Here is a 144179-nt window from a genome sequence, read left to right on the forward strand (position 1 = left end):
CATTAGAAATTAGAGCTGTTAACTGTGAATCAATTTTCCAGCTGTCAGTTTAACAAGCAACAATGAAAGTTTTTTAATCAATTCAGTTGGCTACCTGATGTTTCCTTCAACAAGAGGCATTCTTCCCATGACAGGTCATTGGGAGGAGGCATGACAAACCCCATATACATGGGCAGAATGCTTGTAATGGGAGATATCCTGCTAGCAACAGCCCCTGGAAGATCCTACCTCTGATGCCCTGCAAAGGGGTCAAGCAGGAAGTAGAAGGTATCCAGTGCTGAGAGGAGGAAATGGGGAACAATAGTCACAGTCAGCAGAAAAAAACAGATGGTGCCAGTAGGCTGTAGGATTGTTGATTTTGGTTTATAATTACAACTGGCAATCATTTTGAACCACTGCTGCTTTTTTTAATTATTCCACTTTGATTGCAATTACCAGCCAAAATCAACAATCCTAGTAATAGAGCTCAGAGTCTTCTGATGAAATGGTTAAACTCCCAAGCGTTTGCAACCAGACCTGCAAACCTACAATTTAACAAGAAAACTTATTAACGAGAAAACTTTTTGGATCACATGTTTTATGCCAATGTATTCATAGCCTAGAACCATGAGAATGAGAGGGTTACAGTGAGGAGAGTAAAAACTTTCTTTTGGAAGTTGAATTATAGTCAGCAAAGGCAACACTTAGCAAAGTGCAAACAATTTCATGCACTGTTTTGCTGTAGAGCATAGTTTAAGGCATCTTAATGTCTCAAGATGAACCAAAGCCTGAGGTTTTCCAAAGCAGTAATTTTTTTTTTTTAAATATCATGTTGACTTCTAACTCATTGCAAACTGTGCCATGTATGCAATAAAACTCATCAAATTTCTTAAGCATTTGCAAGTAGGGCAGGGGTATTTTTGAAGTCTATCTACTAGGCTCAGCCAGCACCACAGGCTCACACAGGATCCAATAAGTCCATTTTGAGCATGTGAGATGTGATCGTGAGCATGTAGGTGGAAATCAAGTCAAATTAATCTATTTTTTTCTGCTAAATAACATCTTTCACCTTACAGTTGCTCTTGAGAAGGAATCTCATCTTGAAAGGAAAACAAAAACAGACTCAGCAAAAAAGTTATAGAAAATCATGCTGAGATGACATCAAGAGGACATCTAATCCTTCTCCTCACTGAACTATACCCAAACTGTGCCTGACAGACAAGTTCCTCATGTGGAGATTCCACAATCTTTCACAGATTGTGCTAAGGTTTTTCTGTCTTTATTCTCATTATATTTTCCCTAAATTTTAGCTAGAATCCTCATTACCCCAGTTAAAGCCTGTTATTTCTCATTCTATCAGTAGAATGTGAAAGGAACAGTTTTCCACCCTCCTTTAAGTTGTGCAAACACTGTTATGTTTCCTGCTAATGTTTTTCTTTCTTTACTTAACCATCCCAATTTCTTAAGCCTTTCTTCATAAATCACATTTTCTGCTCCTACAATTGTTGTTTTCAGCAATCTCTCCAGTTGAGCCAAGTATTCGTCAAAAGTTAGTACTCAAAACTGGGCATAATATTCCAAATGAACCTTTACCAAAACTTAATAGGCCAGATGATGATTTCAAATGCCCTACAGGTAATACTCTTGTGTAACTAACCTATTAACTCACAACAAAATTACTTTTTCTTATCCTGTTCAGTAGGTGATTCACTGTGACGGGAGATTCAGCCTAACCTCTTATTCTCCAGCGAGGAGGATACTCAATTATCCAGCCTCTTATTCTCTCTCTCTGTGGATGTAAGAAGATTATTTCTGTCCAAGCATAATATCTTGAAATTCTTCTTGTTGAACTGCTGCCTTAGACTGCATCTTTAATGTGTCACACTCTTTCTTAAGACTAATCCTGTCCTACAGTATGCTCCTTAAATGTTGATATGAAAGTTCACAAGTGATAGTGAACTTTTTAAATGCAGTTTTCCAAAGAGAGTGCAACTAGTCTTATTATAATTAAATCTATAGAGTGCTTTCTTAGCCAGTTTATGAAATGTCATGAGAGATAAAATCAGAATTTGTCAGGAGAAAGCAGAATGTCTTAGCCTGTTTCTTTCCTATCCATAGGGTAGTTATTATTTAGTTCCAGAAAGAAATTAGACGACTGACATAATCTGCTTTTAGAAAATCTATAATGGCTGTTAATGCATCTCCTCATCATCCTCCAGATATTTAATGATACTTTGAATATTTGTCCCAATATTACTGCAGAAACTAAAGCCTATTAGACTCAAGCATTAATTCAAACAGCTGGTATAAGAAGTACAAGGTACATCATGGTACTTTCGAGTGCAATTCTGGTCAGCTGGAGTGAGTAGGTCTCACAGTAGGCACAAAAGTCTGACTTGCAGCAGCCACTGGCATTTAGGGGTTGTAGTGGAGCTCGTGGTAGTAAATGTTCACAAGCAGAATGAGAGCTGGGATCATGCCAAGAAGAACAACCATCAAAGACATCAGAAGAACAGACATTACTGCAATGTATGGCACAGCATCATCTCCCTTCTTCTCCTCATGTGCACATTGGAGGTCAAATGCAGATTGAAAAGGGGAGTAATGATGCATTCAGTGGCTTACTGCACACTGCACCTTGTGAGACATCCCACCCTGTCATACCCGACCAGCAGCTGCCCTGGCTGCACCTGCTGATGACTGTCAGCCTGCTCTTGCCCAAAGCCCCTGGCAGACCTAAAGGTGGACCAAATGGCTCCTTTCCTCTCTATTTTCTTCTCAGTTCCTCAGTCTGTAAATAATGAAATCTCTCCACCATGCCTCTCCCTTTCTCTAAGCAGTGCAATTGGAGCTGTGTCAGGGCAGCTAGTCCTTTCTTTGCTCTGATTGAATAATAATGAAAGGATGGGAAACAAAGACTAGCAGCTTTTGAGATTAATCCCCCTTCTGTTCTCAGCTGTCAGACTTACTTATTTTTTCCTTTTTTCAGCTAAATCAGGTCATTATACTACAAATCTTTACCCTGAATGAAAGATTAAACTCAGGTATTTTATTTTCATCAGGGCATAATATTCAGCACAGAATAATTGGCTAGAGTTTCATCTGGATATTTGTATGGGGCCTCCTATCAAATTCCACTAAAACCTTACTGACTCTTTCCATTTTTTTGAATTCCTTAGGATCTTACTGTAGTAGACTCCTGGAAAATGGAATCTTTCACTCAATTATACCTATCTCTACATCTGAGATGTCATGTTTTTATAAAGCCTCTTTAAACAATCAAGAGAATTAAAAGGTCTTCAGGGTTACCTTGTAATAAAAACGGTAATAGAAAAGAAAAAAATCTATAACCTAAGTGTCCTTGATATAGTATTTCTTTCTACAATGAGAAGGAAAAACAAGAGGGAGGGAAAAAGAAAAAGCAGTAAATAAGAAAAAGCTTTCAGACTACATTTAACTGCTTTGAAGCCAACAATAAACTTACCACAGTTAAACCAGAAGGCCAACAAGGCATAAGGTCATCAAAACCAAGGCTCATTGAGCCAGAGTGTTTGGATAGAAGCCATTTCCACTTTGTTAGTACAAAGAGTGCTATATTGAACAGAGAGAACAGAGCTCATGCTGACATAAAATTAAAACCAAAAAACATCAGGTCTATTGTGGTGATCTCACGAGAAGCAGGCAGGTTTGCTATGCATTAGTAAATTCTCTGGTGTGACTATTGCATCTACCTTGATGTTTCTTACTTTACTGATTACTTTATTGATAGTGTCTTTTTTTAAAAAGACATTATCACAGAGGGAATGTATTTTCTCAACTGAGAAAAACTGGCTTTATGCCACTTCTGCTCTACCCAAAATCGACCCAACAGTAGCTTTGGGATTTAATTTAAACAGAGAGAGACAAAGCATGACAAAAGCATAGGGCATAACAACCCAACATGGGCCTCTGCTAACATGCAAATTTGTCTGCTGCAACAAATCAGAATATTTCTAGACTCAGTCTTTCTGTTCATGTTTTGCTTTGTTTTCTCTCAAAAAATATTCTCAACTTAGAAGTAAAATACTACTATAAAATTCCCTTTCAAAGCTAATAAAAAGCAATGTTACTGACTGATGTTTGGAGCCCTTGAAAAGTTATGCCTTATATTAATGCCTAAAAATATTTATGAAGCTTTTCAGGTTATTTCCCCCAGAGGTATCAGATCTCCAAGATCTAAAGGTCACGGGAAGAGTTCATATCAGAATAGATCCTAGAAAGGCTATTTTGTTGATTCCTTTGCTCTTATGAATGGATAGCATTTCAGACACATTTTTAGTATATGCAGTGCAAAGAGAAGTTTAGTCCTTATGCTCTAAGATTCAGGCAGTCCATTGACTTTGGGCAGGAGAATCCTAATGAGAATTGCCAAAAATACTGCTTGGATCAGCAGTGGCACTAACAAGTTTGAAAGGTACAAGGCAAGCAGTGTCCTCTGAATGTGGAAATTTATAATTCACCTCTTCTTCAGGTTACTCATGTCTTGTCTGATTAATATCCTTCTGGGGTTTTTTTCAGTTTTCACCTTTGGTTGGGCTTAGTTTCTCTTGCACAAACACTGCTGGGAAACAAAATATTCTATCATGAGAAACATCCTAGGAAACAGGGCAAGTATAATGTCCCAGTGACAGCAATGGCAAAGTGTTGCTCAAAGGATGATGCCAGGTAGGGGCTGGAGATTCAACCATGACACCTCAAAGTTACTGCTCAGGTAGGACTGAGGAAAGCCTTCCACATAGACTACAAGCATGCATGATCCTGAAAAGCCAAACAGCTTTTACATGCAAAGAAATGAGAGCTTTTATCACCAGTGAGTGAGTGAACCACAGAGAGGAATAAGTGAGGAAACCAGGATGGAGTCCTGAGCATTCGGGTCTAATACAAGGTGTCCCTGCCAATGGCAAGGTGGTTGGAACAAGATGATTTTAAAGTCCCTTTTAACCCTAATTATTCTATGTTTTTATATTACTTTGAGCTGGCTAAAAGCCACCCAAGATGTCCTGAACCCGAATGAGCTCTCTTTGGTTAGAGCAAGAGCAAGTTGCCCTTTTTTCATCCAGTGAGCATGTCTAGGGACAGTCTTGACACATTTCAACGCAATTGCAGCTTCAAATGTACCCTAGAGAGCACTAGATTGCAGTGATATTAACAAACAGCTCACCAAGCTCTTTAATCCTATAGAAACTTGTGGGATTTGTGAATCTAGCAAGCTTCCTTGCCTTTGAACATCTCAGGCAGGCAGGCAAACACAATGCAATGCCGAATCAAATTTAAACAGTACTGAAAACTTCATAAAAGTCAGTGAAGAAATCCTTCTTCTGTTTATTATTAATGGTTACAAGATAACCTTTATTTATAGTGCCTTGGGGACTTATTCAATAGGATGTAGTGACACTGATGAGGAGGATTATTTATTGTTTATACAGTTGCTTAAAAATGAAAACACTGCATAAATACTCTGCAAAGTAGAATTCCATGAAAAAGCTCTTCATAATGCATCAAAATACTTCCTGCATTAAAGTTATTCTGGACTCACTCTTTGCATCACAAGCCACATTTGCAATGCTCAGAAGGCCTGACTGTATCCTTTATCACACAGCATCTGATATGCAGTCAATGTAAGAAAATCATAGTTCCTGTAGTGCCAATAATCTGCAAGGCATATTGACATCTTTTGAAAAACCAAGCAAACTGTGGGCTTGTTTGACAGAATTTTTTTTTCAAGTTTCAAAAAGTACATTAATGGGCCACAGAACCTGCATTCAGGAGTGATAAAATGGCATGATAAGGACTACACGAGCAACAAAAACCTCCCCCACTTTGTGTAAGTACATTAAAATATACCATGTTATTACTAGGTTGTGCGTAAGCTCATAAGAATCTTAAGTAATAAAAGACACACTTTTGTCCACAATTTCCAATGCAAATATACAAAACTTTATGCACTCAAGAGGCAGAACACAGTGCAAAACCTCTGGTTATCACCTTCAACTCTCACTCTTTCACTCTTGTCTCTGGTATCCCTAGAAAATACATTGATGACAGGATAGTTTCCACCACTTCTGTCCTCAGATTACACCAAGACCACCAACAATAATGATTTAGTGATCAGTTAGATGTATGAACTATTCATATGACCTGTAACAGAACAATTCAAGCCAGAAAACACTCACACTGGAAGGACATGCTATTTGCCCCACAAGTCCTTCAGTCTTATGTTCTGGCATTAGGCTTCTGTGAAAATTCGGCTTGTGCAATTCCTTTATGTCTACTGAATACGAATTTTTATATATTTGAAGAGTGTTATACCAAACACAACTCAAATAATTCTCCATCATGTTTCTTTTTTCTCCAAGCTCCAGGTTCCAGGGTCCAACTTTTCCCAGAACTAATGTGCAGTCTAAGCTAGTTTTCAATGAATCAATAACTTCTAATCAATAGAGCATCTCTAGGGGTTGATTTTAAACACCTAAAATAAATCTGTCTCAGGAGGCACCCATTCCTCTCTGCCCACTGCAGAGCTGCCTGCTCAGACCAGGCACCTGACTCCTGGTGTCCAGCATCAGGGAAACTGAGTGCCACCATCTCCAGGGTCAACTGAACTAAGCTACAGCAGTACTCAGCCCATAACCTATTACTGTTTCAGAAACTAAAAGTTTAGAAAGCTGAAATGCTGTCTTTCTGAAGCCAGTAAACTAATCACAGAATGTTTAGGAGTTGCTATGGATTTTAAAGGTCATCTAGCCCAACCTCACTGCCATGTGCAGGGCCATCTCCCACTTGGCCAGGTTGCTCAAGGCTTTATCCAACCTGGCTTTGAGCACCACCAGGGTTGGGGCATCTGCAACCTCCCTGGGTTCACAGAGGTTTAGACCTGTTCCAATGTCTAAACGTACCTCACAGTGAAAAATTTATATCTTTTTAAAATGGAGGATTGGGGGAAAAAAGTCTTTATCTTGTGGGAGTCATGGGAAGAGAACAAAGAGCTTTTTTGGCTTTTTCTACAGAAAGCAATCCTCAGTGATAAAACTCCTCAGAAATTTTTTGTATGCTGAAAAAGATTTTCCGTTAAACTTTTCTGGGCAAATCCATCAGGGGTGTATTAAGACAAATCTAGTTATACTGATCTATTACTTCTGTCTGAGCACTTAGTTTTCTTCAATTTAAAAACAACATAAGGGAGTAGGAAAATCTTTAAGCAATGAGACATGACATACTATACCATGCTGTACTGTTGATTAATGTGCATCCCAGGTGGATAGGGAGTAAGATAAGTGCCTACACCATATGTGGTGAGTGCATTAATCAATATTAACGTGTATTAACAGGTACAGAGAGAGGGTACTGAAGAAGAGCTGGTTTTGGAGCACAATCCTGCTGTGATGGCAATGGGGGATTGAATCTTGTCGACACGAGAAGTCAGCCTGACCTCTGAGATTGTGATCTTAGAAAAGCATGTGCATTTGATGGACTCCACACCACAGGATGCTGTGGAAGCTAAAAGCTTACACACAAAGCTTCCAAGGAGAGGCAGGGCAAGTTCACAGATCAGAAATTTTTTCAGGCTGTAAATTCAAAAAACATCTCCAGGTCAGGAAGTCTCTGAGCTGCAAATGATTGGAAACAGGGAGAGTGCCTAAGGAAGTATCACATATTGTACACCCTGTTTTTATCCTCTTTCCTAGATACTTCATTTTGATGCCCATCAGGGACTGGGAAAAGAGCTAGAGAGCCACGTGGTGCAACCCCATTCAATGCTCTTATAGTCTGATTGTTTACATCCTAAATTTACAGCGTACAGCGAGTCCCCATGAAGTCTGTGCAAGTTGTTCAGTATTCAGAGTGGAGCAGTGTATGCAGCTGCATGCATACCTCCACTGACCCACTGAACAGCATCAAGACTCAGGTAACTGCCCCACTGCAAACACTGGCAGGAATTCAGAATGGTCTTCTACTGCAGAGACCTGATATCACCGAACATGTGCTGCCAGTGATGCAGCATCTCCCTTGTCAAAGCTCTGGTGAGGCACAGAGTGATACTGCCTGCCTGCCTGAAGGCAGAAAACCAGCCAGGAGACAAGTCAGTGCAGTATGGGACGCTTCAGGAACCACAGCACCACTGCTCCAGACACAGGAGAGGACTGGGATTTTCAGGAATGAGGAAGCAGCTCTTGCTGTCCGAGTTGAGAAACATCCCCATTTTCCACCCTGCCAGACAGAGACCTTATAACACAACTGCTGCGTTAGGGAGACCAAAAAAAACAATAACGTATTGCTTATTGGACCATGTTAACATGCCCCACAGCAGTCTCATTATGACTGTTAAACTTTTACCTAAGATACCAAATTAAACATCCTTTTTTATTTATAGCCTCCTCTCCCGACTCTCTGTTACTTCCAGCCCTTCCTACCAGCACAGGAGCCAGAGTGGTTCAACAGCCCAGCAGCCAAACAATGCTGTCAGCTGCCTACTTTCAAATTAAATTAAGCTTCTCTAATGTTTCTAATTTAATGTATTAATGCACATGATTTTGAGTTGGCTTTTGTCTGATTCATGTAGTTCTGTGCTTCAAAATCTTTTTTGAGATGCTGAGGTGGCTTTAAAATCATCATTTCAACTGATAAACTAACCAACATATTTGAATGCTGGTCCTTTTCCAGCACTATAATTTTGAATTTAAAGAACCTTCTATTTTAAAGGTGAAGAACTCTAAAAATTGCACATGTCAACAAAACATCTCAGCTATGTTTCATCCTTTGTCTCCATTCTAGGCAACATGAGGGAGCATCTGTAGCTTACATCCAGCTATTAGGATCTGGCCCTGTGTTGATCAATAAAGACCTCACGACTTTACACTGCAGTTCCAAGCCTTAACTACTCAGTAGACAGCCTGTAATTTCAGCAAGGGAAGAGAGCGCCTGCAGGTGTTGAATTAATGCACCATGAAAGCAGAACTCTGCTGTGTTGCAATGGAGTTAAAATCAGGCTTCTCTGCTCTTGCTGGCAGTATTCAGCTCCCAGTACATTTCTGACTTTGGATACATAGGCTACCCAGTAATTTTGTCACATCTTGAAAATAGAGCAAAGATAAAAATCTATTTAGAGTCTTACAGCCATAGGTCATATTTACCATTTGCTAACAGACTATTGTGTTGTGAAAGGAGCCTGCTTCTCCAGTCCCACCACAGAAAGTTTCTTTTGTCTCACTAAAACTCTCAGAAAGGAACTCAAAACCAAAAACAGTCACTGATTTCTTAGGAAAATAATGTAAATTATGATGTTAACCAGAAAAATATCCTCTGTAAAAGCCAAACTTTGGGAAAAAAATGTATTTTGAAAGAAAATTGTTTTAATTATAAACTTTTAAATTTTAAAATCAGAGCTGATACATTGTAATGTGTATTTTCAATGCCACTGATCCCACTGACTTTGGATGAGAAAATTGACACAGGCAGTGAAGAAAAGCCATCATCAATGTAGCTGTTTTTTAAGCAGACACCTGCTCAGCTATGCCTCTGTGGGTCACATCTAGTTGCCAGTCCATATGTGTGACATTTCTGAGGCCAGATTGCAGCTTCATCTCCCAGCACCTCAGTAAAGCTGAGAAAATTTAGATGTCTCACTAAGGCCATGTTGACACCTGTCTCTGCTCCTAACCTGTACCACTGAGGCAGCCCGTGGGGAGAAAGAGGAAAACCTTCACTACTGAGGTGGAGATGAAGACGTCTGCTCAGTATTTTGAGTGCAGCTGCTCTGTTCCCCAGAGCAAGTTTGCAAGTCCTGAGTTGAGCTAGTCATCAAGGTGAGGTGATGTAGGCAGCTGCCTCAGGCAGCAGGCTGCCAGGTGGAAATCAGCCTTTGCTGTGACTACAGCTGGAAACATGAAGGGCAGCAGCTACTTCTGGGTGGGAGAATGAGGAGCCTTATTCAAGAAACAACTACCATTCCCCTCTTCCCCTCAGCAATAATAAATCAGGCTCCCCAAGGGTCTCCCTCTAATTTCTCCACCTTAGTTTTACCTCTCTCCTTGCTAAGAAATCTCAGATGCAAAGAGACAGACTGTCCCCAGGTAACTACTGCTACAGATTTTGGTGTCCCAGTGAGTGATACAGCTTATGCTACCTGTGACCTTCCAGGCCAGGCCAAATGCTCTATTTAACAAATCTACTTATTGTGTCAATCCCTGAATATGCACTGGAGTTCATAGCCTTCTACAGTCAGAACAGTGCAGGTTGGAACGGGTGTCCCAGGGTCACCATGTCCAACATCCCACTTGAAGCAGGGCCACCAGGAGCACTAGACCAGCTTCGCCCATCTAGGGCAAATATCCAACAGCAGAGATCAGACGATCTTTCAAAGCAATCTGCTCCAGTGTGGCCCTTATGGCACAAGCATTTCCTAATGACAAACCTGAATACTGCTGCCCCTGGTTGTATGACCTGCCACCACTCTCAAGCACTGCATTGTATCATCTTTGTCACTGACCTCCAACCAATCTACCTTGGTCTAGGTACAACATCACCAGCATGGACTGGGGAAGAGTTATTTTCCTTAGTCTACCCACCACACTCCTCCCAACATGCTCTGCATGGTGTGCTTCCCTTTCAACGAAGCCACATTGTCACCTCCTATTCATTTTTGTATCCACCCAGTCATTTTCAGCAGTTACCACTTGGACAGTCAGCTCTCAGTATTATTAGTGAGCTTATTTTAAGCAGAGGAGCAAATCGGGAATAAAAATATGTAAATCACATCCATAGGAATTAAAAAATAACATGTTCAGTTCCCATTATCCACTAGCTCTCCCTTCTGTACTCACACTGCCCGCACTAGGCTCTGCACCATGTTATTATTAAATTGAGCTGTTGGAACTGCCAGTACCAAAGCATTCACAGATGCTTTTAAAAACAGGCTTAAAATCATGATGTTCCCAAATGTAAATGGGACAGCTACTGTTGTTTCATTATTTATACACTTTCACATAGCCAGAGTGTATTAGGATAAGAGCATACATGGAGGGCAGGGGAAAGAGTCCTCAGTATATTCCCCTGCTATGTCCACACAAACAAGAAGTGCACCCCAATAAAGGGGGATTTTTTTGAGTGAAACAGTGCTGAAGACTCATCTTACACTTTACCAGAATTTCAGGGCATTTTATCTCTGACTAGTTCCAGTCTATTCCTACGGATTTGATCAGCCATGAACAAAGTGAATTAGGTACAAACTGAGAGCACAGTTTTCATTTTACTTTCATGTACTCCAAGATATCTCTACAATGTGAACCAAATATTGTAAACTGTAAAGATTACAATTTGTGCTCCAGAGGTACTCTCCTGATTTGAACTAAAATGCTAATGCAGAGATACCTGAGTTTCGTCTTTGTGCACTCCCTGACTCTACTCCTTGTCTCTCAATAGCTAGAAAAATACAATCACTTAAATTGGAAAATACCTTACAATCATCAAGTTCAACCTTTAATCCATCATTAACAAGTACACCACTAAAGCATGTCCTAAGTGCCACATCTACACATCTTTTAAATACTTCCAGGGATGGTGACTCCACCACAGGGCAGCCTGTTAAGGGAAAGGAGAAAGGTAGGTATTGCATGAAAAATACCTGTGGTAGAGCACAGGCATTCTGACTGAAAATAATATCTCATGTCTATCAATGTGTGTTTCATTTTACTTTTCCTGACTTGAGCTTGGTTTGTGCCCAATTATTAATTTTGCATTATTCAAGCAGAAACAAACAAAACAGATAAGAATGTTAAATATAATGATATAAAATGCCTTACTCTGAGGCCCTGAGAATCACTGTGATTGCAAGAAAATTTCAGATGTTCAATATCATTTTATCTCATGCCTTCAGTTCTAGAACCACTATTGTTTCCTTCTCTGTCTCACATCTATCATTGCCCCTTTTTTGAAGCATGTATCAGTGCAAACTTACATCCTTCCTGAAGCATTTGAAGGTTGCTAAGTTTATTTACACCCAGCAGTACATTAATACTTTCCACTGTGCAATACGAGGTCTTAGCTAATCCTTGGACACTAATTTAGTTGAATGGGATAGTTACAGCTCTCTGATATTGCTAAAGTTAATGATCTGATACTTTACAAGACAAGAGACATTTCAAATTAAATTGATTGTATTAATAGTTTTATTGAGCAATATTAACATAAATGTGTTGTTCCACAGTGTCCTCAAGCAAAGCCTTTATTGGCACATTAATGGTGACATAATGTCCAAATTCATAGTAAGAGACACTTTTTATTTCTATAAAATACAATTATGGATAGCCTAAAATTCTACATTAGAAACTGATCCCACTCTGTTTGAAAACCCTGACTTCTGTGGGAATACATGGATAACTGCTGCATGCAAATCACCCAATTTTATTGACAGATTATCTATGTTTCCAGCTGTCCATGCTAAAGAAGAGGAATATCTGGTGGAAATGGGATGAATTAATTTGCTTCTGATGTACTAAAATATTTGGGAACCCATTTGATGTTAGGAAGAGGAGAAGGTAGCCAGCATCCTGAAAAATAAGATTTTTTCAAAGCAGAAATATTAGAGCATTTCAAGTCTATGTTATAAGTACTGAAGAAAACCTGGTGAGGAAGGCAAGAGGGAAGGGAGCTGGGAAGAGCAGGTACATTATACCTGAGAAAGCCAATATAGGCCAGCTTTGTGGTCATGACTTAAAGTTGTTGAAAAACTACTCACACCTTGATTACTATCTCAGTCTAGTGGACCTAAAATGTTATTCAAGCTAAAGGTTTTCTCAGCTAGAGGAATGCTGCACTGGCCCTTGTGCATATGATCAAAGGATTCTTTTCTCACACAGATCGCAACCCAAATTCAAAACAAACTTTTCTTCTTGCAATGGTCATAAAATTTAGGTCAAGTTGAATGCCAAGTATCATTGAAAAATTGCAGAATTTTGAATTTTAAAATCTTCTCCATGTCAGATTGCGGAGTGACCCAACCTGTGTTTCCAACTCATATATACAGACACCCTTTGTGCAGCTGCATATCATTATAAGCAGCTATGGTCAATCATCTAATTCCGTATAATTTGCAGCAGGTGCAGTAGGGTTATCTGGCTCGGTTTAAGGTGTATTGATGAATAGAGAGCATTTTCTGCCACGTTACTTTAAGCTCCCAAACAACAGAAACCAGAAGAGAGTACAGTTCAACAAAATCTTTCATCTCTGTCTGCCCTTAGCATTGAGTGTATTTGCCTAACATGACACACCCAGGAAGAAAACTGAGGTCATGTACAATGTAATAAAATAACGAATTCCACCTGCAAAGTGCTATGTCAGACCAGTGAAACCATAGTGTCAGACTATGTCTGAGGGTTCTACCTCAGGTGCTGTGATTGTTTTTCTCTTCTGATGGCATTAGTTTATCTCTACTGATAGCAACCTGAATTGCACAACACTCCCTCAGTGTTAGACACCATAGTAATCACAAGTCGTACAAAAGACAAACACACCAAGCAGTCTGATAACCACAGAATCATAGAATCATAGTATTTGGCTTGGTTTGGAAGGTGACTTTGAACTTCATCTATGTCCAATCTCCTTGCCATGGGCAGGGACACTTTCCACTTGCCCAGGTGGCTCAAAGTCCCTTCCAATCTGGTCTTGAACACTTCAGGAATGGGGCATCTACAAATCTGGACAACTTGTTCCAGTGTCTCACTACCCTCACAATAAAGAATCTCCTCCTAATATCTAATCTATATTTACTCTATAACTCCAAAGAGATGTTTTGGATGAGCTTTGAACTTTGTAACAGTGATCAAAACTGTGGCTTGAAGTTTTCAGCTTTTATTGTGTTTTCAAATAAAAGCCTCAGACGGTCTGTGGGATGTGGCAAGTGTGCCCATAACCCACTGAAGCAAAAGGCTTGCAAGGCATTGCCTTGGAGGATTAAGACTCTATCAAATCATCTATCAATCGTCTTCAGTTACATGGAGTTGTGGCACCCTGCTAGATCAACAAATAGAAAAGGCAATAAAGACCATCCCAACTAATAGGGTAAAGAAGCCTACATGGCAAACACTTCTGCCATTTCTTCTGTGTTTTGCTGCTTTCTCCCCAGGTACAAATGATTTCCCGTGCCTACAATTTTCAAGAGAGAGCTTTGGAAACTGTGTATGATGCAGCAAAGTTTGACAGCAATCCGGCAAGGTGGGAGCTGAAAAAGGAGGCAGAGGCAATCAGGGGAGAGCTGCAGACAATTGTTCCACAGCAGAACTGTAAGCCTGCGCCTGTGAACTAAAAAATCTATCTCGGATAATTGACATTTATTTGATTGAAACAGCAGGGTGCCCTCCATCAGAATGGGAGGAGACCATATGGAACAACAGTATGAGTGGAGATAATGTTTGTCTGCTGAGTGTGTCAATGTGTTTAGAGATTATTCATCGGGCTCTAGGGATTCCAGTATGGTAATGTTTCAGCTAAATTAGAATCAGATTAATTGCTCTAATCTAATGGAAAGACAATGTTTATCAAATTATTGCTCCTTCACCACATGATATTGTGGTGTCATTACTCTTTGAGTTAAAAAAAAATAAAATAAAAAGGCTCTCTTGTATCACATCTGCTCATGAGTTCCTTAACAGTGTTGATTACTGCACAAGAGAGATAGTGCGGTTTATAACTCTATAAAGAAATTAATGAATTAAAGTTTGGTAGAAAACAAATTCCCCATACTGTGGGTAGACCTGAAACTACGTTAATTGGAATGACTTTGTCTTGTTTGGGACTTGGACTTTTTTTGGAGGGATTTTATTTTTGTTCAAATTTTGATATTTTTTTGCCTGCTTTAAATTTTATTTTAGTGGAATGAGTTTGGTTTTTTCATAGTAAGTAGCACTAAAATTGAATCGTATAGTAAAAAAGTTAATGTTTCCCTCATTTTCTTTCATCTTCTTTAATTTAAGTTACATCTGAAAATTGCAAGGAAATTACTAAAAAATTTCAGTGTGCAGATAAGATGCCTAAAATCTTTCAGATTATTTATTTATTATTTAATGCTTAGGGTCATTTTAGATCACCTGTCAAATGCCAACCCAGAGGAGAAACAGAGTTTTTCAACTACTTTAAAACTAAATGCAAATCTGCAGTTCTGGTAGCACTACACTGCGAGTGCTGAGTGCCTCAGAAAGTAAGATACTCCTTTAATCTTTCCACATCCTGAATGGCGCAATAGCCTCCAAAGATGTCTTTTAAAAGCTGATTCCAGGTTTTTTTACCCTTGTCATTTTAGAATATTTTCAGTATACGTGATACATGCTAAAACACAACATTAAAATATTAGCCCTTTTAAAACTTTATCTAGTAAGTGCAATCCTCAGAAGGGGTAGAAGCATGACCTTTCTCAAAAGTGCTAATAAACCCACCAGGAATACCCCTCCAATCTGATTTTCCACCGTGTTGCCCTGACTGATGCTACTGAAAAGCACTGGGACTTTTTCATAGGACTTTGTGTATCACACCAGGACAATAAGACAGTCAGGAACTTTGTCTCAGTTTAATTTATAATGGTGACACTGTGCTTGTGAGGTATTCAGGCTACATGCTTAGGAGAGCACTGAACAAATATTTTCTAGGCTTCTATAGTAACTAATAGTTTTTCCTGACTTAAAAGGGTCATATATCCTCTCAAGACATATTTCACTGAAATTCTATTTAATAAAAACGAATACCTTTGTTAGCCAAGTGTTCATAATGCCTATTAAAACACATAGTTTATAAAAGTGGGCTAAACGCAACCGCAAAAATGATTGAACACTGAGCAGAAAGCATTGCTTATACATTCTGTCCCCAGTTGCTTTCTTTCCCAGGTACAATTCAGCAGATGCCAAGTTTTTAAGTCCAGGACCTGCGCTGGCAGGATATGTGTTGTGCTAATATTCTAGGATTCAGTCTCTCCATAACCCATTTCCCTCCACATGCATTTTTCTCAGACATTTACAGGTAAGTTTTCTGCCCTTCTGAAGAGACAAACTCTCCTTCAATCTTTCTTATTTGTGAGACATTAGAAGTTCATGGCAACTCTCCCACATAAAGCTTTGAGCTTTACTTTATAAAACATAGATCAAAGGTGTAGTGACATGTGCAATGTAAATTGGGCTGCATAAACCAGATGCACTCTGAAGCCATGATGACAAAACCCTAGGGACTTGCTCTTTTCCAAGTTTCAATACAAAGCTGTTGCTAAACCCTTTTTGGCTACCCAGTTTTTTATATATCTGTTTGAAACTAACAGAGAATCTGCCCTCTTTCCCAGAGTCTTCTGACTTCTTTTGAAGTGAGTAAGGCTCCAGAAAGAGCCATGGTGGATGGCAGACAGACACTTACTCTGTCATCACTCGGTGCTTGGATCTCACTTGATGCCTTTTGTTCCGAGAGCTCCAGCAATAGCTTCCCCGTTGTTTGCCCTGCTGTAGGAGCTCTGAACCACCAGCCCAGGCACTCCCTGCTGGGCTCCTGAGCTCTGTACAGCACAAAGATCCACAATCACGTCGTGCTGGGCACGGAAACACACTTCTCACACATATATATAACTTAAGGATGATGCAGCTTGCTGAGGAATACTGTGACTCACTGAATAACCCACACCATAAAAACACTATTCAGGAAAAACATACTAGTTTAGTATGGATCCATAAGCTTTGAAATACAGATGGCTCATCTAAATGCTTAATTTAAATAAATGACTTATTCATGATCTTTAAATTATCCACTACCATTATTTGGAAATGATTTAAAGTAGCTCTAGTCCCACACGGGAGAAATGGTAACATGCTGTTGGGAAACCTTTGTTGGTAAAATATACGGATTTATCTGTTTTGAAGCAAAAAAATGTTGTACACATAGGACACTCCATGTGGTAATGAATTAGAAGATTTGCAAACTAACAGCAGGGGATAGTGTTTCTGAAGAAAAGTCCTTTACTAGAATCGGCAGGGTACTTCAAAATTGCTATTATTACTATCTATTAAAAATCGCAGTGTTAAAAATGCATAGAATGCTCTACAAAAAGATTAATGTTGTGGTTTATTCCTCACTCCAAAGAATTTAAAACACAGTTCTGCCTCTGGAGACATTGTTGCCAACTCACAGAAGCCTGAAGGACCCAACAAAGTCGACAGAAGTTGCAGCCTGTGATAAAGAGCATGGCAGGGCATTGATTTAATTTAGGCAAAACAAGAAAAAAAATTTAAGAAAAGCAAGATATTCAGGCCTGAGAATTTTGACCCTGACTCCTCTTATAGTCTGGTTTAATTGCACTGTACGAAATCCTGGTTTCATTGAGAGTCAATACAACTTTTATCATCTATTTAAATGCAAATTCAATCGACTTCAAGGAAGTTTCCCCAGTTTAGTTTGTGTGTGTGTGTGTGCACATATTTTAAACAACAACAAACAGCAGAAAATTCTGCACAATAGAACTGTTTGCTTTTTTGATTTTGGCATTTTTGGCATTACATTAGTTTTCCTACACCCAGTATTTGTCCAAACTGGTATGCACTAAGAAATTGCACAACTTGTACCTCCTTGGTTTGGATACACAAGCAACAAGATTGCCAGATAATTAATTTGTATTACAGTTTTATTCCAAGTGGTCATTCATACATTCATTTAAAATTCATTAAAATATGTGGTCTTCTCTATAGAACATCAGAGACAGCTTTAGACTTGGGAATGACTGCAGTGAGAGGAGAATAAGGGCTATCACCCTACATGCTTTCCTGTAGTATTTCTTCATTGCTTAGGAGCTGTACCAGCAGAGCAGAAGCTTGTGCTGGCATGACTTGGAAAATATCTCACAACTTCAGTATTCAACCATGGCATCTGCAGGGCCATCACAAACCGTTGCAATCAACATCTATTACATAAAATTACATAAAAATACATACTGTTTTTTTAATCTCTGATACAGATATGTAAAGTACTAAGTATAGGTTTTATATATATGCTATACAGGCAGCAGAGTAGTTTTACAGCAGAAGGGCAACTATTCACTGTTCAATAACTCAATTTTTTATCTAATTATTGCAAATTATAACACAATTTCTGAGCCAATAACATTGTTGTAACTGATTTTCTGCTTGAGCTGTACAAACACTAAAAAACACCTGAAACTGGCAAGCTCATGTGTGTAATTGAAAAAAAAAAAACAGTTTCTGGTAAACAAAATGTGCCAAGGTTTTTGACCTGGAGCAAATTATTACAGGTGTTAATAAAACCTATTTAAATAGCTTTTCTAATACATGAGAAACTGCTCAAATAGCTCTCGATGTGGCTCTTTAGTTTTGTTTTATGGGACCCTAGAAATTGTAGTAGAAATAAAGTGACCATAGAATTCAGTATTGCAGGATTGATGGCTCCTGTAAAGGGATAAACATTGCTGTTTGTCACAGTTGCAGACTTTGAAAGAATCGCTTGGACTTCTCATCTATGTCTCCAAAAATCCCAAAAAAACAAAAAAGAGTCCACAACACTTCTTGAATTGATTTGCCCTTTGTCACTGTCACAGATATGTTTTCCCTATTTTGACAGGTAGTTGTAATTCTATTAGCAGCCCATTGACTGCCCCATGAAATCGATCTGTGTTGGACTAGCTGGGTCTTCTTAAACTAGGTGATTTATTGCTTCTGCCTGCTAAAAAAAAAAATTAAAAAAAAGAAGAAGCTAAAAAAGAAGACGTTCAACCTCCATGGTGAACAAAGTACCTAAATAGTGTCTGAAAATGAATAATTTTTAGTTTGGCTGCTGGCTGTCCCAGTGGCAGATGAGCTGTGACCTCTTGCCAGCAGCTTTATTGAGATGCCTCCTGATGCTGGCATGTAAAAATGATTGTCAATTTCCCTTATTCATTTACCTGACTGGCTTGTGTATAAACTAGATCTCATTCACCCGAAATGTCCTCAGCATCAATCTATCATGTTTGCCTAATTTTGTGATTTCTCACTGGGCTGCCCAACTGCCTGACAATGGAGAACCACTTGAAACCTATTCAATGCCTATTCACTGCTGCAGACAGAAAATGGGGGCACACAGGTGCATTTACCATCGTTGCCATTCTAGTGTAGGTCAGAGAAAGAGGTTGCATCATACTCGTCTTATGCAGTGGCATCTGACCTACAATTTACCAAGGTCTAAAATGATGTCCTGGAACTTTAGATTATGTCCTAATATCTGTCTTGATTGCACTAATTCCTTCCTCTGGATCAGAAAAATAAATTACTTTTCAACTGTCCAAAAACCAAATTTATGTTGTTTCAGGTTGTTGTGTGGAGCTTTTCTATCATCTGCAAACATGATTTTTTGACTGTGGATACAAAGAGATGAAGAATACTTTAATGTACTTGATTATCTTAACCAAAAGTCTCTTTCTAGATGTTTTTTCTAATAGGCTGTGTAATCAAAGTAGAGATTTAAAGAAGGAGAGATACTTTTTTCCAGATTTAGTGCCCCTGCTTTTTACATAATGACAGAGTAATTCATTTTTTCATCAAGAATGTGTAATTTGTTAATGAATCCTGAACTGCTTTTATTGTGTACTAGAAAGGGTTACAAAAGCACAGAGCTGCTGTATTGTAGGTGTTTATCAGGAAGAAAGCTGACCCACCCAAAATGTTGCCCTAGTAGTTCTTTTTGTCCCATTTCTTTTTACCTTCTGACTCACTTTAAGATCCCTTATGGATCTAAGAGAGGATCTTAATGCTGACTCAAAAGGCCCAGGGGGTAAAAAAAAAAAGTAACTCAGCAGCTGTGTGACTTTAAAAAAGGAGAAAGATGCCTAGAAGAAAGTACACAAGTACGCACTGAAGATAAAGGAAGAAAATTCAATAATACCCACTTGAAACAGAGAAAAATAATACTGCTGGAGGTGGCTATTATAGTTGATACACTATACTTAATAAAGAGAGAATATACCAAATAAAAGACTGAGATGAGTAGGGAAAGAGGAAACTGTCTTGCAACACCTACATCAGAAAAAGGATCTAGGACATCTGGGCTTTATTTAGTCCTTTCAAATATTAAAGCCTAAAGAAAAACATAGACCATTGCTCAAGATAACATCTTTTAGAAAGATACTGGTGGAAAGAATTTGAACAAACTAGCAGAAATTTCTCAGGTAAGATTCCAATGAAACATCTCAGAACACAGTGATTGTAGTACTTGTAGATAAAAGAAATATTACTTGTGAAAAAAAGCAGAGCCTGAAAACCAGCAGTAGGCAAAAAAGGAGTGCATTCAGGGCAGGTTATGGACAGGACCATATCATGGACCTTCATTCCACAAACACAAAGCTCCCTGCTGGCAAGACACCCCCAAAGACCTCAAACTGTATTCTAAAGCAGGCCCCTGAATAGAGATGACAATGGCATCTAGACCAGATGACCTTCCACTTTTCTCTGTGGGTGTGGCTCAGGCTATGATTTTGTCAAAAGACAGGAAGACATTTCCCACCAGGACTTGAGGCTCAAAAAGTCTTCAAACCCCTATTTATTTTAAAACTAAGCATTGACCTTCTTCCTTGAATTTTATATTGCCAGATGTAACAGCAATTTTGTTAAAGAGTACGTTGACTGCCAGAGAACAGTCAGCAAGACATTTTGGATGAAACTGAATCAGGTTACTCATTATCACAGGAGAAGCTGTCCTTTTGAGAATCTGTGGAATCCAATATTACTTGCAGAGGAGACCTTTTGTAATACTGATAAATGTCAGCTATACATGGGAGTCTCCACGGGAAACAAGGACTTGCTAGGCCTGGCAGTTGCCCAGTATGGCATTTGATGCTGATTTCTGCTGAGTATAAATACAGAATAGTGTATAAAGGACATTGGCCTCTCACAGCAAGGAGACTCTGAGTTGAACTTAGTTATACAAAAACATAGGTTCTAAGGGAAATTGTGTTGCACAAAAAATTCTTCTTCCTTCTTTCTTTTTTCTCAAAGGATGGGACCATAAAGCAAACCTCTGTTTTTTCCTGTCTTGGAGGAATGTAAGGATGTATATAAGGATGGTAGACTGGAGAAATGTAGTGAAAAAAACACAAATGTGAAGATACTGCAAGGATTGTCAGTCCAAGGGGTGGAAGGAAACCGTAAAGTATCAACTATAGAACTAAAAGAGGCAGCAGGTTCAAAATGAGTAAAAGGGTAGGTGACAAAAAAGCAAACTACCGAAACTTGAGACATTTTTGCCACAAGAGGCAGTCACCATATATCCCTGAACAACAGGCTCCTCTTATAATGGTGAAGTCTAAAGAGCAATTCTACCTGACTTGTGAATCTGACTTTCACCTATATTTCCTGCACCAAAAGTGGCATTCATCTCACACTCAGGTCTACATAGCAGACACGAGAACATCTGAGTTAATCAGAGGAGTTTAGAAAGCAGCTTGTTTGGCCTGCTTTTGGTCAGATGAATGAACTCCACTGGTGATTTTGGTTAGATCATCAGTGACCACAGCATCAAACTTGACACCTACTCAGTCGTGGACATTCCCACCTAAAATCAGACAAATTAGTCAAGCAGTTCTCTGAAAGAAAGTGCCCAACCTCACTGAGTAGTGGATATGTCTTCTTAAGGTATTTTAGACTTCATTTAGGAGTCCTAGAGAAAAAAACTTTTTAGGACTGGTAAGGAAACAATGCAGAAGGTGATTAATGGGGAGCTTAATTTGTTTTGCAACACAGAACAAATCCTCAAGTTAGAACTGCAGTAAACCTCATCCAGCTTTTGAAGGGAATACAGTCTGTTTGTCTTCACTGAATTGAATCCTCAACATACAACTGCTAATTAAAGACTCCAAAGGTCTGAAAATACTTTGACAAATATTGATATATAAGCCTGTGATGCTCACTTGACTAGTTGGCTAAGTCCTGCCTCATTTACTTCAGTGATGCTGCAAATGACCGTGGTGATCTCATCTGAAACTCCTAATAAAACAGCTACTCCAAGATGTACGAAGAGGATCTTTGTGATTTAAAAACTAAATAAATTACTTTTGATAAACGAGGAGAAATGGAATCACTCACTGTACATACCTACTGTTGCAAGATATCTGGGAAGAATATTTCTCAAAACCATTTTCATTAAAATGAACAATAAAACAAATGATCTAATTCAGAGCTGACTCACAGCAGAGAAATATTATCAAAAACTGGACTCTGCCAGAGTCAAACTATTTACACTACTTAGACCAATCTGGCCTAAAATACTTAAAACATTTGTTGGATGCTTACAGTCTGATGCCTCATATTATAATGTAAGATTTACATCCTGAGGAATATTTTTTTCTGTCTTTTCCTAATTCACAATGCCAGTGGCAGCAATATCTAGATACTAATTTTTAAAATTACACCTAAAGTTTAACTATGGTATCAATTTTTATTATCTTCCTATCCACCTGATCAATTTACCCAAAGGTTGTAAACATAACACAAGTCAGCAAGCAAAGGTACATAATTAAGATGCATCCAAAATAGCCTCTGCAACAAGTAAATATTTTCTTTTTAATTATATTATTACCTGGGTTTATGTTACTAAATTGCTACACAATTTCATATATAATTGATTTTCCAAGAAAAGTATTACTGAAGTGATTCTGTAGTTCAAAACAGCATGAACCTAATAATACACAAACAATTTCTATCTCACAGTCTATAGTGCTGCATGGTATTTGTATGCTAAAAAAAGACATTCCTTCATATTAACAGTAATTTTGAATATAACATAAAAACTCAATGACTCAATGACTTTTTCTCTTTATTTGTTGAGAAGAATACTAACAGTGCCTCCTGTGAGGATATATTTTGTAGGTTCTTTTGCAGATTATGAAAATAGTTATGAGGAAGTATTTGGATAAAGGAAGACAAAGCTCCAGGTAGCAATAGGTTTCATACTGAGTTGATAAATGCAATTAGGGATCAGAAGGATGAACAATTACTTCAGGGGACTTCTGATACCAGAATGCAATATCAGATGATTAGAAAACTAGAAAAATATCATCTTTTTCCTATCACAGACGCATCCAGCAGCCTCGGCACAAGTGAGAAAACCATTGTGCTATAGCAATGGATATTGTATGCCCTGAAGTGTTCACAGGCTCAGTAATCAAATATGAGCCTAAAGGAATACCTGCCAGATCTTGAGAAACTAAAAAGCTACATTACCCCTGCACAATGCAAGGAGTGCTATGAAGAGTTAAAATGAAGAAGATTTGAGGTATATTCTCCTCAGCCCAAAGAGTTTGAGATGGGTGAAAACATTTTCCCCTGTGCAGAAGAGTGTGGATGCAGATGACACCACTACAGTTCTGATGAAAGGTAGATACACTTCACAGTCCTTTTAATGAAGGAACTATGAATGTACCAATGTTAATATCTTGCCAAACCAATTATAGCAATATCCCAGGGTTTGTGTTACTAATTGCCAATATTTCTTGTCTAATTGATTCTCAGAGAGCAATATTGCCGGCAGCGTTCCACCACTGCTGTGAGCTGCTGAGCACCTGAGCACTGCCAACTGCCTGAGTTCCTGCCACCTGCAGAGGATGCTCAGCCTCCACAGACTGTGAGGCATGGATTGGCTTCCTACAGTCCTTCAGAGCTGAAGCTTTCGTTTTTGAAGAAAAATTGAACATGGTAACATAACCTCTGATTTGGTCTCTTACAACTTGAAGAAAAAATGCAGTGAGATAATAAAATCTGTGCTGATTAGCTGAGCAACACTAACTCAGTTTTTGTTTCCATTATATGGCTAATAGTCTCTTCTGAACAGGTTTGATTCTTGTATCTGTTTGCATTAGAGTCAATTTGTGGTATGAGATTGGTATTACTTATTGAATGCTACACACAGCTACAAAGGAGCTATGAAAAGCTCCTATGAATTTAATTACACTACTGTGAGACAGAGTCTTGTATAGATGCTATAAATTAAGTTTAGCAAGTATGATTGGTGTGGTGAATGGTTAAATGGAGGTACCAGATCCATGGAGTTTCTCAGTAAAGTCAAAAACTTTGTTGATTGTTGTTTTGATCTGCGCTGCCCAGACTTTTTGAACTTGCATATTTTATGCAGGTATGCATTCAAAATCAAGTCAACTTTACTTAAATATGTAAGGCTAACCTATACCTGAACATACTCAGACTTGGAGGCAGGTTAGTATTCAGTAGCACTGAGCAATGTGATTGCATGTTAGTGACTTTTTAATACATTTGATGCTGCAGAATTTTTTTCATTACTAAAAATACTTAGTATTCCGAAAGGCAGAATAAATTTGATAGCAGCAAACATTAGCAACTTTTTCTATTTTGTCTAAACCCTTCTGCTCTAAGTGCTGCAGTTTCTCTCTTCTTGTTCCAATATGTAATTGACAGCTCAGCCCAAAGTCCTGCTCTACTTCTTGATTTTTCCTCGGCTGCTAATAGCATACACCATTTTATACAGCCTCAGTCTAATAACTAAGTGCCTGATCTTGTGGGATGCTGAACACCTGCTGGTATACACTCAGTGTCTGTAATTCTCATTGATTTCATTAGGATGAGAGAGAACTTGCTCTCTCCCAGGTCATTTAGGCTGACCTCACTCGTAAAGACTGAGCTCATGGTGGACTCCGGTTGCTCCAGAAAGTCAGACCAACATCAGAGGTAGCTGCTTCCAGAGCATCCAGCTTGGAACTGATGCCAAACAACATTAATTGTCAGGAAATAGAAATTAGGAGCACAGCTCCTCATCATTCCTTACACAGTCAGTGGAGGGATATCTTAAGAAGTGCCCCACTGGGTCTCACCAGTAATCCATTTACCCCAGTACCATGCTTCTGACTTGCACAAGAAGAGAGACGCTGCTAAGGAAAACACAAAAGCCAGGCTATTTTTACTGCCTTTTGTTTACACAGCCCCAGCACTGACAGCTGTTGCTGTGGGTGTGTCAGAAGGAATGTTCCCACCTCTGATACTGTCCTTTAAATCCAACAGTGGAGGGTTTGGTGAATAGCAGCAGTCCTTTCTTTGTCTTATCTAGTACCCTGGTGTCTTCAGAAACCTCAGTGTTACCCCCCAGCCTTTTCCTCTCTAGCTGAAGTATCCCACATCTTCTAACCCCTCCTCATCAGGCAGCTGCCCCTGGCTATTAATTATTCTACTCATCCTTGTCTACATGGCCCCTAGCCCCCCTGTGTCTTTCTTGAAACCAGACCAAAAGTGCTTACAGTGGTCAAAAATGGGGCACACCAAAGATATAAATGCAAAATGGTGCCTTCTGCTTATTCTGAGTGATGGAGCATCCAATCTGCAGAGCTTTGTGTTTATATGCCAGTGACCTGCAGCAGCCATGTACACCCAAGCCAATCACCTCAACCTCCTTTTAGGAAGAAGGTATCTTCAGGCATGAGTTATCTGATTTAAATTTTCATCTATTTTACGATTAAATAAACAGTACCTTCTAGGTTCCTGCTCCTTCCTGCTGCCTGTAAAAGTAGATTACACAGATAAGGCTATGCCTAGGCTACGTTGACCATAAGAACCTCTTCTGGTGTGCCTCTGATTTCCACAGCCACTCCCTGCCTCCTTACACTGTGATATGGGGAGAAGCAATCTAAGGGGTGGGGTCCTAAAGCATCCTGCAGTGAATTAAAACTTATTTGACCCAGGCAGGTGTTAGAGAAAAATGGGGCATGTTCATTTAGGCTACAGGTTTTCTGAGCAAGTGTGCCTTGGGCCAGGCTTGGTTAAAAGGCAGGGGGTTTGGAAAACAAACAAACAAACAAGCAAACCTCTGTATTTGTACTGTTAAGTTTGCAGAGTGATGTGAAGGAGAATACAAACTAGTGATAATGGAATACTGAGATACGCTCTAAAGAAGGCTGCAACTAAGAACAATGAATGGGAAAAAGACAGATAAGTAACATTTTCTTTCGCTTTGCCCTTTTCTGCAGAGTATGTTTTTTGTTTCATAAATGTGACTGGTTTATAATAAAGTGTAGGAAATGCCAAAGAGAAGAAAAGGTTGAGTGCTAACTGCTATACCACCTACTATTTTATGTTCCATTCACTATTGCAAGAGTTACTCTTCCTGCTTTATTTTACACCCATAAATTTGGCTTTACTCAAGAAAATAATTTTGAGGGTTCAGTTTAAAACGAAAAAGAAGAAAGAATTAGTATATGAAAAGATAAAAAATGACTGCTGCACTCCAGTCCAGCCTTGTTCAAGTATCCTTTAAGCTTGAACAGTGAATTAACCTCCAGCAAGACACTTCATGTGTGATTTATTAGGCACCTTGCTTTGGTTTTAGTGAACTTTCCTGTGAGGGAGCACATTATAATCAACTTTGGAACACACAGTTAGTCAGAGCCTCTAACTATGGAGACACAAGCATCCCTTCATTGTATTTACTTACTGGCTTATTTATTTGCAATTCTGCAGGTAGCAAACTAATAAGCTCCCGCAAGGCCACTGAAAGTGATAATATCCTAAATCATCACTAAATCATGTAATTATTAACTATAAAATTTTAAAAACCTAGAAATTGCAAAGATCAAAGGTGAAAGCTAGGAAGTACACATTAGAAATAACCACAGATGACTCCAGAATGAAAACAAATGAAAACAAATGAAAACACAAGAAGTTTGTAGCTTATGACTTAAGAAAGCCCTTCCAGAGAAGTAAAATCATGTAGTAAAATCTAAATCCACTATGTAGTCATCATTTGTACCAAGTTCTTTATATAAATTACATCAAATTCTAATAGTAAGAAATATCTGAAAATTTATTTGTTGAAATTTAAGATGTAGTTATGAGCAACTATTTGTTCTCCATTATGTGGTTTGTTAGCTATGAACCTGTAAAACAGCATTCAGCTCACAATATAACAGCACATGTACCAATATTCAATCACAAATGCAGTGGTGATAAGGAGTACTCCTCCTTATCAGGTCCAGACAAGCCTGTTGTATCCTTCCCAGCAGATGTGAAATAAGAAATGAAGAATGGATAACAATATGGCTTATTCCAACTACTTATGCTCTATTCTCTTCCCATTTGTAACTGAACAAGTAAAACCAAAAGTCAACATAAGCAATACAGTTGTTCACAAGCTTTTTTCTTCCTTTGTTTTTTGGGGGCGGTTTCTGCCCTGACTCTAGAGTGGATTAGGTTGGAACATTACACCACAAAGAAATGCATTGTCTCACTGAGCACCTATGACTAGACGTTATCTCCTGTAAATTTCAAGAATTTCCAAGACTTGTTCATCATAGATGTATATTTCCAGATGATGTCTGGGAAGTTGATATCTCCTATAAGGACAAGGGCTACTGATTCAGAATTTTTTCCTAACTGTCTGTAGAATCATCAGTGCTTTCATTCTGGCTGGGAGATCAGTAGTAGGCACCCACTACATTTCCTTTTTTTCCATCTCCATAATCCTCACACAGAGCCCCTTCACTACATCACCACTAACTGTAAGGACTGTGAAATCAAACCTCTTACATGTAGTGCAAGACTTGCTTGCCCTGCCTATTACTCCTGGCCTGCCTGTAGCACTCCATCCCAGCATTCCAGTCACAGAACTCATTCTACCAAGTCTCACTAGCACCAGTGATATCACAGCTCAGGGAGCTGACAAATGCTTCCAGATCATCCTCCTTGTTCCTCAAATGCACTTCTAAAAATTCATGTCGTGCCAGTATTACTGCTTTTTCCCATCTTTTTGACTGATGAATAAATATTTTAAGGGGTCTCCTTTTCAAACTGCAGCAAAGCTCATGTGGACAGTATACAATTATCATGGAAGAACTGAGTGATTGCTATCAATCTGTCCTTTGGTCTATAAACAATTAGAGTAGTGAGTGAAGCTCCTGAATCTGCTAATCATATGCCAAGTATTCACATTTTCTCTTGTCTCTTTTTCATGGAATTTTTTCATACAATTATTACCTGAAATCAATAGGGTTTTTCCACTGACAATTGAAAATACTCCCTGAAATGCCCTGAGCTGCTATGCAGAAATTTCTTGCTTTAGAGAAAAAAGAGAAACGCCAAGCTGAGTAAAGAAGTTCATTTTGTTCAGATAAGAAACAAAGTGCACTTTTTCTTTCCCTAAACAAAGCATTTTTAAGAGCAGGGTAGAGGACGCTTAAATCAATAACCATTAAGAAGCACAAAGCTGCTAAAAGAATATGTCTTTGGAGAAAGAAATTATCAGGCTCGGCACAGAAATTACTGGGTGAAATTCTATTTATGCAGGAGGGGTCCAAATTAGATGATCCTTATAGGCCTTTTTGGCATTGCAGTCTGAAAAACTATGAAACATGAGAACAAAATAAATATATTGCTCATCCCTGTCACAGCTTCTACAGAATGCTTCCCCAGTGACAAAAATACTTCACTCATTCGCTTACTGCATTAAATTTATTGTTTTTTCTACATATAGTTTATTAGATTAAGTTTTCCAAATTGTCAAAATCATGTTTTTGATGACTTAAACACCAAGTCCTTTTCTTCTTTTCAAAGTGAAATATAGAAGAAAGTAAACACAACATCCACACCAACTGACACCAGCTTTGTCAAGAGTCTGAGACAAAGAGGATATAGGGGCAGGACAGGTAAATAACACTACCAGGAGTAAAAGAGGTTTAACAGACATTAGAGTGACCACAAGAGCCTGGAAGCTTCATCACAGGCAAAGGAGAGTCACAATTGACTGAGAGTACCCAATGCCCAGGAGGCAATAACCTGATCCTACAGATGCCCTTGGGAGTTTTGTTGTTCATTGAGGTGAGCTTTATACTATTAAATACTGAATAACTACTTTAATTGCCACATGAAAAGTGTTAAAACATGGAACTAGAGCCTGCCTAGGTCAATACTAAAAGACTCATATAGTCAAGAAAATATGCAGTCTCAAACATCTGGAAATCTCACTCTCTGTCCATTAATGACTGGATTTCCAAGCTCTTCATAAAAATCTTTTTTTTTTCCTGCAAAAGATGGAGGACTACCCCCTGTTATCCCTCTGTGGTAAGGTAGCATTTCTTTCTCTTTCTCCCTGATGTGGTGCTCTAGAGCTGCTACAAGGAAATGGGCTATGACATGCTACAGCCTGGCCTGTAGAAGAAGGTAAAACATAAAAGACCTCTGTGGTGGCTGTGAGCAGCTCATTCCTCCCTCTGTCCCTGCCCTAGAGGGTTACCATGCACTTGCTTCTCGAGCTAAGCAAATACTTATAGGCCTACCTCAGGAAAGGTTCCATTTCACTTCCTATGGACAATCCCCAGAGGATGTACAAACACTCCATATTTCCACTGGAACAGTTCAGGAGAGTTAAGTTTTCCAGGAAATGCTCTCAGTGCTGTGCTTCTGAGTAGCTGACCAAGCATCAGGAGACTTACATCAATGTACAGATATCAGTTTAGCTTCTCTAAGTGCCTCTGCATCTTAGGGTTAAGAGCAGTATGACATAAGCCTCACATTTCTTCCTAAATTCCATAAAGGATATCTAAATACATGTAATCCCTCCAGAACATGATGACACAAAAGATATTGCTGTGCTCAGGCTCTAAGGATATATTGCTTCCCTTCACTGGCAATACATCAAACTCTTTAGAATTAGAAGATTCAGAAATAAATGCCCACACTTTATTTCCCCCCATTTTTCCCTCTTATTTTAGGCAATGGTTTACTTGCAAAACAAAAACCAGGTATTGAACACTTGGATAGGGGGAGTGCATTGTTCTGGGACATAGCATTTTCAAGTCATAAATTCCATTCCAAAGCAAATGAAGATTGAGATTTTCTCACAAGTAAGAGCACCGCGATTTGAATGAGTTCATCAGAGATAGGGGGCTAGTTCAAGAACTTGAAAGAATAATTTTTAGTGTAAAATTGACTATTGGAATTTCATTAAGCTTAAAATTAACACAATTTGTTTCCAAATAGTATCAGTCATAGTTACTACAGTTCTGCTTCTGATTGCTCTGATACATTCATCACCCATTTGGAACCTAAATAGAAGTTTAACATACTCGCAATTGTTTGTTATTACCGAATTGATATTACCGAAACAAAACAAAAATTAAGTTGCAGCTTGAAATTATAAAAACGATACAGTCACTATTTCAGCCATGGTTTAAAAATCTGATTACATAAAAGTATATTATCTGCATAGGGAGACAAACAGCATCTAATCCCTCTGTGAAGCAACTTCAATAAACTTCACTGTAGTTATACCACTGCCAGGATTAGCTCACAAACTTTGAATTAAAGTATGAACCACGGTCTGACAACATTATTGTAATTTTTTCATTTTAATCCTTGATGAGAGAAAGAAATTGTACAGACTCCAGGAGCACAAAAATAATTGTTACATTTATGATTCTCCAATTATGGCTTAAGGGGACTGCTTCTTAGCCATCTCTTTGGTCTTATGAAGGTTTTATAACAAGGCTTTTGAATAAAACAAGTGTTTTCAATAGCACCAGTAAAATAATCACATACTTTTGTAAAGGAGGAATTTTCATTTTGCTTTGATTCATGTTACAACTTATAGAGAATCAACCTTCTATTTGTTCAGATAGCTTAATCTTCACTTATGTTCTTAGTTTAAGTGGATACAAATAAAAAAACACTCTTAGAACTGGTCTTTTCTATTTCCACTTCTTCCTATAGCATTGTTGGAAAGAGGACATACTTTAAAAAGAATGAAGTCTTAAACAGAGAAGAAATGCAAACCCTGTTGTATACTCTGCTCAGCCTGAACTACTCTCATAGGGGTCCTGGCTAGAAAAATATCTTCTTTACATCTCAACATAGGCTGAGACAGTCAAACCTGAACCCCATCACAAGTTATCATATGTCAGCTGACCTCTTGGTCAGGTCAGCAGGAAGGGATTGCTAAGGGTTTCAACATCCATTTGCTCTACAGTTGATGCTGACTCCTTCAGAAAAGCAGATAAATTAGTAATTCACAAGTTTTCCCAAGGAATATTGCTAATTCCCTGCCTGATCTAATAGACTATTCTGCATGAAGATTCTATACCCAAACACAGATAAAAACAGGAATCAAAATGTAGAACTGGCCAAGATTACATAATTTATTCATAAATTGCAATATTATTCATAAATCATAGAAGATATTACATATTATATGATGAGTTAATCTTACTTTTCCCCACAGAACTTTCCCAACATATTCCTATACCAAGTCTATAATGTCTCAGTGAGCTATAACCTGTAAATGAGAAAAATATTCACTATTGATTCAAAGAATCAGGCAATTGAAAAGATCATATACCAAGTTAAGTAGATTTGTGGATTAATCACCCTCAATGCTAAAATCACACATTTTGTTTGTTAGTCTTATCTTCTGACTATTGGATACCATTATGCCTTTCCGCTGCTTTAAAGACCTATCTCTTCAAATATCTTCCTTACATAAGTGTAAATATTAATCAGTTCACTCTTAATATCCTCTTTGGAGAATCAAGATACATGTAACTACATGTTTCTTACATCTCTAAATTTATGGTTTATTTTCAGACTTGAAACTTTTTTCGTCAAATATTGATTTAACATTTGTGACATGGGCCCAAAGATTTCCCTGGTTGTTCAATATCCTTCTTGAAGGTATTCCAGTCTCATTTATTAGTAGTCCCATAAATATCTCCCCAATACTGAACAATGTGGAACACCAGTTTCCTGTTCATACTTGATATTTATTCCTTTCACACCTAAACATTGTGTTTGCCCTCTGTCCTTAGCACCTCTCAGTGAGTTCCCCATTCAGTGTCTAAGCATAACATTACCCTTTTTTCAGCCACACATATTTTAGGATATAAACAATTGATTTTTATGTTTTTTTACCACAACTGACCCAATTTTGCTAACACACGAGTCATTCTGATGAAACTCTGCTATTAAAAAGGCACAACTCAAAGAGCCAGATCCCAACCAACATCAACGTACAGAGCTGCCCTTGCCAACTCATGGTGTGACATCAGCTGGCACAAATGAAAAATCTGGCCTCGTGCATTCAACACAAGACATTCTTAAAGCCTGTTCTCCCACAATCCTTCACATCATTTTTCTACCAGATAGGACAGAAAGAGGGCAAGAGTTCCACTGGTTTCCCCCAAAACACATCTGGAATGTAGGTAGATGATCTGCTTGTCATGGTGACAATAACCATGGAGACCTGACCAGCTGAGATGGAGGCTCAGTTAATTGCTAGGAAAGAAGAATACTGCCGATTTTGGTCCTCTAGTGGAGCAAAACTTATTGATCCTGCCTATCGTGCAGAAAAAATACTAAGAAAAAAAGCAGTCTAAACTTATGTCATACCAAGTGCACAATGACATGTTTTCTTTTTTTTATCCCGGTAGTTACTTTAAGTTCTAACAAAATGCATTTTTGTAACATGCCTGTTTCTAACCTGATAAGTTTTTCAGCTCTAGAAATCCTTTAGGTTAATAAGGGTCATAAGCAGGGACTAAAGACGGACAAAGAGGGATTTTAAAGTGAAATCAGAGACAGCAATGAGAAGCAGGACACTTGAGAAGTCTGCCAATGTTCGTGCCATAGAAAATAATGGACCTACATTTAAAAATTATGGGCCTATTAAAGCACGGAGATATTGCACTAAAGGTGTTAAAATAACCAATTAAACATGCAGTTTTACTCCTGCAAAAATACAGAGCATTTCTATGGAAAAAATACCACTGTCAAGAATTCACCATGACTGCTAGAAATCAAAATAAATAAATAGCTTTAATTGGAAAAAGAATATTTGAAACCGCAGTGCACAGTTTTGTGGGCAAAGCAAATCTGTTAACCAGTCTTTTAATAAGTCCACATTGTACTGGATTCAATTTAGCTTTTCTGTGAACGTGGGCATAACCTGTTAATAATTCAACACACTTCTGGTAAAGTAGGAATGCAGTAAATAAAAGGTAAACTAATAAAACAAAAGCAGTGTTTTGTTTTTGCAACTAGATGGTAAATTAATGGAAAAGATTGCTATCACAGCACAAATTCTGAAAATATTATACACACAGAAATCATGAGATCAAAAATTTATGATTCCAAGAGAGGTATTAGCTTTATCATGTAGCATAATGCAAATGATATGCTTTTCTTCTGGAATGGTTTTTATGTAAAGTGTGTGCTCTCAGTCCAGCTCAGCAGCATTGCTGTGGGAATCTCATTTTATGAAATTCTTCACTACGATTTTTCTCTACATTTTTTTCCTCTGGACAGAAGCAGTGCATATATGACATATGTTCTAAACACATGATTGAGGAACATGAATATAAGTTCAAACCAGAGCTTTCATACACTCTGTTGTAATTATTGCATGTTAGTGCAACAGAGTTGAATGTATTTATTTGAATGAAGAATGAGTGATAGCTCATCATTGCATGAGGGGTGGAACAGTTAATCTACCTTGGTATGTTACGCTTGCTGGTTATTCCAAGCTTTGCACTGAGTGAAGGTGATGGAGGCTATGGCATGAACAGAGGCATGAACAGCCAGCTGCCAGGGTCACCTGCTGCTCTCCTAAATTTCTGTCTGAGCAGGCTCCTAGGGCCAGCCCAGGCCACAGCATGGCAACCTGCACTGAACGCGTTTGCTGCCTTAGCAAGGGCAGGGTGGCCCTGCTGGGCTGTGCCAGCTGGGGAGGGACACACAGTGCACTGTGTCTGCTGAGGCTGACCTTCCCTTCCCAAGGCTCCTGGGGGGCTCTCCCTGGAGGCAGCAGGACACCAAATCTGCTCCCTCCTGACCCTCAGGGCACCAAGTCCCACCTGAGTCAGCCCAACAAGCCTAGACACAGTCTGCCCCTTTCCTGGAGATGGGACAGGGCTTCCCTGGGCTTCGCTGGTTCTCAGCATTCACTGTCCAGACAGCCTGGGCACATTCTTCACCTGCAGCTGCCCTCACATTGTTTCCTTTGCCCTTCAATCCCACTCTTCTCTGTCCAGAAGCAACTTCCAGGCCCAGGGCAGTTCCAGCTGCCAGCACATTTCTGGCTGCATTTGTCACACTCCTGTAGCACTGTGGGTCTGCAGACAGACCCCTTTTGAGCAACCCCGGAGGCCAGTGCTGCTCCAGCTCAAAGGAAAGGCAGTCTGAGGAGCACAGCCATCCTCTATGGGATAATTCCCCTACTTGTCAAGCTCTCATTACTTTCCTTCCATAAATCTTTCCAGTTTCCTTTCCATACACAGTGGAAACTTAAACTGGGCATGCCTCCACTGTTAAACTTCCACTGAAGGCAAAAATTTGAGTTTATTATATTCTGCCACTTGAGAAAAGCAAGGATTTGAATACTAAATAGAGCTCCATAATCCATAGCCATGTAATTGTATGTTACGCCAGTAACTTCTGTTAACAGCGGAATTTAGCAGAGGCACCAAGCTGACATGGAGACAGAGGCTGCTGCTGGGAAAATCGGGAAGAAAAAGGATGTTTAAGAGGAAAGGGGGAGGGAGGAGAGAAAAATGTCACTGAGAAATATGTGAGTCCTGGAAAAGCAGTAACAGAGAGCTTCTGGGAAAGTAAGAGGTGAAGACAGACTGGTCAAGGAGGTTTTGTGGCAATATTGTTTTGGGAATCCTAGAAGAGCCTGCTGGAGTAGGTGGCTGATGGCACCCAGAAAGACCTCAGTAGGAAAACACAAAGACTGGAGCACTGTTTTGCACCTGTGTTCCCCTGAAAATCTTACCTACAGTCAGAGGGAATCCGTGGAGTTGAAAAAATCACTCAAGTGTGTCATATCTTTTGTGTGTGATGCACTTCTCTAGCAAATGTCAAAGAGTTTTATACAACTGGTAGTGCAGGGGCACATGGTAGGAGAAAAGCAGATGAAATCTTCGGTGAGAAACTTGATTAGAGGCAGAAATGAGCTTGAGAGCTGCTGGCTTCTGACCTGTCCAGCATGGAGTACCCCCACAGGGCTGTGCTGTGTTCACTCACACCAGGATGCAGGTGCTGTGGGAAGGTGGTGGAGTCACATGTGAAGACCCAGCAGAAAAAGCAGAATTTTCTTGCAGAGTTGTGAACCTTGCCGGGCATTTGGGCTGAGCTTTGCTACAGGGTTGCATATTCTGTGTTTCCCACATGATGATAAGCTCACACAAGCAGCATTGAAGACACTGGAATAAGTCTGCTTTTCTTATTTCCTTTCTACTCTATGTCCCTTCTCATTAAACATGAGAGGATCACATTTCCAGTTTAGGATGCATGAGTGAAAACAAGGACAGAAAGATAAGAGAATTGTGCAAAGCCTCATCCCTCTGCTTTTTATTACCCTTGTCATCTATCAAGAGACTGACTGCTTCTCTTGCCTTTGCTTTTTTTTGTTGTTGTTGTTGTTTCCTCCAGCATATTTGTAAATGTTATTTACTTATTGTCACTAGCTCCTCCAGGCTGTCTACTTTAATTTTATATCACAAATTGTGACCGGCAGCATTTTGTTGCTGCTGCTTTCTTTATTAATTTGTATCTTACTACTCCAGCAACAATAAACAGTCTTCAGCCCTCCCATAAATATGCTCCATTTTGGATCAAAATCTCACAGGAATATTGATAGAATTCCAAGCCTATCAGGGATGGGAATGTACTGTGGGCATTGCTATGGCACATCCACACTTCTGATTCAAGTCCAGGTCCCTTTTACACAGAGGAAAAGATTATGCAACAGTGTAATAATCAGCACTATCACATTTCACTTCACATCACTAAGCATCAGCAGCAGCATATTCAAAAAAATTTTGCTAGCTTTTAGAGCTTCCATAGTTCAAGTATGTTATATAGACCTAAAAATAATGCTTTACCCTTTAAGCACTTCGGACAGAAAATTCTTTCTGAATCTTAACAGTTCAGAAAATCTTCCTTGAGCCAATTTACCATGCAGAGTTTATGCCATCAGAATTATAATTCTACTCATGTGACTGGCCTTGCCAAGTTTCTCTAGAGTCAACACATCCATGTTTATGTACCACTGAATTGACTATCTTTTATCTGTGAATAAGGTGATGGGATTAGAGGCTTGACTCTTTCCCTGTTTAATACTGGTTTTGGCAGTTTTCATTCCTAATTCTCTTAATTTGGACCATCACATTATCTACAACCAGCCTGTAAACCTGAATGTGATGGTCTGATTATTAAAAATTACTGAAATCATCTTCTCTTTCCATACTTGATCTTCTTTAAATACCCATGTCACACCACAAATAAAATTTGTAAGAGTAATTCTTAGTCCTGTCCTTGTTCACTAGTGCTAATAAAAGCAATAAAAAATATAGTTTTTGTCATTTGTTTGTGTGTGCAGAGTAGGTATTTATATTATGGGATGTTTATTCATGTTTCTTACTAGTAGTTATGCAGAAGCTATATTCTATGAAGGGAAGTTCTCTAGACACATTTGGCTACAAGGATCCCCAGAAGGCACACAGTATTGCAGCAGCTCTGGATTTCTATTCTTTTTCACTAGCATGAATTGAAACTACAGCCTCTACAGTACAATATATTACATTAAAACATAAAACAGATATAGCTGAGGGGAATAAGAGGAAGGAAGAAAGGCCAGAAATCTGTGATATTAACCCAAAAGAATTAACTTGTTTTCAAATGTGTTTAATTCCTATAGGCTTGAGTTAACATGTTTTAAAGCACCACTCTTTTTCTTAAAGGTATTAGTCAGGGTGCAGGAGCAGCAAGATAAAAACAAGATTGGATAAATGTGCCTGTGGCTCAGATCAACACCCGTTAAGCAAAAATCTGCCTGTCATTATGCCTGCTTTGTATGCCATCACTGTTGATCCCTGAGTGCAAGGATTCATGGCATTATCACAGCTTCCTTCTCTAGACCTAAATGCTGGCTTCACCACCATTTGTTTTTTTATTATTATATAGTAGGAAAATTGAATGATTCACACTGCCCACACACACTGGCTGATGCATTTGTACTCAGCAGTCAGAGCCAAAGGTTGTCTAAATGATACACAGAGTGATGCTTTGAAAATTCACGATAAAATGAGATCCCCTCTCTCATTTCTAAATTACTGTTCTTCCTACTTGCAAATGCATATGAGGCATCCATCCTAGGAAACAAGCTTTTTTGCTATGCCAGGGCTGACCGTTCAAATGAGGACTTTTTTTTCCCCAACACATCATCGACTAAAAAAGGAAAGAACCCTCTCTATAGGATTTGTTGCACTAGAAATATATAGTGAAAACATCATAAAAATACTATTAATGGCTATTAATTCTTAGAGGTTTAAAGTAATTTCTGTAAAACACTAATACATTTTTATTGAACTTCTTCAGGTTTTTTGATAGATTTTAAGGCTAGAAGGGACTACCAAATGATTTATTCTGACGTCCTGAATTACTCATAAAATAGCATCCAGTTAGTCCTGTCTTGAGCCCATTGCATTTGTCTGAGTCACACAAACCTTTCAGTTTCAGCTCATTCATTCTGAGGGATCCCTGGGTAGAATTGCCTTTTCAAAATATGGATGGAAGTCACATTTGAATTGTAAAGAAAGAAATCCTGTCCCTGCTTTTTTCTAAAGAAAAAAAGGACAGAAATTATGAGAAATACAATTCCTGTAAAGCATTTGAAAATGTGGAAATATTGATTACTAGGATTCCTCTTAACAAGTAAAGCTATAAATTGTTATCTGTTGTCCCCTAAGCCTTAGCAGCCTGTCCCATGGCCTGAACTAATTATAGTGATCTAATTAGGTCACAGTTTTTGAAACTAGAAGTCATAAGACCTCTTGTATTTTTGAGGTGTCTCCTCTGGTATGAAACAAATTGCATCCCAGAAGTGCCTAGTTTTCTTCATTAATTACTGAAGAAAGACAATTAGCTCAGTTACAGACAGCTGTGCTTGGACAGATGAGTCTTACTCACAATGACTTGGTATTTAGCTGTCAAAAGGAACAAAAATTAGACGACCATTATGTAGCCTTTCTCTTCTTCACATAAAGCTCAGGGGATCTTCAATACAGTGAATATCAGAACCTGGGATAAACTGCAAATTTAACATGTTAAAAAGTCTTACTGGTATTGTGGTCCTGCCTAGAAGAAAAGTCATGAACAATAGGCTAAAGCATTGCTTATTCAAGGTTAGAAGCACCTAACAAGTACCAATGAGAACAATTCTTATCCTTCAACTGAATCCTTAAAAGACAGAGCTCTGCAGGAAACAATTCTCTCTCAAGGCTTTGTTAGCATCTACATGCTGCCATGAAATAGTTGGATCAGACAATAGGGGCAATAATCCAGCAGCAGCACACAGCACAGTGCAGCCTTCACTATCCCACTATATCACTATCCCCACGACATCCACTTCACTATCCACCACTGTTGCTCAAATCATGGCTGCAGCTTCGTGGTGGCTGAGCCCACCGAGAGCAACCCCAAACTGCTAATGGGTCACACACCATAGCAAAGTGGAAAAGATGCCACAAGTGGCCGTGCCTCTGCTGTTGTTAAGGAAAATGCTGGGGAATGGGCAAGGCAAATATATTGGCCTCTCACCCCCACAAGCCCAAAATAGCTTGTATTTGAAAAGTGACTGGACAATCTGAAACCTGTGAGACACAGAGAATTATTATGAAGGCTCTGCAGCAGACTTCAAAAAGTTTTAGTTACTACGCAATAACCTTTTTTTGACACTGCATGACCACAGTATTTAGTTTAGGTTTGGATTTCTCACTCACACCAAGCTCCCAAGAAGCCATATCCATCGATAATGCTTTCTTTTATCTCTGATTGGTTAAAAACTCCATCCTAAGCAAGTCCAGCTTAGTTATATATGCCATCATCAACTCCCATATGGATTGTACCAGTGCATTTTATTTGAACATGAAGTAATCAGACCTTCAGAGATACCTACGAGCTGATTACAGTGAACAAATTATATTACTTTCTCCACTGACTCCACAAAATATTGAATTAAGCTCAAGATTGCAGTGTTTATATTCGAAGTACTCCTGGGACCTCACAAAGTTCTGTCACAATGAAGCCTTATAGTGAAAGAAGAAAAGTTATTTGCCTGAAAAATAACTGCTTTGTGGTCTAATTTGAAGTTCCTGAATTCCACCATTTCCTCCAAAGCATACTTTATACTTACCTTAAGAAAAAAAGATTCTACAAAAAACAAAGCTCATGAACATTCGCCTCTTTTCCCCAGGGGTGAACTGGCAGAACAAATGTTAATTGTGGCATTAAATACTACAGGATTTTGATAACAGTAAAACTGCTATCACAGTGAACACATTCTAGATGTTGCCATCTCTGACAAAAACTGTCATCTTCAGATGGATTAATAATAACAGAAATTACAGTATTTCTTTTTCCTTTGCTACTTATTATTCAGCTACTCTTTTCCTGATGTTTATTGCAGTTAGAGCTCTGGAATGGACTAGAGAAAGTATATGCAAAGAATTTATTCTATTCATAATTAAATAAAATGGCAATGTATGCTGTGAATAACTTGCTTCCATCAGAAGTCAAAAATTCTCAGGCAGACACATGAAGGATCGATTTTCCCCAGTTTACTTCTGCTTAGGAAAGGCTCACTTGTCCCCCTTCTCCACCAGACCACTCCTGAGGTTTATTACTAAGCGAAAGATTATATCTGTAATAATATTATTTTCCTACAAGGTAGTGCCCACCAGGAATAACAGATTAAATCCTGTTTGAGCTTAGACAACTGTTAGGACACACCGCAAGAATTCGTTCCTGCCAGTTTTAATGATTCTGTCCAAGTGCTTACAGAGCCTGTTTCACAAAAGTGCTAACTTGCTTTGCAAATCTTTCACACATAAAAAGGCAAAGAGGGAAGGGGAGAAAGAAAGAGAAAAAGAAAATTTCCACACAAAGAACAAAGATGCAAAAATTTTACTGTCTATAAGTGAAATACTGAAACTAGTTGTGCACAGAGACTTTGGGGAATTTGCAAGGATCATCTCCCCCAAAACAGATTCCATACTTTCCTTTTGTTTTTCAATCACCTATAGGAGAGTGTTAGCTCCAAGGCTGGATTTCAAATTGCCGAGTGATGAGGGGCAAGGCAGAGTGACTCTCTGGTGGAGAGGACTGTAAGAGGGGGACCTGGCAGCCCTCAGAGCACAACAGCCATTAACAGCTCTTCCCAAAGAGCCAAGGCAGAGGAACAGCAAGCATTGCTCCTGAAACCAAATTCATCAGTGTCAGTGTCGTCCTTGCTAGCTCAGATGCACAGCTTTCAGCTGGCATACTTATTATTAATTATTATTAAATTTATTTATTTAAGTGTGCTTTGCATAGATAGATACATTGTCAGTCACCAAGGACTTAATATCTAAATTAGTTAGGACAAACAAACACGAGATGAAACAACACTGTAACAAAGAGCATGTGAGGGGATTACTAATGAAGAGAGAAAGAGAGAAGTAATTGTTTCAAGTGATGAGTTGAGTCTTTAAAGAAGAACACATAGATTTTTAAACCAGTGATTATAATCATTAAAATAATCTAGGACAACCATTCCATATGATGCCAAAAACGGCCTGAAATGTCAAAATGGACATTCACTGAAATATTTCTACCTAGGTCTTGAACCCACCTCATAGGTGCAATTCAATTCCATGTCTATTCACCTCTTTCTTGGATTTTTTTGCTTCCTGAAGAATAGGAAAAAAATACTTAGAAGATGAGGACATAAAGGTTTTCCTGATATTGGAAAAGGGATCCAAATTCTAAAGAGCAACAAGAAGAAAAAAAGAAGGCAAGGGAATAAATGGAGCAAGTGGATTTAGAGGGATTTGTGCCTGCTCAGGTGAGAAACACAGAGTGATCATAGGATAATTAGCCTTACAGGGTTTTAAGGAGCTAACTATTAAAAGGGCTGGAGGTAGAAAGACAATGCAGAATTAATATTATACGTTTAGAGTAGGTGAGAAGGATAATATCAGTATCAGCAAAGCACCACGAGATAAAACAAGGAATGAGTAGGGCATGAAGGCCAAATGAGATCTAAAATGTTTTTGGCTCCTTAATAAAGAGAGGCTTTTATCTGAGGTCTTTTCCATTTCCAGATAGAACAGACCAGCAATTTCTATCATTTATTAGATAAACCAGAATCCATTCTTCAGAGGGTGACTTGATATATGTTTGAATTCTTCCAAAAAATTATAAAAGCAGAAGAGGAAAGTACAAGGATTCCCAAGCTTTGAAGGTCAGCTACTTCACCCTGGAGCATCCTGTCGACTTGGTGAAAGCAACTGACAAAGAAATTACAGGAGAATAAGTGACTTTCCAAAGGTCATTTTATTGGATCTATTCCCTCTGAAATACGTTATTTAGAGATTTCTTGCATCTTGATCCTGCTGTCCCCTTTGGTGGTCATCTCCAACTGGCAACCCTTCAACTTCTTTCCATAATACGAAAGCTGCATTTTAGTAGAGGTTCTCTAAAGCCAAATGGCTCATAAAACATGGCGTTTCTGGTTGTTTTACATCAGAGTTTGCAGATGTTTCAGAGTGCATATGAGCTGAGTCTGGCCTGTGCAGGTGTGAGTCCAGCTTAATAGTTTTCTTAGGCTTAAGAAAAGGACCATTTAGGAATAGAAACCAAAACTGGAAGCCAGAGGGCAAATATTTTCAACATCTGCTACTCTTTGTGTGATATTCCTCTGCTTTCAGAAGTAGGATTCATAAATTGTTTTGTATGGCTTTGATTCAATCTCTGAAGTGCATTTCTATAACAAAGAAATACTGTTACTGGGATCTAGTGTCATGGGAAACAAGATTCTCAGGTTATAAGGCATAGGCACACCTCCCTTTCCTGCTTGTAGCTATGTAGCTCACTTTTCCCCCTGCAAAGATGACTTGTGGCACTGACAGCAAATTCTGACATAGAAAAATGATGTCGGAGAAGCATTTAATCTCTTTTCACCTGTTCTTTATGAACTCTAAGTCCTGGAAACAAGAACCATACCCATGTTATTAAATATCCCTACCAGCAATCCTATCTGTATACTACCAGCGAACCACTTCAGTGTGATTCCTTCGAGCATATTTCTCCCATCCTGCAGTCTCAGGAGCCTGGCTAAGACACATGCTTATTCTTGTTAGATCTCATTCAAGTACATTTGAGACATTGCTACCAGGTCCAGAACACTTTTCCCAGGACACTGGATATATTTTCTCTCATGAAGAATTAATACTATTATCTCCATCAAGAAAAAATTAAAATCTAAAAAAAAAACCCACAAAAAGTGTTATTTTAAGTATGCACATTTGTAGGAAAGTCACAGGATTCAGGTAACCTCTTTGTGATAAGGAAAAATAGGAAGAAAGAAGCTTTTATCAACAATAGTAGATGGAGATTGTTTAAAAGCAGAGCCAAAACCTGAAAATGCTGATAGGTCATTTTCCAAGTAGGGTATACAGACATTTAATAGACCATAACTTAATGCTTTGAGAAGATACAATCATAGAAAAATTCTTTGCTTGGGATCTGATACGTAAAGAAAGGGTGCCTATTTGTAAATGTACAGAATGTCTGAGCAGAAGTGCCTCTTCCTATCCTGCTCTCATGTTACTTCTGGTGCAATATTATGCCCATAATACTGGTAACAGACCCCACAGATCTACTTTGCAAGCACGGCTTGCTGGGAGACCAATGTCCCTTCAGTTCTTTTAGCTTAATCTGGTACTCCTGTGCCTCTCACACCCTCATCTCAATGCTGGAAAGTCACACATTCCGTAAAGAGGAGTATCTACTGTCCTATTTTCACCGAAGCAGGACCAGTTCTATCGTCTGACCTAGAAGCCATGAAGGGCAAGTTGTGAACGTTGACAAGTCCTGCTTGTGGATTCAAGCCATTCATTCTGCCTCCATACAGACTGTATGGTGCCACAGGGTTACACCCCCTTTTAACTTGCTTGGGTTCTCTCACTTTCTTGATCCATGCTGTTGTCCCTGGCCTGCCATGGAGCACAAAAACTTCAAGTGGGATGGTGTTTGAAAGAAAGATTTGAAAGGTAATAGCCACACTCAGCTCTCCAGTGTATTTCATCCATTCATGAAGAATATACAGAAATTCCAGAGAAAAATAAGTAACTTATTCCTTGAAAGCTCTTAGATATCACTAAATAAGACAGAGAGAGACCATTTAATAATAATTAAATGTAAGCCTCCATATGTATTAATTTTTTTTATTATTTTATATAACTGGAGCACATTTTGATGTTCCTTCCTGCTTTTAAGTACAGATTGTGCAAGACACTTGATAACTTGTACAACCAGCCTCTGTAGGGTAACTGCTTTATCAAGCTGCCTATGGTATATCCAGGCACAAGGGCTGAACAGAAACAGCCATGCAGAGAAACACAATGGGTGAAAAGTTGGGCCATACAAACAGCAGTTTATGTTTGAGCAAAAACCTACCTGAGTCCACCCTTAGCTTTGAGCATAAGGATTATTCACTGGATCCCTGTGGATACATTGATACTGGTGAATGAAATGGACCAAGGCTTGTCCTCTGCTCTTGAGACCAATAAACCCTGCACAGCACATATCAATAGAGCTGAACTCTCTTCCATGTAAAGTACAGGCTACAGCCAAAACCTGATAAACTCTGTCTGGGGAGTCCTTAGCCCTGCCAAGGACTATGCTGACCATTTAGCAGGATGCTGACCCCCAGACCAGGCCAGGGTCAGGTCTCCCCTAGCCTTATTCCACTTTCTAATGTAAACTATAAACTACAAACTACAGTAGTGTAGAAGTATAGAAAGTATAGACATTACCATGGAAAAGTTATCAAATGAGATGGTGGGGTACAAACACATAGAGCTGTTCACAACAGATCCTACAGACAGCTGCAAGCAACTGGAATAACCCCATGTACTGCAACTGAGATTGATTAAGACGATTAATTATGTTTTGTTCCTGTACTTGACAGTGGTTAGATCTTTTTTTTAGGAGGGAAAAAATAGATTAATTTCTGAACAAACTTACAACAGGTATTGTTTTAGTTAGAAAATAGAGAAGTCTGAAACAGAGCTCAAATTTTTTAATGCAATAAAAGACGAAAAAGTCAAAACAACAATAATGGAGACTTTCTGACAATCACAGCTTGCAATAAAATTTATTTTTAATGAGAAAAAAAGTTGGAAAAAAGCACATAAAAAAAGAGTCTTAAGAACATCGTGCAACGACATTTGATTTTAACACTAAAACTTTCTTCTTTACAAACAAAAATCTGTCTTTAAAACATGTGCAGAAGGGGGTACAGATATACATTAGCTATAGCCAAAACAAGAGCTGCATAGTCAGTACCACAGTACCACCTTGTGGGGAAATAAAAATGGTTTCAGTATTGATTTCTTGCACTGCACAGTATCAGGAAATACCCATCATATAAACATAAAAGTATAACTAAGACAAATGAAACAGACCCAGATATCAGCAATGCATGCAATACATGATTTCTTCCAGTGTCAAATCACTCTTTTTGAAGAATCCATGTTCCTGATGAAATCTTTCAGAAGTCTACTGTAAAAACTTCCTGGAAGAAAAATGTCTCCTTTTACATTTTCTTGCATTCTGTACTTGACTTCCATTTACTTCAGATTTATTTCTCTAGTAACACTGAATCAAGAGAACAATTGCATCAGGCATGTCAAATTCCACCCACACAAAATGCTTCATAAAGTTAAAGGCTATGACACAAGTAAACTAATGCCAGGATCTTTGAGATAACTTTTTTTATTGCTTTTCTGCAACTGATATAGATATTAGAGACAGTAATATTCCAGACTACAGCTGAAGAAATAAGGTTATCAAATCCTCAGATCCCCAAAGGGAATTTTCATCTGCTTTTCTCCATTTCTTTCACATACTGAAAGAAATTTGTATGATTAAGTAATTGCTGGTTGTCAGAAGAAATAGTTGCCCAGCCATCATATTTTAAGAGTTGTATTAAATGCAATTTTCACCCTTCCAAATATAACTTCTTATAGACATCTCTGAATTTAATGTCCCTAATAAAGCAGAGGAACCAGTACTTTCTTTCCCAAGTTGTTTGTACGTTGACCAATGGCATGGGTGGGAAATGGGGAGGGGAGTATTCTTTTGGGGATTTTGTTGGGCTATTTTATATTTTCTTTCAACACAAAAATGAACTTTAAACTTGCTTGTCTTCTTGCTGTGGAGAACCTGCCGTTGATGGGAATGGTGCAGGAACAAACTCACAAGAAACTAAACAAAATTGTATTCAGGTTTACTCTTCACACAGAGTTAGGTTGTGACATTTGGACCTCTAGAGTTTGAGAACTCATCCATGTACAGCTATTCTACTAAGACTGATACTGGCTTTAGCTGGGCCGGGGTCAGATCCCAATGGTGGCATTCCCCTCACCTTACTTTAAGTTAATAAATTGGGTCAGCAGCCCAACTGTCCATACATACCAATCTAACATCATCTCAGATTCCCCAGAATATGCTTCCTGGACCTTCAGTTCATGACCTGCATCACATTTACCAGCTCCCATGCAGAGGTCACACAATCCCTGGGGGCCTTCAAAGTCACTAAGAAGCCGAACCAAGTCTAATTGAAGTTTGTTACGGGGGCTTGCAGTAGAGGAAAAGACATCTCCAAAGAGTAATTCGTCATATCCTAACATATTGGGAAGAAGTGCCCTCTGAAGATGCCTGTCTCTCATTACTGATCAAAGAAGGCACTTTGAAACCATCTAACTTTCATGAAATCACACTTTGATGAGATTAAACTGAAAGGCAATGTAAAGATTATAGACTTTCTCCCTATTTTTGCATGCTGATAATATTAGCATTGTTGGTTGTTGTCTGGATTGTATGTTGTACATATGATTTGTATAATGTGATCTGGCCTATAATTCATGCATTATTCCAGTATACCAGTCAGCTCAGATGCCATTAATGGTGGCAGTACCAGCAACCAAGGTCTGATTTCTTGGGACAGTTCATATGCATGAACAGTGCCTCTGCACCCAGCTGCTCTTTTAGGATCACTTCCCAGTGAGGGCAGCACCCCTCTTCTCCAAACATGCATTTAATTTGCCAGAAAGACAAAAAAATATGCCTCCCCCTCAATATGTTCTCCACCTCCACAAACCAGCACCCTAAAGTCATGACATCACACAAATTCCCCAAGTTCAATCTCCACATTCCCAGTCTCCATTACAGTGGATCTGGCACATATCCCAGAAGTAGATGTCTTTCTAGAAGGCATATTGAACCTGGAGGACCTGCCGTGCCACTAGCCATGTATGCCCCGTAGTCTAGGAGACTCATAGACATTCTCAGATAAAAAATATGCAAGTCCTGAAGTTACCATTTCAGGCTACCTTTGAAGCTATGTTTTGAGTTTTCCACCATAAATCCATAAGATCTATGTATTTATTCTTTTTTACAAAAGTTCATTTTCCTTCCTCTTCATGAGTAAGGACAAAGGACACAGATTGAGATTCCCAAGAGGGCACACGTCTCCAGGTCTCATCAAGGTAAAGGAATTAGACAATGAAATGCTGAGATGATGCCAAAAGCTAGTCCTTAGCAAGTTAACTGGCTCGTCACATCTATTACATTGATCTGTTGAAGCAACAGCTACAGTAACAGCCTGAAGAGGGCTGCCTTATTTAACAGGACTAGAAGCTTCTAGAGGAAACATAAAGAATTTTGGTGATTTATCACTTCCATATTTAATGTGACTTTTGTTCCTATATGGTGCCACTTAATTGGGAGCATCATGTATAAAACAGAAGACAATGACTGTATTTCTTTACCAAACAAGTGATACAATGATATAAACGGTTTACTTCCTTCTCCTATAATTATATTGGCTTTATTCTTCCACTGATAGAAATGTGTTGTCTTGATTACAGATGATTTTGACTGATCATTTTTAAAAGATGCCTTCGAGAAAGAAATACCATCCTAATGATGCATGGCAAAGCATGTTAACAAGTACCTCTTCAAAAGAACCAGATCTTTCTGATTTTTATTTTACATTACAGAGCACTGACTTTCAGCATACATAACATGTGACCCACATATCAATTAGAAATATGATTATCTGATGGCATCTTTGGGTCCTCCATGTGCATTCACAGGCTGTTTTCCAAACACATCCATATGCAACAAGACAGCAGAGCCACTCAGAGGACATGCCTATGCATCCAGCCAGGATGGAGCTGCAGGTCCATGTTCCACATTCATGTCATTGGTTATTGCAAACCAAACAAGAATCAGGGCACCTTCTGTGAGATGTTTCCAGCCTGCTAGCATATTCCTAGGAACATAGTACAGCCAGGGTTAGAAGGAGCCTTGAAAGATTATCTCATCCAACCTTGTGTGGGAAAGGGAGGCTAGATGAGATTATCCAGCACCTTGTCCAGTTGTGTCTTGAAAACATTCAGTGAAGGGAACTTCACCATGAACCTGAATATGTTGTTCTAGGCAATGGTTATTCTCACTGTAAAAAAAAATTATCTCTTTTTCAAGATGAAGCCTGGCACAACCAGCACCCATTACACCTTTTCTTCCCTATAGAGACTCCATCGTCTCTGGAGAAGCCCATTAAGTACTAGAATACTTGTGATGTGATTCTCTCTTGAGCCTTCTCAGGGAGAAAAGGACTAACTGCTTCAGACTTTCCTCATTCGCAAGTTCTCCATTTGACTGAGAGCTCTACATGTTCCTTGTTTCTGTCAGTTCCAGCTGGTATGAAACCAGAAAGTAAGCACACTGAGCATCTATTCCTGTTTCCCATGTAAATAGCAGAACAGATCTTCTAGAAGAAAAACTTTGAAGGTAAGTTCCTCATACACAGGAGCCTTAGTGTATGTGCTCTCAGACTACATATTTTAATCCCCATTATTGATGAAGATCATGAACAGTTTCCCCTCTTATTTCCAGTCACTGTTCCCATGCTTTGTGATACTCCACAATGATGTGTCTTGTATAAAATATACAAGGCTGTAAACTCCCTTTCCCAATATTGTTTAAAAATCACACCTACAACAATTCCCTTCACATGCTCTGATTCATGAGTTAGAAGCTTTAAAATATGAAAGATAATATTACTTCTCCAAGAAATAAAATACTACAAATTTCTCCCACTTCCAATTTCACTTCCTTCTTTAGAATGCTGCCTTACTCATACTATTCAATGCAATTCTAACTTAAGAATATACAGCTCATTTCAATCTGTACTCAGGTAAAGAAATACCATGCTAAGAATTTGTTACATTATTTACACTTTTAATAGCACATTTTTATTCAACATATTATTAGAACATACCTCCTTAGGAAATGAATACAATACTTTGCTTTCACAGAGAGCTATGACAAATAAATTATTTCACTTATCAGGACCATCCAGTGAAGTGACTTGCCCCAGTTGCAGGGAATATTTACAGGTCTCCAATCTGCATGCATTAATGGGGTTCTTGTGCAAAAAGGAGTTTCCTTTTACTTGAATATCACTTTCCATCAGTACTGTTTAACTTCACAATATCTTTATCTTTCCAATCTCTTTAAACAGAGGCAACATATATCCTCTCTGTCTTTGTTTCACAAGATTAAACATGCCAAGTTGTTTTATATTCCCTTCTGTGGTAAGCCCTCTCTTATCTTGACCATCTTTGTAGCTTTTCTCTGCAACTAGTTAGGTCTCAATTCATTTTTCTTCAGCACAGTAGAGCCTTTCAGATGAGGTCTGCATAAACTTTTATAGCTTTATTGGATATATCATACGGGATATATAAGCTTGCACATTTTCTAAGTGCATTACCTACAAGACTCACAGTCCTCCTAAAACTAGTTAAAACATATAAGTTGCAGTCTTCTTCACCTCTTCTTCATAAGTCTTTTACAGGATAACAAGGTGTTATGAGTTCTCAAATTGAATCATGAATGTGCACTGTAATATTTTAAATACTAGCCACTTTATTTCTCTTATCCTTGGAGTCATCTAATTTTTCCCATTCGATATTCTTATCCTTCTCTCCATTAACTATGCTGTCTAAACTTGCGTCTTCAGAATCACTGTCATACTCTTAATTCTCTTATCAGCACTGTCAATGAAATTACTAAGAAGCTTTCCCTCAAAATTCAATCCTGAAAAAAATGTATTAGTAAGTTCATTCCAATACCTCCCTTTTGATATCTCTACTGTGTCCTAACCACTCCCCTACTTTCTTTCCCAACTTTCATTTCTTCTAATGATTCTTATCATGTCCAGATTAATCAATGATTTCCCACAAGGCAATATATCAAATATATTCAAGATAGAATAGTTCTACCCATTCTGCTTGCCTAAAAATATCCCTGAATATATCACAAATGATCTTTTGTTAATCTGAGATAATCTACCTTTGATTAAAAAGATGTGACATTTCATTCCATTTACCTCCATGCTCTTTATTATTCTCTCCATCACATTTTACTTTAAAGCCTACTGAGAGCAGAGCAAAAGACACTTAGATGTCTGGATCTGTTTTTGCATCTTTCTAAAATACCTTTGCTACTTTATGGCTACCTTCATTTACGCCTCTTTCTAACACATCTTCTACCAGCAATTTCATGTACTATATCTTTTAGACCTCTCAGTTCAAGATCAGCCAGTCTACACCCATCTGTCTCCTTCTTCTCCTTTCTAAATTTGTTACTTTTCCCCCTGGCCATTTAGCCAAGCCCAGCTGCTGATAGCTGCAACAAAGAAAATGTGTTTGGTTGCAGGACTGAAACTAGATAGTCTCTCACCTTTACTTTGCCCTTACTGCACAGTGGCTGTATTACTTGTCTTTCTTGGCTCTCTTGGTAGTTTAGACTGCTGGAAAACTCTGGGAGATAAATTTAGGAGATAAAATAAGGTTCAGAAACAATGGTGATCATTTGAGTTTCTGTAATAATCATACAATAAAACTTTTCCTTTTACCAAAATGAATATAATTTCTTGCATACAACTGAGTTTGCTATTTAGCAAAGCAGTTCATGCATTTATTTTGCAAGGCTTTCTTAGGATTTGCTGGGAGTTTTTTTATGTATGTATTTTATCACAAATAATAGGAAACACCATCACTGAAGGAATTAATAGCTATTTAGAAGATTTTACATACTGTGGGGAAGTCTTCCCAGAAAGCAAAAGAAACAATAAAAATACATGAAGCAGGCTGGGGCTCCTATCTCAGTGTATTTGGCAGAAGACACCCTTGTGCTGTTTTCCAAGACTTTGCAAATCATTAATGCAGGACGTAATTGAAGAAATCATCGAGATTCAAAGTGGAATCTGACACACACAATATTGCAACCTGCTCTTGGGAAACACTAATGTACAAGTCATAGGAGTTTGTGAGGTTTTGGACCTCCGAGTGCTCTTAGGCACCCACACTGTCAGGTTATTTTCTTCAAAAGCCAAGCAAGTTAATAGTTATTATATTTATTGCAGAAGTACATCAGTCTCAACAGCAAAAGTCACAGACAGCAAAGTCCATGTTGAGTTTTGGCTTAGAGTCCTAAACAGAAGCAGAAGCTCCCTGTGGTCCCAGCAGGGCCGGTGAAGCTGGGCAGCTCCTATCTTCTTCTTGGGTGTTGATGATGGCAGAGAGAGTGCAGGAACAAAAGCAAAGCAAAAGCAATGGCATAAAGCAATGGCAAAACTGCAGTGGCTAAATGCAATGGCATAAAGCCATGGCATAGAGCCCCAGCTCTCCCTAATGCATGTTCTTTTATAGAAACTTTCCAACTAGCTAAGATATAAATTCGGACCACTACTCCTTAACCTATTAGAATTCTGGTTTCTTAGCACGCCAGGCTACGTATAGACTACGTTCATGGCATATCTTGTTCTGAAAAACTGAAAAATGTAAGCAATATTCTAAACTCTGTTATGTCTGAAGCTAGTTTCTTGGAGCCTCGAAGGAAACACTAGTATGTTTTTCAACCTCCACTAGAACATGTACTAGTTCTCTGGCATCTAAGACCTTTTACTTACTAAAAGCACTTAAAACTTATTCCATTTACTTACTTACTTGCTCACTCCATCTACTCACTCATTCCTTCTACTCACTTACTTGCTCCCTCATGCTACAACCTAAGCCTTCACCTCTGCCTTAGTGTGAGAGGCTTAACATACTTTAATCTATCCAAAGGCTTTAACTCAATCCCTGCATTCTGATCTCTTCCTGAAGGATTCAGAGAAACTCCTGACTTACTGACTCCAACAGGAGTTGGCTTGAGAAGAGTGGATTAGGCAACAACTCTGCCATGCTGAGAAACAGAAATCTCTCAATATCATCACAGTGATTTGTCCTCATGAGATATTTCCACTGTACCTGCACCGGAACAAGCAGCAGGCTCCTCTGGGGTGCCTCCCAGCTGGGACATTAATCTGTGGGGCACGTGTGTTTCACAGTGTTCTCCCTACTACTGTCACCAGGAACCTGCTCTTTAATCACAGAGGGTTCCCACAAACAGAAATAACTTCATATTTACAGGACAATATTTAACAGGGACAAAATAGTCAGACTTGGCAGAAACATATTCCTGTGCTTAATCTAGAAGGGAACTTTTTTTTTTTGTTATAGGCATTCCAGTTGTAAATACCATTCAGTATGCTTCACCACTGTTTTCTAGTATCAATTTTCAATCGCCTAAAGTGAGATATTTTAACCAACTTTAAAAACATTGTATATACTGAAAAAACAACACAAGTTAAAGTCTTTTGAAAGAGGAAATCACTTAGCTTTTTCTAAATTAACTTAGTGGAAAATATTGCTTGTTCACTCTTAGTAAAAAATTGTCAGAGTAATTTTAAGGGACCTAGACGAAGGGTAGCTAGGATAATATATCTGTGCCTTTGTCTGTATTCATGAAGCTGTGTCCAAATTCTAAGCTGTACAATTCCATATCATATTGGATAAATTTTCATTAGGATTTGCAGATTTTAGGGCTAAATCTCAGGTCTATTAAGCTGTCCAGGTGGATTTTGTTTATATTTTGCAACAGACTGTCTCTTCTGAAAAAACAGAGCCCTATACTTTAGGACAGGCATGACAAAGAGCTCCACAGCAGCTGTCTCAGGTTTGAGTGCTTGTGCACACTTTGGCCATGGCACCCAGATGTTTCCAGCAATCTTTAAGTGATCACCTTCCAGGCAGTGTAACCACTTTCCAGTGTTACAGAGAGACTACTGAGATCCAGAATATGGACTTCCCATGTTCTAGATTTTTCTTCTAAACTCAAGAGCAGCTTCTCTCCAAGACAAGCACAGCAGGTGCAGCTTTTCATTTCCTTTTTCTCCTGTATTTGTTGAATAAATATTTTGGGGCTGTACAACCAATACCCAGTCCACAAAATAGCTAATTGTAACTAATTAAGACTGTGTCAGTCAGGAAAGAGGGGGAAAAAAAAAGTAATATCAAAATTACCACATCCTTAAAACCCGTCCAGATCTCCACAGCAGCGACATTTTGATAATGATGATGACTCTGCCTTCACAAAGAAAGCGCTCATTATTTTTGAGATACATGATTCCACATCAATTTCTGAAAGGAAATGAACCTTACAAGCAACTATAATTGGAATGCTCTCCTCTGCTATCTTAATACCCATCAACAAAATATAACAAAGGTAACAGAAAAATTTCTTCACTGAAAAATAGAAGACTGCAACTGCCGTTTGCTAGATACATATCCTCAACGGAGGTCTGTGAAACATAACAAAAAGCTAAATATTCAGTTACATTTATCAGAGATCACCAACTGCCGTCCCCTAAAGCACAACCACCCACTTGGCCATCTTTCCAAAATGTACTGATGTAGTTCACCTTCCCCAATGCATGTGTCCAAAAAGAAACAAAATTTTAAGCTTTTGGCCTCAGACCAGGCTCATGATTGCAACTAGGTATCAAGACTAGCAGTGATAGATTGTCACACCTCCCTGACTTTTCATTTACGCCTTTTCCTTGTCTTGATCTACAAGTGTTTAGAGAACTGAAGCAATACATCCAGCAGTATGAACCAGTATGAAGATGTATGAACCAGACTGAAAGGAGTCTGGTTTTCATTGGACTTGCAGTTTTCTCAATACCTCAGAAGTCCTTATTCTTCATCTTCCAATAATCAATATATTGCACACTCAGCAGCTGAGACAGTAGCAGCTGTGTACACCAGTGATACACTTTCCTGTAAGAAGTTGTGAGGTCCAGATATAAACACAGTTCTTTATGACTGTGTCACAGCAAGATGTACACTAATAGTGGCTTTTGAGAAAATGAAAATCAAATTCTTCACTGGGTAAAAGAGGGTGCCAGGGTCAGTATGAACATCCAAACCTATAAACAACCTGAATGGGGGCTCTGAATAACCCCACTGCTGGATGAAGCAGATATTAGTCAGATTTTGTGGTACCTGGAAACTTCCCCTAACAGAAAACTCTTTAGATCTTTCTAGACCAAACCATATCAGAAAATCAGAAAGCACATTCAGCACACAAGTCTGCTCCCCACGCACACGCAGATTTCTTGGGTGACATAATTGCACCGACCCAACCAGCTATCCATATGAGTTTCATCTTGCATGCAACAGAGTCAACATGCGACTGTTTGGCTGGGATTTCTGGACTGGTGTACGTCTGAAAATCCTGGACAAATTACCAAAGCTGACAGAAAAATACAGGAGGGGAGTGAACAACCCATAATGGCAACCTGTCACAACGTGCAGCAGCTCTGATAGAGGTACTTTCACTTTGGCTTTTTTAACAACAGCTGAGCCGCCATAAGATTAGGTCACTGCCCATATTCATCCTTGATATTTTTTTCCTAGTTAACTGTTTAAGTGACTTTCTCAGGCTAGCTCTGTAAACCAGATCTATCTGTATTTATGAGACTTCTTTGTGAAGTACAAACATTCACTAGCATGCTAACAGGGGAATATCTAGGAAAGCTTACTAGATCTACTAAAATTACATACTATTTATAGTATTGTACAATAACATAACTTTTTATATATAGCCTGAAGGCTAAACATATCAAAATGGAGCACAGCTGTTTCAGGGAAACACAGCAGCCCTATTCACTCATCTCAGCATTAATTTCACACCAGGGACTGCCCTGAAGCGTCAATCTCAGATATTTACCACCAAAACACTAATGGGGTGGGTGCTCCAGCCAAAAGCAGAAGCAGGAGCAGGAACCAGTCCTGTCAAAGAGTGGGTCAAGACTCCTTTGGAGAGGGAGCGGTAAAGGTGTACGTTCGTTCCCGACTCCTATCCCTATATTACTGTGTGTTTGCATCAACTGCTCCATTACCCTCCACTCCACAGCCACCCCCCTACATACAGGTTTCCCCTGAGAAAGCACCGCTGAAGAGCACAAGGGCTGCTCTCGTCCCAAGGCCCTGGAGAAATATATGCATATATTTATTTATTTATTTAGGGAAAAGGCGCCTTCGCATTCGCGGTAACACGCGGCCCCGGGATGGGGATAGGGCCACGCCCGGCAGCTAGGGAGCCCCGCCGGATCTGCGCTCCAGCCCCAGCTGAGCCGCACGGCCGGGCCCGGTGCCCGGTGCCCGGTGCCCGCCGTTCCGCTCCGCGCCCCGCCGGCGGCTCCCGGCTGGCGGCAGGAACAGGAAGCGGGGCCGACGCGGGGCCCCGGCTGCTCCCCCTGGCGGCGGCGGGCGGCGGGACGGGGCGGGGTGGAGGCGGTGCCGCCGCCAGGCCGTGGCCCCGCCGCGGCCGCCCGAGAGGCCGCTGCTGCCGGCGCTTCCCTGCCCGCCCCCGCCTGGCGCTCCCTCCCTCCCTCACTCCGTCCCTCCCTCCTCGGCCGGGGCAGCAGGAAGCGGCTCTGATGTCAGCGGCGGCGGCCGCGGCGAGGCTCTGAGCGGCTCGTCCACCCCCGCCGCGGCCCCCTCTCCCGCTGCCGCCGCTGGGGCTGGCCGAGGAGCCCGGCTGCGGCCCCGGGGGCGCCGCCTTCTCTCGCCCGGGGACGCGCGGCCGAGGCGGTCCCGAGCTGCGCAGAGGCCGCGGCCTAAGGGAGTCGGCGGCGCCCCGCGGGGGTGCGGGAGGGCGCGGGATGCGCAGCGGCGGCGCCGGGGCCTGTGCCCGCCGCCTCTGAGGCCCGAGGCCGCCGCGGATGTGGCCGCGGCGGCGCCTCGGCCAGGCTCGCCCCGACCTGCGCCAGGAACCGCCGCCGAGCCCCGCGTAGCCCCGGCCCTCGCCTGCCTGGTGTCGGACCCTCGCGTAGCCCCGGCCCCCTCTCCTCCCTGCGGTGAAAGAGGAGGCATGTCTGCTGCCGCCTCCGCTGAAATGATTGAAACCCCCCCGGTCCTCAACTTCGAAGAAATCGACTACAAAGAGATTGAGGTGGAAGAGGTGAGTGAGGGTCCCGCCGTCCCCCTCGCTCCCGGGCGCGGCCAGCATGGCCCCCGCCGCGCAGACCCCGAGCGCCCCAGGGTTCTCCCCCCGGCGCCGTCCCTCCCCTGCGGAAGGGGCCGCGGAGGCTTCCCGGGTGCACCGGGATGCCGGGACCCCCCCGGAGTACCTGACCGGGGGTTCTGTGCTCCCGTGGATGCTGCAGCGGCTGGCACCAGCGAACAAAGGCGAACCGGCTGGGAGCGGAGGTGCCAGCTTACTTCAGCCGGCCCTGCTGCTGGATGCCTTACTGAAGAGTTTTATTTAAACCGGATAGATTTATTCAGGACTTTAAAGTTTCGCCGCCCATTTTGCCAGCCACTTTCGTATAGTTGTCAAGAGGGAACTGTTAATTCTAATGTTTCTTTCAGATCTCTATTTTTCTATGCCCCTGCTTTCACCTTCTGCCACCAAACTGAGCCACTGTATATATATATATATATATATATATAATGATCATAACTACTCTTAACGATTTGCTAAGTTTACAGGTCTGTAAGCTGTAAGGATAAGCAGATTTTTTTTTTTTTCTTAACATAGGGTAGTGATGTTGCACTCATGGATATGTAACTTTTCATATGTGACCTGTGCCTGTTACCCAGGAAGTGACAATTAGTTACTGTATAAAAAAGTTGGAAGTTTTTCTTCAGTGAAAATCACATAGTGAAATTATTTCAGGTGTACCTTTCATCTCTCTAAGGTTCCTGTGAAAGTAGGGTGAGTGTGATATAGGGTGGCTTGCGTGCTTTAGTAACGGGCTCAGTAGTTTCTATCTACTACAGTGTTGTTTGACTCTCAGAATTACACAAAAATATCGCTGCTGCTTTTTCCTTTGTCCTCTGCTAAATTCTCTACAGGAATGAAGTTGCTTCATGTAGATCCATAATGAATTTAATGAGACCAGCTTGTAGAGTCTGGACCTAACAGGTATCCAAGACTGTTGAAACAGTCTTTGTGCTTTCATTTGTAGATTACCATCTTTCTTTTTCAGTAATAGTTACCCTATTTTCCTTTAAAAGTTTGTGTGGAAGTGGAGTTTTGTGTAGTAGCTTTTACAGGTATGACAACCTGCGTCTCAGGTTTTTAGTTTGCTAGATACCGGTTTGTTCATAATTTTCCTACTGGGCTTGGGTCTCCTGGGGATAGTTCAGGGACCTGAAAAACTACAATGTTTCCATGGAGTACAAGGGCACTTTCTGCTGTATTCAGGCAGTATTGTGCCAACTTTGGCTTTCGCCATAGCAGGCACTGGGCACTAGAAATTTTCAGCAGACAGTCTCTTTCAAAAGACTGCCTTTATCTCTTTCTATGAATTTGGCAATCATAATTTTTTTTATTTCTCTAAGTCTAGTTGTTCCGCCTCCCTTTATGTGTGTAACTATTCTGAAGTGAAGGTATTTTTGTTGTTTTTGCAACACTTATTAATAGCTGGGGTCAAATCACTGTTTCTGGAGAGACAGCGTTTCTCACTCAATGAAGAAAGTTTGTGTGTTATCCATCGTAAAAAGATGCCCAGTGATGGCTCATAGAAGTGAGTATCACATCTACTGTGTTAGACACAGCCCTTTGAATGAATAAAGTGCTATACAAATCATTAATCCCCAGAACATCCTTGGGGAGCTTGTTAGCAAGGATTGTATTGCTGTTTTACATATAGGAAATGTGGAGCTGCAGAGTGTGTAAGTGGTGTAACTAGAGTTTAGCATTCTAAGGTTTAGTGCTCAGAGCTTGTGTGTCCTACACATGTGCCTGGCACTCACAGAAACAGAACTGTAAGCACAAAAATGTATCTAGAGACAATGCCTAAGTAGAAATTTGTTTAATGCAATTGTTGCATTATTATCAACACAGTATCTTTGTAGAGATAACAAAACTCATGTGGTATAAGCAAGCGAACTCTGATAAAAGTGTTGTCCCCATGAAAAAATCTGGTCACAGCTGGCATAGCATTTTGAGTGTACCTGTCCTCCCAGAAGTTCTTACAAGTAATGGGGATACCCTGGTGCTAAACACAGTCTAAATGTCATTGCACAGAGCAAGAAATAAGACTTTACAGGAAAACAGATAGACTGGAAGTCATACTTAGACCTTGTTTTTCTGAGCTGTGGGGGTTGACCTCTTACTCATGATGCAGTTTCAGCACAAATAGTCAACTTCGTAGTCATAACAAAACACACATCCTTAACTGAGGATTTTCTGTGCTCTCACTTGAGGATCAGAAGTTTTCAAGGATTTTAAGTGGCTGTAATATCTCAAAATGGTCATATTTATGCTTGGCAAACTTCAAATGTTTCAAAATGGAGTGTTAAGAGATCTACACTGGAAGCTCAAATGCTTTTATAATCATAGCTTTGCTGTTGTATTATCAAGGCTGTCTTGTCAGCAGATAGCAGTCCCACTCTGCCACTAGTTTATTAATAGATATTGAAGTTCTGGAATACTTGCAGGCCCAGAGACCTTACTAATAAATGTAAGATCTATAAGTGCACTTTCGTTTAGGTTTGTCTGAACTCTACTAAGATAAAAACAATAAAAACCGTATTTCACTTTAGCTACCATGCACATGACTAACTGTAGTGTTGCTTCCTACCAGCCAAACATGTATCCAGCTTCAGTCTGCCTTTTTGTTGTTTCAAGTGCTCAAAATGAAGTAAAACATAGAGGCAATTATTATGGAAGAGCTGGAGTCAAATCAAAATTGATGTGACACAGCAGGAGCATCTTCAAAACTAGAAGGGGAAAAACAACATAAAACTTGTGTTCAGAAGTGCTTCCCCAGAGCAGAAGTGCTCTCTATTTTACTATGCAAGTATTCAGTTGTGAAAATGGCCATTTTAAGTTTTTAATATTGGATAGACAAATCATTAGAAACTGAAAAAATAAAATCTAATATAACTGAAATCAAGTCAACAATAAAAAGCCTAATAGCCTTGTTTTAAAATCTCATCTTTAAATCTAGAACAACACTCCTCTCGTTTCATCTCAGAGGAGTTTCTACATCTAAGCAACAAACTAACCTTGGTTTTTAATTGTTCTGGCAGCCTACTCCCTACTCAGGAAGAGTCTACCACTCTTTCCTGAAAATTCCACAAGCTTTCCTATACCAGGTAACTGGGTAACAGTCCCATACATGGGCAAAACACAGACCTCTTCGTCACATGATGTGTGTGTCCTTGGATTGCACAGCCAAAGGTACGTGTCTGGTCATGCCTACTGCAACCCTGCCCAGTCACTGCCTGATGTAGACAAGTTAAAAAGCTAATGCCATATTTGCATAGTTGCAAGTTACTTTTGGATGGTCTGAAAGTGTAAATTATTTGAAAACTGTTGTTTAATGTACTACTGGTATATTGCAGTTTACTGTGAAGTTTATTTTCAGCAATCTATTTAGGGAGTGGTTAGTTCTAAGAGAATTAGGGTAATATTTTCCTTGAGATGAAGAGGTAAGCTTTATAAATATTTATTTTAGAAAATTTACTTAAGGTCTCAGCAACTAACTATTTGAAAAATAGTTGATTAATTTCATTAACTGAGTAGTGTACTAAGAACTACATGTGTTCCTTCCAATTCTGGAGCAAAGCAGTTCAGAGGCATGAGAATGAGCAATACCACAAAGCAACTGGTTTTGCTCCCTTTTATATAGTTAACTTTCTAAAAGTTAGTGAGATGCAGTGACTGATGATGTCCATTAGAAGGTAAAGCACATTTGTGTAAGCTGCTGTTGAACATGGAGCTGTTGCTACCTCTATCGTTTCTGTGTCCTGGGTGATCATCCCCAGTTGTAGAATACCAATCCGAAAATTTGGAAGAAATTTGGAGAAGAACCAGATGTGATTTGAGGTCTGAACAGCATTCTTGAGTATCTAACATATGAGTAAAGAAGGATTGGTTCTCAAGAACTAAGGGTGCTAGTTAAAAATCCGTTTGAAGTCAGTTAAATTTCTCAGCCTTTTTCAGTAAGACTTCAAGGTGCAAAGCTGGTATTCAAAAACAAAGGCAAAAAATAAGTACATGGTGAAAACATAGGCCAGAATTTTCTCTGATTTTACTCTAAATACATTTCTGAAGTAATTCAAATAACTACTTAAATGTAGGAAGGAAGATTCTCTTCATTCATTTACATAAGAAAATAGCTGAAGTGTCAGCTGGGGTGTGAATTTATAGCAGAAGTTATGCAACACCAATTCCATGTGGATGAAATTTACTGTGCAATGAGTTAGAAGATGGCTAATAAGCTAGTTAAACTCTTAATGTGACACTTTACACTCATTTCTATACATGCAGATATATTCAGTGCATCAGTTTGTGTCCTGTAAAAGAGACTCATACTTCGCTCTTGTAAAGAACAGATGGGAAAGAAACATCACAGATCTTCCTGTTCCAGTGATGAAAGCAGGATCCATATTTATGAGATAAAAACAGTTCTATGTCTAGTGCCTTTCCCTAAGAAAAAAAACTAAAGCAATAGAGCAAGTTCCACATGTCCCTTATTTGTTCCCAGCAGATTGTTACCAGTATTTTACTGGTTGCAGAATACTTGTTTGTTTTTTGGTTTGTTTTTCTTCCAGAGACCTGTAATTTTAGACAGTGCCAGCACAGAAAGCTCGTTTTAAGAGTCCTGTACCCTGAGTGCCTCATTACCCAACATCTTGTTTCTAAAACAATAATCCACTCTCTGGGCTGCTCCAACAGAACAAATTGATTCATACCAGAGCATCAGACAGTTGTTCTGTTAATGTTTTTAAATTGCTGGTAATTAAAACGAGTTCAGTTCTCGAGACAGATGTATAAAACCCTATAAGTGTGTAAAAGCTTTTCAGTATGTGATAAGCCAGAATGAAAGTATAACTTGATAAAGTGTTATATTTGAGATGCATGCATTTCTTGGAATGACTTGAGCTATCAAAATGCAGGAAGGGTTCTTTACATGTTCAGAGCAATGAAAGAATTTCTGGAAACATAATTTTCAAGAGCTGGCTGGATGAGGTTCTGAGTAACTTGGTCTAGTGGAAAGTGTCCCTGCCCATATCAAGAGGGTTAGAACTAGATGATATATAGGGTTCCATTCCAACCCAGACCATTCTATCATTCTATAATTTCAGGAACATGTAAGATGATACTTTGATTCTTCATAAATATGTTAAAAAGAAGCTGAAAAGAGAATTCGTTCTCATAACTAAATTCAGACAGACAAGGCACTGAATGAAAACCGTACAGTGTTATACAGCTCTAACAGATGAAACCCTGGATAGGGACCAATTGTATGAGTTTGTCTAGCAGAACTTGCCTATATTTATTAAGAATCTAAGTTGATTTTAATAACCAGTTTCTTTCAGGAAGAAATATTTTTTTCCCTACGCTGTTTTGCATAACTTCTAAGTTGAAACTTTGAAACGAAATCTAAACTAAATTACTTAGTTTACTTCAAATTAGTAGGATTGCTTACAGGGGGTTTTGGGGTGGGGGAGTGTAGAGGATTTGGTGGTTTATTCATTACTGTATGAATCCCAGAAGGGAAAAGCAACACTTAGAGTTGTGCTCACACTAGTACAAATAAACTTAACCAGTCAAAGAACATAGCTGTAAGAATTGGCAGATAGATCTGAACTCCTTCGTAAAAGCGCTGCCAGGGTATTGGCCGCAGTCATTTGTGGCACAGGGCCGATTTGCTTCAACCTACTTAATAAAGCATAGCACACACAGAGGAACCAAAGCTGGAATTTGAGGCTAGTTGAATGAATGATACGAAGTGTAGGCATATATTTTTAGAAGCTCTAAACTGTTGTTCATGGCTTCTTTTGGCACTTTTTTTTTTAAATTTCTGCTCTATGTTTCATACAGGCAGATATGTGAAAAACTGAAAATATTAGTATACTTTATTGGTAGTGCTGGAGCTCTGATAGAGAGAGTAGAAGCAACTGAATTTTAAAATGTGATTCTTTTTTGTGTTTTTAGAATGCGTTATGGAACATTTGTTTCCACTCTGTCTTGTTTAGTGTCTGGAGCTTGAGAGACCCAAACATTCAGTTTGCATACATACCATTTCATTAGCAAATATCCAAGTAAACAAAGCAACATAGATATTAAAGATAACTTAAAGCCTGTTTTCATTTTGGAAGCACGGGTTTTGTTACATTGCTGTTGTTGGATTTTTGTAACTTCTTGTCTTGCTTCCCAATATCATAAATGAGCATGTCATGCAGTAGATATTGCAAATTATGAAGTCAGGTCTCCAAAGAATACTATGTCTGCTAACCAGGGAGCTATTATATTTTATTGCTGTCTTATATATCCAGCAAGTTTTTTTTAGAAAGAAAAGCAGTAGGTATCCAGCATACAGAGCTACCTTACATGGAAACTTTATGGATAGAGAGAAAAACTTTACATTTTTATGTTTTTGAGTTAATAGAAAACCTGTGCAGTTAATGAAAAGTTGAAATTAATTCTTCCAAAGTTTTGACATTTGTTAGGGTATTATGGTGCATCTGAATAAATAGAGATGCATTTTTCTTGTTTTACTGGGGGAGAGGAAATTTTTGGTCACATCCCTCAGGACAAAATACATCCTTAAGGTCTTAACATATCTGCAGTCTCTATTTCCTGCATGATTTCTAGTCTACATAACTTACCAGTCAGTATAGTCTACATACTTACAAGTCAGTATCATGTATCTTTGTTTATGTACAGCATTTGATACTATTTGTACACAGAGACAGAGGTAATGCTTGTTCCAGGGTTCTTGTATGGTTCATATTCTTTAAATAAGACTCTAAATCCATTATCTGGAAAACATGCTAGTGGCACTGTCCTTCACCATGTCACTGCCACACAGTAAAATGTAACATTTTACTGGGGTATGTATTTTACAGGTAGAAGAATAAATTTTAATACACTCTTAATCTTTGATTCTCTTTAAGTATTACTTCCAGTTTAAAATGTTTTTGTGTCATGTACCTAGTGTTTTTTGACAAACTTAATTCTCTTCTGTGAGTAAGGTAGAAGCAGACTTGTTCTTACTCTATTTCTAAATGTCTCATCTGCCCTATATTCTTCCTTTTTTCTCCTAGACGATATTTAAAGGAACAGAATCTTTTACCAAAATAATATGTTTATTTTTAGATCATTTTCCAAATATACATAGTGCTACAGATCAACTGCTGTTTATTGATTTGTTGTGTCAATAATTCCATTAACTGTGCTTCATATAATTCAGAATATGCACTAGTGCCCAAACATATGGTGTGACACCAGCAACAGGGGACAAGAAGGAATGGACAAGAAGAAACTAAAGTTCAGGCAGTGCCTCCCTCCTGTGATATTAAGTTACTTAGTTCCAGCGCTGAAGAAAACTACATAGTGTTTAAACCATTTTGACAAAATCTAAGACTTACTTCTTTAAAGAATAAATTTAAGGGAAGAAAATGATATGTAAATGGACTCCAGCACAAAGCTGCATTCTGTCAGTTGTACAGAGTTTTTTGCTATGAGTAAGGTACTTTTTCCAGATTAAGTAGGAAAACTTTAGCCACTGAGTTTTCACATATAGGAAACTTCAATCTGTGTTGGATCCGTGTTTGTTTCTGATGGTTGCTCCTTTCATGTGCTCTCCAAAAGCCTGAGCTGCTTTAATGGAGGATCGGCTCTTCTGTTTTCCCTGTATCCTAGGTAAATATTCATTGCATTCATGTCCTCTTCTCAAGTTCAACCCTCTGCCTAAGCAGGCATCAAGTCACTGATAAATTGTTTTGAAACCTTGACTGCATAATCATTTATCCAACTATTTTTACAAACAATAAAATGTACGTACCTTATGGTCTCACAGCTTTCTATTATGTAATTGAGGTTTAGATTGCCTGGTAAGCACCTCCTCTTGGTGCTCTGGGTTTGTTTGGTTGGTTGGTTTTGTTTTGTTTTTCTCCACTCATCAGTGGAACTTCTTAAAGTACATCTGTTTTTTGGAATTTATTCCACTTTTTAGCTAAAACCCGAATATTGTGACATTCATGGCTCAAGTAAAACACTACATTGGGCAGTATACTTGTTCCTGTGAGTTTCTTCATTTACTAGAAACATTATTTGAAAATATTAACAACATCGAAAAATGATGATTTCTTTAGTATGTGAACTGGAAATATATGTACCAGTTCTCAGGATGAAATTTGCAAATAGTCATGGATTTATCTGCAGGGGAACAGTATTCATTTATATTGACTTAAGAACTGAGTTTAACCATGTGAAATCAAATGGAAGAGATACATGGGCTTTCTTTTTTTTATTATACATCAGAAAAATATTTTTAATGAAAAAATATGTAGTGTATATTGCATAATCATAATATTAAAATCATATGCATAATACATAAAGTTTTATATATATGGACATATACAAGTCTTTTCATCAGGAAAAGATATGACTAGCCAGAAAAAATGTAAGCCTGACCCGTCACAAACTTTTGTAAGTGATTCAGGCTAAGTGAAAAAAAAATATAATTATTTCATTAAATTTTGAGACCAATATTTTATCTGATGAATATGCACTGTTTTCAAATAACTTTTTGTTTCTGTCACTGGCTTAAATGTAACAGATTTGTAGTTTCGCAGAAAACTGCGAAAGAGTATGAGCAAAGGTATATTCAGAAAAGGAACCTTCTAAAAGGTGTCTCGCAGAGGCTTGCACCGTAAGGCCTAGGAGAATTTGTTACATGCCCATCTCCTTTTCCCTAAGTGGAAGGGAGGGTTCTTCCCACTCGCTTGGGTAACCCTGTTTGGATTCCTTCACGGTGTAGGGGAGCAGCAGGTAACTGTATTGCTGCTACCAATACACTTCATTCTACACAAGCTGCTCTGTGGCATCCCTCTCTTATTAACTGTCCTTAGCATTTCCCAGGTGCTTATATGGTGGATTTTTATGTGCTCACTAATCACCATTTCTGCGAAATGCAGACTTATGGCATGCACACCGACTGAGATTTTCCTTATTCTGTAGGTTTGGTCATGTGCTATGCAAGGTGGGTAGAGGCTTTTTAATGAACAACTCTTGAGGGGTCTGCCAACCCCAAGAAAATGGGCAATTTTATTCAAAACATGGTCTGAGAGAGAAAAGGAAGTAACAAGGAAGACTGTTTGGGACTTTTATGTCTTCCAGTGACTCATTGTTTCCAATTTGTTTATATGTACTATTTTTGTAGGCTGCTCATCTGTCATTCATACGGCTTGGTGTTTCCAACCTTACTTGTGGAATGCAAGAAAATAGTTAGTGTTAGATATTTGAAACGTAACAAGGCAAGACAAAGTGCAAGGCCCTTGCACTTCGACTGGGGGATGAGTTTACAATCAACAGGTCCTGTTCTTTAATGGAGCAGAATGGGGCATGTTCTGTGCACCTCCTGTGCATATCTTATCACAGGCTCAGTCTTTGAACCACTGTTGTGGAAGTAAAGGTGAGATGGCAAGAACTGGAAGGCTAAGTACATTCTGTAATGTAAAAGAGAAAAATATTTCTTATAGTAGTAAGGAAACCAGAAGAAAGTGCCATTGATCACCCTGGCTGTCATGGGTAACTGTCTCTTCTTCCACATAAAACTTTTTAAGAAATAGTAAGGATAATTTCTCTTTTTTGATCTATCATAATGCAAGATCTTGATGGGTTTCTTTAATTTATATTTTTCATTTCTGAAGTTTGGGGCCTTGATTATGGACTTTCTCATATCCATCATGACAGTTTAGCAGGTCTTGAGTTACGCAGGGGAAATCAGTTTCACTGTTTGTTTATTTGGAAAGCACATAGTAAGAACCTAACCTAAGAACGAATACATAAATGGTAGTCAGCCCCTTGTTTCTCCTCCCTGCTCCTCATCTTGCCTGCCTTGCATTTTTTGAATTTAGAGGAGGTTCTTTCCCTTCTGTGCTTGTGTGTGCCTTATGTTTCCAACTCCTCAACATTTTTTTTTGACCGTATGAGTAACAGTGCACTTGTTTGTGCTTTCCTGTAGTGGCACTGTTTTGGCAACACCTTCATTTCAATTTTACATCTCATATGCGTGTTTTATCATTATTCCTGTATGTTGCCATTTTTCCTCTGAGCAACAATTAAAATAAGTGAATTTTCAATTAAACATCGTGTGTAATTCACCAGGAACTGAAAGTGACCTTCTTTCTATCCTGCTTTTATTTCTATGCTTGGTTTCAAAGAGCTACTCTAAATAATGGTGATGTTAGGGCTTCTTCACAGCAAAGGTTAAAGATTACTTGAACATTATAGTATGCAGAAGTTGCTAGTATTGCTTTTGCAAAGTTACATGGGAGAGTTTTGACTCCTGTCTGGAGTTGTTTTTTTTCATAATTTTAGGCAATGTTATTTCTAAATAAGCTAGGAAGCAGACTTCAATAGAAATAAGGAAATCTTAGTTTATAGACACTGTGCTTTTCACTTGCAGGATAATTTAGTGCTATCACACCCTTGAGTCATCTGTAAGAAAATGAAGTGATAACTTTGAGCACAGTGAACATCTCATCCTGATTTCATCATGTGTATGCATTTAAATTTCCGAAGTCTTACTTCCTGTTTTTAGCAAGAATAAGCAAACACAGCAGATAGACATAATTTCATGGGTGAAACATAGAAAAAACTAGTCTCATTCCTCTAATTTTCTTCTAAGAAAATCTTGTTCTAAATAATTGAGGTGATACTTTTCCGAAATACTGTCCCTGCACATTAGTAATAAAATATTTTGCATGTATGTTTTCCAATTCTTCAGTAAATCTCTTGAGCATGCTTAGCTAAGGCTAGCTATGTTTTGATGCCATATTATTCAATTCCTACTGCAAAACTCAAGCCTGTGTATCTTCAGTTTCCTGAATTAAATTTATTTTCTGTTTGTGAAGTCCTGCACAGCAAATGAAGTTTTAATTCTATTGTTTTGTATTTTGTTCTAGGTTGTTGGAAGGGGAGCCTTTGGTGTGGTCTGCAAGGCAAAATGGCGAGCTAAAGATGTAGCCATTAAACAGATAGAAAGTGAATCTGAAAGAAAAGCCTTCATTGTAGAGGTACAGTATGTTTAATGGAAAATATGGGGTTTGGTAGAGCTTGTTTCCTGAAATTCATGGGTGCATTTAGTGTACTAAAAACTGCCTTCATCACAAGATAAATGCTGCCTGTGATACCCAGTTTAGGCCTGGACCCTTGTCTTGCAGAACAGGAGACCTGTCAAAGCACATTGCAGCTCCTTTAGTTTGTTTCTCATAAAAACTGAAAAGCAGGAGTGTGGGAGAGACAAGGGCACACAATTTGGGAAATAACAGTTCTTAGATTCTGTCCCAGTCTGAAGTTGGGATGCAGCTGGAATACCCACCAACGCCTTGAAGCTGATTGGCACTTCCAGGGGCCATAGCATGGGTTCTCCAGTACAATCAGGTTGATATTTGAAACAACTTTTTCAGTAGTTCTAATAATTTGATTAATTTTTTTCTTATATATAAGTACATTGCTGCCTTAAAGGCAATCATTGTTTTCATTCAACATCTGCTTCTTTAAAAACATATTGAGTAGTTCAGATATATTGATAAACTTCCTAAGATATGTACTATTTTGTAGAATAAAAATATTAATTTAAATTGCATATATTGTGACATGCTGCTTAGTATTTATTCAGTTATTACTTAGGATGTTCAGGATACACAAAATATGTTAAAAATAAAACTCTAAAATTTAGAACTATCTCTAGTAAAATGTGACAGTAGTTAGTAATAAGCCTTTATGTTGGTAATAGGCCCTTCTATAAATATTTATATGTTTTTCATTATTATGGAAAGTTTTTAAGGCTATTCATCTGAATCTGGTTTAACGCTGTGTGGATCTGATCAGTCTCTTGGAATTTTTGTATTCGAAAGAGATCTGAGTTGATGGTCCCAGAAATACTTCAGTAATTACTGCTATTCAAGAAACTCTGCACAGTGCAAGCATCAGTTGATATATTTTGTTCAGATTTTTTAGATCTTCTGAAGTGTATAGAAAAAATTGCATTTGCTTTCTAGACAGCAGAAATTACTTCAGTAGTCTCTGTAAAGGGAAAAAAATTCCTTTTTGCTTGCTTCTACAGTGTACTGGTAAAAAAGCCCAATGCAAAATAGTGCAATTGTCTGTATAAATAGTAATAGGTTCTTGAAACTATGTCATTTTAATATTAAATTATTTTATAGGGTTGTGGGTTGGGGATTTTAAAACTTTCGTTCTCTATATTGTCAAAACAGACAGTATGACTCTGATTTTTTAAATTTAATCAGACAATTTTTATGTAGTCCCAAAATTGAAGGCTCCAGGAAGAGCATGAAATCTATAGACAGCATAGTTGCACAGTGCTTGTGACCTGACTTTACTATAGCCTGACAAAATTACTTTCTTTAAATTAATTTCTTCAAACTTTCGTTTAAAGCACAGTTCCAGTTTGACACAAACCTGATAACATAAATTAAAGTGAAAATAATTACATAAGTCTTGTAAAATCACCATCTGGGCTTATACAGATATAGAAAACTGCACTTGCTGTTGTGGTATATTATTTATAGCTATGAAAATAAAACATTAGCCTTTTTTTCCCATGGTTTGAAACTGTGTCATTTGTATTGCAGCTTCGACAACTGTCACGAGTAAACCATCCCAACATTGTCAAGTTATATGGAGCCTGTCTAAACCCAGTAAGTTATAGCTTATATCAGATGACAAAAGGTGACTAGCTTAACATATGCAAGCATCAATGCACAGAACATGTATTTTATATTAATAATGTGTAATTTGTATATTTTGCACGTTTTAGCCATAATAAGGAAATAAACATATGTGTAGATTGGTAGGTATTTGTTTTTCCTTTCTACTGCTATGAAAAATATATTCTTTCAAGAACACCCCAAATCTGTTTCTAAACACCAGTTATACTTCAGTTTGTCAAAATGGCATCCAGTGTATTGCATATGTAATTGCATTCATATCTACAGTCCTATTAATTGCAAATCAATGCAAAAAGGAAATACATTATCAACACACGATTGTGTCTTGTAAATCAGCTCCTAGTTTCATACATGCAATTTTCAGGATTTGCTTGCTTTCTATCACAGCTGCAAATGGTCTCTTAAATTCTCTAAGCAGAAAAGAGGGTACTGTAACAGAACAGATATATCCTTAGCTAATTCTTGTAGGGGCTATTTAATTGTTTAAAATAATGCTTCGTCCCTTTTCTTTCTTAGTACTAGTGAAATTATTCTGGCATGGTATTTAACTATTTTTTTTTGTAAGCCACTAAAGGAATAAAGGACAGCAAACTACAGTTTGAAGACAGTATTTACTTTTTAAGTCTGAAGAGGAGGGAGGTCATTCTTTTATTTTCTAACTTCCAGTGAGAACTAAGCATAAAATTGATTTTTCTTACATGTAAATACATACATTTCAAACTGACTGACGTATTTAGGTATGGAGTCTCTGCAGCTGCTCTCAAAGAACTTCTCTTTCAGTTTACAAAAGCTATTTTCTGTCTCTGCATTGAAAATATGCCTTTATTTTGTCACCTTTCCCCCAAAGGTGTGTCTTGTTATGGAGTATGCTGAAGGAGGTTCTCTGTACAATGGTGAGTATCATTTCAACTTCCTGGAGTTAAAGTGCTAGTATTAGGGCAAACATCATCTAAACTATAAGTTGTTTCATAAGTATGTCTGCATTCTTGGAGCTATTCAGAAGCCACCTTCCAGGCCACAGTCCAGGGCAACCTGCTGCAGGTGACCTGCTTGGTGGACTTCCAGAGGTCTCTTCCACCTCTTATATGGTTCTTTGAAATTCTGAAGATAATTTTAAGGAGAAGGGAATGTGCCTTTTAAAACTTCTTTTCAGTTCATTGATTTGTTCTTGATAGCAGTTTCTTATATTTTATACAAGTAATTTAAGATTTTCCAGTGGAATGTCTGAAAACATTCTTCCTTAATTTGTAAATTCCCTGGGCATTTGTTTAACACAGACTTTACCAGCGATAGCTGAGAGCAAACAACACCTTTCATATTGAATTTTAACATAAATGATTATGGAAAGCATACTAAAAAAGTAGGAAATATTTTGACATTACTGTTATTTTAACAGTCTGCAGTACAATATTTTTAGTTGCAGTAATAAAGTGTTGGTGATTATTTAGATTCCATAGAGCTTTCTGACTGGTATTTTGTTAACTCCATTATAGCTGTTGTAATATGCAATAAAGTTCTTTTTAGTTTGTGCCTTTGTTTTGCAGTACTGCATGGTGCTGAACCTCTGCCTCATTATACTGCTGCACATGCCATGAGTTGGTGTTTACAGTGTTCTCAAGGAGTGGCTTATCTCCACAGTATGAAACCAAAGGCTCTAATTCACAGAGACCTGAAACCACCGAAGTAGGTTTATAGTTATTTTTTCTTATTTTCTTAAAATTGGTATGTAAGATCATTAATAATAATTTTATTGCATTTAAAAGAAATGCCTTTAATTGGTTCTAACTTTTGCATGTACTGTATTCCAAATGAAAGCTGTGCATTTGAAACTTCTCTTACAGGATAATGGTTTATGATACAGAAAATTAACTGTATTCAGTAACTTTCTGTTAAACTGGAAAAATACCCTGCTCCTGCCCTGCATCATGGAAGAGAATTTTATTAGGAATAGGCCTTCTAATCAGAGGCATTTAAAATCTTCCCGTTTTGGAATGGTTGTGGTGTTCAATGGGAGAACGTTGTGGGGAGGTTGGTTGGTTCTAATGTCATATTTAATCTGTTGCATTAGAGCGCTTTAGCCACATGGCCATCCTTCTTTATCCCCTCCTTCTGCCTGTTCCACTACCCCTGCCAGACGTTCCCATCACTTTCCACCAAAACAAAATTTAATGGTTTTCTACCCCATCAGTTTGTTATCTGGCTCATATTACATCTTCAGATCTGGCTTCTCAGAATCGACAGAAACAGATATTTGGGGGTCAGCAGAATCATCCCTTTTTGGTGGTAATCTTCAGTTATTACCAGTAAAATTATAACATGAAGCCACAATTTAAATCTTGAGTTCTTTCTTGTATTCTCCAGTTTTGATTTAGAGAGTTGCTCACATATAAATTTTAGTGCTTCTATTTAATTAAATTGCTATGTTGACTGACATTAGTGGGAGTTTTGATTGTTATTCTTTTGGTAAAATTGTTACAGCACTTGTTGGTTTTCAGCCCCTGGCATCTGAAAGTCTACTTTTGTCACAATATGCTTAGTGGTTTACTGTGGCTAAAGATATTAATTTAAAATCTAGCATGTAAAATATTAATAAATTAAAACATATATTGGATTGCTTTAAAATATATAATATGTTCACATTAGACACGAATTACCTTCTATATTTCCCAGATTATAAAACAAAGCACTGAGATGCAAAGCTAAGATATTCACCTATATTAAAATGATAGTTGTTGGGATTGAAAAAGTCAGTGGTTTGTTATCAGATTATATTATTCTACAATTTTAATAGCCTTTTTGTTTCTTTGACAGTTTGCTCTTGGTAGCTGGGGGGACAGTTCTAAAAATCTGTGACTTTGGTACAGCCTGTGATATTCAAACACACATGACCAACAACAAAGGAAGTGCTGCTTGGATGGCACCTGAAGTTTTTGAAGGTAATAAAAATTCAGTGTTAATATTACATTTTCTTTATAGGGATGCAACTGTGAGTTAATATGATGTAAGAATAAGAGCATCATGTAGTCTTTAAAATAGAGTTTACTGAAGTTTGAAGTAATAACTGAAAAAGTTTTGGCAGAAGCCTAACACTTTTTTTTAATCTGTACAAGTATATATTGTCAAATAATTGTGCAGAGGTTTGAGGAGCAGCACTGAACCAACTCTCTCGTGTTAATATTAGACATTTAATTACATGAAGATGTGGAACCTTTATTTGTCATTGCTGAAATTTGCATAAGGAGTACCTTTAGACAGCTGCAGTTCCTTATTTTGTAAGTAAGTAAAATACAGCCGGAGGGCTCTTTCCCCACAGTTTTGCTGTTTTGAAGATTCTTAAATCATTTCAAACTCTTCTGTCATTTAAATACACTGTCATTACTTTCACTCCCTACTCTGATCAGCTTTTAACTTCAGAATTTCCCTGTTAGAGTCTCTAAATTGAACATAATTGCCTTCTTTTTTGATCCCGCACTTTCTTGTAACTCCCATCTTCATCTGCTTTTTGTGTAATCTAGAGTTTTGATGTACTTCCTCTTTCCTACATACTGAGGAGCTTGTTAATACCATTTAATTTGTTTAATTAGGAAAACAAGCTATTTCTTGAAGTGTAATTGGGGAAGACTGATGATACTTGATAATTAGATACTTATAATTGCTGCATGATTATCAAAGAAATAATCCCGTAGATATTAAATAGCAGATTAAACACCTTTTAACCTGTCTGTACCTTAATTATCAATGCAATTTAGCAATGGTCTGGAAAAGTCATCCTCCTGCTTTAGGAAGCAGGTGTCCTTGATTTGATGTATTTGACAAGTGCCTATGTGCAGGGGTGGTTTCTCAGATTCTGGATCAAAGTGGCTGCTTTTCTTTTACTGTCCTTATTCCAGAGACTGTCCATATACAGTTTTAGGATTCTTCCCAAACATCACCTTTGGAACTTTTGTTCTGAAGTGACCATTTTCTTCCCCATATTGCTTAGAGTGCCAGCCCTAGGATTATTTGTTTCACTCTGATGCCTGAAAATTTTCCATTATATCATTTTATATTCGGGCACTTCCTCTATTTTTTAGCCTGGACTGTTTCTTTTCTTAATACTTGTTTAGTATTAAATTAAATTGTATAAATAGGAGATTCTTTTTTTCTTTTAGAAATAAGCAATTGAATAATCAGTGCTAAAGCTAGATTTTTTGGTTGAAAAATCTTAATCTAAAATGGATATAAGTAAGTGTATTGTAGTAGGGATTTACAGTTCATATCCTAGTTCCTCTGGTGTAGGAATCCAGCCAGGTAGAGCAAAGAAATCTTGTATTGCAGTTATTGTTGGACAGCAGCGAGAAGCCTTCAGTTTATCATTGTTTTTATGTACATTTAACTGAAATAATTGACTGATCAATAGACAAATCATTATAAAAACAGAAGCATCAAGGACAGAATCTAGTATGATGCGTATTCTACCATGCAGCATATCAAATTACTCATGAAACAGTCATTAAACTACTAAAATAACTACTTCAAATGTCAAAATTGTTAAAAATTTCTTTGCTTGTATTACTGCATCAGAATTCAACAATGGAATAAAGGCTAATATTACTTTGGTGCTGTTCTAGTACTAAAGTTTCAGGATGAGAGCAATGAAGGCATGAAAATAATCTGTTGCAGAACATGGCACTTAATGTAGTAGTTGCTATAATACTAATTTTTTTGTCCCATTTTAAACATTAGGGGTACCTACAGCCTTGTACGGATCAAATAATCTAAATGAAAATAATGTGATATAGATCAGGATGAAATAAAAGAGAGCAATTCCAATATCAGAACTCCCATTAGGATAAACTACTAAAAAAAAATGAAATTGCTTTGGGATAATTGGATAAACTGAGGAATTATTGTGTCTATCCAATCTTAGTTTCTCACATGAGGAAACAATACAGAATACTCTCTCACTTTTGGACTCTCATTTTTCAGAATTTCAGCCACAAAGTAGAATTTTGTTGCTCAAATAGGGGAATAGTACTACTTCAGTTTCACAGGCTGTGTGTTACAGAAGTGCTGTGACTGCATAGAGGAGACTGTTTTGTTTCCCTTAGTGATCTGCTGCTGTTTCCCCCAGCATCTTTGAAAATAAGCTGACTGATAAAGCTGACTTTATTTTTCTTCTTTGTAACTTTTGAACTCATTAGCCACATTCAGCTACTTTGATACAGGTGCAAAGAGTTTTTGAGATAGAGTTTTGTGAAGTCCAAATTAGTGCCTTCACTTAAAGAGGGCTTGTGGTTCATGCTGCAGCCTGTTTCTTGTGTTTGTCTTGCAAACTGGCTGGGCTGGAAGAACTGGCCAGAGAACAGGCTGCTTACCTTGCACAGTTTGTCAGAGGTATGGGGGCAGAGGACTTTGGCTCACAGATGGTGGATGGAGCCTATTGCTCTATGGTGTGTATTCACATGAAACTAGACTTACTGAATTCCATTGTTACTGAAATGATTTGTCTAAATAATGTTTTCTGATTAGGTATAAATAAAAAAAACTCCTGGCCACTATATTCCAATTTTAATCCTTGTTTGAAGATAGATGAGCAAATCTCCTATAATTTATATTCATACATTTATATTCATACATTCATTCTCATGTCATTAGCCATTCACATTTCTTAGTAGTGTTTGCATGAGTTATGGATACAAAGTATACATTCTTTCTTTATAGCCTCTAAACATTTTTATTTATTATTCTATGTCACCTACCTGTCTTCAGCACCTTAGGAGTCTTAGAAATATTGAACTTACGGTCAAGGAATTTTAATTAAGTAATGACATTACAAAAGAATGATGATAATAAACCAGGAAGAAATCAGATGATAAGGAGTTGAAAACTTCCCTGAATTTATTCATATGCTAACTTAGTAGTTCTTCTGAAGACTTATAATTAATAAAGAGTAATGGACCTGACAGAATATACCAGCTGGCATATTGTCACTAAGGTTGGAAGAAGTTAATTGAAGAATATTTAGAGAAAACAAAAATAATCAATTAGATCCCGAATGCAACAGCCTAATAAATTGCAGTTTATATTATATAAGGAAACTGATGCATTTTATCATTTCAAGATGACTCCAAGGATTGATACCCAGAGAGGGGTATTCTTAACAGTCATACTGTCAAGTGATTTCTGACTTAAATTGCATGAATCAGCCAGCTTTAGAAAACTGGGTTTTCTCAGTAAAATAAATGTGAAGTGAAAGTAAGTATGTAAAGCTATTTATTTATTGGAGCAGGCTGCCCAGAGGAGTGATGGAGTCACCATCCCTGGAAGCATTGAAGAAATGACTCAGCATGGCACTTAGTGCCATGGTTTAGTTGACATTGTGGTGTTTAGTGAAAGGTTGGATTCAGTGATCTTGGAGCTCTTTCCAAGCTGATTCTATGATCTGCTCAAACTGTATTTATTTTTTACAAGTTACATAGAAAAGAGTCAAATTATATTGATGGCTTTCTTCCAGGTAGCAATTACAGTGAAAAATGTGACGTTTTCAGTTGGGGTATTATTCTCTGGGAGGTAATCACCCGTAGGAAACCTTTTGATGAGATTGGTGGTCCAGCTTTCCGAATAATGTGGGCAGTTCACAATGGTGAGTTGAAAATACTTTATTGCATTTGAAGTTGTGTATATGACCTTTAAATTTGCTAAACACTCTTAAGTGTACAGCTTTAAATTACTAGTGTTTCCATTTTGTGCATCATTAAATATGCATTTTTATCACAAAGACTAAATAGTTTTTTTAATTGGACTTCTACAAGGAATATGTACTTTAAGTAACTTAACCTGTGTTTAGAAGTGTTAGAAACTATAAAACCTCTTCCAAGACCAAGGCATTAAAAATATTACTTTTGTTTTTCATCTGTGGTGTTTAGGGGTTTGTTTTTTTCTTTCTGCTGTTTGAATGATTTTGCCTTTATGCCTAGGTACCTGCAGTCATGGAACAGCACTCTACTGTGCTAGGTACTATACAGAACAGATTTCCAGGAGCTTAGACTGTGAACAGGACACAGTGGCTCTGTTCAAATGGACTGCTTTCATTAAAGCAGTCATGTAACATTGGTCAGGGTAGTAGAGTAGACTGTAATATCTTCATGCTAGAGGTGTAACTATTGTACTGCTTTACTGGTTTTAGGTACCATAGCAAAATAGATTTGAGTAATAAAGTAATGATAGTGAAGTAGTTCAGTGATTGTCTGCAAAGAGTTTCTGCCGTTTGTGAGAGACATCAAAGCAAGTGCAAATTTTTTGGAAGAAAAAATTAACAAACGAGCAATGAAGGCTCATACTCTGCCTGAGTGTCATTGCTTCAGTAGTAAATGATAGAAGCATAAGTGAGCACAGGCATACCCTATTCAAAGAAGAGAATGAGGCAGACAGTGATAGCATCAATGGATACTGTAGTCGTAATAATGCACGAAAGAGATGTTTGCAAATGCCATTTTTTAATGAAGAAAGAGATTCTCCAGTTTTCGAAGGATACTGGACATTGAAATTATGAGTGATAAGTACCTTGCATAAAAGCATTAACTGTAAAACTAAGTGTAAATCTAGTAGTAAATCAGGAAGCCTCAGTAAGGTATGGGAGAATACTTTAAAATTCCCTATCTGTACCTACTTTTGCTTTAAAATTTTATGGGTTTTATCTTTTTCTATTTTCTTTTTCTTTCTTCTTAATAAGGAAGTGTTAGAGTACTTCATCTCACTTAAATCTATTGTGAGAATCTTACTTCATGTATTACTTGTTCTGTTTAATATATTCTTAAATACTAACTGCTTTCTTGCAAACCGTCACTGTCTCTCATAGATCAAACACAACTGGTTGTCCATTAATTATTCACATTGAAATTGTAATAAGAGGAGGAACTTGAAGCAAAAAACAACTGAATAGTTATACAATAGTTGAAGTAACATGTTATTAAAAATTAGTATAGGCCATGAAAAAAATTAAACAAAATTGGTAGTTCCAGTTCCTAATAATTTTTCAGGATGTTCTTAAGAGCAAAATCAGCTTTCAAAATACTTAAGAGTCTTTTGGGTTTTTCCTCTTTCTTTTTTTTCTTGTGACTACAGCATAGGAACCAAAGACTATTATTACTTGCTTCCTAGTTTGGCCTAGAACTTTATTCTTCAGAAAGAAGTAACATTTCATTAGCCTTTGTAATATGCTGTATGTATTTGGTCAGTCAGCGAATGTATTCAAACTGTACTGAAGGAAAAGTTAAATTTTTTTCTACTACTGCTGTGTAGTGCAAAGGAACTTTTCTTGTCAATGTTTGTTTGTAAGAGAGAAATTTAAGTACAAGCCAGTTCATCCAGATTACAATTAACTCTGCATTTCCTTTATTTATTTAGTAAAATACTGGGGAGAGATCAGACACTCTCAGTTGTTTTAGAGTCTATTTAGAAAACTAAATTTCCAATTTCAATTGCAGGTACTCGGCCACCACTGATCAAAAATTTACCTAAACCAATTGAGAGTTTAATGACCCGTTGTTGGTCCAAGGATCCTTCACAACGGCCATCCATGGAGGAAATCGTTAAAATAATGACACACTTGATGCGGGTATAAAAATTTATTTCAGTATTTTTATAATTTCTTAAACTATTAAACTGGGAAATAGATTTTAAAAAGGTATGCTTTTCATCACCCAGTCCAAAGGTCGGCCTGCATGTTTTCTTTTGCCTCTCTTTTTGACAAAAATTATCAAAATTATTGTAGTAGAGAGGGAAATAATTTGTCTTTTATATCTATATATTTATATATATACACTCTTTGGAGGGGTATAATAACTCATAATAGATTTGAGAAAATAAACAAAGTCATAGCTGTATCTAATGTATTAAACTTTTAAAAATAATTGCATTCATTTATCTTCTAAATAAGTTTTTAATGTAATATATCATTTACATTTATAAATTATGAGGAACTGTTTAAATAATTTAAAAACAATTACTAATCACTTTCTTATGAAATAATTACTGTTTTTTCACAGTACTTTCCAGGAGCTGATGAACCTCTGCAGTATCCTTGCCAGTATTCAGATGAAGGCCAAAGCAACTCTGCCACTAGCACAGGTACATTTGTATAAATTAGAGAAAAAGAACAGTGACATGAAATGATGCAGATAGATTATAAAGCACATTCTTACATTGGTTTTGACCTCAAAATGGAAAAGACTTCCAAAATCTTGAGTGTCAGCAGACCCTATTTATTTTGTTAATGCCTCATACCACTTCAGATTTAGTGTTTTCAGTCAAATGGTTTTTCTGAAATGTACGTGCAATGAAGAAAAAACTTAAAATAAAAGCTGTCTCCAAATGCCCAGGTTTTAATGTCTCCATTTTTCCCCATAAATGTTGTTAGCATTTGACACTGTTTTACTCATATGTAATGTTTAGGAGTTGTCAGTTTTAAAATTTTTCGCTATTCTTAAAAACTGCATCTGCTTTAAGTTGCAGTCTCCACAATTCAAACTTGTATTTGTTTTATGATAAGCTGCAGTAAATACAATAATTTAAAATAAGTGCAAGAAAAATCACTAGGAAGGTGGATGGAACGAAATGTGGGCTAGACTTTCGGGTAGTTTTGCCCTCAAAGGAATCCTTTTAATAATAATAAAAAAAAAATAATTTTGTTTTCTCATTGTTTAGAGTACATTTTTTTCCACTTAAGTAGTTTTAATCTTACGTATCTTTGGCTTCCTCTGCTTGGTTGGATTGTTTTCTATCTCCAAAGAAATTGCTGCAATTTTGGATAAAGCTTCACTGGCTACTTTGCAGCTTAGTGACCTTTATATTAACAAAATCTTTTCAGCTTTAGCATTTCACTGACTTTACTAGTTTTTCTCCACCTCTCAGCACATGATTTTAATGCATAATTTATCACTTCAAACTGTGAATATATATATTGGCTGATATTTTTTCAGGTATTTGTGCTCCTCTGTGGTTAATTGTGGTCTTTGTCATTAATTGTGAATGAGGTTGCTGTTGTGTTGTTAATATAACAGCTACCCTAACAATTTCAAAGAGGGGTAAAAATTGACTTCAGAATGTTATCATAGTATTTAGTTACATTTTCTTTCTTCACTCCTCTTGCTTCTTACACTAATTGATCTATTGCAGTCTTGTAACTTGTCTTTAATTAAAAGTTTTCAGAAGTGTTGCTTTAAAGGCAAGTTAGACTTCTGAGAGCTTTCCTGTGAAGAGACATCCTTCAGTATTTTTAGGGGGCATTCTCAAATGCTTTTCCTTGTTTCTGACTTCTAGGTTCATTCATGGACATCACTTCTACAAACACAAGTAACAAGAGCGATGCTAACATGGAACCAAGTGACTTCCAAGGAGCTTCTACCAATGACACTATTAAACGTTTAGAATCAAAACTGGCACAGCAAATCAAAAGTACAGCCAAGCAGCCGGTAAGCCAATGTGTGCAATTTTAAACCATAGTAACAAAACAGACATGGGTAGACATAAGTGTTGTACCTGCTCTGTAATGTGTGTTCTCATTCAAAATTGTGCAAAATTTGATCCAGTTAGTTATAAGAATATAAAAAGGGACGGAAAAATTATTCCAAAAAGGTAAACTGGAAGGCTCTAATAAAATCTCTAATGAAACGTAAAAAATAGTTCATTGTATCCAAAGGGATTCATTAGATTTAAAAAAAAAAAGTTTGAAAATTGATGCCTTAGTTTATAATCAAAATATTAGTATTACATGAAAGGATAAAACATTTAGGTGAATTTTGAAAATACCTTGGTTTATTTCAAGTAGAGTGCAAACATAGAAAGATTCTCTTATGACAATATTGGCCTAAATCTGCCTTTTTTATCTGTGTAAAGTTAGATTATTTTCAAAGCTGCAGAAATTTCATTTGTATACACCAATAATAGTTACATTATTGCCATGTATTGTGTTATAAATTTTAAATCTTTGAAAATGCACATTGTAGAAACATACTGATGCAAATTATGGAGGAGCTTCTGCAGAATTTTCTTTTCACAAAATGTGACTGTTAAACAGGGTGATCCTGGCCGTTTGAGTTTGCCCCCATCTCGTGGGAGCAGTGTTGAGAGCTTGTCAGATGTTCGTGCACGACCACCGTCAGCCCTTGTTTCTGGAGAAGCCAAAAGGATGAGTGCTGACATGTCTGAAATAGAAGCAAGAATAGCTTCCATCACAGGTAAAATTTAATGATGTTTGGGGAGTAGACTAAGGAATTGGAAAGGAATTAAGAAAGAAGGAAAATGTAAAACATGCATAGTCTTACAGAAAGTTGACAACAGTAGCCATATGAAAACACTTAAGGTATTCCTGTAGTCTTGATTGTCCTTTATTAATTGTGAGGGGAAATGCCTTTATTTATGGTTATATGCTCAGCAGGACTGAGTATTTTAATTAAGTATTTTAAAGGTTTTAGAGATTTTGTTGAATTAGATTTTTACCTTTTTAAAAAATGCGGTATTGAGACTTCAAAATATCAGTCCTATTCCAAATGCACATCTTTCTCCTTTTTATCTGAAATTGTGTTATTACATCTCTGCTAGTGTAATTATTTATATAATAACATTTTCTTCAGGGTTGTCTCTGTAATACTTTTGAAATTAGGAGGTAGGTTTAAAGTTCAGCATGTTCCCAAATAAGTTTAAAACTCCACTTTGACAGATTGCAGAATGAGAAATATAATTAGATTTTATTCACCAGGTTAAAAAAGCATTGTCTTTTGTTAAAAGAAAGCTACAGGTGTTTTGCCAGGTTTCCTTCAGATATAAGCTGTCATTTCTAGACCTTAAATCTTTGAGAGAATTAGAATTTATCTGTAAGTCTAAAAACATAATTTTATGGTGAAAGCAATCTTGATTCATCCCAGAAGAGTGAATTAATAAAAATGTGTACACTTGGCAAACACTTTCTTGTCTCTTTTCTTCATCAAAGATATTGTTTGTTAATATATGTCAGGTCTTAAGTTTCATATGTGAAAGTTTTTGTGTTATGGTATATAACCACATATTTAAATAATTAAACAAAATTACTTTGGTTAGTTCAGGGTTATTTAGTTGTTTGAGTATTTTTCTACCGATATGAAAATTAGGGTAGCTGCAATTAATAAAGAATTACACATCAAAATTCTGGCTTTCTTGTGCACCATGGCTATTTCATTTTTGTTCTTCATTGTGTTATGATTACTCCAGGATCTTGTTTTACTAAATACTGAGGTACTGAAATAATATTTATCTTGCCCTATTTTTTTTTACTTTCATGTTTTTATTTTAAAGCCTTATTCCAAAATCTGTCTTTGTATTGTTAGTCTTTGACTGGATTACTATGTAGCACATCTCACCCTGAATATCTCTAAAGGTTTCTTAACACAGAAGGCAGCTGTATACTTACTTGGTAATAACACTATGCTGGTTTTATTTTAAAATATGTCAGGACTCACTTTGGTCACTGACATTCTTAATGCAACTTTTTAATATTAGCAGAGATAACCTGGCCTTCCTTTGTAAGAGTATTTAATTTTTCTAGTTTGTCTTCTTTAAGTACATTGCTCTGAAATAATAATTACTATTCAGAATAATCTAAGGGCTTTTTGTTTTTTTTTTTGTTATGACTGTAGGGTTTCATTTTCTTGAAATAAAAGTACATATTGAACATACTATTTTCGGTTTGGGGTGCTTTGGGTATTTTTTGTGAAATCACTTCATGCAGTAATGGACTATGAGAAATGAGGTCAAGCACATCTGACCATAATTTTTTCAAAAATAGATGAAGTGGCACTGTATTGGTTTTGATTTTTGATTTTTTAATCTTGTTAACTGTGACAGAAATAATATGCTGTGAACCTGAAAAAAAACTGCATGGCTGGGGGAGCATTGGGCTGTTGTTAAATCAGGTTGAAAATTATTTGATCTTGTTCCATCATCCTCTAGATTAAATGCAAGAGTAAGTCATGTTGTGAATATCACCATTACTTACTGACATGAGTATGCTACAATGTTCTACCTTTGGGAGATGTATTCAGATTTTTCTCTAAATAGTAACTATTTATCTTAAACTACAGAAATGATAAAATTTAAAAAAAAGTATGATTAGATTTTATTTCAAAGTGTATAATATTTTTTGAACATTATTCAAAAATGAAAAAGCTGGTAGTTATATCCAGTTTTCAAAATAAAAAATCTTCTACTAGGACAGAAGAGTAACTAGCAGGAATGATTAAAAAGGAATAAAAGTGAGCATTTTTTTCAGATAGATGAGATTTGCTTTGAAAGGAGGTGATTTAAAGAAACAGAAGTACCTAGCAATTAGACTTTTTAATAAAATAGTGTGTACCCAACACTAAAGAGAAAATGTTAGCTAAGTTCAGGCAATCAAGATTTTTTTTTTTCTGAATGTACAGGTGAACTGAAATAATTTAATTTGTTCTCTGTTTGGATAATTACATTTGGTTTTCCCTTCTGTGTTGCCATGCTGCTTTCTGTGTTTGACTTTTGTGTTGCTAACTATAACTAATTACACTGTGTTGTATGATGGCTAGTTCTGCATTTTTTGCTTTTTAACAGTTGCTTTACTATGTGTAAGCATGAGTGGAAGGCAATGCAGTTTATTCTGCATGACACATTTTTGCATGAACTCTAGTTTAACCAAATATATGAACAATGCAGTATTAGGAATTTAATAATTTTGCTCTTGCCATTTTAGTGTTTTGCATGTGTATTGTATATGTGTATTTTTTCAGCCTATTCCAAGCCTAAACGAGGCCATCGTAAAACTGCTTCATTTGGCAACATTCTGGATGTCCCTGAGATCATCATACCAGGTATCGCAGACCAGGTGAACGGGTCAATTGGTTAAGATGCCGGAATAATGATCAGACTGCTAAAATACTTCTTGCTCCAGTTGCTTTAGGACAGGCCCAGAAATTATCCCACTAAATTTTTCATAATGCTTCAGTAAAGAGGAGCATGATATTTTATTACAAACTTCCTTTTATCAGTAAATTATTCAGTCTTGTAATTCAAATTTACTTTTACTGATAAAGGACTTTTTCCCTTACAATCTTGATGTTCAGAGTCTTCTTAGGGAGCGAAACTGTATATGCAGTCTTGTATTACAGTACCTCATTTGGTGAAAATGGACCTAAGTTGAAAAATTCCTGTCTAGGTAATTGTTTTACCCTGATCTTTGTTGTGTTTGGCCTCCCGTTTTTTTATCAGATAATAGTAGAACAAAAACCTAGGATAAATTATGTACAGAATTTTAAATCAATTTGATATTTGTGATTAAAACATTAACACTTAGTCTGTGTTATTCTTATATTTGACAACACTTTTCTAGGGCTAAAATGTGTGTGCATGAGGTATTGCTATTGTGTGTAAGTTAATGCAAACTAAAATTACTAGGAGAGGCTTCTGATAGAAAAAAAAAATAATATAATCAGGCACCATGGATGAGAATATAATTTGGGACTTTAATGAATAATTCTCATGTATCCCAAGTCTTTTTTTAGTTAGTAGCATGACATTTTTCTTTCTTTCATTTCATACTTCTCAAAGCCTAAAAATAAGTATAATCAATCCCAAGCTGTGAAAGGCATACCATTAACAGTATGCAAGTCACTTCAAAATGATATGTCAGGGGCAGGAAATACAAGTGATAGTATCTAGAAATCCACTAAAAACTGTGTCCCTCCTATTCTAAATTTCTGTCATCTGAGGAAGTTTCCTTGTAAATCTTGATATTTTAGGTATTATAAAGTAGAATGCAAAAGATTATTTTCTACAAAAGTTTCTTTCAAATAACTTTATTGAAGGTTTGAGTAAAAATACAAATATAAAAAAGTAGATTCCAAAGAGCAATAGCACCCATAAAAAGAGAACCTTTTTGTCATTGAGGCTAACAAATTGGCAAAAAAAAGTTTCCTAGAGTAGCTTTCCACTGTAACTTTGAATCAGTCCTGGCCTGTGCTGGCATAAATGAAATCCCAAGAAAGCAAGGAAAGTGAAACTGAAGTCATCGGTCCAGTTTCAGTGTTAACTCATGATGAGAGCCTGGTGAATAAGCTCTCGAAGCTAATGAGTGCCTCTTGTCTCTGTACACTGTCTGCCCATAACAACATCGAGGCTTCCAAGAAACCTTGAAACTTTTAGGCAATAATTAAGAAGTCAGAAATAAAAGGTCATGTTGTTTTCACAAAACAGATCATACCAGTCTATTGGTTTCTTAGTTAGGCAGAGGCAGTCATTAAAAATTCTTCACCTGATCTATTTTAATTGAACTTGACAGGATGAGAATTTTAAGATAATTTGGGACACATATGAAAGAAATAGAAACCTGTAGAAATAAAAAGGTACAGGGTTGGAGCAAGCATATTAATGAGTTTTCTCAAAATTTACTCCTAAGGTATTTAAATCAAATGAGCAATAATAAAATTCCCTGTTAATCTTTATCAGAAGCAACTATTCATTAAGAGGAGGATTGGAGGATCACATAGGAAGAATTTTGCTGTCACTTAATATGTGAATAGAAGTAGGGTAAAATCCAGGGTCATGCATTAACAACAATTTCTGTTAATAAGATAACATGAGACCATAGCACATGCACGCAGATTAATCCCACGTAGTATGAGCCATGAATCTAATGTAGCTGTGGAAAACTGAAATCTTAAGGTTCATTTCCAGGAAAGAAAAAGAAACACTGACACTATTGCTGGCCCTTGTTGGGTTTGAATCAGGAATTGAACATACTGTTCTGGTCATCCCTATAAAAGAAACAGACATGCACTCAAATAATATGAAGAAGAGTTACTAGGATAAGAGGGGTATAGAGAGTATAAAAACAAATCTGAAAGCATGGCTTTTTTTAGCCCACAAAATGAAAGCTGAGAATGAATAATTATTTTCTATAGATGAATCTGCAGTTAAAAACTAGGAAGAGAGAGCTACTTAAGCTAAAAGACAATATTGGCACTACAGAAAGAATATGTAAATTGTCTGCAAATAGATCTGGGCTTTATATTGAAAGTTTTCCGGTTGTCAGAACGGCTTTCCAGTAATAATCCCAAAGCCAGAAAAATAAATGAGGCTAATCATTACATGACAGAACGTAATCATCTGCCCAGTAACTAATTATATTCATCTGTATATTTCAGCACAAGGCTCTCAGTTCTGGCCTCTGAACACACTTTTCATTTTCTAAACCCCTAAGCTTCCAAGACCCCCAAACTGTCACCATCTCAATCCCACTCTATGTTATGTTCCATACTACTACTGCCACAGACCCAGCTCCTCTGGACTTCCCTGGGCACATCCCTCGGTGGGGCGAGCGGCTCGTCCCTGTTCTTGGAGCTGCAGGAGTGCTGGTCTGTGCTGCTGCCTGGAGTTGTGCTGAGCACATGGTAGAGCAGCTGCTGCCCAGAGAGGGGAAGCACCAGGCAGGCATGTTACCGTGAGTCAGCTGCTTTGGGCAGGGCTATTTTGGAAGTATGAGTACTACATCTGCTATCATTGGGGGTTTTCGTAATGTGTTGCCTCAACTGCATTTCGTCCATGAACTGATTATGCTTCCAAGGTCGTAAAATACATACTTTATCAATTAAAGGTAAAATATTGGCAGAAGGGGACATTTTTTAGAATATATTTGCTCTTCTTTCTAAATAAGTACATTAAGGGTGAATAGAAGTATTTGTTCATTTAAGGTGCTGTTTTGTGTTATTAGGTTGCAAGACTTGAAAACTGAAAAATGGGTCAAATAATTCCTTCTTTATGTAACAACTTAGTAAATGAGTTTGCAGTGGTGGTATCCTGCAACCAGATAGCCTAGTGACATATCAATTCTTTTCATTTGCAATATGCATAATACAGGTTATAAGCACCAACTTTATTTTTATATACATATTTATATATAAAAAATAAAAACCCTACTAAGTACAAAAGGCTTAAAAATCTTTATGTTTAAAGAAACAAAAAAAGTCTAAATTCTAGTTTGTATACTTTTTTGATAGAAACCATTCAAGCAGTATCTAGCAAATATACCTACAAGTACAGCCTTCTCTTCACTGGCAATGTTAGACATCTTGTGCATTTAGCATGTGTGCATTTGACTTTGCAATTTTGTCATCTGAAAATGCCACGGCATTACGATTTTTATAGCATTGACACTGCATAAATGATTACTCAAGATAGACGCATTTTGTAGAGGGTCTTTAGAAAGTAGATAGGAATTATGGATGCTGTAGGTCTGTAGTTTTTCTATCTACTTTTAAAATCAATGTATGCCAGCAATTCCACCCTTGACTTCCCAGACACTTCATTCTTCTGAAATTCATATCAATGTTTTAACTTCTTCAAAATGACTTGTAGCACTGTTAGAGTCACTGATCATCCTGCACTGTGAGAGAGGCTTGAGCCCTGTAGGTGTGTAAGGAAGAGAGAGGACTGTGAGTAAATAAGAAAGTGTAAAAGGAGATGCAAGTATCTGTTAAAGGGCAGGGAGAAGAGGTCATAGCTGGTCTGGGTATTTGGCGGCTGGGTGGGGGTGGTGATCAAAAGCTTAGTAAGTTGTACAATTTATTTTTGCCTAGAGTATGTGAGGCAGGACATGATGGAAGTTTCCTGTTCCTTTAGAATTTAATTTTAGAAAATAAACAACACTATGTGAAATGGGTTTTCCTGAGACCATGAAGTATGTTTGCGACATTTGCTTTTTAATCTGAAAGTTTCGTAAACCACCAGAAGCCTGACAATGTATATCAAGTTACTGTGGATTAACTTCTGTCCATGTACAAATCTCTTAGTTTTTGTAATGAGGAAAATTATTTTTAAATGGGCATAGAGGTAAGAACAAGATCAAAACTGGGAGAGGAAAGAATGAGGAAGTACCCATGATCTTTTCAAATAAATATTTTTTATTGTGTTGTATAGCATATTTTTCAATTGAAATTTGTCTTGAATCTGGAGCAATAAGTATTTGTTGATTCGTAGTCTATTTCTGCCTTGTTAAAGCTATTTGCCAGATGTCTGCAGTATAATACTAATTAAGATGGCATTGCCTAGTAGAGCTTGCTCTTCCCTCATGCTACTAACTTGAAGATATTTCATTTAAAGGTGTTTATTTTTTACAACAGTAGTTTTGGCCCCTCTTTCCCCCCTACCCCTTCACTTCCCGCAAGGCATTTTCTTTTCTTTCTTGCACCCCACCCTGATTATTTTAACATTTTGGCAGCCATGTTCTAATATTTCAGCAACACATGTGCTGGGTTCTTTAAATTCACAAATGTTGCTAATCTGAAATGAGAATTTCAGATATTTTTGCAAGCCTATTTCAGCTGAGCTAATTTTATAACAATGTTGTTGAATGAAATGTGCACATAATTTTGTATCAGTCGTGGGTGGATTGCACATATGTTGAATATTGAGATGAGCTGTGGCAGCCAGATGAAGTATCCGCAGCACAGAATTCTATTAAATATATAATCTTGTTTGTTAAATGATTACATAGTGAAAAAGTTCACTGCAAATGAACAAATTCAGACATTTTGACATAGATTAGTCACTCACAAGAACCCTAGAATCAAAGTATTAAATAAACTTAGTCATTGTTGCTTAGGTAAGTATATACTTTCCTTGAATTTCAGAAGCAAAACAACAAGACCACAGAACATTTGCAATTCAAATCCATTTGTAGTCAGAGCAAAAAGTATATTCATGTTTTAGAATTCTGCTTGATTTTCTTATATGCTTGTTTCTTATAGTACCTTCTATAAATTTTAAAAAGTCGTGACAAATTGATAAAGTGACACTAAACATTTTGTATTGCTGTTTTGTGGTAGTGTGTTCCTACATGTAATAGTACATATATTTAAAACTTTAAAGGCTTATTAAATATATCAATCAATATTAAATAGTCTTACATTTTTGTAGTAACTTGCAATTCAAAACACATGTCAGGATAGGCTTGGAGTCGTGGGAATGATGCTGAATGAGAAGTATCTAAAAGGTCAGCAATGTGATGCCTTTTGCAGGGCTTTGAGTGAGCTGTGTGGTGGCTGAGTGTGGGGCCGCTGGGCGAGGGGCTGCCATGGCTGCAGTACATGTTTCAGATGCTCCCCTCCAGTAGCAGAGTTACGTAATGCAGAGCTAAGAGCAAGAATTTTGAGCATTGTCAGCTGTTACTCAGGACATTTTCGTGTTTCCTTTTGGACAGCTGACCTGCTCTCAAAAGATAATATAAACAATCACTGTAATAAAAATCAAAGTAGCCAGGGAGATTCTGTTGCATAATCTCCTTTTATTTTTAAGGAGATTTTGTTTCCTGAAAATGCCTTTGATTGCTTGTCAGTGCTAAAATTTAAACTGTTTTATGTAGCTGTCACTGGTAGATAATTGCGAACAGGTGGAAGGAGAAGAGGAAAAGATTACAGCATTGTGCTTCGTAGGTTGATGGTGAGATGTGATTTAGCTGAACGGTCCCCTTTTCACACTTCTCAGAGCATGAGAACAGGACATAGTTTCGTTCCTCTGAAGGAGGCAGGAGACCAGAAGGAAGCGCTTTCGCTTCTTACTTTTCTTGAGGGGAGTGGCACACAGGCAGAAGTCCTTGCTGCGTTCCTTGAGCAAGCCAAAGAGCAACAGGTTAAAGCTGGCAGCCTGTTATCTTTGCGGTTAGCTTTTAGAAATCCCCATAACGTAACGCACTTGAAATAGATGTCGTCATCAGCTCCTGCCCCAAGTACTAAGCCTGACCAAATACATGTGACAGAAGATGGTGGAGTAGAGTGCAGCAGCTATTCATGTGGTAGGAGTGGTTATTGTATTAGGGTATACTTTTTGTTGACAGGCCAGCATGTTTTGAGTTAAAATTCTGCAGCTGTCTTTCTCTCCCCCTCTCTCACTTTGTCTCTGTGGATTTGTACAAATTCCAAGCTCCTCTGCAACAGTCGCACCCTTCTTATTTTGTTCTGAATGTATTTCACTGGTTTGTTTTTGTTTTGTTTTTTTCCCAGCAGGAAACGGACAGCAGAGGCGCAGATCCATTCAAGATCTTAGTGTTGCTGGAACAGAGTCCAGTCAGGTAATGTCCTTCTCATCTCTTCTTTGCCTTTCAGTAAAGTCAGCACCAAATCTGTACTGGGGAACTGATCTGGAAATCTTCACCTTTGATGCTTTCATAGAAATGATGTGGAAGCTTGGCAGACTGTAGTGTTGTTTGTATTGCATTGAAATGAGATTCCATGAGGGTAACTATGAATGAGCTCTAGATGAGAAGCATTTTCTGTATAGAAAATGCTCTTATGCAGTATTTTTCACTTCTATGTACATGTTTTTTTGTGTACCACTTAATTTGGCTGAGGGCACATGTTACACAGGAAAGCCTTTTCATCTCTCTGTATGTAGAAAACAATTATAATTACTACTTACTGTGTAAAACAGTTATATATAGACTCACTTTCTGCATGAAAATAAAAAGCATGTGCGTCAGTATAATAAATGTTATTTATTATCAATCTCTGAATCCTGAATAGTAAATTACAGACATATCTATTTCTTATGAAAAGTTTGCAGCAGGGTATTGTCACAAAGTTTTGTTTAAAAAAATACTATTTCAAAAATATATTTTATCATAACATAGCTATTTGTCTGGTATTGTAAATGCCATGGTAACAGAGACAGTGGTTTGCTATAGAACATGCTTTGAGTTACATTTCAGTTTTATATGAGAAAAGTATAGCTCATGCTTCATTCAGATGTGTTTATTTTGTGTTTTTAATTGCTTCAATAATTCACAGAGGCTATTTGGTGTGAATTGGCAATTTTGAGATCCTTACTATTATTTGAGTGTGGGATTCTGGTGCTTAGCATATTCATCAGGTTAATCAGGTTTGTTTATTAAATAGCCTACTGCAATAATCTAAAATAGATGGTAATTCTTGGAGGGGTGTAATTGTCAGGGAGATAATATTTGATTTTTCTTTAATTCCATGGAATATGATAGCCACAGAAACCTCATCAATCCTGTAGATATTAGTAAATTTACTGTGTGCATCTACTAGAAAATAAAAAGTCTACATAATACATTTTAATATCTTCAGAAAAGACAGGTCTGTTTGAAAGAAACTGATCTGCAAAATTTAGGAACTAATTTAGCCTATTCATTTAATTGTAGAATTAAAATTATGCAAGACTTGGGGGAAAAAGCTAAGTGACAATACATCAGTTATACCAAATTATGCTGATTGATGTATGAATATATTTAATTATAGCTTTTTTATTTAAAAGTTTTCATTCTGTTCATTTTAATGAATGGTTGATATTTCAGATTTTCATCATTTGCTTCGTATCTTAATAACGATTATAATAATCTTTCTTTGAAAGCTGTTCTACTGTTTGTATGGGTGTCCTAGCTAAATTGTCTTTGTGAACAGAAGGATACAGAAATTTTGTTTTATGTTTACCTCACCAATTTTTCCTGTGGGTTTATAGAAGTATCAGAGTCACATTTTACTTTCTTGCTTCTGGTAGTGTACATATTGGAAATGTAAGTGGAAGAATTACAATTATCTATTGCTATCCTGCAGTTTCTTTGGAAACATTATGGTAAAATCTGGAAAACATAATATTTTAACACGCATGAAAAATGCAGTTTCAAAGACATTTTTGCACTATCCATACAAAGAAATAATGAATTTTTATCCCCTTTTTGATGTGAGGAGAGATCGAAAAGTCTGCTGAAACTAATGCTAACTTTTGATGTATACATGCTTAGATATAGAAAAAAAACACCTGGAAAACAATGAAGAAACAGAGCACAACGTAATTATGGCTACAGATCTAAGATTATTCTTTATGGGTTTCTATAGGTCTGGACCTCAGTGTCTTGATTTTTTTATTAAAAATTTTGAACTGCTGTCCATATAAGCAATCTACAAGCCAAAGCAGAAAAAGCATCTGCGTGGCATAGCTCAGGTCAGTTTATCCAATCTCCCCATATGCACCATACCATATATAGGGTATCCTTTCTAATGTGAAAACCCCTTCCCCCTCCCTCCCTTCATTGCAAACATCCTTCTTCCCTGCATTCCATTCTCCCTTACACCCACTCTGCGGCACAGCCTTCTTCCCCAAGCAGCCATGGCCCTGCATGCCTCTGCTCCCTCACCCAGGCTGTGAAGGGCCCTATCCCACTCAAAATTGAAGGACTGCCACGGTGCCTCTTTTCTGGCTTTTAACTATTTGACACAGGAAAGCTGATCAGAAATATTTTTATTGAACGTATTTTTCCTAAAAATTGCTACTATGTCAGTAGAAAACGGTTCTGTTACAACTACTGGTTTTTAATTAGAAAGGTTTTTCCAATTCAGAATGGAATTTTTCTTAAGGTGAAGGAAAACACCAGGCTTTATATATAAATATTCTAATATATGTGTATATATAATATATGGTATTAATTAATATACAATTGAAAATATGTATACTCAATCAATATTGAATAATACATATACCGAAGTTCGGGTGCTTACCTGAAAGGGGTAGACCAAGACTCTTGGTCCTCTGTACCTGTTTGTCTTTTTTCATTAGACCACCGTGTATGTTTTTTGAGTGTATTGTCTATTTTATGTCTGTGTGCTCTTAGAAGAATTTTTTGTATGGCTTGTATGACTGACAGTTATTATGTTTATGTTGTTGAGATCCTTAAGGCACTTATGGTATTACTCTTACTGATGTTCTCAGCAACAGACAGTAATAGTGCTTTACAGAGGGTTTTACTACTCAGCGTCAACAGTTTAGATAGGAAAATTTGCTAGGTCAAAGGTTTGATCTTTGGATCAGCTGGTAAAGTTATTTGGTGTTGAAAACCAAATTTTAGGTCTGAATTTTCACAAATTTTAGTGGGTGGTGACCTTAGACTCGTTCTTTCTCCAAGTGACATGAGCAGCACTGATGCAACTGTCCTTTCTAAAGTCAAGTGCTACATTTTCATTTTATACTGTAATTTCTCCTCTTTTTTGGGAACTGAATTTTCTTCTGCCTATTTCCCTCTCTGTGAGCTTTAAAACATTTTAGTGTGTCATCTGCCTAGTGCTATTGCTCTTGCCTAAACACCTTTGTAACATAGATGTGCAGTCTCTTAACTGCAACCTAATATTTTTGGGGATTTGAAGGAACACAGCAAATTGCTGTTTATGCTGCATGCAGTCTTTACAAAATTTAATGTTTTATACAGATACTGAGAAATATATCTGGCATAATGACCCAAGATCTGCAGATTGTGATATGATGCCCGGTGTAGTATCCATCTCCTTGCCTGTGTATCTTTCATTGGTTTGGTTGTTTTGTACTCATTTTCACAGTACTATCATAAATACCAAAACTACCTGCTTCCTCTTTTAAACATTTTTTTGTTTTGTTTTGGGATTGTTGTTTTTTGGGGGAGAGATGTCATAACTGTTGTTGGGCCTTCATAACTCTTACAGCTTACTTTGAAGTGAAAAAAATTACTAAATTAGAGAAAATCATGTACTGACATGAGCGGTTGAGAAGCAAGGTCAGAATGTACATGCCCACATGCATGCAAGCTAAGTGGGATAATTTGGGGATCTGATATTACACAGATGAATCATTTTGTCCGTGAGATTGTGAAATTTGTCACAGATGCACATTCGGGTTTTTTTCTCCCCTTTCACAGCAAGATAAAATTCACAGATGAGATGAGGAAACAGGACTATTTATGATGATTTCTTTAAATTGTGTTACCTGTTTAATTTAAATTTCAGGGAGGATTATTCCTCAGAGAGTGCCAGCTTTTCAAAACTGTAAGTCTTTGAGAAATGGAAGCTGCTAGGTGGTCAAATGCACATGGCATTCTCAAAGATGATTTGAGAGTAATCTGCTAGGCAAATCTGGAGGAAGCAAGGATGAAGGGGTAGCAGAAACTGATTGCTAAAGTCCAGACACTGGTTTACCTGCCAGAGGAGCTGCTCACCAGGCAGCCTAAAGCATCTCACTCAACATACACTCAAACACTGTAGTCGAATCAGTGTTCAGTTTGAGAAATTTCCCTTCAGTTTCATAGTTGATTTTAACTATGCTTCAGATGTGATTCTTTAATTTCTGTATCTACTGACTTTCATGTAAATAATGATATCAAGGAAATGGTTTTTATGGTTGGTGGACAAAAACAATCTGGTAGAGCACTGAGAAGTTACTGTAACTAGAGTATTTCTCAAGTGCCCTTCACTATCCACTATAGATACTCAACAAATCTCTTTTTGCTTAAAGGACTTCTATGCTGTAGCAAGTGCTTTCTCTATCTTCTGATCTCTTACATCAGCAGGGTGTGTTTATCATTCATATCTGAGGACACTAAGCTCTGCAACCTAAACTTTAATTAATGTCAACAAAGACTCCAACACAAATTATTTTTCAAAATGTCCAATCCCGTCATCTTGATAATATCCATCAGATTATTTCTACAGTTTTTTGTCTTGTTTCTAGATACTAGCATAAAACACAAAATGCTTAGTAAGCATCACAGAAGAAAGACTATGCATTTGAAATAATGGATGTTTCAGTGTGTAGAATCTTGTTATTCTTTGGATCGCTACTCCGCAGAATCCTGAATTTTAAAACTTAAAGTAGGATATTTAGAAATAAAGTCATAAAGAAGTATAGTTTCTAGTTAATGTATATTTGCGTGCTTCTTTTGAAAAATTGAGTCATTTAATGAATAATTTTATGATAATTACACCATCTTGAAAATTGTTATATTTTAATAGTATCTTTTCTTTTTACTTCTGTGTTTTCTGAGAAATTTGCTGCAGCTTATAGTCCTAAATTCTTTGCTGTGTTAATTTAATGTCACTGAGGGGGTATGTGAAATAGAAACATATATATTGTAAATAGCATTTCTGAAAAAGCAGCTTAGTAGAATAATGAGGTCTGTATTATGTTTTTGTGCTTTGGTAAACAAAAGAAGTGGAGGAGTCAAACATAACATGAAAAAACATCCTTAAGAGTTTTGGTTTAGTTCTTAATTTGCTTCATGAGGGAGAACGCACTCATTTTCTGATTGATGTGCTTCAATTGACTGATCCTTTCTGATTAAGCTCTTTTTTCATGTTTTCTAAAGATTAGTCACATAACCTCTGAGTTAACAAAAGAACCAGAAGAAAACCGAAGATTAATGCAGGGTAGTCTAGTGTAGCTACTAGGCTCTATTACATTAATTGAATGTAGTTCCATTCATTGATTAAACGTTGGAAACTAACTTTATTTCCTCTTTGTTACAGAGCTGCTAGATTTCACTGAATGATGGTGTGAAAATCACTAGACATATTGTTATGATTTTTTCTAAAGATCTTGAACACATTGCTTTTTGTTATGCTGAATAGCAAAATTGTATCAATTTCTTTTACACAGTAAAGAAGAAATGGGGATGAAATTATCCTTGCAATGCATGTAAAGTTGACCAAACCATCAGGAGAGCATTCAGGGTAAAAGCTTGAGGAGGGAGAGTATTTTGGAGGATTATAGGTTCAGATTTCTTCAATTTTTTTTTTTTTTATTTTTACTGAACATCTCAATCTTCTGTTAACTTGTCATTTTGTTTTACTTTCATCATTTCAGGAGAGTAGAAACAGCAGTAGATCATCTAGTCCTAGTGTGAGAATGATCACTACCTCGGGACCAACCTCTGAAAAGCCAACACGTAATCCATGGACACCAGATGATGCAGGTAATCCTTTGTTTATTACGTAATTTTTTTGTCTGTTAAAAAAAAATAAAATATTTATTTGATTGTGGGGTGTGTGCTCAGGCACTAGTAAAAGTAAGGAATGAAGATGATGATTATTTTAAGTTCTGCTTAAATCCAATCATTACATTACTGCCTCGTTTTTCACACGCACTTTAAGAATACTTTTTTATAGATTGTTAAATTAAATAAACTTGTAAACATTTTGCTTGTAAGAAAATACTGTAAATTGCAGTGATAGTAATATTTAATGAGGATCTTGTTAGCAGTGTTTTTTTTACTGTAGTGTGGTTTCGGGGAATAGACATCTTGCAACATTTTAGTCTTGTCCATTTGTATTTTGAATGCACATTTAAAGATTTCATTGCCCTGACATCTGGAATTAAATGTTATGTAGGTGAGTATCAGCTGGAGTCAGTTACATCTTTTACCATCTCTGTTGTAATTTTGCTTAAGCAGAATGTAGATGCGCACACAAAATTGCTGGTTTTAAAGGCACTAACAGTTGTCTGTAGAAACATTGTAAATACTTCTACTGTAGCATTGCTGTTACTTTGTTATGAAATAGGATTAAGAATGAAGATCATTGAATAGTTCAGTTTGATTTTAAAAGTCATAATGCATTCTGTTATGAAAAGAACCAGTACTGGACTGCAGGAAAAAAATGGATCCCCACAAATTCCATTTTAGAATATAAATAAAAATAACATTTTTGTTACTAAAATGTACATGGTGAATCTTAAACTTAGTCTCAAGATGGTGCTTCCCAGTGCCTCAAATTCTGTAATCTTTCTCTGGTGATCTTTTCATCTGGATGATCATACTCTTTTCCTGTAACCAACTGCAAAATAGAAACTCATGTGTTGATGGACTCTTGCACAAGCATATGTATATATGAATAAATATGTATGTATATTTGCACACTTGCATTTTACCAAATGTAAGGTGATTATGTAAGATGTACTTTTTTTTCCTCGTGTTAGTGGGAGGGCAACACACTCTTGTGTTTTGCTTCTCTGTTTTCTTATTTCTGTCCTTTGTTGCTTTGCCTGACCACAGTCAGTGCCTTGTCACTCATAACTTCCCCAAGCCCTTGCCCACTGCTGCAGCCCACCCTGGGCCCTCTTGTGCAGCATGGACCCCGAGCTGCTTTAGGCAGTGAGCACAAACAGGAATTGCTGCCTCACATTGGAAGCAAGCTCTTACCCAGTCAAGAGTTCATTGGGAACTGAAAGCTGCAAATCGTAAGCCAGTGCAGCAAAAGTTTGTGCCAAGTTTTTGGTCTTAAATGCAGCACAGCACTGGAGCTAAAAGTCAAGTCTGTTTTCTAGCCCACAGATGTCACTCACCTTATACTCAGGTAAATATAAATGTGGCATATGTATATTTTTGCTTGCTAGGTTTATGTAGGCCATGCATTGTTCAAATTCTGAAGAGAGAAATAGTTTTGGTTTTCTGTAAAAGGTGCTACATTTTTAATTAATGAAGCAAAGTGATAAAACAAGGGTGCAGCCGAATTTGGTCAATCGAAAATTTGCAGTTCTGTGAGGCAGTGCTGAAAGACTCAGGAATGTCACCTGAAGCATTTACATGTATTGATGTATTTTTGAAGCATTGCAACGATTCCTTCATTGTCACAGTAGCCATATACGGCAATAGTCTTAATGTAGGGAAGGACTTCTCATGATTGCATTTAAGATACCGTGATGATTAAGTCTCTGGTTTTAGGGTTGTTTTCTTTTTCTTTTTCCTTTTTGTTTTTACCACCTTCCAGTTTCCTTACTAGCATACACTTAACCACTTTTTCTCCATTCCCACCCTCCTATTTCTGTTTCCTTTTGAAGCTGCTCTTGGAAATAGCATAGTCTTTGAGGGCAACACCTTAGTTTCTCTACCACGACTACTCTGTGGCAGGTGCTTTTGGGGTATGGGTAAGCAGCCCCTTTTTTTTCCCACCTACCCTCCTCCATATAATCCTCTAGTAGCAATTATGCGGCTGTAAAATCAGTAGTTTCTCCATGTGTCTTTACTCCCGTGTCTCTTAAAGCTTAACAGTAACCTTGTGATCCCCAGATTGTGGGCTACTGAAAAATAAGAATGCAGAAATATACTAAATCTGGACTGAAAGCTCTAGAGAAATCCAGAGTAACTGCAGTCTAAGAAGAGAGCAGCCATGCCCAAGAGACAGACTAGTTATTGGGTTCCTTGCTACCCACAAAGTATCTGTACGGAGCAGAGAAGATGCTCTAGAGCATGTTGTGAGGAAGATACTTAGACACTTCACTAGGAGCAGGTTTCAAAACTGAGCAGGAGGTTGTGCTTATTTTATTTTGGCAGGGCTGATTTGCACAGCTTCTAATTTTAAAATCATTAGATGCATGGGCTGGCTGGCTGATCCTTCATAAACAAGAATGAAATGGCAAATTTTTTATAAACAGAAATGATCACAAACTGTACAAAAATAGTATTTTTAAAATCTGTGTGCTGTTACATGGCTTCTAGAAATGTAGGTTGATAACCATATTTTTTTTGTTTTTTCTTGATGTGATAGACCATACTTTAGATGTCCTTAACTATCAGAAAAACAAAATGATTCATCTGCCTTGGGATTGGAACGCTGCTATTTCCATCTGCTTATCCACATTCAGATTGTGTATTGTGAGATTGCTTAGACTTCTTGTTTTTGTCCTGTAAGAACAGAATTAACTCTTTTTAAATACATTAAAGTTTTCTTGGTATTGTTACAGAGACCAATGGGTCAGATAACTCCATCCCAATGGCATATCTCACATTAGATCATCAGTTACAGGTAATAAATATGCAGTTTATTAGATTCTCAAGTTTGCATTTCATTCTAACATGTGACTTTGGGGCTGCAAAATATAGTGCCACATATTTACCTGGGTTTATGTTCTGTCTAATTTTTAACCAAGGCTAAAAAAAAATATATTATGTAATCTGAGATTGGTTGACTCAGGTTTGATCAAGCTATTAAAAACAAGCCCTGGGAAACATGATCCCTAAAACCAAATGTAAGCTAAGTTTGATTGTCAAAATAAGACATTATTTGCTTGAGTGTTACTGAATCAAATTGTTGTATACACTTTATTTTGTGTGTGTGGGATTAAACACTGCTTGGATTTTTGTGACAAGTGTCTGATTAAAAACTTCAGATTTGAGTTAACTTTGACATCGGTGCAGTAATATTTTCCAGGGCATGGTTTAACACTTATTTTTAAAGGCTTACTGGTTTTTAAAAGACTGTTATAAATACACTGCAGAGACATTCTAACACACTATTTACTAAGATATCAGTTCATTAGTCTTTAACATGTCTGATTTATTTTCAGCCTCTAGCACCATGCCCAAACTCCAAAGAATCTATGGCTGTGTTTGAACAGCACTGCAAAATGGCACAAGAATATATGAAAGTTCAGACAGAAATCGCATTGCTGTTGCAGAGGAAGTAAGTGAAATGTGTTTAACGTTTTCTGTTCTTCTGTGGTTCCTATGCACAAAGCCTGTGTGTAATAATAAAAATACATAATAAAAAGTAAATAATAGTCACTGTGACTATTATTTCTGGCTTTATGAAGTAACATTTCATAGGGCATAATTATTTTCCAACCTTAAACTCAGAAATACTGTGCTGCTCAGTGCAGATGAAATATTTAGAGCAGGTAATTGAAAGTTCTAATCAATATCAAGACTCTTCTGCATAAGTCCTGCTTAAGGTCCTGGCAAATCTCTGTATGTAACATCTGGTAATGTTTGTTTGTATCATCTCAGATGAAACACTTGAACTGTTAAAGAACATTGGAATTTAATTTGCTACACTATCCATTAAAATATTTTCAGTTATAATTTATAGATTATTGTTTAGTTAACAGATTATAGAACTTTGGGTAATATGTCAGTGTTACTCATTTTGCAATTAGTTTTAATCATATATCTGACTTTTGTCAAGCACTGCATTTACAACAGTATTATCAACATTCATCTTATATTTTTCTGCCATGGGTTTAAGACTTGATGCTTAAAAGCTGTTATTTACCTTCTCCTTGTGCACTGGAAATAAACTTTCCTCTTGCATTGTTTACACATATAAGTAAGGCAGCTGCACATATTGTTCTATTAGATCAAAAATTACTGCTGATTCAGAATTTGAGTTCATAACAAGTTCTGTTGTGTTCTGTTTCCTGATGCTGGGGACCAGTTCAGAGAGGTCATAGTCCCACACTAGACCAAATAATCAGCTTGTGACCCACCAGTGTCTGAGCCACTGCAGGCAAGCAGCACTTAATAGGGAGCTTGGTGTTCGTGGATTAGCTAATGAGAAAAATGTGTGTAAACCTTTTGTACAGTAGAAATAGCATACAGAATGGGGAGGAAATGTTATTGTAAGATTGAACTTTTATCACATATTCACTTTGGGCTTAGTGTTCTGTGAACAATTTGGGGTTTTTTCACATGTAACTGGAATTTTTAGATTTGATGAGGAGATAGTGATGCTAGAGCTAATATCTAAATTTTTATTATGTTGTCTCCAATGGTCAATAAATTATTTAAAATACATTTGTTTCAAAACTGTTCTCTACTTTTAGATTTCTACTGTTTTGGTTTTTTCTAGTTTGTGTTCACATTTCTTCCAAACTATTTTTTCTTAGTCGGAATTTAATTGTCCATAGGTGTTAAAACAAAAAAAGATGTGATGGATGAATTTAATACTGGTTAAGGTAATTTTTAGTTCAACTCTCATACAATTACCAACTTTTCCTTAACTGTAATTAAAAAACATATGGCAACAATTAATTAACATGAACTTTCTCCTTTGCTATTTTGTTGCAAAAATATTGCTGACAGCTTGCCTCCTTGTCACCTCATAACAAAATAGTAAAACAAACTGCCACATCAGTTTTGCAGAATGAATTATAGCAAGTTTGTCAGTGTGTTTGGGCCTCTAAAATCTTTTCTAGAAAAACATATTGAGCACTTACAGCATAAATAACATGAAATGCCAGTTACAGAAGTAATTTCCTTGATTCTACTTTTCCACTGCTTTAATAAGTTCAAGTCCAGATAGAAAATAGCATTTCACTGAAAAGTTAGAAAAATTACTGCAATTCTGTATTTTAAGTTGCCTTTTAGAGATTTAAAATCTGCATATAGTTATCAAAAATTGGAGTTGAATATATTTATGAAATTTTGTGTGGCTCCTTAGGTATTTTACTGTGACCTGTAAAACTACATCTGAAAGACATTATCAAAATGTCAGTTTTAAAGACTGAGGCTCAGTCTCTCATCTATTTTAAAGTTTAAATGTGGATTTGATTTGGAGGGGAATTTTTCCCCAGACTACATTAAAGAATAACATTCTTTTGTCAACTTCTTTTGCACAAAATACCACCAGCTGTGAGTTCAGATTGATAATCAAATACTGATTTGAAACATATGAAGTCATCTACACACAAATGGAAATAGACTATAAATGACAATGATTTTTTTTTTTTTTCAGACAAGAACTAATAGCAGAACTGGACCAGGATGAAAAAGACCAGCAAAACACATCCCGTCTGGTACAAGAACATAAAAAGCTGTTAGATGAAAACAAAAGTCTCTCAACATACTATCAGCAATGCAAAAAACAATTAGAGGTCATCAGAAATCAGCAACAGAAGCGGCCAGGCACATCATGATTTCCTGGGACCTTTCAAATGAAAAATATGCACAGAAAAGACTGATTTTTTTTTTTTAATTGTTATTATTATCCTTTATTATGACAGCTCATGAGTGTTAGCTTCTTGGTGTGATCTGTACGTGTCTGCTACACTTAACATCATTTAATTTTCTTTTTTCTAGGTGAAATCCAGTTCAACAGGTTAATTGAATAGGATGAAAAAACAGTGACTTGAATTAACCAATAGCCCTCAGTTTAAAGCAAGAAGAGTGGCTGTTTGCATGCTCCTTGTGTGAAGGCTAGTCTAACAAGTGTTGAGGAGGCTGCTAAATTGTGAAAACTTATTTTTAGTTTTTGGTGTTGCCTCAGTACAAGCAAAAAAAAAACCACTTTCCTGTTTAAGAATGGTTTTGTTCCAGTGTCTCATCTCAAACTATTATTATGATGATTATTTTCATAATAAACTGAAACATACACGAAGCTGCAGAGGTGATGTTGGCTGACCAGAGTAATTCATGATGCATTAGTGATGTCTTTTACCTGTAGACATAGTGTATTTTTTCCAGATGCAAAATGGTAGGCAAACTGATGCCAGCATTCTTGGTTCAGTGCTTAATAGCCCTGTATTTTGACTAATATATTTCTTGTAATCTTGCATTCATAAAATATTTGAAGTAAAAGGCTGTATTTTGTTTACTTTCTTGAGGTGAATGACATGCAGTATACTGGCCAAAAGTTAGGTAAGTAATCATTGGACAGAGTTGGTCCCTTGTATAAAAGAGATATAATCAAAAATATGTAAAAGCGTGTTTTAAACTTTTAAAATTTTTGTCTCTGTAGAATCATTGGAAGGAAATTTAGAAAGAAAATTAATACAGAACTTGAAATACTTGCTCCCTTTATGGTTTTGCTCCCTTATTGATTTTGTTTCAGGTTTTTTTCTTACAACTTATTTGGTGAAAAGTATTTACTATAAATGTAAATAGGTTTGTCTTAGGTAGAGAGAGAAGAGTTTGGGGAAATGACTTTATTTTAAATAGCAAATTATAAAATGGAGTTGAGTATGCAAATAGTGGAAACTATTAAGAAAATGAGGAAAATAGCTTAGATCTCCATCAGGAATCTCAGTTATTCCACTCATTTGAACATAGCTCAAAGGAAGTTCATCACAGAATGTCTGCTGCCTTTGTGACTGAAGAACTGCAGTTAATGAACTCGAGTGGAATATGTAATGCTCAGTGTTGTTTTTTACCATTATAACATAGGAGAAAATAATTACTTGTTTACATTGCAGATTGATTATTTGGATTATGAATTAACTTTTAACTGGTACAAAAATGAGGCACTTCTATATACAATGATAAATTACTCCTTACATATATACATAAGTTCGTGATGTTATCAGTTAAAGGCAGGATTTTAATAACACTTATTTGCAAAATTAAAATAGGAAATTGAAGTTTGGATGCTGAGCCCTATAAATAAAAGAGAAGTAATCTGAAATATGCTTATTTCAAATGTGAAATATGCTTATTTCAAATGAATGCTTACTCATACCCATGAGAACTCATAAAAACCTTAAGGGTAAAAAACCTCTCACCATTTTCTCTTTCTCTTCCTGCCTACTTGATAAAATCCATTAATACTGTTGTGCTTATCTCTGAACAGCAAAGAGGACGAGCAACTTACTGAACATCCTATCTTGAAAATAAATCTATTGTTGGCAAACCTTTGGAAGTTAGAAACCTTTCCCTCATTTTATTTAAATAAAGGAAGGGTTCTCATTCCCAAAACCTTAACAGATAATTTGATTAGTTAGCTGAAACTGATACTGGGATCAACTTAAGGGCACACATATTTATAGCAAAATGTAATTGGGGGAGAAAATAACTCCAGTATTAGGAATAGCACAAGTTATCCAAAGCATTGCTGTTCACATACATCTGTCTGTCTACCAAAATGGAGACACCCAGTGATCAGCAGCTTACTTAACATATGCTGAAGCATTAAGTAGAGCAGCATTAAATACTGGTGCTTAGCTTCAGAGTCATTGATAGTTACGTACACAAAATCATTTCCCAGGACAGTTTTTTCATTTTGCTGTGTAGTAAAAGAGATATGCTTAAGGTAAATCAGTGTTGTATGTGAAAAGTCACATTATGGCAAGGGTTGAATAATGCAAGTGAATGCAGTGATAAATTAATGGTACATAATACAAAAGTAATTTCTAGCAGTTGCTTATGAGTTTTCAGGGTTTACATTAAAAGGGTCTCAGATTATAAAACAAGTGCTGTGCTACCATGCACTGCTGGCTTCAATCAATGGTTTTATCACTCTTAATTTTCAAAGGGAATTTGGAGTTTGACTTTTTGCCTTCAAATTGTCGTTTTCGAAATTTTACCAAGAATTTAAAAAATACTTGCCCAGATTTCTCACTGAGAAATCCACTCAAAGAAATGAAAATTTTTGTTTATCATTAAAAATGCAAAAAATTGTTTATCATTAAAAAACCCTGTAAGGGTCAAACACAGCAGTTTGGGCTAAGAAGAATTTAACAACTTTCAGTGACCTTTATTGTTTTCATAAGGCTCTTGTTTTAAAGTCGTTTACAAATGTACTTTTTTTTTCTGTTAAACTATTTGGACTGTTCAGGAACATTTTTCATGTACTCTTCTGTTCAGTTGAAGCTCTTCCTCTAATTATGGAGATGAAACATTTAGTTTTGGCTGGGCACTACCTTCTCAGAAAAGGTAACAGGCTCTGCTTTTTGTTGCAGTCTGTGTTCTGTAAGATATTGTGTAATTGAAGTATGCTTCTGTATACTATGCAGTTCTTCCAAAAATACTTTTTTAGGCTTTTTGGTTTGTTATTTTTTCTGATGAGGAATTGAAGATTGTAATTCAAAACTTGTACATAAAATGGTGAATGATTTCATATTATTCAGGAATGAGCAGTGTGGCTTTCTGTTACAGGGTTTTACTGCTTTGTGAGGAGTCTAATTAATAAAAGCTGAGAGTAAAACATGTAGTAATGCCCCAACACTTGCCAGAGCATCCGTGATCTCTCATGGAATCCCACACTGGGTGGAAGATAATCATCGTGCAGTTGTTCCCACTGCTGAAAAAATTCTTCTGCTATGAGCTTGTCCCTTCCTGTATGCAGAACTAGGGTGTAGGATGAATAGTCTTACTCATAACTGAATATAAGGATATTTTAAGAATGCCACAGCTTCCTTGTGGATGTTCTGCAAAGAGATAAGTACTTGTCTTCTGTTGTTCAGAAAAATTCCATTCCCTGGAACTTGTCTGTTTTGTTCATAATGGATGTTACAGCTTGGGAGATTCCATTGCCATTCCAGAGACAGAAACGACCCCCAGAAGTGTCTCATTGCCTGTGAAGAACACAAAATTGTGCTTCAGATCCGTTCTGAAGTGTTCTGAACAACTTGACCTTTTCAGGTGCCCTGCTGTAACTTGCTGGGAAAGTTTGAAAAAACAAGGGGAGAGAAATGAGATGTGGCACACCCAACCCCTCAGAATACAGATATCTCTGGTGAACTGGTTGATGAGGAGGTTCTTAGGAAAGTAAACCCAATGGCATTTGGGGCCATGGTCTGGTTGATGTGGTGGTGTTCACTCATAGATTGGATTCGATGGTCTCAGAGGTCTTTTCCAACCTCATTGATTCTGTGATTCTGATCAGAATTGATGATGTCTTTTTTCCAAAATCAGGATTTTTTTTAGTTTTTATTTACTTCAGTAATGTCACTAGATGGATGATATTCTATGCCTGTGAAGATCACGTTCTCTAGAGGCAGATAAATACGAGGTGTGAGAGTGCTTCAGTTATTTCCTGTGCCCCTGTAGCAGTTTCCTGCTTCTTGCAGGGTCAAGTCACATCTCCCACTGAACTTGGAGAGGTTTGCCATAAATGTTTTAACTTTGAACCTACATCTATCTGGTCGTGGTGAAGTACTTAATGAAAGAGCAAAACTGAATTTAGACTAAGTAGTTTTAATTATTAATAAAATACTGTCTTAAAATACTTAAAGCACTGCTAATCCTAGGGCTTTAGCCTAAACAAGTATTAATGAAGAAAAGATTTTTGTTCATAGCTGTGTGCTTTACACTAAGTAGCTAAAAATTTGAGATACTCCAAAGGATACAACAGGCTTATGTCTGCATAATTCCACATAGTTTGTCGGTACTCCCCTTCTAACTTGAATAAAGGCAGCCATGCACTTGGGAACCATTTCTTTTTACAGATGGATGGAGAGGAGCGCATCATAGAATCGCAAAACCATGAAGGTTGGACAAGACCTGGTGGGCAACAAGCTGTCTGTGAGCCAGCAGTACCCCTGTGGCCAAGAAGGCACATGGGGAGCATTAGGAAAAGCATTGCAGATTTGGGGAAGTGATACTTCCTCTGTACTCAGCCTTGGTAAGGTGCTGTGTCCAGTTCTGGGCTCCTGGTACAAAAGAGACATGGAGCTATTGGAGTGGGTCCAGTGAGGGTAATGAAGATGAGGATGGGGCTGGAGCATCTCTCTCATAAGGGAAAGCTGAGGTAGCTGGGCCTATTTAGCCTGGAGAAGAGGTAGCTGAGAATGGATCTCATCGATGTCTATCAGTATCTGAAGAAGGGTGATGGTATGGTCTAGGAGACCTTTGGAGGCTGGACCAGGTGACCACTGTCATCCCTCCCAACCTTACCTGTTCTATGAATCTGTTAACACTGATGTGCAGCCTGGTGGAAATGTACTGGTCTTCCCTTTGGCCCTGGTCATGCTTCTCCCTCCCAGTGATACTGAGCAGGGAAAGCGATGCAGCAACTGCACACAGACTGCTGTCTTGTAGTAATTAGGCAAAGGACAAGTGGTGACTTGCATTCATATAACCTATGGGCTTAGCATGTGCTGAGGAACAAAGTCTTAGTTTATACCAGAAAATTAGAAAAAATTTCCTTTCTGTAGGCAGCTTGAAGATTACATAATCTTGACATTTTCTCTGTTCAAAGGATGGTGAGTCACTGGAGAAGATTGCCCAGAGAAGTTGTGTATGCCCCATTCCTGGCATGCTGGATGGAGCTCTGAGCAACCTGGTCTTGTGAAAGGTGTCCCTGCCCATGGCAGGGAGGTTGCAACTTGATGATCTTTGAAGCTCTTTCCAAATCAAATCATTCTATAGTGAGGCGGATATGTGAAGACCTCTGTCTGGGTCTGTTCCCCTTCTTTCTCATTAAGAGTAGTAGTGTGGACGTCACAGCTGTGGCCACCTTTGAGTGATGTGCAAAGCCACATGACTGACCTGGTAGTTCCTGCAGTGTGGAAAGAGGGGTGGCCGAAAAGGTGCTTAAGAAAAGGAGAACACTTAATGTAGCTTTGCTGCTGTATCTATACAGTTGATGCTTTAGACTACTCAGACTCCCTTCCAAAAACAGGCAAAGTTACAAAGAATAGGCTAAAAGAGGGAATAAATCACCCTATCATTTAGGGATATCCATATTTGTGAAGCCACCACTGTGCAAGTATTCCTGTGAGCATTTTTGTTCTCCAAGGTCCTGGGGGAGCCTGCCTGTGCCTGTCACTGGAGTTCTCCCTGAACAGATATCTCCAAAACCTTAAACCTGGTACATGTGAATCAGATTCTTATTCAAATTTCTTATGTCACCTTCATCATTAGCAAATTCCTGGCTATGCCAGGAATTGTTCATGTGGTAGGAGGTGTAAATAATTTAGCTCATCCTCTGAGGGCTGCCTGGGGTCTGCAGGAGTAAACTGCTTCTGTCAGGGAAGTGCTCAGATGGGACTTCAGAAGAAGAGTCAGTGCCAGGAGCCCCTTTGGTCAGTGCTGTTGTGCTTTGCACCAGAGCACGATGCCATGGCTGAGGTTACAGGGCTGGTGGTGAGAGCAGAGCTGCTGCTTCTCATCAGCAGCCTTTAGCCACCCCTCTGGGTGTCCTTGGGTGCTGGCAGACACCAACGCTGCTGTGAAGTGTGAGATTTAGCGTGATAGTTGTATGCTTATCAAAAACCCTAGTTCCAAAGAGATGGCTGAGGAGAGATTTTGTTTATTTGTTTAGGGGTAGAAAAAAAATTGGGGTGAGGGTCATTGAGAATGCTGTATCCCACACCTCTGGATCAGGGAAGTATGCCTGTAGCCTTGACACAAGCCCTTCTCTGAGTGTGCTACCAAAAGAGCCATGCGGTGAAACAAGTGATAGAGGCTTTCATGGTTGCTTCCCTGAGTCCTCCGAGTTCTCAGACCTGAAAGGAAGAGGAAAGGGAGGAAAAAGCCTTAACAACACAGCTGGGGAGTCAAATGTGGCTAGTTTAAAAGTGCTGAGTTTTCAATCTGAGCTGCTTTAATTCAGTGGTTTTAGGACCATGTGATCTGCCCCTCCTGGATAAACCTCAGCCTTCACCTGGCCTTCACATCTGAATTTGCCCCTCCACAAAGCAGAAGTTTTATCTAAATATTTCTGGAACAGGACCTCAGATAAAGAACTTGATATCTTTTTTTAATAAAATCCTATTGTGCTAAATCACAAAAGGTGAAAGAAGTGATGAATGTTAAGAATCTAACTTGGTTTTAATCATCTGAAAAACTCAGATTTTCATTGTTTTTTCTTCCTTCCCTGGTGCCCAGTCCCAGAGTGAGAAAAGATGCAAATACAACCAATTGCATACAGCTTTCCTGTATTCTATCCAGCTCCTACAAGTTTAGTCTCTGTCAGTGAAGTTCAGTGAGGGGTCTGGAGCACAAGTCTTGTGAGGAACAGCTGAGGGAGCTGCAAGTGTTTAGTCTGGAGAAAACGGGCTCATGGGGAGCCTTATAACTTCCTACAGCTTCCTAAAAAGGAGAGTCTAGTCAGCTGGGGTTCAGCCTCTTCTGCCACGTACTAGGAGGAAATGCCCTCAAGTTCTGCTGGGGGAGGTTTAGATTGGAAATTTCTTCACAGAAAGAATTGTCAAGCATTGAACAGGCTGCCAAGAAAAGTGACTGGGTCCCCATCCCTGGAGGTATGTAAAAGCTGTGTAGAGGTGGCACTTAGGGGTTTAATGGTTTAATGTTGGACTTCACAGTGCTGGGTTAATGGTTGGTCTTGATCTTTGAGATCTTTTCCAATTTAAATGATTCTATGAACCTGTGATTCTATGTACAGACTTTAGATAGCTGCTAAAGAAATTAACAAAATATAATTTTAAAGAACATAATTCTAGTAAGGTTTAGCATTTACTTGATTTATTTAATAAGAAGGGAGTTATTTTCAGAATATCTTTATCAGGTAGAACACCAGTCTCATAGCAGGTGTTGATGTTGCAAGTTTTTAGCCAGCACTGTGCCTTCCCTGGCCTGAACAGTTACTTCTAGTCTGGATATTGAAATTAGTGGGGGAAAGTAGAGCTTTGGGATCATAGAGAGTAAACCTAGTTAGTCTGTTTCTGAAATCAAACAAAATGCTGAAATCTCCAATATTTACAAGAAAAATGGAAGAAAATGCTGACGAAGAAAATTAATTTGCAGTCACTTTTGCATGTTAATCCAGATATCTAAAACTGGCTGGCAAGGAAGTAAATCATGTATTACCCTCACACCTCTGCAGAGAGATGGCATTCCAAAAAATTTGCTTTTGTCCTGGTCTGAGATATTGTTACTCTCCCAGAGAACCAGGGCTGGCAAGACCCTTTTGCTGTCACAGAGGGATGGTGCTGTCTCTGGTCAGTTTGTGGCTAATCTTCCCATACCAACCATTTTCCCAGAGCTCAGCCTTGGAGCAGGTAGCTGGAGAGCTGGTAGAAGTGTTTGTAAAAATACTTCCTTCCACTTGCAAGCAAGGTTAAAGGGTAAATCATGCTGTGAGCCTAATTCAGGGTCCTGAAGTGGATGGTGCAGAAAATAAGTCTCTCTTCCTTACAAGTGAGGCTACACAGGTGGATACAGGAGAGATTACTGTCAGATGCCTTTAGTATTTGTGAATACCTCAAGAATTCCCCAGTCATCAGCATGTGCCAGTGAGGAAAATCAGAGATGATACCTACACTCATTTTGACCCATCTGTTGTGTTTCTGCTGCTGAACATTATTTTGGACTTTAAAATCTTTTAATAGCCAAATATATAATTGACTAACATTTCTGATGGTGTATGAGTGCATAGCATAACTTGCCCTGTTATTTGGTCCAAGGCTAATGTTTGATGTATAATAGCCATTTTTATCTAATTACCCCTAGAATTAGTGTTATCAAGGGCAGCACGGGCCATGTGTGCCCTTTGTGTGTCTGCAGCCAGGCTGCAGGAGGACCTGTGACGCAAGGAGTAGTCTCAGGGTCACCACAACTCCCCACCTCAAAGAGCAGCAGGTTGTTAACTTGTGGCAGTGATTTTGCAAGGTTTATGCCTACAAACCAGGCTAACGTCGCTCATTCACTCTGTGGTTGCCACTCAGCAGACAAATTAATGGCGTGAGTCATTGTCAACTCCTACTAAATAAACCAGTGAACTAGAGATGAAAGGCTCTGTATCCAAGTTGTTTTCATTAATTGCACTGTGGGGCAAGGGTAGATTTCATTTCAAGGACGGGAATATTAACCTCAATTCCTTTTCCTTAATTGAGTGTGGAGAAACAAGAGGCGTAAGCAAGGGAAGCAGAGAACAAGGACATGGGTCATTAGCACTGTCATCTGGTCTCACAGGCAGCAGTGCCTGGTAAAAAATGTCATTGCAGCAACCAGGAGGCAAAAGCTTGTTTGGCAATGCACAGAGCATAAGTAATAAGGAAATTCACACTGGTGATTGAATCTTCACCAGTATTTAGATGTACAATTCTCAGCACAGGCTTGTAACAATAAAACAATAAGTGGAGCCCATCTTGCAATGGGCATCTTCCTAGGGTAAAAACACCAGCAAAATCCTGCAGAACCATCTCCATGGATGATGCTGGCTCCATGGGAAGCCTTTAAGGGGAAAAGATATGGTCGTTAGGCCTACTTTTATTACTGATACATAGCACTTGGAGAGCATTTCTCACCTAAAGGCTTCAAATCACTTTCCAAAAAGCATGACTACAGGAAAGCAGAGGCCCAAGGGAGCACAGCTGACCTTCCAGAAAGGAATAAAACTTTGGGAATAAGATTCAAGTTTCCTGCCTGTCATTCCAATAATGTATGTGGTGGGCCCCAGTGACTCTGTCACTGAATAATTGTTAGTTAAGCAGCACAGTTCAGGAGAGGTTTCCTGGATCTAGCTTGGCTAGATCCAGGAAACATCCTTTTAGCTAGCAAGGATTGGGTACGTTTTTAATTACTCAACTATGTGAGTTGATTAAACTGATGCAAATAGAAATAAACCAATTACATACCAGGTCAGCTGTCGTTGTGAAAGTGGAAAGCAGTGGATGAATGCATACATCTTTTGGGTATGCATAGCAGGGTGTGTGATGAAATTGCGTCTTAGTATGAGATAAAGTATCTCCTACATATAAAAGGCTTTAAAAGCCTCTCCTACATATTAAAAGACCATGAATTTTGGGCTTGCTGCAAACTAGCTGACTGTGCCTAATCTTGTTCAGGATCATAACTGTGAATGAAATAAAAAAACTAACAGACAACTTTCTGGTAATGCCTCAGAGAAATTTAAAATTCAAGGAGAGAGTAAAATATTCAAAACCAAACACATCGTCACTTGTTAAAAATTCTACAAAATAATTTTTAAATTAAGGTATCAATTTTTGTTGATGGAAGAGGTTAACAGAGATCTATTTATGTTATACACTTCGTGATGGTTGGTTGGTTGGTACAAGTGGCTGTGCTTAATTATATTTAAATGCTGTGCAGTTAGGAAAGAATGTGCCTAAAGCTGTATCTCCACATGCAGTGCTCATAAGAAGAAGGAATTTCTCACCAAGCTCAAATTCTATCTTCTCTGCTATTTAGAACACAGGAAACATAAGATCATCTTTCTTTTATGAATCTAGCCATGATTGCAAAGCTGTAAATAAAAAATGCCGTTCTTTCTTGTGGTGCCCATGAGTGAGCAAACTAAAATTAAATAAATAAATGTTTCCCTTACATTTCAGAAAACCTTTAGGACCCTATGGAACAGTAAATTGTGGGAGTCTCTTGACTTACCTCAGTTACCCTTGGTTCCCTGGAGGCCCATCATTTTGAAAGAGCAGTGGCCTACTTGGCTTGAGAAACCAGGTCAAATTCCCTTTACTTGGAAAAAAAGTAAAAATAAAATATTAATGCCAGAGTGTCTTGCAATAATCCAAAGCACACAGCTGAATTCGAGAAGCCACATCCGGAATTCCACAGAATGGCACTGTTCTGTGCTTACTCTCAGTGCATCATTGCTGTGTTAGTGAAGATCTGATTCATCATCTCTTGCCAGGAGAGTTGACCTCTCCTGGAGGATCTCTTTGGGTTCTGCAGAAATTTCTGTGCATGCTCAGCTTGGGGTTCTGTTACCCATCCTCAGGACTCCTGGCCAGGGAGCCAGCCAAGGCCAATGTCTGTCCAGAGGAACATGCACAACCTGTGCCACCTATACCCTAAACTGTGATTGAATGGATCAGTCAATTTTTTGATCAATGTCTTCTTCATGCCCAGCTCTGGTATCTTTTTCCCATATTCTTCATCATTGAAGCTTAGCTAAGTACAGAGGACTTACATCACCCTCTACCTGTAATCTTTGTTGTAAGACTGGATATGGGCACACATGAGTCTTAAACTGCCTAATCATTGACCTTATTTGCCAATACATAGAGATAAATATATGATAGAAACACATTAGCCTCTCAATTCAGACAAAGTGGAAAGGAAAAATGTGCTATTCCTTTTTAATTGAGCACACTAGTATACAAAAGCAGTATTTTTCACTATGTAAGTGATCATAACTGCAAGCAGTTTTTCTGCAAAATTTCTCGGTGTCAGCTTTGCAGTAGCCAAGACACAGCATTTCCGCTGGATCTGCAAGAAACTGCAATAAATTTGAAAAAATTAATTAAACAATACTGAGACTGCCAGCAGGGGCTAAATTGCATCATGCTATAACCTGGATTTCCTGGAGGTGAGAGACTTCTGCAGAAGGAGAGCTGAGCAGCAGCACAAATCTCTTTTTCTGGGCTATACTGCTCACAGAGCCCCTCAAACCGTGGCATTCTGCTCTGTAACAGTGCTGAGACCCTAAATAATGACCTGGGGACAGAGAAATGCTGCCAAATAGCCCTCATGCTCTCTTTTGTGCTAGACAATTTTTCCTTTGCATTAACATGCCAAAGCACTGAGGACTTCATATTTACTAAGACTTTTTTATCTTGCCATTCCCCACAGAGCAGTGAATTCTGTACTACTAAAAGCTGTGATTATGCAAAAATAAGGCCTTTTTTCCTCCCCCTTGGCCCCAGAGGAATATCACTGTTTCTGAAGCAGCTTTGCTCTGCAAAGAGAACCTGGCAGGCTTGGTAACTTAAAAATTTGATTGCCAATGAGCAAGTCTTCAGTTGTGTGCACATTTCATTTCAACACAGTGGCCTGGGAACGTTGTTGAGCTAATTAAAATACACTAAGTAGTCAGCTGGTGGTGCTGAAAGCTGCTTTACCACTTGGAAATGGGAATTGCAGTGGTTTCCTCCTTATGGTCCAGAATTGTTGGGAAGGAACATCACATGGAGCCTATTCAGCGCACAAAGCCTCTCAAAACGGTTTGGGGTTTTTTTGTGTCTGAAATCAGGCATTGTCCATAATGTAAGAACAAGGAAAATGGGCTCTTTGGGAGAGGCTGGGCTTTGCAGCTACTACAAGGAGCCTACTTAAAATCTAGGCTGACCTTGATTGCCGCTGGACAGGCTTGAACCCAAAAAAGTTGGATTATAGCCATTAAGAAGCATTAATCTTAGAGGTATTTGAAATTAACCTGTATTTGTTTTAATAAATACCTTGTGTGTTTCTTTTTGTTTAGAAAATTCCACATTTAAAAAAACCAAACCAAACCACAGCACAACACCTAAGTCACTAAGATGAATCACTAGAGTAGACTTTGAAAGGACCAGAGGGTGCTTGCAGTATTTGCAGCAGCTGCCAAAGAGCAGAAGGACAAGTGCAGGGCTCTCCTGCTCCACCATAAGCCCTGGTGTAAGCCCCCATATCCATAGTGGCTGCTTACCTTTAATCCTAAAATGTTCAAAAAGCACTTGCTGGAGTCCAGCTACTGTTTCAGCAGTGGGCAGGGCTCTTTAGAAGGCAGACGTGGGACTTCTGCACCACTTTCATCCTCCTACCTGGCATGAAAGATGCAGATGGATCACTTGGAGGTGAAGCATCTCTACATTTAACTTCATGCTCCCTCTGACTACCTTTTTGCAGCACTGCAACCTTTTTAAACTTACCAGTGATTTACCGGAGCGTGACAGAGAGGAAAATGAGGTGTGTTTTTACATTTCCTTCTGCCAAATGAGCACACACTCTCACAGTCACCTATGGAAACTGGAAGGGTGGAAAAGTGAATTTTCCTTTTCTCATTGCTATTTAAAGAAAGTATATGGAAACTAGTTTGGTGGATCTGCAATCTGTATCTTATTTAAAATTAAAATTGTCCATTGAATACATTTCCATTTGCTCTAGCAGATCTCTGGTGATTTACATCAGTTAAGAATCAGCTCATCATTTCCTTTAAAGCTACTTATACCATTCTGTGGTTATGAGCACTCTACAGAGCATTTAGGCTGCATTTTTAAAGAGTAGAAACCCTCAGCAAGCTTCCTCTAGCAAATACAAGTTTGAAGCGATATTTCACCATGAAAACATGGTGAATTTTCCTCTTCTAGAGATTTTAGTGAGGTTTAGTGCTATTTTAGATACAGTGGTCTGTTTAATAACATGGAAATGTTTCATCCTGTTGATCTCTGTGTGAGTCTTTGTTCTTTATATTATGTTTTAGAAAAAAGTATTATGACAAACCATTTTATCTAAACTCAGTGTGTTAAACAAGGCTTTCCTGAAGTTCTGACGTAATATCAATTATTTAATAAGCATGGAGCTTACAACTTACCTAAAGGTTATCACCTATAACAGATACATCTACTTGTGTTTTCCTCCAAGCTGTGCATTTTGACCCTTTTGCTATACAAAAGAATAAACTGTTTCTGTGTCTGTATGAGCTATGATGACACTGTGGTTTTCCCTCTAGAGTTTGCACTGCTCACTTTACATGATCTTGAACTAAAAAAAATAAATTGCAGCAGGCTTATGCCAGAAAATAAATACAAACACTGCTGTAGTCTCTTTAACATCGTTGATGTGATGTAAAGATTTATAGTAAAACCAATTTTGTACATTGTCAGACTTCACCACTATACACTCCTAAGGACAATGGTCCTGTCAGAGCAATTCAACTTTTCTAGCAAATGAGACCATTTCTAATGAGAAAACACTTTCTCAAAGAATCAGATCACTTAAGGATCTGAGCTCCATGCTCAGCAGTGTTTGGCTCCCTGAAACCTACATTTCACTGAAGTGGATGGGACTTGCATTCCTGAAAGATCAAGTTGCTTTTGAAGATGAGTGCCAGTTGACCAAACTATTTTTATCTGCAATAACAGTCCCATAAAAAAAATTCAGGTATTTTGGCAAATGTATCAGCAAAGCCAGGGCCACATTATTATTACTTCTGTGGTCATTGGTGCCCTCGGACTTGGGGTGACACAGACCACAGAAGTTTGACACCTAACTTTCCACAAGAGTGGGCATTGCTGAAAAGTGCTTCAGTGATCCCACAGCCAGGCACTGGGGAATGGGCCTCAGTCACCATCTGTGGCCAGAGGAATCAGTCTTCCAAGTCCATACATTTATTCTTTTTATATGGGAAAAAGGCTATTAAATCATTGGGCGTATGTAAAATTTTTTGTCTGGTCCTACCAGAATTACAATTTCAAAAACATATGGAGGAGTTTTATGTTTGTAATGATAATCCAGGGCTGCTTCAATTTAGTATTTGGGGGTATTTTTATTCCCAACCCACCCCTCTTTTATAACATGAAAAGGAACCTACCCACTGGGAAGAAAATTTCCTAACCTAGTGTTCAGTACTGTAGTACTTTGGAATTAGATTTTGCATGTGGTCAGCTGAGATGTTTCTCTGGTTAACTCTTAAAGGAAGATATAGCCAAGGCTTTGTGGGAGAACTCTGTTCCTTCCATGAACCTACACTGAAGCAAGTAGGTAGGCAATCTATCATTTTTAAAGAGAGATTGTTTAAACCAGAATGCCTGGAAGCACCTTAACTCTAGACTACTGGAAATCATTTTCTAAAACCTCTTATTCACTAAGAATCATTTAATTCTTCGAAATCTAGTCCATTTTCAAGTAATTTTCTACAACAAATGGGACCAGCTCAATCTGTTCTTCACATTTTAGTAATTTAAAAGGACATAACTGAATTTTATTTTAATGGTAATTGCAAACTCATGCAGAAAATGTAAATGCACACTTCCCGATTAGCTTGCAGCATAAACCACGGCTTCTATTAATGTATTCCAATTTGTAATTCTTTGCACAGTATGAGATTTGAAAGCTGTGATTAAAATTAATTAGGTTAAGTAAAGTTTATCCCCCCTGAGCACTGCTATTTGAAGAAAGAAATAGTAAAACACCAGCTACATCTGGCACCACAGGAGGCTAAAGCATCACGAGGCGTAGCAGCATTGCTTTTTCAGAAGAGTTGCTTATGCTGCTTTTCTTGGTGAAACTTAAGCACAGTGCTGCCTCCTCCAAAAGCCAATTTGGAGCTGCTGAGTTATGCTTTGCCTCTTTAAATGTTCTGGAGCTACAACATCTGTATGAGCATCTGACAAACCAATTTTTGTAATACCGTGGTTGATGCTAATTTGCCAGTGGCATCATCCCTAACCAGCTCAGCATTACAGTGCTGCCCCACTGCCATGGAAAAGAAGCCTCACAAATTCAAGAGGCAGTAGAAATGTTGTCCTGAGGGAGCTCCCAAAGCTTCTGCTTGCTGGTATACTTGGTTGTTCTTGGATGGGCTTTTGCCAAATCCTTTTAGAAGTATTTTCTTCCAGAGAAGTATTTGTATAAAAACTAGCGTAAGTGTTGGGGTCGTTGAACTTGCTGGGATGGAAAGATCTTTTATGAAAGAAAGACAGCCACACCTGATCCCTCTGCTCTGGTTCAGAGACAAGGACACTGGCTGGAAACAGTGTAACTTGTCTGTGTACACCATTTTATAATCTCACCTTTGTCGCTCCAGAAGTGGTGGCTAATACCTCAAAATGTGGTCTTTTGCCACTCTCTGTTCCTTCAGAGCAACTCATTAACTAATTGAGCAATTCTTCATCAGGTGAAGCCTGATGCCTTTTGCAATCAGCATGTGTTACAGCCAAACTTCTGTATTAGTTACCGGGCATTGAATATGCTTGACCTAATAACCAGGGCTGTGCCAGAGGCAGGAAGGTATTTTTGGAGGCTGATGCCATTGGTGACTCAAGATGAAGCCTTCATACCTCTCTGATGAAGACAGGCTGTTCCCATCAGGGGAAGGTAAGGGCACTGTGCCAGATGACAACTCCTGAAAATGTTATGCCCTGCCAGTCAGTGCTCCCTCTGCCTTCTCTTCCAGATGGATCTCATTATAAGCTGTACCAGTGGAGCACTTCCAGCTCCTGTGAGCCATGTTCCCATGCCTGGAGTCCCTCTGTGTTTGTGTGTCAACCAGGATGCAACTCAGAAATTCAGTCAGATGGGAGAGTGAGGAGTGACAGGAGATGCATCCCTGCAGAAGGCGAAGCATGATGGGCTGGTGCCTCTGAGTTTGATCTTGAAATATTCTTTTATACTTTCTCACACTCTCTTCTGATAAACAGAGGTTGTTTGCATTCCTCTTTGGAGGAAGAGAAATTGACATAGTAACAGGCCAATTGGAGTCAGAGATTCTTCTAGCATTGTCCAATCCAGGATCATTGTTAGATATCTATAAATAGACATCCCATGTAAATAAAGTTGTCTTTTCCTGTTCACCTAACCTGGTGTGAGGTGCATGTCTGTCTCCCTCTTTTCTTTGTGCATCACAAGACCCAAATGGGCTTAGCCCACAGCACCCACCAGGCTCCCCAGCAGAGAGCAGAGGGGCAAATTGGCACAGGGATGTCTCCCTGATGTCTCCCACATCAAGGATAAAAATTTTACAGGAATTAAAACTCTGAAATCTAAAGCCCACTCCAGGTCAGCAGTGAAATCAGAGAGGAAACTTTCACATAACTGATTTTGCTGTGGCATCTGATTAGGAAAGAAATGGAATTAATTTTGCTGTTGTTACCCTTGTTCTAGTCCAATGTTTAAAAGGACAGCAATAACAAATGTTATGGTGTCTTTTTCACCCAAACAACTTTGCTCTCTCACATATTGCATTGCCTGAAGTCAGGCACTGTGCAGAGAACTCAGTCCTGGTGGAAGCCTAAGGCCAAGCTGCCACATGTGATGGAGAAGGCACCACAGGCTGGCACCCAAGGAAAAATTGCTTGTTTCCATTAGTTTGATGTGAGAGTTGAAAAAGAAGAAATGGGAAATTCCATTAAAAGCAAAATGCATTACATTGCCTTTCTCACAGTAATTTCTGAGCAAGAATTTCTTACTCTCTCTGGTGTTTCTGGGTTAGAAAGAAAGACCAGAGAATACACAGACATGTAGCCCTTTAGCTATGCAGCTGCCCGAGATGGTGAAAGCACTGCCACTGGGGTTGTAAACAAAAGGGACTGGAAAAAGAGACAACTTTGCAATCCTGTGTAAAGCCACAGGCTCCACAGGATGATTCAGGGTTTCCCAGGCTCACAAGGAACCTCTGCAATCCCCAGGTCTATCATCCTTTCAACTCAGGCCAGGAAGTTACACCCAGTAATTTTTGGTGCAGGCCTGTAATTTACCTGAGCTACTGCTCTGTGCTTTAGCCAAAAGGGCAGGGAGAATGGAGGGAGTATTGTCAGCCTTGGCACAGCAGTGATTCTGTACTGAGGAGATGTCAGGAAGCTGGAGGCCCATCAGATGCGGTGCCTCTGGCATGGGTGGGATGGTGAGGCAGCTCAGGAGGGATGTAGCTGGCCAAGATCTGCCATGTCCCCTTTGAAGGATGTCCATTATACTGGGAACTGAGGGTCTTGTTGCACCCTCCTGTCCCTGGGGCCGCTGTCACAGGATCAGAGCAGGTCTGGCATTCAGTCAGCAGCAAGCAAGAGACCGTACATAAACCAGAAACCATCTGAGTTGCTAGGGCCAAAGTTCTACTTCCAATTTTCATCCTGCTCCTTCTAGCTGTCCCTTTATCCTCCTTTGTCTCTCTCCTTGGCACAGCACTGATACCATGATGACTCTTCTCTTCCTGCCCTTCTGCTCCTCCCCCCTGCCCCGCAGCTAACACAAGCCGAGCACCTTGGGTTTGCTGGTTTATTGGAGGAGTCTGAGAGCAGGGGGAAGAAAAGGCATGGTCATTACAGAAAAAGGGAATAAACAGGATAGGACAGCTGGCAGTACTGGCAGCACATAGGTAAGTGGGACTGGGAGCAATGCATGATGACAGATAACAATGAGAAAAGGAGAAGCATTGCATTTACACAGGACTTCAGCAGCTGTGAAAGATTCATAGGAGTGCAAAGAGTGAAAGCTAGTATGGTAAGATGGGTGGCTGCTACCAGCATTCATTCACTCATTTGTTTTAGGGAACATGAGAATGGCCAGTCTGAGCCCTTACAAAGCTCTCCCAACCTTTCCAGCTTGTCTTTGATGAATGCTTAGAGAAACAAGGCACAGATGATGAGATCTTTCTGCCAGCAGGACATCCTGGGCCTGTGTGAGCAGCTTGTGCTTCCCTTGAGCTGGAGGTTGCAACATAAATCACCATGTTCCATGAACCTTCATAGCTGCTGAAGTACAAAATGAAACCAACTGCAAAGCATCTGGAAACCAAGACCTTCCCATATGACACTTACTCTAGAGGGCTCCCTTTTGCCATGTACCTACAGGAAGCAAGAATATCATCAAGAATTAGGTAGAGAAGGCTTGTGAGAATAATTTTCCCATTCCTCCTTAGGGCAGTGTTGTTTCAACAATCAGATGTTTCCTATAAGGAGGATCCCTTCATGCTCTCCCAGTGCAGAGCTGGCTTTACAAAGCTAGATCATAAGTTGCCGAGATGACCACTAACCTGCTGCCTTATCCAGCACTCTTACATGGGCTACTGCTGTGAGCACTTAAAAATTTTGCGGAGTTGTTGTTTTTGGGGGGATTTTTTGCTTAATGCCTGAATGGGGAAAACCCATCGTCCAGATAAGAGATCTGAAGAAAGGATGTGACCAGCTACCATATGGTAGCAACATAAACTCTCACTGACCTGCATGATGTCATGGTCCCAAAGTGCTGGAATAGAGAGGCTACTCTGCATGTGGGACTTTGCATAAGGAGAGGTTAATACGTTTCTGCTGGCCTGGCAAAAATTCATAACAAATCTGCAATTCTGCTTCAAAGATCACCATAAACAATTCAGTGCTCTCGTTAGTGTCTACACCCTGCAAATGTTTAAACCACAAGAAACCACAAACCACAAGAAACCTGCGAACTGAATAAACAGCTGCTGCTCCAGACTCCAAATCAAATTTACAATATTCTGTTAATAGACAGGCATTTGCATTGCAAAATCAGATTTCATATTGCCAATATCTATGTCACAATTAAAGTATAGCTGAGCTTTTAGGTGTTTAAATGAATTCATGATATTATACTCAAGAAAATTATGGCTTCCATTAAAAAAAAAAGGAAGCTTTAAAATGTCAAAAGATAAAGTGGCACAGGATGTGGATGTATTAACATCTCAGGTAAATGGGACTCATTAGCTACAATATTTCATACTTTACAATATAAGGTATGCACATAAGAAAAAACTCCCTTGGGCTTTTGCAGCACATGAGCTTTCTGAGTCTTCCCCAATGTTGTTGCCTGACTTGTTTTAACATTAACATTAATGTTTATTGCGTATAATTCTATCTGTCTTCACACTGAAGAAAACATCCCCCTTAGTGCTTGTGTCCCTGGACTTGCTTTTGTAGCAGCATAGAGGGCAAGCAAAGAGGAGCAGCCATCGAGGGCACATCCACACTGAGACCGGGCCAGTGGGGGATGCGTGGGGAGCCATGCCAGAAACAGAGCAGGTATGAGGTGATCCCTCTCTCACCTCACAGTTCCTGGGGATCTCCGAAGAAAAAATGAAGGGTCTGAAGCTCCTTTGTGGGTCTTTCTGGTGTGAGTTTATCTCAATGCTTCCCCAGATGTGTGACACCTTTCTGATAAGCATGTCAGGGAAGGGCAGGTCTCACGGGAGATGCACAGCCATCAGTACAGCCCTTGTTTGCTGAGAGGAAAAGAGCAGAGAGCTATTCAGTGAGGAATGTTTCATCTTCTGTCTGATGAGTGAATCATTCATAACGTCATTGATCAGGCTGATTACAGCTACCTTAGTAAATAAAATGTGCCTGAGACTGCTTTCAGAGTCCAACATCCACCCTCTCACAGCACCCAGGTAACCTTGTCCAGCTCTTGCAGTCTGCTAAGAATACTCCTGGAGTAAGCCTCAGCACTGAGGAGAGTTCTGGTGTGTCAGGACTTTGCTGATTGACCATACAGACCAGGACATGTCCCTGCTCAAGGCCCTGTTCCTTGGCTGCTGGAGCTTTGTAGCAGAGGCACGGCTGTGTCTGACCTTCACAGGAGGAGAGGTTGCAATCCCCAGAATACCTGTGTTAGTCAAAGCTGTGCTTGTGTAAAAGGAAGAGTGGGTCAAACAGGAGAGATGCTAGGTCACAGCAGAGCTCACTGCTTTTCTTAGAAAAACCTGCTGAGCTCTGCAGAAAGGGACAGCAGAAGTGCCACAGGGGAAGATATCAGCTTGGGCCAAAGGAAGAGCTGAAATTCCTGGTGTAGGTCTCAATGCAGGTGGAGAGACCAGCTAGTGCAAAGATAGATAAAACAGAAGAGGAATCTGCACTGGGAGAACTGGGAAAACTCAGCATAATATTTCTACTGGTGATGTCCACAGAACTGGAAAGAGACAAACACAGTGGGGAGCAGGCTGAGACGGGGGTAAAGAAAAGCTGTGAGCAGTGAGGAGCTGGCAGGCTGGAGGTCTGAGGAGAGCGGGGGTGACAGGAGCAGGGAAGCTGGGGTAGCTGGTGAAACCCTGAGAAGGTTGAGGGGAAGGCTGCCCTGAAGGCAAGGCCAGCAGACAGCCAAGAGGAGAGGCAGGAGAGTGTCCCCTCCATGTCAGGTGGCTGCAGATGGAGGACAGGAGCAGGAGACAGGCAGCCAGGCCACAGGCGTGGGGTCACACTGACCTCTCTCTTTCTTCTTTCTGTCCTGTGGCAAGATTTCTCCTTCAAGATTAGTCTTCTGAGAGCATTTATTGGGTCATTTTATCAGCAGCCTGGCTGTCAGTATCCTGCTAAGGGTGTTCACTAGCAGGAGAAGGCACAGCCCATCACCAGCATCAGCCCATCTCTTACCAGATGCCCTGATTCTGTCTCACTGGGTGGACCCTAGGGAGTGTGAGGAGGGGCACAGCCAGAACCTGGCTCACATGCCCTTTAGTAAACCTGCCCATGTGGATTTCCCTTTCCTGACACAATAAAAGTTCACATGAAATAGGAACGTGGATCTGAGCTGCCACCAGATTTCATCAATTTGAACCACTCTAAATTTTTGTCTTTTCAAAGTTGTCCTCTGTAATTCTGAAATAAAGTGAGAATCTGAGTCTGGAACTTTGCCTGTTTTTTTTAAAAACGCCCTAACCCAACATTCACCCTGAAGTCTGGGACTCCTCTGACTTCAGTGTTGATCTTTGCATTGCTCTAATTAGACAATATTCTAATAAAAAGTGTCAGCACAAGAAGAGCACTGGAAAGTCAACCTTGGACACAAACAGCCCTACCCTTGCATCCATCCTGCAGAGAACTCCATAAGCATAATAGCCACTAGGTGCCACTATAAGCATGACTTTATATTTAGAAATAAGATTTAAAAAAAACAAAACAAAGTGAACCGTCAAGGTTTTCTAATTGGACAGGACAACTTTGCTTTAGAATTGCCATTTTCCTGTGCAAACTTCCTCTTACCTCTCTCCATCACAATCACCATCCTCACACACAACATAAAAAATGTACTTGTGTGTAAATGTGAGTACACCTTTGTGTTTGCCCTTTCTGGGCCATCCTCCTCAGGAACAGCTAAAGCAGAAATTACCTTTGGCATTCTCTCCTGTGTCTTTCAAAAGCACTCCTCTGGCCTCCATCAGGGAGACATTCCCTTGTCACCTTGGGCAGAGAAGTGCATTGCAAAATCAGCAATGTGCTTTGCTGCATAGCATCATCAGCCCCACGCTCCTGTGCACACTGACCCCATTTCCTACAGGACAGAGAAGGGACATGGCTTAATCAGCTTTCACCCTTATGTCCCAAAGAACTCTGCCCACACAAAATTTGGAATGGCCCAGGGTCCTCTAGGTGAAGGAGCCTTTACATTAGGCAGAGAGGGCAGGAGAGGTGGGATACACTGTGCCAAGACCCCATCACATCCCAGCCGTTCCACATGGTCATCCTCTCCAGTATTCTGCAGTGCTGTAGAGAGCAAGAGCCCTGTCCCAGGCTGTGCCTCTCTCCACAGAGAGGACTCTTCTGCAGCCACACGGCCTCTCCAGCCCACTGCAGAGCCCAGACACCCCAGAGTGCTGAGCAGTCACGTCTGGTGCTGCACAGGGAGCAGTCACTGTGCTAATCTCGTGTCTGTGTGGGTCACGGCTGGCCTGGACCAAGCTATGCTCCAAGGGATCCTCAGGAAAGGAGGTTTTCAGAGTGCTAGCTGCCAGTGCTGCAAACTGAGTCTGAAAACTAAGCAATGATTTCTCAGCCTCAATCAAAGTCATCTTTTTTAAGACCAGACAATCCTCATCGTGGATGTGGAGGGATCCACCATAACAGGTGGATAAATGGACGTAGATCTTGGGGAAAATGTTTCATCTTTTAAATTTCATCACAGTTTCAGATGTTCAGTATTTACAATTGAAAAGCCCAATGGAAACTCCTGCGACTCACCAACAACTCACATCAGCTTTCAGAGCTGTTTTTGAAAAGTAGAAGGGGTATTTGGCCAATAACTGGTGCTAAATACTAAAGATTTTGATGGGTTTCCCCACTCGATAACTATTTCATTTGAATGCAGAGGAGGTCTGTGGGATTTAGGAGGCAATGTACTATTCTTACTGGTCTTGTACCTCTGTTTTGTTACCATGTTTTAGTTAACATAAAAAGAATGGTTTTCTTCTGAACATTTTCTGGTTATTTTTATAAAGGAAAGCAGAGTCCTAAAAATGAGGCACTTAAAAAGTTTTCTCTTCTGTTTTTACCTGCACAATGGAATACTTTAAATCCAGAGCTTTTTCCCAAAAGACATTAATAAAAACTGACAAATTCAAAAATAGAAAGGGAAAGCATTGGAGATGAGCACTTGTTGGGCAGACATGCAAAAAAAAAAAAGAACGAGAGAGAGAAAAAGTATCAATTTTCATGTGAGTCCTCCCGTTTAGAGTGGTTGGAGACACCAGCAATCCTCATCACATTTGTGGTAGGGTTGGTTGCCTGCTTTACCCTTCAGAGATGTGCCTGCTGGAAGTCCCAAACCTTCCCAAACCATTTGCAAATGCTTCTAAGTGGAGCAACCATCTCTATTAAAGCAATGAAAACCAAGTTTTTTTCCCCCTGCACTCCTGGGATACTCTCTATTTTGGCTCATATTCAGGAAGGCAATTAAATATGTGCTAACTCTATGCTCATGAATAGTCACATTGAAATTTAAAGAATTACACATGCCTAAGTGCTTTCTTGAATGAAGCCCAAAGTTTGTATCCCAAAGAGAGTTAGAAATACTGTGGCTGAAAGCCACACACTGCTCTGAAGGCCATGTCAAGGGAGCTACAATTCAGCAGACATTCCCAGGAGGGTGTGGGGAGTAAAGGAAGGGAGTCTAGATTTATGGATGTTGCAAAGGCAAATTCACCATTTTCCATTTGTAGTCACTGCCCGACCACTCCTGAGGAAAGTATATAGTGTTTTACTTCCATTCCCTGTTTCACCTTCCCCAGCCTGATAGAATTTAAGTAAGCAATACCTGATGCTCACTATTTTTTGCAAAGTACACCTATAGGATCCCTCTAGTCCCCAGCCTCGATGCTGCAGAGTATATGTGCAGAGGATTCAAAGAGACCCAGGGGAATCCCTGGAAAAAAGGCACAGGAATTTGGTTAGACTGTCACCTACCTCTGTGGCTTTAGCAAAGGCAGGTAACTGCTTCTCATTTTTCCCTGATAATGATAATAATTTCCCAGGAATCAAAAGTAAAACTCCTTCAGGACAATTTATTTGTTGTAATCTGTGCTCGCATTGGTATTTGTAGTGTCCTCTCCTGGTAGCAGAGCTGCTGTCAAAATAGAGAATCCTTCCTCACTGGCTGCCATGAGATACAGTAGTTGACAGCCTTCATAGTGAAGGTCATTTGGCAGAAGACTAAGTTTCCTACCACGGTAAATGCCAACCCCAAACATGCTGATGCAGCCCAGCAGCTTGTGTATGCTTGGGTTGGGCTGAGTTAGTCAATAACCTGAGAGAAATGGGGTTTGCTAAGTATCAAATGTGTCCTGGCAGTATTACTAAGTGGTTTTCCATCACTTCCCTTTTTGCTAAATGGTCTGATACCTCCTGCTTTTTGCAAAATACAGCAGAATGTCATTTAGCACAAAAGATAGGGTTTTTTCCCTGCAAAGTCACTGTGGATACACTCTACCAGGAGCTGATGAATAACAATGTCACTGTGAAGGGACACTTGGGTGACAGCTGATAATCTGCATAACATTGAGTTGGCTTCTTGGGGAGGAGTCACTGAAATCAGCACACCTCCTCCACAGGTGCCAATGGCTGGCTCACCTGAACACCACAAATTTCTTGTGTGACCTCAGACAATGCATCCAGACTCCCACCACATTCCTTTTCTCCATTCCTTTTTATCCTTTCCATCTGCAGTCTCCATTACGTCTTGTACACTGGGAGAAGGCCCTGTGCCATCAAGCCCTGTTCCTTTGTGGAGATGGTCCAGGCTGCCCAGAGGAAGAGCTCATGCAGAGGAGAGGTTTCAGACAAACAATTCTCTTCAGCTCTGCCATTTGTTGCCCTTGATTGGCCAGTTTCAAGTCAAGATGCAAAGGCACAGGAAAAAATGAGCCTAATTTTAATTCTTAGGATTGTTTTGAACCATCATGTATCATTGATATTTTTTGTTTGGTATTTGCCCTTTTTAAATGCAAAGACTTTAGTTTTCTGTTATGCAGAAATATGTTTAGTGAAGTGACTTTTGGTTTCAATTTAGCTAATGGGTGTGAAAAAGAGCACTTTCTTCATTTGGACTCATTCATTCACAGTTAAGAAATCAGTTGGGAGTAGAAGCAACAGTAAAGTTCATTTCCTCTTCCAGCCTGCGACTAGAAGCAGGTGGGCAAGGTCAAGACACGCTCATTTTAGAAACATAAAGGATGTGGGTGAGACTTTCCAAACTGCAGCTCAAGCAGGTACAGTTCCCATTTCACACAACTGTCACTAATTTCCAGTGAGATGCTTTGGAAAATGCCATAGAGAGCTCACCTCTATCTTTAAGGACTTACATGTCTTTAAATATCTAGTTCACAGTGACCAGTAACAGCCTGTCCATTCATTAAGAACAGTTACTACTTCCCTTATTTAATACATCCATTAGATGTAGGTACAAAACTTGTTTTGGTGCTTTGTCTATCCAACCTTCCCCACAAAACACCAGGCAAATTTGAAGCAGTTGGGGTTTAGTTTATTAATAGAAAATGTTTAAATGTCTGATTTGCATACTTTTTATTGATTTTCCGCTTCTACCCATCATCTTCTCGACACTAATAATGGAACTATTAGAAAAATAGAAGAATAAGAATAAATTCTTAGAATTTCTAAGAAATGTTGTCTTTTACCTTTTTGTCATACGACACTTGTGTATCTACATGTACAGTCTTGCTCATGATCAGAGGAATGTGATGTTTACCCTGCTCAATCATCTGTGCCTGAGCATCAGAAGGTGTCTCCTGGTTACCAGCCATCCACTACAGCAAGTAAACATTCATGCCCTTTGTGACCTGTCTCTCCAGCATTGATCACCCACTCTCCAAAGTTTGGGGGTTTTTTGCCAGTGCAAGAATAAAACTGATTTCCTGGAAATCCCTGCAAAAGCAGACCTCAGGTGGTGTTCTGGTACCAAATCTAAAATATCTACAAATGTTTTCTGGAGACTTAGCTGAGCTGTGACTTGTCCTTTGCTGAAGTTCCTAAATTATCACCTGATCTGTAACCTAAAATTGCTTTCCGTGAGAAATACTTTTAGTTTGGTTCTTCACTGAGGTCTGAAAATAGTGGTCTGGCGAAACGTCCTGCCCAAGTTACCAACCACAATTTTTTATATATAGCAAGTACTCCTGTGAAAAAGATTTATAACAGTTAGCCAACGAGAATTATTTCTACCAGACAGTGAGATCACCTTGCGAGTGTGGAGACTGTTTTGGAGGAGGTTGCTGTTTTAAGCTTGCTTGAGGTGTGCCCGCAAGTCTGTTTATTCTCATGTATCTTATGTGGTCAGGGTGGTGGTGCTGGAGATTTTCATTTCTGAGCAATTTCTTTTAGTTTATTAAATTAATTTAGTTTCAAATGGAGTACTGGGTTTTCGTTTGTGGTGCTGCTTTTCCTGTTACTGTTGTTGTGGTTTACCGTCCATGCTGGGGTGTTCAAAAACTGCTCTTCAAACTTCACCAAACTTGTTTTGTGATTTGTGTTTTTGCAGTTCTGACCATTTTTTATTCCCGGGATGCTGAGTGTGGGCTGGGACTCCCTGCAAGAGGAATCACAGTGCTGGGACAACACTGGAGGCTTGCGGCTTCAGCCAGACTCATTTCAAGTCCTTGTTGGTCAGGAGCTGAGAGGATGCAGAGCTCCATCCAGGCAGGGCTTACAATAGCAGTAAGGCTTTCTTTAACGTACACATGTTGTTAAAAGAGTTGCATTTCCAGATTGGCTTCTTCCTTATATCCAGTAGTGCATTTTAATTGCTAAAGCAACTCATGCAGAAGACAAATAAATAAATAAATAAGGACAGATAGCACAGTCTTTCCCAGGCTTAAGCAATGATTTAGAGGATGATGTTAGGCAAGTTTTGGTACTAATTTTCCTATTTGTAAGATAGAGATCTTAAGATTAATCACAGTGGGCCAGTCCCTCAAGGATGTCATGAAGGTTAACTCCTATTAGAAAGTATTCTGAGCTAATCAAAGAAAAGGTTCTACCCACACGAACATAGTGGGAGGCTTGGCATTTCTCTGCTCAGCTATAGTGACGACATTTGAGATCGTGACTCCAGTTCCCAAACATGAGCAATATGGGATTTCATCTGGGGAGGTAGGAGTGAAACAGTGCAAGAGCACATCAGGAAAGGGGTAAGTGAGGGCACCATCTGCTCAGACCCTCAATGGCCAGCAGAGCAGGACCTCTGCATTTTCAAGTGCATATTTACGTCAGTATATATATCTCCGTAGGCTTCAGAAAGGTACAGTTTAAACAGCACAAGAAGCACAGAAAAGCAGAAATATACCCCCCTTTCCTTTGACAGCAGCTCTGCTGTCAAAGCTGTGTACTTGGCAAGGGCAACATATCTGACAAAGTCTGCTCAGACAGTACTTGCAATCATAACAAGGTCTGCTTGAATAACGTCACCTCGAGACTGGGTCTGAGCCTCCCTCAGAGATGTACAGCTGCTTCTGCTGGGAATCTCTCCAGAGAGGTGTTCACCATGGGGTCACAGCAGCTGTGGAAAAGCTGCTGCAACCCAGCCACAAATGCCCCCAGCTGTGCCCTTTGCCTTACTATCATGTCATGTCTCACAGTGGTCTTCTCTGTTCCCAGCCCTGTGTCATTTCAGTAATCTCATGGCCATCCACAAGAGTCCTTAATGTCCCTTCATCACTACTCATTCCAAACCCATTTATTTCTTGCTTGCTTGAAGATGGACTCATCACAGTTCTCTGTAATGACTCCTCTAGAACAGCCCCCAACTTCTACCACTGTGCCATTTTCTTCACACCCCAGTCAGTTTTCCAGCACTCTCCCACTCCTAAAGACCATTACAAACAGATGAGTAATCACCAAACCAACTTTTCATTTGTTTTTAATAGAGATGGTGAGTTCCCTGTGTGATAACTTTTGCATGTGTCATCACCATCTCCGTCATTCTTCCTGGTATTCAAAAGCCTTTAAGGCTCTTTGCTTTATGCCAAAACAATTTTGCCATTTAACAAAGGGAGGCAAGCCCCTGTCAGTTTTCTCAGCTGAAGTTTGGTGCAAGATAAATATTGGAAACCACCAGCATAACCAGTTCTTAATTCTGTGGTAGTCTGCAGTATGTTTCAGTGCTCCATGGTTCTTATCATTAGAAAATAAGTCTGATGGCTAAAATAAATATTCCTTGCTGCACATTAAGCTTGTTACATGTTCTGCTATTGCCACTAGATATGGATAACGTTTTATCACAGTCTCCATTGCAGCTATGTTTTACATATTTGAAGACTGTTTCCTTCTCTTTTCCAGAGCAGATGCAGTCTCATTTTTCAGTTTTTCCCCCGAGTTCAGATTTACTAGACCTCTAATCACTCTTGTTGCTTTTGTCTGAGCTTTCTCCAGCATGTTAGTAGGGCAGCTAAATATATAACTGCTCTTCTTTGAGATTCAAATCGGTCTTTATGCTATGAATTATCCCCAGAGCTCCCATAGGCTTGGTTAGCAGCCTATTCACCTAAATCCTTTGCTAAACCACCACTTTCCAGGATAAAGTCCCTATTCCTGTAGGTAAGCTGCCTTTATTTATCCCTAGCTTCATGGTCTTTCATTTGGCTGTCAAAACCTGTGCTGTTTAACCGACCTTTCTTTAACAAGTAATCCAGATCAATTTTTCTAGCTGACCTATCCCTAATGCTTCTTCACCATATTTTTTATCTCCAGATCTTCAGCCAGGAAAGAAAGCCTGTGGGACCCTGCAAGGAACAGCTCCCAGGGGAACAAACTCTCATTTACAGGCAACATTGAATCTATTCAGGATAGGGTCTTTTGACTTTGCAGATCTCGTTTATTTTCACAGCACCGTGCACAGTGAAATCATGTCTTACAAAACCCTAAATGTGTTGTGTCATCACATTTACCCTTACCAAACCTGAGATCTGCTCAGGAAGCAACAGCAAACCTGCTATCTGGAAGGAACCTACAGCTTTCTTAGGGAGTGGCAAAGAGTTTGAGAAACAAAAGCTGGTGTGTTGCTTGGAAAAGAAAGAGAAATGTAAAGGCGGGAAAACTATTAGGCATAGGAGGAGTGTATCTGTACTCATTTTGTAAAGATACGAATTAAGTACTGGAACTGACTATCTAAATTGATTGCATCTGGTAAGCATTAACTGAGCACACATTTCTGAACTGTTTGCTGCTTTTTTGATCCCACTGGGTAGTTGGCTTCTGATATTTCCACCGAACCGTGTTTAATCATGTTTAGCAATATTTTAGTGATAAGTGATAGCTCCACTTCCAGCCTTTGATGCATATGATTATATTACCTCCTTCTTCAGTGAATGCAAAAATCCACTGGTAACTGGTACTATTGACGTCTGAGGAAGTCAGGGCTGTTATTGTTTCAGTGTTCAGCATGCTGCTGCTGCTGCTGCTGCACCGCTTTGATCCGTGGCCTTACGTGGCTTTTTAAAGCGGAGGAGGGTGGAGGGAGAAGGGTTACTGGGCTTGTAAACATTTCTATTACATCAGATTAGTTTCCCTGCCATGTACAATCTGCTGGTGTGACTCAGACTTTCACATTTTATAAAGTCAGTTATGTCTACCGGGACTACAACCATTCTGAGAAATTCTAGATAAATGTGAATTAGTTTTATTCTTATCTTATTACACAATGTACAATTGTACAAAAAAAAATGCCCTTTTGTTGACATTTAGTGCAGATGTGCAACCACTGGCAGAAAATGAGAACAACATGTTCCCTGTCTCACCAGCTCTTTTATTCTTTGGCTGAAAGTCTTAACCCAGGTTTAGGACTAATCCATGCTCATTCATGGTGTTCTCAGCTGCTCTCCACCCACCTCTCAACTTTTCTTTTATTCTTTGGAATTCCACCAGGGTGACCTGAGATAGGAGCCACTAAATAGCTGGAGTCATGTTTCTCAGAGTAGATCATTCAACCATTTTTACTCTGGGAAATAGGGCATGCAATTTATTTTTGCCCTTGATTTGGTTTAGGGCACCACTAGTAGCATGGGAAAAGTGATAGTCATTACCAGCACAAATATTAATGTCTCATACAAAATAATCTGGGACACCACGTGTAACATTTTCCCTTCAGGACATTCTGGGCAGGATTTTCAAACACTCCACGACAGTCCAAGTTTACAACTGCTTTGTTATTTCCCACACACTTTCTTGCCAAATGTTTCCACAGTTGTCTGCTATTCAAATAGTTTCTTACTAGAAGGGTGGTAACTTTCATTGTGTTCGGGAATAATCAGGGTTTGTGGGTTGTTTGCAGATATCTTTAGCAATGACTGTGATTTCTTCAGCACTGGGGTAATCAAAGAGTGCTTTTCTTTTTGGATGACCTGCCTGCCTGCCTCACATATGCACATCACCATTTCTAACTTTTCTGGCAACAAATAGGACCCATTCACTAGTCCCATGCAGAGGAAAAAGCTGCACTGCATCCTTGAAAAAAAGGTGATGAAGATTTTGAGTGAGGCCCCAGATACTCCCCCAGGGTCCTGCAATGCATCAATGCAGCTCTGCAGCGTGGAGAGTCAAAACCTGTGTTTTTGGAAAGTGCAGGGTGGGACTCACAGGCAAATAGACAGTGAGTGAGAAAAAAAAATCAGGAGATTGTGAATGATCTTTACCAGTCCTTCAAGTAGAGTTTAGGACATCATCCTGTAATTGCTACTAAGCAAAGGAGACACAAAAAACCATAAAAGACACTATTCAAGATACTCACTAGACCAGCCAGCACAGTGGGCTGCAGCTCGCAGGTGTCTGCTAGAGTCATACACAAAAACCATTACCAGGATCTGACTTGGGGATGGGAAACAGAACTAGAACAAAAATCAGGCAAGAAACTTCCTTTGTTCTGCATGAGTTTCTTGGTCTTTCTTTCTGCACCTGTATTGAATCCCACACTCACAGCCAGTTTTGAATGCAGAAACCTTTGGGAGGACAACCCAGTGCACCCCCCCTTCCCTTCAGGTGAAGGGGGACCTTGGTGTGAGTGGCAGGTGAGGCAGGTGCTGACAGCCTTCGAGCCAATGAAGCCTTTTCACCAGCCTGCCAGGGTCCAGTGGGCTGTGGGACAGGTCAGGAAAATTCTATCACTCAGACGAGTGTGTCAGTGCAGGATATGAGCCTAAGGATGCTCTATTTGTGGAAAAAGCATTTTCTTATTAACTAACCAGTTTTTGACAGGGGTTTTTACTGAAACAACAGCCTCCCCCAGGGCAGGTAAATGTGACTGTGGCAGCAGTTAGCATTCCCCGGGGCCTTCCTGCATCTAGGATACAATTAGATCCATTTGTCTGCAAATGCTTTAAATATTTCAGCTGGTATGCCATTAAGGAATAAGAAAGGGTTTTATGTGAAGAGCAACTCAGAGCACTGCAAGGCAGCCAATATCACAGACAAGGCATAAGAATGATTTGGGATAGATAATGGTTGTGAGTAATGTTATAAATGATCTCATAGACTTTTTATTTTTTTCTTCTGTGAAGTAAATGACCTTCCTTCTCCCACTTAGGGAGCTGTGTGGCCATTACAGTGTGAAAAATGTTTCTCTCAGCCAGGACCACTCAGTACATTTTCACTGAGGTCCACAGGATAATCTTAATGACGTCTGCTCATTTTCACTCAGCTCTTTCTTGTGATCTTGCCAAGACACAGCGATGATGGCAAGGAACAAGGGCTCTCTCACAAGGATGCAGCAGGCTTCTCTTCTAGGTCTTCTCTGATGTCTGAAGCATCATTTATGCACCTTTGCCTTTTCAGCTCCAGATTCAGTGCTAGTGAACTTACTGACAGCAGCAGGAAGATTTACTCATTTGCAGCTAAATTTATAAGCATCAATGACAACCACAGCATAACATGATGAGACACTACACCCCTGCAACAGCAAACTAAGACCCTTCTTTCAAAGATCTGATGGGCAATAACATGAACACGGCAAGCATGTGAGCATGCTGGCAGTGGCAGATTTTTGTGAGCAGGAGGCCAGAGAAAAGAGGGTGTGGCCCACATCACTGATGTGATGCTACCAAGTGGGTTATCAGTGGGCATCACACAGTGTCAGCAGTTGACTCAGGCTTTCTCCTCACCTTTCCAGGCCATGTCTTGCAGGTGCCACATCATTCACCCCTGTCACTGTCACTGTACACATAGTCACAGAGCTGTAGTGTGGAAGTTCTGGTTTGTGACATGCCTAGAGGCAGGGCTACCCCAAGATCCTCTCTTTGCTCTCTTTCTGTGTTAAGGCCACGACAAATAAGTTCCATTTGGAAAAGAATTCCATGCAGGACCTACTTAAAAATCTTTCCTTTCCTCTCTACTTGGTAAAATTTTCCTTCTTTCCCTCTCTGTGACATGTGCAAGTGATGTGAAAACAATCATACCTTCATTATGGCTTTATTTTCAGAAGATGGTGGCACGGGAAAACTCATGAAAGGAGGCCTTGTGCCCTGGTCAGGTTTTATTATTCTGGATGTCTAGAAATGGGTGACTAGCATAAAAAGCCTTGCATACTTGTTATAAGTTAAATCATTTGTAATCATGTATTCAAAATTGTTAGACATTGTGGCTAAAAGTCCAACTGAGACATCTTTAGGAAGAGCAAAACCCCCACAAAAAATATTTCTGATACAAATTATTCAAATCCTTATAGTCTCACCCATTCTACTAGTCAAAGCCTATCTGAAGGATTCCTGCATGGAACAAGATTCAGCGCACATGGCAACAATTGTGCAGCTTCTTTTGATTCCCAAATTGCTATATTTACCACAAAAACTTGTTTCAGTCAGAGTCCCCTTCCAAATGTGTTTCAACTTAAAATGTCAGTTAAAGCACTCCACAAAACCTGAAGCCCTGCCTCCTTTTTCATTCAGAATTTGTTCTGGCAAAGCTCCCCTCAAGTCAAGCAGAGACACCACCACTCCGGACAAAAGCTTCACAGTTTGACTCAATAAACTTGTCATCTTCACATAAAGAAACGGATAAAGATGCAAACAAGCCATTGTCCTGACATGTCACATAGCTTTTAGGCAGGACACTTTGTTCAGCCTCGAAGCAGGCCACCAGACCAACTCTGGCAGTGATCATGATGCTGAGCTTAAACCTTCAGGCATGGCAGTGCTTCAGGGATTCTCTGCCGTGGTGGCCACACAGGAGCAGATGACAACCCAGGCCAAGCTTGCAAGCTCTGATGGATTTCTGGTGCTCACACCAACACTGTGGTCTCCCACCCTGCTCCATCTCATGGCATGGTGGGAGCACTCTTAGGTACATCCACCCTGAGCACTGGAAACCTGCCAGTGATAAACCTACAAGTGCTCGTCAGTGCTTCATAGCCTTTCTGCCAGAACATTACAATTGCTTCCCAAGGCTTTCTCCCCTTTCTGTAGATAAGGTCTGGCAGCACTGGAATGCAGGCTGCTCGCTGGTGCCTGGTGAGGGTGGCTCTGGTGCCAGACTATGAGATGTAATTAAGACACGGGCAGGTGACTCCCATATGGTGCAGGCTGACCGGTTGTGTGCAGAGACCTCATGCTAGACTAGTAAATTATCACGTTGTGTTTCCAGGGAGAGTAGGTGGTGTGCTTGTGCCATATTAGAGCACACTCTGTGCTACATCTAACAGAATATTTCTTTCAAGTTTATCCGTGTTTTTCGCAACCCATAGACCAAAATATCTGATGTAGCTCATTCACCTTACGCTCAACATCATCAAATATTGGTCCCTAAAATTTATGGGCATTCAGGGTGACAGATTGCCTGGATTTGAGAGAGATGTCATTGTGCAATAAAATGTTTATGTTTGGAGTTGAAAAAGAAAATGATTTAGTGGAATATTGATTTTATTAGGAGAGGGGGAATTACAATTGGTGATTGGAGTTAGTCCAGCTAGAGATGAGTCAAAGCAAATGAGAAGATTCATGCACTTATGTTAGGAACTTAGTTTCCCTTACTTAGATAATTACTTATCTGTCATTGTAGGAAACCTTACAAATGTAAATGCAATGTCTCTCTGAGATAAGGAAGGATTGTTATCTTCCATTATGCTCACAGCAGAGGCCCAGAATGTTCAGGCAATACCCACATGGTTTGTTGAGGTTCCTCTTGAATGCCACCTCCATGGTCCAAGCAATTAGGACACCCCAGCTACCATCAGATCAGGGATATGGTTGACCATGCAACCCACCTCAAAGGGTCATTCTCACACTACCCCCATAGCTGACATGTTTACATCCTCTGATCCCTATCCCTGGAAGTATAGACATGTTAGGTATCCAAATCCCTGCAGGCCTTCAGCTTCCCACTGACCACAGCACTACAATAGACTGATACTGGAAAGCAGAAAAGGACCTTTTGGAAAAGGGTATGATATCATCACCCCTGTTGGGATCAAACACAGAGAGCCCCAGGCAGACTGCTCTCCCCTATGCCAGGAGCTCTGAAAATTTCTAGAGGTTTTTGCCACCAAGCCCAGACCTATCAAGCTCAGGGTATGACCATGACCCTCACTTCTTCTTGCATAGAGGAGATGGAAGACAGTGCATGAACTAAGAGTTTGTCCAAGGCCCTAAATCAAAATAATAAGCAGATGTGGAGTGCAAAACTATTCTGCAATTGTCAAAAGCAAAAACCTCTGTTCTCTAATGGAAGAAAATTATAATGGTCCCCTGCAGAGAGGTTACTGCCAAGGGGTAAATCCAAAACCAGTCCACATTTAATAGCTTTGCAACATTAACGACTAAAAACAGCACTAAACTTTACAAAAGTTACAGACTTCCTCACTGGGGAATGCACAGATAATAGAGGTGTTTTCATATCACTTTTTTTTTTAATTTGGGCCAGCTCAGATAAAGTACAGACCACACACTGAAAGACTGCTCACTGCCCATTGCAACAGCCATCTGGAATCCTCTCAGACCAAATGTGCCCAGGCCATCACTGGTTTATGACTGGAACAGGCCACTGCAGAAGAACAGAAAGCATAAAATTGTGATGTGACCTGAAGCTTAAAAATAAGTAAGAAATATAGTCTGCCCTTTTAGCACTTTCTTGGGGTCTGAAGAAGTTCAATAAATAAAGAATGAGAGCCACTAGCACTTTCTGACTTACTATGTCAGGTGTCAAATCCGGATTATGAGCTATCCATCTTCTTGGTAAAGTGGATTTGTTTCCATCATTTGTAAAAGAACACAGATAGGACAGTTTACCCTACCCTACCAAAAAACCCAAACAAACAAACAAACGAAAAATCAATGGGGTAGAAAAATCCTCAAAATATCCTGGTGATCTTCTTCTGGGTCCTGTTTATATTTTTCATACTGTCCTTTACCAACCTGGAGAAGCACAGCCAGCTCACTTGCCTGGCTCAGAAGCCAAAGCCCCACAGATGGGGCTGGCTAGTAGGAGCCCCTGGGCTCACAATGGTAACCAGCTGCTAACACCCATCCTGATGCACAGGGAAGATGTGGGGATAACTGTGGCTTGTGCATGCCTGGTCCTGCATGAGGTGGTACAGAGTCAAGACCTGGCAGTCACATTCCTCATGTCAAGCATCCTCAGGATTATCTGCATTGCTACTCCTCAGGGTCTTCCCTTCTCCTTGCAGTGGTGGCTTTTCCAAAGCAGCAATCCTCTACTTAGTCTTTCAGTATGAAAAGGAGCACCAGGATTCCAGACAGGTCATACACAGGGATACATCTTGTGTCCATGCCCCAGCGGTTCTGTGGAGGCCAAATGCAACACAGTGCAGTCTTGTCAGTTTTCTCACAACTTCAGGGCTCCATGCAGGACTCACAGCAAACTCCAGAGAGGGCATTGCAGAAACACTATCTCTCTTTCCAAAAGTGTGGAGGGCAAACAGAAGGCCAAGTTTCTTACAGATTTCATGCCTAGAGATGTTAACTGAAGTGCCCGCTGCTCTGGCAGCTGGGCACCCAGGCAATGGAAAAAAATCAACCTTGAATTTTCCAGCAGGGCCACTTTTGCTAGATTGTGTTGGATAGATGCTGATGATGACTCAGGAGAAAAGCACAGAGTAAGATATTGAAAGTCAGGTCTCTAAATGCAGCTGTCAATCTCCTCATCTGTCTGTCCTCATCACTGCCCTGTCCCCTTATGTAGATGCCTATGCAACAAAGCAACCTCTATTTAAAACAAAACAAAGCAAACTTTTTCTTATCACCTACGAGGCTTTGTAACACATGGCATTGTTTTTCTTCCAAGCATAACAAAGATCTGCGGCAGGATTTATCAGTGCACCAGCAACAGTCTTTATTCAGAGCAGGTGAGAGAACAAAGCAGTGCCTCCCTCCCTGCCTGCCCTCCAGTGCCTACACAAACATTAGCGATGTGTGTAGCTGTTGCACTGTGCACTTGCAGGGTGGAAGTGCCAATCTGATCTCCTGGAAGAGTATTTTTCATGATGCCTCATGACATAATAGTCTTGTAGCATCTTTAATTTAAAATAAAAGCTCCTGCAGAGGATTGCTCTTACAGTCTTCCCAACCTGAAGAACTCAAGCAGGGGAGATGGCATGCAGACAGCTATACCTCAGAGGATTGCACTCATGGCTCTTTCATTGTTTGTTTGACGGTAGAGCAGAAAAGGTGCAATCGAGATCAGCATCAGTCGTGCTGTGTGTCACCCAAATACACAGAGAGATGTAGATGCAGGTCTGAAAATCTGTAGGCATATTTAACTAGCTGCTTTTGATCTGTATAGCACTATGAGGCAACAGCAACTCTCACTAGACAGATGAGCAGAGGCTGAAGGAGCCAGAGGTCAGGTCTGTACAGTGTCATCCTCAGGCACATGCACTGACACTAATAAACAAGGTGGTGTCAAAGAAAAGCTATCTGATTCATCAAATCATAGACCTGCCCATGCACTGTATTCATTCTGAGAGTGATTTAAAATGGATTTTGGCCTAGGAACCCCAAAAATGTACATTTGCATCTTTCTTCACACAGAAGAGATGCCTGACCTAATTTACAGTGGGGATGCACAAGCAACATTATAGGAAAGAATCCCTGCAGGAGGGGAAAGAGCGGCTGAGGGTGAGGTGGACTTGGCATTGACACCACACTGGGGTGTCTGCAGAGCTCAGCCTCAGCAACACCCGGTCTGGGTACCCCCACTGCTGCAGGCAGCATATGTCCAATCACAGCTGTGTCCACAAGAGGATCAGGGGGAGAAAAGGAGAATTAGAGCATTCCAAGAAAGGAAAGAGATCACTGGCTACACAGAAATGCTGTTTTTAGGTACTGTCTGCCATTTCTTTTCCTCCTTCTATTCTATTTCTCTGACATGAATAATTTAGAAAATTAATAGATTAAAAATTAATATGTGCCATTGTAGAATGTGCATGAAGGCACATTGCAAGAGATTATCCTTTCTCCATTCATACTGCAGGCCTAAAACTGACCTTAGTTACCCCACTGGACTCAAACATTTTTATTTATTTCTTTGTGCATTTCGGATCCAAAAGCTTAAGGAAAACTGAACAAAGCTGGGAAATGGAATTACCAGTGTAAAACAAGACAGACCATGACATTTCTACGTTAAAAACTGAAAAATAAAAGCACAGAGAAAAGGAGGACTGACTGAAAGGGTACATGAAGAACCTGTTTATGTGTCTTTTGGGATTAATTTAATCAAAGAGTGAACTGCAGATACATTATAATGCCTGCTGTTTCAACTGAAGGTTATTCCAAGCAAACAAAATCTTAAAAATACACAAAATCTTAAAAACATGAAAAGCAAAGCCATAAGCCCAAGAGAGATGTCTTTGAGGTAGTATTTTTGGTCACCCTGTATCTGGTACAAAAGTTTCTATTCAGGTCAGTTTACAACAGTTTAAGCAATGTATTTTTAATGAGGAAGGAAAAGAAAAATAAAATATTTCATGGTAAGCCAGATGGTTAATGGCCATATGCAAGGAATTGATTTGCACTCATCAGGAAGGCAAGTTTTGAGATCCAGCCTTTGGGCTTGAGACAAGTTGCAATTTTAGTAGAATCCATGCAATACTTAATTTTTCTGGGGTAAACTCAGTGAATACCTGTCAGTGTTCTATCTGTATTTACACTGTTAGGATTCACATCACTGTATTTTCCAAGCTGCTACTGTGTGTGAAATTTCATGAGAACTTTCTTTGTTATCTGCCTGATATGGATGTGGAATATTTTGGTCAGGGTGAGGCTAAAGTCTGATACAGTGCCCTCAAATTTTTCCACAGTACAGGCTGGCTTTTCTCTGGCATAGGTTGATCAAACCTTTGTTTCAAGTCCTTGCAAACTGTGATCTGTTCAATTTGGGTTCACCCTCAGCTTTTATCTGGTTTCTCCCATAACCCCTTCTCCCACCTGTCTTTTATTTCCACTTGCATTGCAGCTTTCCAACTGGAGATACAGCTCTACAGAGGAATGCCCCCCAAAACCTAAACCAAGACACACATCACACAAGAAGCACGCAGTTAGTCTCAGGTTTGCTGCCATCACATTATTTGCTGTGCTTAAACATAGCATCCTATTTCTTCCTGGATTGAGAACCAGATGAAGGCACTTTGGAAATGGAGGCCACCCTACTCTCCTTTTCTGTTGAAGCACTGCTTTGTGTCCCTTCTCCTCCCCTGCCACAAGCACTGAGCATCCAGGCTGGAGAAACACAGGGCAGTGGGGCAATCCATGGGCTGGAGGCTGTGATCTCTCATTGCCTCTGCCCCACTGAGTTTCTCCCCTCTTACAGAGAAATGCAGCAGCAGCAGTGGCAGCTAAATCAGGGAAGGTGGGAGCTCTGTGTACCCCCACCAGTATCCCAACAGCATCAGAAGACAAAAGGGCTGCAGCATATTTACCTCCTCCTGGCATCTGTCTTCTTAGGAGTAATCAAGGAAAAAGTCTCCAGCCTACTCATTGTTAAGGCTTTTTGTTCCTCATTGCCTATCTGTTCAGCAGAAACCAGCTACTGTTCTTACAGTGTCTGGCATGCTCAGGTTACAGTTTTGCTGGCACTTCAATAATTTTATTAATAATTATTATGGTTAATTTACATTGTCCCACTCCACACTGTACACATGTTCGGCCTTGCAGAGCAGTTGCTTGCAAGCCTTGTCCCCCAACACAGCTGCCTTTTCTGTGGTGTGCCTGATCTAGGTGAAATTCATGGCTCAGCTGGGATTTCTATAGCATAAATAGCATTACACCTTTGTGAAACGACAACAGATGCCAGAGCTGTTATCTGTCAAAGTGGAGCCCGAGAGTGCAACTTCTACCAGACTAGCAACAATTAGGTTTGCAAGTGTAACCAGATCCTATTGTTAATCCCAATTCTGTTTGGGCATCTGCAACAACTGGTTATGTTGTAAAACCACGATGGCTTCCAAGTAAGAAATCACAGCATTCTCATTATGGGCTGAGTGTTCATCACATCAGATCCATTTCTCAGCATTTAATGTTAATTACTAGCTTGGGTTTGTATTAGCTGAGAGCTAAATGATGTAGTACTGCAGAAAACTATTAAGATCTGCGTCACATAGGCAAACATGACCATCCACTTCCAGAATGTGAAATGAATAATGAGTGGGTATAAAGGAGTTCTCAGAAACCCCAGCTGAATGCATTCAAGAGTAGTGCTTCCTCTTTAATGGGCTCTCTGCCAGAATGACACATCACTCTGTCTCACTGAAGTAATTTATAAACAGTCCTTCACAACACTCTTTTCTCTCTTGTGTGTGCTGCTTCTCCTCACAGTGATAGCTGCAGAGGGAGGATGCACCTGACAGTAAAATTCTGCACTGTTCAGAATAGCAAAACTCCTGGAGAAAGAAAGAATCTAACTCTCCCCAGGACTAAGCCTAAAGTAAAAGGGAGGGCAGGGTGATGTGAAAAGCAGAGTTACATAGAAGGAGTTGGCTGTTGACCAAATTCCCAATTCTTTAAGGCTGACTTGGGTTTTCCACTCAAAAGCACTGCCTTGGTTTCAGACTGTAATGCAATATCTGAAAGCATTCTGTGTAGCTCCCTGCATTCCTGGAGAAAGCCAGGCAGGAGCTGGAGGCTGAAGTAAAGGTCTGTGAAGTTTGCACATCATTCCCCCCAAGGGACAGTGCTGAGGTGTATCAAAGAGAGGGTTTAAAGGGAGGGAAAGGAGCTTCTTAAAATCCCCATGTACCTTCCCCTCCCTTCCTCTCTTTCTGCCCTAGCACGCTCCCATGCAATGAGTCACTGGTGGCTGTCACAGACTTGGGATCCCACTGCACTGTTCAGTACACAGGAACACAGCCCTAGCTTACCACACAAACATGAAAAACTAGATCCAGAGACACAACAAACAACAGAACAATTTCAGCCATCCTGCAGGTCCAGTAAACTAGGGACAAGATTTTGGCCTGCAGTGTTCAAGTGAGAGTCTTTCTGAAAACAGGAGCTGGAAGAAAGGGAGAGAGCATTACACATTTTTAATCTGGAACTCCACCCAAGCCTGAGGAGAAAATAGCAGAGGTGCTTGGTTGTGGCTGATGAAGGTGGAAGTCAGCCTCCTGACAGTGAATGAAGGTTTATGGGCAGGGTGGGGACAGGCTCTATTAGAGCTTGCAAGCAAAGAGAAATTATTTCTGCCTGATATCACAAAGGGATGAGAGCCAGCACAGGGATGTGATCACCACAGAGAGAAAGGAGCCAGCAAAGAAAAAGTGATGATTGGGTAGTCTAAGCAATGGGCAAAGGAAATGACCACTGCAGCAAAGTTCCTGCTGCAATAAAAATGCTAAAATGCTGGATGCTGAGACGCTATGAAGCCAGCCAGCCAGGAAACATTATAGGTAGATGGAGTATGAACAACAAATCTTTGAGGCATAAATTTGGCATGTTTTTTTAAGAGAAAATACTAATTTCTTAGATTGGAAGTAAAAAGTGTTTCCACTAATGTCTAAAAATCCTTATGCCAGTAGGCTTGTTATGCCTTTCTCAGGAAAGAAGAGTCAGGTTTTCCTTTGGGTAAACTGCCCACCAATTACCTGCTTCAACAAAGTGATTCTTTTGTCCACTGCCAGCTATTTATATGATTGTTTATACATGGCCCTACAGATGTTCTGTACTTGCAGTCTAGATGTGAAATTAGACTCACATAGAAAGCTCAGACAGCACACTATCAGGAAAAAAATACCTAAACAGACAAATTATAATCAAAATCCTTTAGCAGAACTTTAAAAGATCGCCCTGCCTTAACCAGTTTGTATTATGAGATATAGCACTGAATCTAAGATACAGCGGATCTGCCAGAAGAGTTCTGTGAGTTACAAGGGAAGCTGTTCAATTGTCAGCTTATACAGAGAAACTATGTGCATATCCTTCCTTGCTACAGCTTCTTGGGCTTTAATGGCCCTTCCCTTTTGTCCTTTTGAACACACAGTACTTCTGCCTAGAAGCGCTAGAGCCTCTGTTACTTCAAAACCATTGTTGGGTATTTCCACAATTGCAGCCTTCTCCTACTGTTGAAGGAAAGGATGGCTTCTGACAATGAACTTCACATACATGCAGACAAGAAATGCATTGTGTGGCTTCCCAATTGCCTTTGTTTCCCTGTTTTGCAGAATTTGCTTCTCTCATCAACCTGCCTAGGGCTGCCAGGGACTAACGTTGCCAGTGTGGTGTTGGATACATCAGTCAAATGCTGAGCTTGGAACAGAGAATATCTTCCTTTACAATTAAAATGAGCTGCTATCTGGGGAAAGGTAAGGCTGTCAGCTCCAAGAAAATTTAACTTGTCCAGTAATCTCCTCCCTATTTCAAGATTTCATGACCTCCGTGAAAAGACACTGCAAATTTCATTAGTATAGCTCTTACAGTAATTCAGCTAAATCCTATTGAACTACTTGAACTACTTAATTTCATCTTTAACAGCAGACTTAGAACCTGAACACTTCTGTAAATTGAAAACAAATGTAGGTTAAATACCCAGCAGGGATTTCTCTATCTACCCCAAAAGCAACTTAGCACTTTCCCTCCTCCTAGTAGTACCAACAATTTCTTGCTAGGAAAAAATTATTAAGAACACAGATGAGCTTGCAGCAAATGCAACAGGGTAAAACAAAAATGCAACAGCAGTGGAAGATAAAGAGGAGAGCATATAGAGTAAGAAAATAATTCATATCTTCACAAAAATCTGGTTCCATCCTTTCCTCAATATCAATGGCTTCAAGGCAGGATAGCTGGGAAGGACAAGGGACAGAGGTATTCACCAATACCAAGTTTTGCTTCCTCTCTAGGGCTGATTTCAGAGGGCAGTTTCCCAAGGACCTGTCTGGAGAAAGGCAGGCAACTCCAGAAGACAATTAATTCATGGGACCTTAAGAGACTTGGGATTTGGAATGTCCTCGGAGCCCTTTCGCTCCAGCACAGCAGCAGACAAGTGACACTGGCTTGAGGCAGCTTATCAGCCCCACTCTTGATATTGTAAACCAGGGACAGGACCACAGGGAGAAAATGCAGGGCTGAGGGACAAAGACTGCTCATTGTACTGAATGATTTTCCCCCATGGGCTGTACCTCTCAAGGTGCCTCCTGTGGCAAAGAAACCAGACACAAACTTCTATCTGGAGAAAACAGGTTTCTGTTAGCTGGGTTTTATGTGAAAAGGAGCATAGCCGAGGCCCGTAGGCTTAGCTAGTGCTCCAAAAGGAAAGAGAAAAAGAAAGAAGAGAAAAGCCACTCCAGTAGAGAAAGCTGATAACAAAGTTCGTAATTAGGAGAAAGGATGTCAAATGTTTCAAGGCTCTTTGACTGTAAGTCACCAACCTGGAACACTTCAAGAAGAGTGAGTGTGGGTGTTCAGCAGAGACAGATGCCCCCAATCAGTAATTATCCATTCTTAAAAGAAAACTTTAAAGTTTGCTGCCTTACAGATTTCACTGGCAGGGTTACTTGTCAAAGGAAGTGCATATGCATAGTACTAATGTTAGCAAGGAGTGGGATTTACAAATGACATTTGTCTCCAGCATTGAAAGAATAATAGCTGAGGAAGTGAAGGACTAAGGAGTGCTTGTTTGGCTATTTCATTACTTTGGTATTGTCAAAAACTGGCATACTTATCTCTATGGCTCTAGCATTCTGGACTATGACAAATCAGTCAAATCTTCGTGTATAGAGAGAGAGAGCTATATATAAATGTGTGTGTGTGTATTCCAACATACACTGAAAACATTTTCCCTGATTCTCCCTGAATCATTACAGTGATCTCTTTTCGTTTGGCTAAAAATATGAACATTGTGTCATCAAATATGCCCAAGAGGTAGTACTATCATAGATATTGCATTCTTACCAGCAGCCATAAATAAACAAACAAATAAAAAACAAACCAGGAAACCCCAACAGAAAAACAAGAGTATAAGAGCATTGACACTGCAAGAAATGCTGGATGATGAGCTGAGGTATTAGCAGACTGCTAAGAATATTCCTGGACATTTCTGACCTCTGAAGCAGCTTCTCTTAGGGTTTGCACTTTATTAGAGAAAACTCCCAGCCCCTGGTCACGGTGCCACAGTGAAGCAATCTCCCTCAGTTCTGCTCCTCTGACCTACTTAGTTGGGCTTGGGCTGCTATTTTCATGCAAAGTATTTGAAATCAGCCTCATCATTACAGCAAATAGCATTATCTCTCGCTGTTTTCCATCTAGCCCCAAGAATAACTCTGATGTCAGTGGGAAGCTCTTTCTCTGGCAGCCATCTCCCTGCTGCCAGCTTGTCAGATAAAAGGTCAGCTGGCTCTGCCAGCTCCTCGGACAGACCCACAGTGTGGGCTCCTCTGCTCACACCCAACAGCCCCAAGCAAAGCTGCCCTGAAGGAATCCAGCTCCTGCTCTCGGCTTCCAAGATCCCATTCAGTTGCCTGTCCTCAATTACACCAGCCAAGTGCAGTCATCAAAAATACACACTGCAGCAGGGCTGTGCCAGTGCTTCGTGGTCCAGACATTCCTCCTCCGCAGCAAATCATGCTGGAGCCCCAGGAAGGGGAGAACACCCCCACCCTCGCATCAGGGCTTTCCCAGCAAACACCTGGCATGTGGCTTCCACATTCTGTGCTCTTGCAGGACTGGTGTGAAGAGAAGGGAAGAAAGCAAAAAGCTGGGACCTGAAGGGCTGGCTGGTAGCTTTTGGGCATGCAGAGGGAGCACAGGCTCATATTGGCCTCACCAGTGAGAGATGGGACATTTTGTCTGTTTCAGGAAATTCGTCCTCCAGCTGCAATACAGCCTAGAGTGATTTCCTTACATGAAATCACTCTTCCAGTGAGGATATAAGAAATTATAGGGTGAACAAGAATAACCCCCCAGGAGTCCAGCCCTGAACACACAAACCTAGCAAATCTCATTCATATCACTAACCACAATGGCCATTTTGCCTGAGGAAAGACAGAGCTAGGACTTCAGAGTTTGGCCCAAATCCTAGACTATATAAATAGATTTCTATGAATCAAAGCTCCATTATGTAAGACATAAAAATAAAAGAACAAATGAGAGGAAAAATAAGCTGAACTTCAGAGTCTGCAGTGAAGCATCATCTTAAGAGTCTGGGCACTGAGTCAAGACACAGATCTTTTTCTTTTATTTTTTCCCCAGTTTGCCTGCTTTGCTTTAAAAGTGACTCATCCACTCGCTCCCCCTTTCACCACCACTTCCCATGTTGTTTCAAACATGCCTGCACATTTTAAAGCTCCACAGGACCATCCAAACTGCCTGAGTATCGACTGCACATCTACATTTGCATTTCCAAATTAGAGGGGAGAAAGGGATGTGCCCAAATGAAAAATGCCTTCAAACACGTCACCAAGGTTAAAAGAACCGTGGTGCGAGGCATGCTGCAGTTTACAATAAATTGAAATGTGACTAAAGGCAGCATGTGACAGCCTTCTATATTTAGAGGTGGCTTTTGCTTTTACACTCTTTGAGATACCTGACAGAAAAGCATCTATGTTTGTGCATCTCAGCAGAAGAATGAGCCCCTGAAGGTGTAGGAA

At 39.0% G+C, this 144179-nt stretch overlaps 1 protein-coding gene across 9 annotated transcripts; it reads left to right on the top strand.

Annotated features, from left to right (window-relative positions):
* Positions 1 to 55208: 55208 nt before the first annotated feature.
* On the top strand, positions 55209 to 100940 carry MAP3K7 (mitogen-activated protein kinase kinase kinase 7). 9 transcript variants are annotated; one of them, XM_088162040.1, is made up of 19 exons: positions 55209 to 55484; positions 66458 to 66568; positions 68150 to 68215; positions 69093 to 69138; positions 69790 to 69928; positions 71057 to 71181; positions 74742 to 74870; positions 76714 to 76844; positions 77275 to 77356; positions 78548 to 78699; positions 79305 to 79464; positions 81820 to 81858; positions 82021 to 82101; positions 88285 to 88352; positions 93905 to 94013; positions 95876 to 95962; positions 96779 to 96840; positions 97382 to 97497; positions 99547 to 100940. In XM_088162040.1, the coding sequence occupies exons 1-19, from the start codon at positions 55395 to 55397 to the stop codon at positions 99725 to 99727; spliced, it is 1974 nt and encodes a 657-aa protein (XP_088018166.1). In that variant the 5' UTR covers positions 55209 to 55394; the 3' UTR covers positions 99728 to 100940. The 9 variants fall into 9 exon arrangements, with proteins under 9 accessions (XP_088018166.1, XP_088018162.1, XP_088018163.1 ...); XM_088162036.1 differs by lacking the exon at positions 81820 to 81858; XM_088162037.1 differs by lacking the exon at positions 81820 to 81858 and having other exon boundaries at positions 88288 to 88352.
* The last annotated feature ends 43239 nt before the right edge of the window (positions 100941 to 144179 follow it).

The sequence above is a fragment of the Sturnus vulgaris genome, chromosome 3 (assembly GCF_052056855.1).
Source record: "Sturnus vulgaris isolate bStuVul1 chromosome 3, bStuVul1.hap1, whole genome shotgun sequence".
In the NCBI taxonomy this organism is placed as follows: domain Eukaryota; kingdom Metazoa; phylum Chordata; class Aves; order Passeriformes; family Sturnidae; genus Sturnus; species Sturnus vulgaris.

Coding starts and splice junctions, on each gene's coding strand:
- MAP3K7 (XM_088162040.1), top strand. CDS start 55,395: ATGTCTGCTGCCGCCTCCGCTGAAATGATTGAAACCCCCCCGGTCCTC. Junction 77,357..78,547: donor CAACTCTGCCACTAGCACAG/GTACATTTGTAT, acceptor TCTGACTTCTAG/GTTCATTCATGGACATCACT. Junction 79,465..81,819: donor AAGAATAGCTTCCATCACAG/GTAAAATTTAAT, acceptor TATGATGGCTAG/TTCTGCATTTTTTGCTTTTT.